We start from the raw sequence: 121,896 nt of genomic DNA, 5'->3' as shown, positions 1-121,896 counted from the left end.
CCATACGCAGCAATTAAGAAGTGATGTGCCTTTGGGCCATATTGTGGGCATAACGCCAAACTCTGAGTTCCCAGAACTGGGATTTTTCAGATTCAAAGTGAGTTTGGTGATGCTTTTTGCTCTCAGAACTGCCTGGTTTCAGACAGAAGGAAAAACAGTGGATGTTAGTCCTGTGAGTGAGATGTCCTCTGGCCCACTGTATTGGGAGAGCCAGATGCAGAGGTTGCTGAACACTTTCTATCTGTGCAGAAATCTTGTTTGCAGCCGGGATAGTGCAGAGCTAAGCCATAGCATAAACAGTGAGCCATGAATATTCCTTTTCTCTGGGGGCTCTGCCGCTCTTTCACGTCTTTGCTCTGTGAATCCAGCTTCCTGAATTTTTGTGCCTGAATGAGTATAAACAAGATAAATCAGTGTGATGAATTTTGCAGTTGAGTTGCCTGGCTTACCCAAACGATGAGCGAAAAGAGCACCTTACGACTCATGCCATAAGATGCCAGAGAGGCACATGCTATGGAGCTGTCTGCTCAGTGCGCTCGCAGGGAGGTGCAAAGGGCTGCCTAAACACCCCAATTTTGGGCTCAGACTGTTTCCTCTCCAGGAACTAAACCGTGGTTGTGCTGGCACAAGGCAGCCTTCTTTCGGAGTAAAACGGCAGGCTGATTCATCTCCAAACTCATGCCTTTGGAGGCAACAGTGCGCAGTTCAAGAAACGCAACCTGCAGAACATCTGTTTGATTTTTGTTTCTGGATTTCCTTTGTGAATCTCACAGCCCAAATAGTGCTGAACTGACGGATGACCATGAAACTTTTTCTTAGATCAAGGGTATGGTGGAGGGAGATTTCTTATGGCCATTAGCTGCTGAGCTTTGCAAACCCAGCCCACTGGATTTCTTGCGAGTTTTCATTTGTCCCCTGGTTCTGGGTGCCGGTTTTTAGACTGATTTGGGGAGAAGTACTTGTAAATAGGCTTCCTCCCCTCCTGCTGCAATAAAGGAGATGGAGAGGCAACTAGGGAGAGAACAAGGGCAGGCAAGTTTGTGCATAGCAAATCTTTGTCTCCCTCCCACCAGATAACGTTGCGTAGCTCCCCCTCTGACAGAAAGCTGGAGAGCAGGTGTTGGTGTGGACCTTTCACCTGCACGTTCCTCTGCTGCTCGGGGCTGGTGATTCCAGCACTTCGGAAGCTGAGGGATTAGCCGTTGGAGAGGTGAGGCACTAGCAGCTCCTATGGACCTCCAGAGCAGTGATGATCACCGTACAGAAACCACCAGTGCCACGGGAAGGCACAAGGCCCAGCCTTGCTGTGCCTGCCCTGGGCAGCGGAGCGTCTAGTTCAGCGCTGGAGAGCGTTGTGAGCTGGTAATTTATGCCTCCGTCACTGCTGTTCTCTCTTAACGCGAGCCAGCAGTCTGACGGCAGCGCTGTTTTTTACCCCAGCTCTCTCCTTGCATGAATCTGAGTACCTCCCGTTACCCATGGCTGGGCAGCAGTAGCGGAATTGCGAAGGATCTAAATTATTCAGCTTCTGTTGCTGACTCAGCTTAAAACCTGCATTCACGTTTCCGAAGAGAACAGCTTGTTGACCAGCACCAGGAGCCTGGCGGCTCCTCGGGGCCGCAGCGAGCGGCAGGATCCCGGGGATGGTTTCCTGTGCGAGCAGGACGGGGCCGCGCGGGGCAGCCCCGCCGGGGCACGGTGAGCGCTGGGGGAGAGCAGCTGTCCTGCCTGGTTTCAGCCCTGAGCCCTTTCTGGCACCGCTCCTCCAACTGCCGAATGCAGGAAAGGCTGCATGTCATTCCATGAGCAAAAGCACACACGGTTTCCTTAAAATACTGAAGCCCACTGTTAAAGTTATTTACTCTTCTTCAAGTCACTGTGTTTAAGGTTCTCTGCTGCACACACTACACTCTCCATTCCCTTAAATGAAACGAGAAGAACAGCTGAGGACAGACTAGCAGCAGGCAGCGAAGCGTCTGGTGCTGGGTGATCGCGTCTCTAGTTGCACAGGAGGTAACAACGCAGAGGAAGGAGCCTTGCGTTCCTTCACAGCTACATCATAGTGCAGCTGAAGAGTTTCTCCAAAGGTCAGAGGCAGAACTTTGTATCTTGAAACCCGAAGGAGCAGTTTCCTTTAGAGAACTCCTCTTCCTTGGAGATTTCTGGCAGAGAGCTCTCTGCCCCAGCGGCGCTTTCTGCAGCGGCTGCTGGAATTCAGTGTTTTCATTTTGGTTGCAGACCTGGAGTGCAGTGGCACTAACGCATCAGGGCTGCTGAATCTCATCCCAGGGCTGGGGGAGAAATTACTTTTCCTGTGGGTATGATAGATATTATAGCATCCAGGGAGCAGCACTGAAGACGATACTGAAACCTTGGCTCCCGAAAATCCCCTGGAGCCCATGGGGGTGCACAGTGGCCCCACTGGGAGCTGACAGCTATTATTCGGTGTAACTCTTGGCTGCTTTTTCTCAACGTGAGTTTGCTCTTCCTTAGCGAGTATCCCTGTTGTGTGCACTGTAAATCACTTCCCTTCGCAGAGCTCCAGTGCCAGATGAGCATCGCTCTGCAGTGTCCCCCTGAGCACGAGAGGGTGGGGTGGGAGCGGTCTCCAGGAGCTCTGTTCCTTTGGACAACTGGTGTGACTCCCTTGCGTGTCTTTCAGAGAGGGCATGCACCAGCCACTGTGGACCCCTTGCCTTCTTGCTGCAAGCAAGGATCTCCTGAAGGGATGCTGGAGCAGGAGTCTGCTGTGCAGGTAGAAGGGGGGAAGGGGCGCGTTCATTCTATTGCAGTTGGCTGCAGGCCCTACAGAGGGACGGGAGCTGCTCTCACTAGACATCATTTGCCACTTCAGTTCCATCTCGGTATCCTTCATTTGGGACTGGGCCCAGCTAAGCTCTGCAGAGACCAGTGAACAACCCGGAGTGTTCTGCTAACTGCCTCCAGCCCAGCCTGCTTAGGGCAGCACAAACCAAGAGACAGCACGGTTCTGACTGCGCAGCTGTTTCATTGTGCTTTGTATTTCTGAAGTTTCGTCTTCCCTGCACTGTTTGGAGAGTGGGGTTCACGCATGTGAGCCCCTCCCTGTTTGCAGCTCGCAGATATGCTGATGAAGTGCGCCTCAGGCACTGACTAACCGCGCCGTGTCCAGCCTGGCAGCGCTCCCTGACGTGGGACAGCCGGTAATCTGCAGCCCGCAGGCGGGAGCCTCCCCGGCACGCCGGCGGGCAGGTGTGCGTGGCGATAGGGCGCGGTGCTGCCGCTGATAACCCGGCCCGGGCTGGCTGTGGCGCTTGCTGTGGCTGCGGCATTCGGCGTTGTGGGTGATCTGAGCTGCAGCCCGTGGCCGCGCCGGGCGAGCTGCCGTCCCCCCGCAGCAATGCCATGCCTGCGGTACGCGAGGGTGAGTACTGAGGCATGGTGGGGGCTCGCTGGGCAGCACTCGGGGGAGAGGAATTGGGTCAGGTCTCGGGCTGTTGGTTTACATGTGGGAGTTTAGATATGTCCTGGCCAGTCACATGGACTTTGGTCAAGAGAAAATGGCCCTAGTCACCAACAGATTGCAGCTTAACGGACCACAGAATGGCAGGAAGGGTTTGCTGCCCTTCTTGGGTTGCTGGGAACTGGCCTAAGGTCGTGTTGGGAGCCGGTGGCAGAGCCTGGCATTGAATCCAGAATGGCCAGGTCCTGCTGGTGCTGTACTTGCCTGATCCTTCTCAACGCTGCTTTGTTGGCAGAAGGGATGTACCCCCAGGTGTTGTGGTTTTTTGAGCTATTTTAGTGCTAAATGTTGATGTCTCTGTTACCGTCTTTCTTATTTTACCCACCCGAAGCTCTAGGACAGGTGCAGAGGATGACGTTTCTTTCCAGGCACAGTGCAGCACCAGCTCTGCGGAGGAGCAGGTGGCTGTGCCGCTATGGCTTTGCTTGCATGTCCTCACCAGGGAGCAGCTGGCAGAGATGTATTGCCAGGCCTGTGCTTCAGGTGCTTTCCTGCCAGTGCCTCTTCCCTGCATGGCTCCTGGAGGCTGCGCCCTGCGCTGGCCGGGCCGGCCTGGCTGAGTGCAGCTCGCGGCCGATCTGCTGCAGCCGCGGCGCAGGGACGGCACCGCAGTGCCTCGCGGCGTGCAGGTCCCAGCAGAAAGCCCCTTCTCCGTGCTTTTGCTCATGCGGGCAGACAAAGCAGGTGTGCACTAGCTCTGCTGAAGCAAAGGTAGAGAATGAGTCAGAGCAGACTGCAGAAATCAGGAGCAGTTTATAAGCATCACCAGCAAAGAGAAGCAGGTTTCTCCACCAGGCACCGGGCAGACCCTGACGGCACCGTCTGAGCTCCAGCACATCTCCTGGTGCAAGGGCACTGCCCAGAGCCCAGGGCAAGCTGGAGGATGCTCTACGAGGTGCACTTAGTCCCTGGCTTGCCTCAGGCAGGCTCAGAGCATGTATCTGCTTTCCCCCTTGCACTAGAAACCTCTCAACTCCCCTTCATCCACTGCGCACACATGCCTGAGCCTTGTCACGGTCCGAGCATTAGAAAGTAGGACGTAAGAAGCAGTTACAGTGCTGCTGCATCTGAGCAGCTGTAAGCCCTGTTATGTTGTTAGGAGAGGTGTAGTACCTGAGTGAAAAGCTCTCGTGTGTTGTCTTCAGTCACAGTCTATATATTTTCTGGTGAGGTAAAAATAGCTTTTCTTTTTCAGGATCTGTTGAGAGCAGAGGCTCCTGCTAACATGAGAGGAGAGTGACAGCTTTCCCCTGGGTGTGCGTGGCCTCGGCTGGCAGGAGCGGCAGCTCTGTTAGTTCTTGCTTTGGCTCTGTGTAAAATGAACAATGTCCTGGTCTCCCCACCCAGACCTCTGGTCCAGCCCCTGTTCCTCTCTCTACTCATTGCTGCTGGACCCAGCACTGTACTTCATTGGGGAAGTGATGGTTTGCAAATGACAGAACAAGATCTTGATGCTACTACTTAGAAAATCCATTAGTTGCAGCTGGGAACTGACAGAGACAAGCTTTCACAGGGCTGCAGGCTGTAGCACCAGGGGATCCTTATCGAAGGATCAGTCTGCTGTGCAGGGGCAGCTCCCGAGTCCTTGCTCAATGTAGATTAAGCTGTTTCTGATATCCACCCTCCTCACAGTCCTGAACCCGTTCCAGCTTCAGCAGCAAAGGGGGCCTGTGAGGGGGAAGGACGGAGCCAAATGGCAGCGTAGATGCTGTGTGTATCTGGATATGCTCAGCGGGGACCAAGCTAACTTTGGCCCTGAGCTGCGCCCCCAGCAACAGCCCAGAACCACCTCCTTTTGAGTGCATAGAAAAGGGCTTTCCAAAAGCTAGTGACTCGTGATTATGTGAGGATGGAGGATTGCACATGATTGAGGGGTCAGTCTGGTGCCTACACCCAAAAGCTTCCCCCTCTTCAGTACTTTCAAAGCGCTAATTGACAAGTCACGTCCTTTCCCCCAAACCTGCCAGGGGCCCTCCTTTTGCTTTGGGATTTCTCCTTTGCCAGTTGTGCTGGGTTCTCTTACAGCTCCAACAGCCCCTTGCCGCAGGAACAGGAGCAGATCCTTCATTTTCTGCACGCTCCGATTCACCTGCTGCAAGACAGTCGGGCTCCCCCCGCATCCTGGTCTGGAGGTCTCCGCTGGGCATATAAACCATCGGTCTCTGTGGTATATGCCCTGGGGAGGCCTAGGGCTATTGTGAAATCTCCACTTGGCTGGAGCATGGACAAAGGGGTTCCTCACATTGGTGCATGAAATGAGAACAAACTAGCTTGGCAGATGCCTTCTGGAAATGTCCTTCTGTGCCTCGACTCTCACCAGTCCTGTTGAGATCTGTGGACCTGTGCTCAATCACATGGGCAGAGGCGAGGATGGTTAGAGAACAGGTCTTGGGCATATGGATTTTTCCTTTCATCTGATGAATTTTCCCAATGCTTTTGCTTTTCTCTTTCGTCTGGGTTTGCCGTATGTGCCTGGCAGCCTGTTCTCCTTGCTCTGCTGCCTGCGGCTTTGCTACTGCGGCTCTCTGGACACGCTGGGCTCTGCTGGGCGCTGAGCAGAAACCTGCCAGTAGGTTTTGCTTCCACTGCAGGGACCACTGACAGTGTCACATTTATGTGAATACAGATAGGAGAGAAAGTTCCTGTAAAGGTGGACAGTGTAATTTCTGTTTCTGGGCATTCTGAGTTGACTCTCCGATTCAACTTTCCTGACGTTCACTGATCATCTTGGGAAGACCCTCTGCGCCCTCTTTGATGGCTCTTCATCCAAGCAGCTGTTTCAGTGCGTTGTCCCGGACGGACACACAGCCAGCGTCTGTCTCCTCCGCGTCAGCCATGTCCTCAGCAGCAGAGCAGACCCAGCCTGCTGGCCGCGGATCTGGCTGCCGTTGGCCACAGAGCGCTTTGCTCCCCGAGGCGTGGGAAGTAATGCGGAATTTGAAAGTCTGCATTGAAATTCCTTTTGCCTGGTTTAAGAGCAGCACTGTTCTTCAGTGAGACCAGACGTCCTGAAGATACGCGGCAGAGAGCAGCAAAGGGGAAAGGTAGGGGCTGAATGATGTGGCTGAGGATCGGGGTCCAGTCATTCCCCGTAGCGCTGTGTGTCGCAATTGCAGGGCAGCTCTGGCTGCGCGATACATCTGGGTAGAGTGAAGAAAATAGAGCCCATTTAAAAAAAGCCCTCACAGTGAGTGCAAGCTCCCCCACGTTTCCCTCTCTGTAATTGGTCCTCGCAGACCTTGCGATGGAGCGGGGAATCAGCTGGTTTTGAGCACCACTCTGTTTCTGCAGGCAGGGGGCTCCCAGCAGGGTGTGCTGCGCTCGCCGGCCCCGGCCTGGGGCTCTGCCGGAGCCCACCCAGGAACTGCTGGTGTCGGGAGCTTGTTGGAAAGGGCACCCACCCCCTTTCCTTTGGAACTGTTGGCGCTGTCCCTAGCCGGACACGTCCCCAGGCAGTCCCGCAGACCCGTGTGCACATCCTTGCAGCAAACGGGTCCCACCCCCGGGGCTCCTCAGCAAGCAGCACCTCAGCCCTTCCCCACACGGGGTGCTGTGTGACAGCGGAGCAGCTGCAGCCCCTGCCCAGGCTGCCTCACCCCCAGCAGAAGGCCTGCAGATAGAAGAGACAACCAGGCAGATGGGGTAAAGAGGGCAGCGCGGCAGGACGCGTGTGTGCCTTTTGCCAGTGGGGAACAGACTTGCTTTGTGCCTGTCTTGGCGTCCCAGAAAACACCATGAGATCAGCACAAGTCCTTGGACTCGTTCGCACTTGGGAATCATCTGCTTGTGGCATTTAGCAGCTTGTACAGAGCGGAGTCGTGGCAAACGTGGCCACCTTTTGGGAAGGAGCCGGCGCTGAGGCGCTCCATTCCGTTATCAGCGCCGTGCAGAAGGAGCGGGTGGGAGCTCCTCCCTGGGTGGAGCGAGAGCGAGATGCCGCCAGGAAAGATTAGAGCAGGACTCCCACCACAGCCTGAAGACAAAGCAGGATTACTGAGCCCCTGACTGCAGCCCTTGAAATACGGCCTGAGCCTTTGGTTTGGCAGGATTTCCCCCTTCTTATTGCCTTGCCCACAGCTACAAAGTGATGGGCTTGGTCAGGTCCAGGCTTCCCACGTTGGTGCGACGGGTGCAGGATGCTCCAGCAGCAGCGATGCTTTTGGGGCCAGGCTCTGAGCGCAGGGGACACCTCTGAACGGACACACAGGGAGTTTCCAGTCAGGGTCAGCAGAAGGAAAGGGAAAAATTCGGATTGTGAACAGACAACAGGAGCTTTTTCCTGAAAGAAAATGAAGAAAAGGAGAATAGAAGCACAGTCTGTTGTGCTTCGCTATGTTTTTTACTTTAGAAGGAGCATTTTGCAAAGTACAGATCTGAGGCTTGTCCCTCAGGGCATTGCTGGCAGCAATTGAATGTCCAGAAGTCTGTGGAGCGCAAGGCCTGTGTGTAGGATTTAGCAGCCGTGTAAGAGTGCAAGAGATACACAATGCCAAGTGAGGCACTTCGTTTTCTTCACTGGAATAGCTCCTTCAGCCTCTGGAGGCAGTTACTGTGTGTCCTGGGGCACACAGGGAGCAGGTGACTGCATGTGTGTGCAAGTACTGGGAGGTGCAAGTGGCTGCCCATGCTACGCATGGTGCTTATTAGCGGATGGTAGCGGTGCAGTGTGTGTGTGTGTGTTCAGGTATGTTGGTGTTGTGCTGACTGGGATGTGCGTGTGTATCTTTTTGATACACACATCTACCTGTGTCCATAGGGTCTCTGCATTTCTTACTGTCATTGCTCCCTTTCGCTGAAATTGAGGAGATGGCGGTGACCTAATCCATATTTCAGTTCCCTGGCTAATTAAGTGTTTTCTTGATCTCTGTGACACCCCAAAGCAAAGCAAGCTGTTGTGAACGAATGCCCTGAGTGGCAGATAGGCAGTCCCAACACGCACACTGGCATCAGAAGAGCCATTTCCCCTGCTTTTACCATTTGAGCTGAGCTTCCCTTCTTCTCTGGCTGCACGTGTTGTCTGAGCGCTGGTGTCCAGTGTCTCCAGAGGTGCACGCTGAGCGTGGGGAGCACCGAGGAGCAGGCCCTCCGCAGCACCCCGGCTCCAGCGCGTTCTCCAAGGCCCGGCCCCCAGCATGCGGAAGTGGAGAGGGAACCGCGAGCCCTGGGTGGCAGGTGTTACCTGTGAAACGCGGGGCTCCGGGCACCCCTGTGGGGCTGCTCCTCCTCTGCTGTGCCCGAGCCGGTACCTGCAGCTCTGACCTGCTCCCTGCCCTTGGCAGCGCTCATCTGCTTTCCGGAGGCAGCTTGTATTAAATATCCTGTCTGACACAATAATGGAGAGAAAATGAACAAATTCCATTAGCGCCTGGCGATCCCTGCAGCGTCTGCTTTGAAGCGAGGAGGGAGCCTGTATTTTTAGATAGAATGCAATGTAACTTACTGGCTCTCTCAAAGCTGGGGAGTAGGTAACCAAGGAGGGAGAGCGGGGACACCGGGCTCAGGTTTCAGCTGAAGTGCCGGACTATGGCAGCACGAAAGGGCAGGTCCGGTCCAGACGTGGCTGTGAGTATACAACGCGCTTGTCCTTCGCGCCCATGGAGCCCTCCGCTGTGCTTTTCTGCTTGCTTTCTGCCCACAGTCTCTGCGCAGGGCATGCTGGGGCTTCAGGAGCCCCTTTGCTGCTAGAGCTTGTAGAGTTTTACCATTTTAATCTTCGTGGTTCCATGTGTGTCCCAGGGGTGGACGAGCCCGGCTGAGCTGTGCTTTGACTTTCCAAGGGGTTTTCTGTCGAAGGTCTATCCTGTGGCCGGCATGCCAGCAGCATCGCCAAGGTTCTGCCTCGTCATTGATCCTGACCTGAGATGCAGAGGCTTCTAGCAGGGTCTGGAGTTGGAAAAGCTCTTTACATTCAACCTGTTGCTTGAAGCTGCCAGTGTTTTCTCGCTGGACCCCAGGCAGCACGCAGGGCTCAGAGCGCCAACATGCACTTGCAAGCGCAGTGCTGGTGCTGCTTCCTGCCCCTGAAGGTTTATCGTCCCGTGTGAGCGGAGCACGGAGCTGCCGCGTCGTGTCTCCCCTGCGCTCGCAGCCCTCCACAAAGCTCTGCGGTGAAGCTGGGGGCTCTGCCCAGGTGGACAGGGCTCCCCTCTGAGGTGGCAGCGAGCGGAGCCAGCTGGCACGCGCCGTCAGCACGTGCTCCCCCGGCACGTGGTGGCCGTGCAGCGGGACCGGGCACGGCGGGGCCGCCCTCCGCCACCTGTCCCTGTGCCCCAGAGGGCACCGTGGCACCCGGTGCTGCCGCGGGAGCCCGAGCTCGGCTCTGCAGAGTGTGCCTGGCACAGTGGGTCAGGACACACTGTTTGCGGGCCCTCCTTCTGCGGGGATAGCAAGGCAGCTGAGTCGTGCTGCTCCAAAGTCCAGACTCAAACGGCTGAGGCTGCAAAGAGAAGGGAAGAGAGAAGCCCTGAAACGTGTAGTGCATCGTGCTGCCTGGTCCTGCCTCCGGTGCTGCCCTCTGCGGCTGTGCTGTCCAGACACTCCCCAGGCCCGGCTGCTGCTCCGCAGACCAGCGCCATGGGATGGCCTGGCATGGCAGGATGGAGGCACTCATGGCACAGGAGAACCCGTGGTCAGTCCCAGCATGAGGGGTACAAAAGAGGTTCTGATTTTGTGTTAGTGCTGAAGACAGTGTGTCCTGTGCCCTTGCCGTGGACATCTCATGGCTCTCTGCTGCAGAGAGCCCTTTGGGCTGGGCCTACCAGGCAGGCACCAGCTCACAGTTACCAGTCCAAGGTCCCAGCCTCACAGAGCCATGTCACTGCATTTCCACTCTGTTTTCCAGCTTCTGGTGAGTCATTCCATGGTCTTCATTTGCTGCCTTACACTGCTAAATAGCGTTGCTTGAAGTATTGCTGTGCCTCGCCTGGGCTGGCTGGGTTTTGGTGGTGCAGGGAGACACAGCCTTGTGCTGGTGGAAAAGAGAGTCGCGACTGCCCTGGCTGCGGGCGCCCAGCTGGGCCGGTCCCTGGTGCCTCGGCCGTCGCTGCGGTGTCTCAGCCAGGACACAGGTGTCTCCCTGGCCAAGGGAGGCGGCCCCGGCTGCAGGAGTCCCCGCAGTTCCCTCCCTGCCCGCCTGCAGTGCTGGGACGAGCTGCAGACCTGGTGTGGCTCTCTTGCCCCGGGATCGGGATACGCTCCACCCCACGTGCAGGTCCCAGCCTTGCTGCTTCTTGCCTGATTTGGGGCACCTCAGTCTGTCCAGCAGGTCCCACCTTGACCTGACTGGTGTCCGTAGTCCTGGTCTCTGCGGCCGCGTGAAGGGCTGGCCCCGTGCTGGTGATGGCGAGAATGGGAGGACTCCGCCTCTTATAATTTTTCTTTTTTTCTTCAAGGCCGATGCTGCAACGAGCTTCTTGAGAGCTGCAAGATCTGGGAATCTGGACAAAGCCTTGGACCACCTCAGGAATGGGGTAGATATTAACACCTGTAATCAGGTAGGTGACACCCATGGGGCTTCTGGTACCGTTTCTAGTTCACGTGAGAACGTTTGCAAAAGGCCCCTCTTGGTGGCGTGGGCGGTGCTGGGCAGGCGGAGCGCCCGAGCGCAGAGCAGAGGCAGGTCTGCGCGGGGCAGGGGCTGCGGGCGCCGCGGAGCTGTTTGCACGTGCCTGACGGAACATCTTGTGTCTGCGCAGCCACCGAATGCAAGTGGCTCAGCCTGGATCGGGATGGATGCTGTAGGGAGAGGCTCAGCGGGCTCGAGCTGGGCAGAGGACAGACAGACCGTGCTGTCGGCTCCTTTCCAGAGCAGCAGTGATGATGGGGAGCCTGACTCAGCAGGTAGCACAAATGTATATTCACCTGGTTCAGTATCAAGTCCCAAAACCCAGCACAGTTCAGACCTACTGATTTGTGCACTGCCGTGTCCGGCGCAGTTGCTGCAGGTGGGTTCCCCAGGAAACGTCACTGTCTCCTTTTCTTTTCTGACTGATGGGGACCGTGCAGGGCTGCTGCCCAGAGAGGCGGTCAGGCATCAGCTGTCTCCACTGACTGTCTGCAAGTCCTGTTTCCAGCCAGATTGCTAGTGCTGGTGAGGGATTTGACACCTTGACCAGGAGCCTGTAGCTACGGCAGCATGAGGCACTTTTTTCAGTGACGTCTGTGCACTAGTTCCTGCCATCTCCCTGAAGTTAGATGGCACTTTGGGGTTTCCTTCTGAGGAATATCAGACCTGTGGGAAAGGTCCAACCTCACATGTCCTGTATAGAATAAAGAGGGATATATGTGGTCAGACCTATCCCACAGGCCCTGTATTCTTACTCAAGTGCAGAGACCTTGACATGCCATCTGATCTTCCTCCCGCTGGTGTCAGCAACTTCATTGTTGCCATCTGCATCGGCGTCTTCACCATCCACCTCTCTCGCGTTTTGAATTCCTGCACGCTCCCATCTCATCCAGGAGGAGCTGGAGGCCTGAGGACGAGCGCGTCTCGCTGCCGGGGCCCGGGCAGCGGGGAGCAGCGCTGCGCGGGCACGCGGTGCCTGGGGCGCCTGCGCGGGTCAGCGCAGGGCGCTGCGCGCTCCGGCCGTGGTGCGGGCTGCCTGCGAAGTGCGGCCCTCTGCGGTTTTCTGTGGGGCTGTGGCTGTCACGCTGACAGCCAGCGGCTGGGATTTCTGGGAAGCGCCTGCGGCACTTAGCAAGGGGAGTACAGCACCTTTCAAATTAAGTACATCCTGTGATGGTTTTGGGTCAGATGAGCTGTCAAGCCAAAGCAAATGTGCAAAACAGCCTGTATTGTTCCTGGAGCAGAAATATCGATGGGCCGCTGGGAAACTATCTTCTGCAAACATTGTGCTTATTGCTGTAAGGCCAGAGAATAATGATTCTTCACAGGCTTTCAGCATGCAAAAGGTTATTTATGAATCCCTTCCGCAAAAGGGCATATGTGCTGAGGAGAGCAACCGAGCACCTGTGGTCTTGCAGTCCAGGCATGTGTTGCACGAGTGTGATGGAGAAAAAGTGTGTGTGTGTGTCTGTGGCGACACAGCCAGCTCGTGGGCTCACGCAGGCGAGGGTGTCGGTGACACCCCCGTGGGGTTGTGTATGTGTGGCTTAGCCAGAGCGGCTGGGGGGGCAGCGTTTCCTCCTGGCGACCGTCCTGTGTGTGTTACGGTGTTCCCGCTCCGTTTTCCTGTGGAAGCAGGTCTTTTGTGCCTGAGGCTCTAGGCGACTTTGGAGTTGGTGTGCTGATGGAGCTTGTGGATTTTTAGGATTTTGCTCTTTCTGCTGTAATCAGAGATGAGCAAAAGAGTCTGTGATTCCTCAGCTATGATCCTGGATAGCAGGTGCTTTGAGTGAGAGAGGGTGAAAAGCCTTTTTCCAGTATGATAATGGTTTGGAGGCTGTTCTAAGCATAACTGCAGTGTTGAGGACTGGAACAGGAGCCTCCCAGGGCATTTCCTGGTCCCCTACCTATATGCAGGCTGGGAGGAAGCAGCGACCTTCTGCAGTAGCTGGAGCACATGGCTGGGGGTGGAGCGGCCGGGCGGGACCGTGCTCCCGCGAGCTGGCGGCGCCGTGCCGCCTGGCGGCGTTGCGCAGTGAGCACCCGCGGAGCCCCCGCCGGAGACGGGTGAGGGAAGTTTCCTGTACGGGGAAAAAGTGATATCTGGAACTGCCTGCGTTTAACCTCCTTGCCAGCAAATATCCCAGCCCTTTCGTGCACGTTTAGGAAGAGGGTGTCAGAAATAACGGAGCACAAGCTGTCCTGGCAGCCTCTGCGTTGGGTGCTGACTGGCCTGACGCCTCGTGACAGTGCAGGGATGTGACGAGGGCACTGTCCAGCCCTTGGCTCCTGGTGCTCAGGTTCCGTGTGTAGGAAGAGGGGAGCTAAGCCCGGCTTCCCTGAGAAGTCTCTGCAGTCGGGAGCTCCTGGAGCCGGCAGAGCTCAGCAGCAGCACAGCCAATGCTTCCTCTGCACCCGTTGCTGCAGTTAAACTCCGAGGGAGCAAAGCCGACCTCTGGGCCCGGCCTGCGGGATGGGGCTGTTGTTGGGCAGGCTGCAACAGCGGGAGGGAGCTGCTGGGCTGGGAGCTCAGAGCAGGGGGTCCTCCAGAGAGCCCCAGCTGGTGACTAATGCCCTTCTCCCGCCTTTGCTCCCTCCAGAATGGGCTGAACGCCTTGCACCTGGCCTCCAAGGAGGGCCACGTGAAAATGGTGGTGGAGCTGCTGCACAAGGAGATCGTTTTGGAGACAACGACCAAGGTGGGGACAAGGGAGTCTGGTCACAACAAACACTTTTGCTGTCTTTATTCGCATCTCCTTCTGGCCCTGGCTGCTGGCTCCAGTCAGCCCTCGCAGCCCCAGGGCAGCGCCTGCGCGCTGCAGCACGGCGAGGGCCTTGGCACCATTGTCGCGGGTCTGCAGAGCTCTGGTGCTCCATAAATAACAAATTCTTGCCTTGCATCATCATGGCGGGGTGTGGTTCTTCCTTGCTGACAAGTGAGACAACTACACGAGCAAGCAGGGCTGCAAATGAGCAGCCTCCAGCACCATCTGAGGGGCTGTGAGAGCAGGAGGGGGCCTGGCTTGCCACCTCCCCAGTGCTGTGACAGGACTTGGGACGTGACGCAGAGTCTGGCATCCTGCCACACCACCCAACGGCACAAGGCAGAAGAGCCTGTGTATGCATTTCCCAGCCTGCTTATCATCCCTTAGCTTTGCCTTGGCTATCAGGGCGCACACTGCAGTTTTGCCTGCAGATTGCCAGCTCAGCTCCCCCATGCTCCCTCCCCTCCTCATCGCTCAGTGCTGGAGATGCACAGAACCTGACAGTGCACACAGCTTGTGCTGCCAGGAGCTTCGTGGGAGAGATTAAATCACCGTCTTCCTCGGCCAGCAGACGGGAAGGGTAGCTGCTGGTCTACAGCCGGGATGGGGCGTGGAGCAAGGGCTGCATGGCCCCACAGGCCTCCCCGGCTGCTGCTCTGTTTGCACGTGTGTTAGCACATGTCAGGCCCATCTTCGGCATCCTGGGCTGCTCCAGCCCCTGAGCCGCTGCCCTGTGGTGTCTTTCAGAAGGGAAACACAGCTCTGCACATCGCTGCCCTGGCTGGACAGCAGGACGTGGTCCGGGAACTGGTGAACTATGGGGCCAACGTCAACGCGCAGTCACAGGTACAGTGACCTGGGCTGGAGTGGGGAAGCGTGACAGTGGTGCCTTTGTGGTGGGAATTGTGCCCGGCACGGCCACTTCATCAGCCCTTTACAGTTTCTCTCTTGTCGTGCTCGGGGGCGAGGGCTGCTCTGCCGGCCTCCCGAAAAAAAGACGAGTGTGTTTGCATTTAAAAATGAAACCCACCTTAATAATCTACAAGAGTGTGAGACGAGCCAATTTTCCAACTTTTCTTGTTCTTTTCAATACAAAGTTAAATATCTACATGTAAATACATACTCCAGTTTTATTTAGGGTTTGTAAGTTTCTTAACATGCAAATGGATTCTGCCATGTATATATATAACTGCTGTAGTTTTTATTCAGTTTAGTAATCCTACTCTGAAGTAAAAGCTTTTCTTTCTTTTTATTAAGAAGGACCTAGATTCTCCAGCTGATTCTTTCTGGATGTGAGGAGCCTTGGGCTCCAGCTCTCCCTGATTACTCCACCATTGCCCTTTTCCTTTCTCCCACCCACACTGTGTCTGCTTTTGCCCCAGTTCAGTGAGCTGGGGGTGTGTTGATGTGCAAGGCCCTGTGTTTGCAGAAAGGCTTCACACCCCTCTACATGGCAGCGCAGGAAAACCATCTGGAAGTTGTCAAGTTCTTGCTGGAAAACGGAGCCAACCAGAATGTAGCCACAGAGGTGAGGTCCTTGGGGAGGACGCCGGGGCCCTGCTGGTCGGGGCTGCTGCGGGGCGTGCTGGGTGCTGCCGGGGCTCCTCCGCGCTCCCCCTCTCACCTGCCTCCCCCTGGCAGGATGGCTTCACGCCACTAGCTGTGGCTCTGCAGCAAGGGCATGAGAACGTGGTCGCTCATCTTATCAACTACGGGACAAAGGGTAAGGTCCGCCTGCCTGCCCTGCACATCGCAGCCCGCAACGATGACACTCGCACAGCTGCTGTGCTGCTGCAGAATGACCCGAATGCCGACGTCCTCTCCAAGGTGTGTGGCTTTCCTGTCCTGTCTCTGGGAGCTTTCCCACGTCCCCAGGGAAAACAGCAGCTTGGTATGCTGTGTTTGTCCATCTTCTCAGCAGGGAGCATGTGTCTGGCTGGGCTGATCCCTCCTTCTTTCCCCTAGACTGGATTTACCCCCTTGCACATTGCAGCCCACTACGAGAATCTCAGCGTGGCCCAGTTACTGCTGAACCGTGGAGCCAGCGTCAACTTCACACCCCAGGTGAGCGCAGCGTGAGAAGGCGCCGGGACCGGCGCTGCCCCGCGCTGGAGGAGCAGACGTCTCGCTCCCAGCACTGCGAAATAAGCTGTTCCCTGACGCTGCTCCTGGGATTTAGCTCTCCCCTGCCCTCTCTCTTTTGTTCACCCGCTGCCTCCTTGCAGCCCCATGGGGGAAAGCGAAGGGGTTGCTCCCTCTAACAGACAGTTGTTCCTTCTGTCAGAATGGGATCACTCCCCTGCACATAGCGTCCCGCCGGGGCAACATCATCATGGTACGGCTGCTGCTGGACCGTGGCGCCCAGATAGAGACAAGGACCAAGGTGAGAATTCTGCATCACCAGCAAGTACATGGGCCGCCTCCCTCCTTGGCCATCTTGCGTCCTGGGGGCGCTGCCCAGCGCGTACCCTGTGAACATCTTGCTGGGTGTGTGGGGAAGGTCCCTCGTGCACTGAGGGAATGGACCAGGTTTTTTGCTGGTGCACGTGGCGGTGAGAGGAGGCTGCATGGCTACAGTCGGCGTGTTCTGGGGGCTGAGGGCAGACTCAGTTTTGCCTTATTTTGCAGACAAAACCAAAGTCCCTGCCCTTCCCTATGCTGAGCCCTCGAACCCTTCTCTCTCCCCAGGACGAGCTGACCCCTCTGCACTGTGCAGCTCGCAATGGACACGTGCGAATTGCTGAGATCCTGCTGGACCATGGGGCTGCCATTCAAGCCAAAACCAAGGTACACATGGGGCTCTGTGAGGCTGTGCTTGGCGCCAGGTCCCAGGGCAGCACGGGGCTGCCACAAGCTCTGCACAGTTGCTGGATGCCACTCGGTGCTGGGGCTGGGATTTTGGCCTGCCAAGGAACAAGGAGCTTCCTGACCCCCTCCTCGGCTCTAGCCGGAGCCCTTTGCCTGGGGCTGCATGTTTCAAAGGGAGGAGGGGGTGGCCTGGGGACAGCCTGTCCATGGCCCTGCCCTCTGCTCAGCGTTGCTCACCTGTAAGTCTTGGTCAGGGATTTCGGGGCTTCTCCTTGGTAGCACCGTGGGGAATGTGCCATCCTTTCTGCCCCAGGGCTGGGGCCGGGGCTGGGGCCGGGCGGGATGCCCGGTCCCCTCCCAGCCCTGCCCTGAGTCCCTGCTCCACGGTTGCAGAACGGCTTGTCGCCGATCCACATGGCAGCGCAGGGCGACCACCTGGACTGTGTGCGCCTGCTCCTGCAGTACAGCGCTGAGATCGACGACATCACCCTGGACCACCTGACACCGCTGCACGTGGCCGCGCACTGCGGCCACCACCGCGTGGCCAAGCTGCTGGTGGAGAAGGGAGCCAAGCCCAACGCCCGAGCCCTGGTAAGTGAGGAGGGGCAGCAGGGCTGGGACAGGGGACAGGGAGGGCGTCCTCGCAAATGACTGTCCACCTGTCCATCTGCAGAATGGCTTCACACCCCTCCATATTGCCTGCAAGAAGAACCACATCCGGGTGATGGAGCTGCTGCTGAAGACGGGGGCCTCCATCGACGCCGTCACAGAGGTGGGTGGGTGGGCAGCACTGCAGGGGATGGTGGCCCCGTTGGCTTTGCTGGTCCCCAGGCACCTTCTTCATTATGGCTGAGATCCTTTGCAGCTCAGGACCTGTTCAGCCTGGCAGCATCTCCCCACAGCCTGCTCCTCTCTGCGTTCCCCTCAGCTTATCTGACAGGGTGCTGGGGACAGGCTAGGGACACAGAGTTTGCCTCTGTGCTGGCACGTGGCCCAGGGAAGGGGCGGAGGGGGCAGGAAGAAAAGTTTGCAAGGCCACCAGCCCCATCTTGGCTCCTGGCCCTTTTCTCTCCACAGTCTGGCCTGACCCCGCTGCACGTGGCCGCCTTCATGGGGCACCTGCCCATCGTCAAGACCTTGCTGCAACGTGGAGCCTCTCCCAACGTGTCCAATGTGGTGAGTCCCACCTTGCCTGGGCCTGTGGGAACTCAGCATGTTGGGGTCCAGCAGGAGGTGGGGACTGCCCGGGTCCTGCTTGCTCTGCTCCCCTGAGCCATCTCTGGTGCCCCCTGCTTTGTGCTGCCAGGAGGAAGCCACAGGGGCCAGAGAAGGTGGTATGCACTGTTCTCCTGTGCTCAGAGAAGGCGTATCCCCTCATACAGCCTCACCATTTTATCTTGTCCTTGGTGCAGAAAGTGGAGACACCCCTACACATGGCAGCCAGAGCCGGGCACACGGATGTGGCGAAGTACCTGCTGCAGAACAAAGCCAAAGCTAACGCCAAGGCCAAGGTAGGTGCAGAGAACCTGTGCGATAGTGAAGCTCTGTGCACAGCTGGTGCTGGTTTCTTCACTCTCGCCTGCCCAGAGCCCAGCCTGCCACGGGCCGTGCAACAGCTTTGGCTGGGTGAACAAGGGACTGGTCCAGGTCTACCAAAATAGCTGCTCTGCCCCCTTGCAGGATGACCAGACTCCTCTGCACTGTGCTGCCCGCATCGGCCACACCGGCATGGTCAAACTCCTGCTGGAGAACAACGCCAACCCCAACCTGGCCACAACGGCAGGGCACACGCCCCTGCACATCACTGCCAGAGAGGGGCACGTGGACACGGCACTGGCCCTGCTCGAGAAGGGGGCCTCACAGACCTGCATGACCAAGGTAGGCTGCTGCGGCCACTGCCACTGAAGGTGTGACCTGGCTGGGCAGGCTGGCAGCTTAGTGTCCCTGTCACAGGAGGGGCAGCCTCCTCCTGTGCCACAGGAGTCCTTCCTGCACCTGCGCCAGTGCTCTGCTCATCCCTGTGCACCCTGTGATGAGCTGCCTTTCTCCTCAGAAAGGATTTACCCCTCTCCACGTTGCAGCCAAGTACGGGAAGGTGGATGTGGCAGAGCTGCTGCTGGCACATGATGCTCACCCCAACGCGTCAGGGAAGGTGAGTGTTGCTCCTGTGGCAGTGGGAGGAGTGGTGTGGTACGGGGAGAGGCTCTGCCTTACCTGTCTGTGCCCTCTCCCCGTCCCCAGAACGGCCTGACCCCGCTGCACGTGGCTGTGCACCACAACAACCTGGAGATCGTCAAGCTGCTGCTACCCAAGGGGAGCTCCCCACACAGCTCGGCCTGGGTAAGGCTGGACTGGGTGTCCTGTGTCCCATGTGTGTCAGCCTGGGGCTGGCATTGCCCCTCAAGCTGACACTCGGGGAGCGTGCCTGGGACTCTCTGTGCCCGTTGCTCACACCCGCCTGTCCCTTGCACCAGCAGGAGGGACATGCAGAGTGCCGGGTGGTTGCTCTGCTCCAGCAGACGGGCTGTGTCAGGAACAGTCCCTGACAGCAGCAAGTTGTGGCTGTTGCTCGGGGATGTGTTTCCATGGCGAGCCCAGCCAAGCAGAGTTGCAGTCTGGCAGTTTGGGAAAGCACACACAAATGTTTGCATGCAGCCGGGAAGCAGTGAGTCAGAAAACCCACGAGTTCGTGAGAGTTGCCGTGCTCCGCCTGAGCATGGGGAGCATCTCCTTAAAGAGCAGACCAGCAGCCTCCATTTCCACGTTGTTTGTAGGAGCTGCATCCTCAGAACAGCCAAGTGGCTGCTGGTTCTGGCCCTCCCCGCTCCCCCTGCGCCCGCTGCCGGCAGACTTGCCGGGCTGGCGTCAGGAGCAGCCGGTGCAGCGCCAGTCCCCTGTTGTTGTGCGTCACCGACAGCCTGCGCGTCACCCCAGGCAGAGGGTGTCTGCCAGCTGCTTTGCTCCTGCGGCGTGGCAGCAAAGGCGGTGCTCAAGGCTCTGCAGTCTCTGCCTGAATACTAATCCTGCATCTTGCGAGTTTTGCTCCACGCCTCAGACAGACACGTTCTCGGAGGTGTCTGTCTGCCCTGACCTCTCACAGCTCCAGGTGGCTGAACGCTGCTGTAGAAATTAATGTGAGGAAAGCTCCAGGACGGCCAGCACCAGTCAGGCCTGAAGCAGGTGGTCTTTGAAACCCCTGCGCTGCCGTGGCTGGAACAGTGGGACTGGGCCTCAGAGTCAGGACTCGTTGCTGTCAGGCAGATGGTTGGGGTGGGAGCGTGTGTCCCTGAGCTCTGGAGGCAAGTGGGAAGCGCAGACCTGGCCTGGAGGGGCAAGGTGGCACCTTCTGCCCCTGCTGGTCTCCTCGCCAGGGTCTGAGCGCTGCCACGAGCCTCTTTCCCTGCAGAATGGGTACACCCCCCTGCACATCGCTGCCAAGCAGAACCAGATGGAGGTGGCCAGCAGCTTGCTGCAGTATGGGGCTTCTGCAAACGCGGAGTCTGTGCAGGGGGTCACCCCCCTACACCTGGCTTCCCAGGAGGGCCACGCAGACATGGTGGCACTGCTTTTCTCCAAACAAGCCAACGGCAACCTTGGCAACAAGGTAAGTTGTCCCTGCACGTCCTGTCAGGCTGGACGTGCTGGCAGTCCAGGCCCCAGTGCCTCCCCGCGTTTGCTGACCAGCGCACAGTGTTGGTCAGTTTGCCGTGGTGGAGACCTGACGTGGCGTCTCTGCTGGTAGGGCTACAGCGATGGCATTGCCGCTGTGCTGAGACCTCCTCTGTTTGCAGAGCGGCCTGACCCCTCTCCATCTCGTGGCCCAAGAGGGACATGTGCCAGTAGCTGATGTTCTCGTGAAACATGGAGTCACGGTGGATGCCACGACCAGGGTAAAGTAATGCATTCACCATGGCTGTGGTGAAATACATGAGGGAATCACCTCCAGGCCTGACACAGGAGGAGCATTGCTTTTCTCTGTGCAAGAGTCTCTCCTCACCATCTTGTCTGTGTCTTGGAGACTCTTCCTCTTCTTCCCACACGTCCCTGTAGGGATGGTCCCTGCGTACTCCCGCAGCTCACCCCTGCGCCCCGGCACAGTGTGGTGTGGTCTGCACAGCCCTCTGCCCTGATCCTGGGCTCTCAGGCAGCACCTGCACACGTGCCCCTTCCTTCCCCCAGGAGGGTTTGCCCACGGGATGCGCGTACCCAGGCCAGAAGGGGACGAGGAACCGCTGAAGGCAGGCTGAGACCTGGTCTTTTCTTTCAGATGGGCTACACCCCGCTGCATGTGGCCAGCCACTATGGGAACATCAAGCTGGTGAAGTTTTTGCTGCAGCACCAGGCTGATGTCAACGCCAAGACTAAGGTACAGCCATGCCCTGTGCTTCAAGGACTGGGCAACAGCATGCGTGTGGATGTGGATGGCTTAGCCTCCCTCCCTGCTTGCACTTCTCCCTCCTGCATTGCCCCAAGTGCTCCCGTCTCCGCGGCTGGAAGCTGCTGTAGTCCAGTTACAGCCCCGGGCAAGCGCTGGCTTCTACAGAACCCTTTGCTAACCCTGGAGGGGAGGCAGCCACCTTCGTGCTCCAGACATGAAGCACAGTGTGAAGCCCATGGGCTTTTCTGGGGCAGCAGACTCCCAGAACCGATGGCAGCACCCTCTGTCCTCCCCTGCAGCTGGGATACACCCCTCTGCACCAGGCAGCCCAGCAGGGCCACACGGACGTGGTGACACTGCTGCTGAAGCACGGTGCCTCTCCCAACGAGATCAGCACGGTGAGTACGGCGCTCGCCCACACCTCCTTGCCCCACAGCAAGCTCAGGTGCCCGACCGGGCTTCCCCGCGGCTGCTGCTGACCTGGTCCTTCCTCTGGCACAGAACGGCACCACTCCCCTGGCCATTGCGAGGCGGCTTGGCTACATTTCCGTCACAGATGTGCTCAAGATCGTCACAGAGGAAACCGACATCCCGGTGAGGCCCTGGGGACTGGGACCAGGACTCTGGAGGAGGGCTGGGGCTGAGGCAAGTGGGTGCAGGCAGCAGCTGTGGCCCTGCCTGCGGCAGAGGCTGTGCCGGTACAGCTGGACAGCGCGGATGGTGCGGTGGGGCCGGCGCTGGCTGCCCACCCTGGGCCGGAGGGGGGCGTCGGGTGGCTGCACAGCAGAGGGCTGGCCTCCCCTGACTCCACTCTGCTCCCGCAGTTAGTCGGTGACAAGCACCGCATGAGCTTCCCAGAGACTGTAGACGAGATTCTGGATGTGTCGGAGGATGAAGGTGAGGGGCCGGAGCTGGACACGCCATCCTGGAGATGTGGGGACGGGCACGGGCGTTCCTGCCAGGCGGGGTGGAGAGCTGCACGGCCTCACCGTGGTCTTGCAGAGAGGGCGGGAGGAACACACCAGACTCCCGCGGTGGCACCTCCTGGCTCAGGTGCTTCCCTGTGCCATGCAGGAGGGATATGTCTGGACCTCCCCATGGTCCCATGCCTAAGGGACAGTGTGCAGAGAGCCCTTGGGCATGCAGAAGCCCCCACCATGCCCTGCTCCTGCTGGTGGTGTCAGCTCCCAGCCAGATGCAGCTGGTCCGCTCCTGCTACCTCCCACCAAGACCTCACATTTGCCTCTTCTTACTTTGCAGGCACTGCTCATGTCACAGTAATGGGTATGAAATGTGTCCCCCTGCCCCAGCTCAATGGCCCATTCCACCCCATGGCCACTAACCATCCGCACGCCACGTCCATCCGCTGAGCCTTGCTGTGGGGCTCGTGCTGCCCAGCACAGGCGCTGCCATCCCACCCGGCCCATCCGTGTCCGTGCTGCTTGCTGTGGTGTGACTGCATGAATGGGGGGAGCCCTGGCTCCCCGTCAGCCCCAGGCCCTGTCCCTGGCCGGCAGAGGGGCCTGGTTCTGTGACAAACTCCGCTGCTGTCCTGGCCAGGCAGGGATGAGCCTGAGTGCTCGAAGGTCCCCATGCCGTATGGTCCCCTCCCCATCACTGGGGCTCTCCTGCTTTGGGAGGTGCTGGACCCACTCCCATGGGGCAATGACGAGTGCCAAACCCCAGTGAGCTCCCTAGCAGGTGTTAGCTGGGCCGGCAGGCAGCACCGGCTGTGCTTTGCCTCCACGGGGGCGTGCAGATACACTTGCAGTGTTAAGGCATCTGTCCCACGTCCCCAGCCCTGCCTACACTTCTGTCTCCAGCATCAGGGTGTCCCCAGCAGGCTCTGCTCTGTGCTCAGTGCTGTGGGAAACAGCTCAATCAGGAGCTGAGGCTCCTGACAGCCACCGCAGTTCCTGTCCCGCTGACCCACAGGTTGAGTCCTGTCTCGGCCACAGACCCCACCTGGCAGAGGGCAAAGCCGCACCGCGGCGGGCTGGGACCCAGGGGACAAGTGTATGCGGCCAACAGTGGGAGAAGAGATGGGCTTTGGCTTTAGCTCAGAGGAGCGAGGGCCGGTGTCTGTGGTCCCTTGTCCTCCTGTCTCTCTGCATACTGAGCCAGCTCTCTGTTTCAGAGGAGGAGTTGGTCGCACCAAAGCCAAAGACACCCGAGCCCAGGGACCAGGAGGGCAGGAGGGAGATGCTGGAGTTTGTGACCACGACGACACTGGAGCAAACGTAAGAGGCACTGGATGGTGGGAAGAGAGCGGGTATGGGGCACAGGGCCAGCCTGGTGCTGGGCTGGGGTGCCACTGGAACAGGGACAGCTCTGGGCAAGGAATCGATCAATGAGCCCCCACCAGCCAGCACAGCAAGCCAAGCTGTTTGGTGTCATTCCTGCACAAGGACATGGGTCCGCTTCTGAGTTTGCCTTCGTCCAGCAGCCCTGGGATAACCGTGGGACAGCAGGGGACTGAGGGGCCCAGGTCTGCCACTTCAGTGGCTGTCACTGCCCTCTCCTACCAGGGTGGAGTCTCCAGCCGTCCTACAGGTGCCCTACATTCCACCTGAGACTGTGGTCACGGGAGCAGAGGAGACTGAGCAGGTAGGACCTGTGGAGACAGAAGCTGAGCAAGTCAGCCTGCTGCATGCACCCTCGGTGTCCCCACAGGAGGTGAGCATGGGACACAGCCTGCCATGGCCCCCGGCACCCCCTGCCCATGGAAGGCCCCCATCACCACAGAGCCAACATGTGGGGTGGGTAGTGGGGATGGACATGGTAGTATGGGACTGCCCAGGAGCGAGACTGTGGAGGAGTGGGCAGGCTCAGCAACTCAAATAGGACCTTGTGCCCATGGGGGCTCTTCCCTGCCTTGCACAGCCCTCCAAGGAGTTCGACGAGGACTCCCTGATCCCCAGCAGCCCTGCCACCGAGACCTCGGATAACATCAGCCCGGTGGCCAGCCCCGTGCACACAGGGTGAGTGCTCAGCCTGTGCGGCACACGCGTGTTCTGTGAGGAGTCAGCTGCGAGGTACCCACCTGCCCATGCCTGTGTCTGCTCCAGGTTCCTGGTGAGCTTCATGGTGGACGCCCGTGGCGGCTCCATGCGGGGCAGCCGGCACCACGGGCTGCGTGTGGTCATCCCACCCCGTGCCTGCGCAGCACCCACCCGCATCACCTGCCGCCTGGTGAAGCCCCAGAAGCTGCCTGCACCCCCACCACTGGCTGAGGAGGAGGGTCTGGCCAGCCGGATCATCGCCTTGGGTCCTGCCGGAGCCCAGTTCCTCAGGTGAGTGCAGCTGGGAATGAAGCCGATAGTGCTGCCCAGTCAGGACCATCCCTCGGGACTGGGATTGGGTCTGGGTTCCTCTGGAGTCCCTACCAGCTGGGGCAACACCGCTGCCCCTCTCTGCTTCTGGGCGTCTGGTGCAGGAGATGTCCCTCCTGCAGCCGGGCACAGCGCATCCCTGCGGTGGGTCATTGCAGCATAACGGGGCGTTTGACTGTGCTGGGGCAGGAAAAGCCCTGGCCAGCGTGGTCCTGCCAGGCACAGAGCCCCATTTCCCAGAGAGAGGAGTGCGAGCAGTCCTGCCTTCCTCTGGCAGCTGTGCGGGGTTGCAAGCCTCCTTCCTCTCCCGCTTGCAGCCCTGTCATTGTGGAGATCCCACACTTCGCCTCCTACGGGCGAGGGGACCGCGAGCTGGTGGTGTTGCGCAGCGAGAATGGCTCTGTCTGGAAGGAGCACCGCAACCGCTATGAGGAGAGCTACATGGACCAGCTGCTCAATGGCGTGGACGAGGGTGAGCGTGCCGGGCAGGCAGAGGCTCGGCACCCTGCGGTTCCCCACAGGCAGGGCTGCAGCCATCCTGGCTGGTGGGACGGGGCTGAGCGTGAGGTGATGGGTGACAGCTGTAGACTTGATGTGCAAGCCCTGATGGCTGTGCTGCCCTTGCAGAGCTGGAGAGCCTGGAGGATCTGGAGAAGAAGAGGGTCTGCCGCATCATCACCACCGACTTCCCTCTCTACTTTGTGGTCATGTCCCGGATCTGCCAGGACTGTGACATGATCGGCCCCGAGGGAGGGTGTTTGAAGAGCACACTGGTCCCCATGGTGCAGGCCACCTTCCCAGACACGGCTGTTACGAAGAGAGTGAGGCTGGCCCTGCAGGTGAGCCCTGGAGAGCCTGGCCTGGGGCCCAGCCGGGCTCCTGCAGGGCAGGGGAAACCAGACCTGCTGCCCACCCTTGTGCTGCCCACAGGCGCAGCCCGTGCCTGATGAGCTGGTGACCAAGCTGCTGGGGAACCAGGCGACATTCAGCCCCATTGTCACGGTGGAGCCGCGCCGGAGGAAGTTCCACCGCCCCATTGGCCTCCGCATCCCGCTGCCACCATCCTGGAAGGACAATCCCCGGGACAGCGGCGAGGGTGACACCACCAGCCTGCGCCTGCTGTGCAGTGTGATCGGTGAGGCTGCCAACCCCTGCTGCGCAGGCGTGTGTGCTCTCTGGTGGGGTTGGGTTGCCTCAGTGGGATGCAGCTCCTTGGAGCTAAGGAAAAGGTCATGGCCAAGCAGAGCCCGGGCTTAGGAAGGGCAGCATGTTCACCCTTGCTTTCTGCCGCAGGAGGGACAGCCCAAGCCCAGTGGGAAGACATAACAGGCACCACAAAGCTGGTCTATGAAAACGAGTGTGCTAACTTCACCACCAATGTGTCCGCCAGGTGAGTCCTCGGCGAGCGTGCGCTGGTCTGGGGAACGTGCTGCTCGCGTACCCCTGCTCGTGGGGCGTCCTCTGCGGTGCAGTTTGCTGCCCAGCGGGGGCAGCTCTCGCGGCGCCGCACGCACGCTGAGCCGCCCTCCCGCAGGTTCTGGCTGGCCGACTGCCCGCGCACCGCCGAGGCCGTGCACTTCGCCACAGCGCTGTACAAGGAGCTGACAGCCGTGCCCTACATGGCGAAATTTGTGGTGTTTGCCAAGATGAACGATGCACGGGAAGGCCGGCTGCGCTGCTACTGCATGACTGATGACAAAGTTGACAAGACTTTAGAGCAGCACGAAAATTTCACGGAGGTGGCCCGCAGCAGGGACATCGAGGTTTGTCCCCAGCAGCATGTGGGGGGCAGCAGGGAGACGGCTGCCCAAGCAAGGAGAGGCTGGTGCTGGTGGAGGGGCCTGGCTCTGGCCTGGGTAGGAGAGCTGGTGTTCTCGGGGAAGCAGCTCTGCACAGGGTCTCAGCCTGTTTCCTGTCCCTTGCCAGGTGGTGGAGGGGATGCCTTTGCACGTTGAGCTCTCAGGGAACCTGGTGCCTGTCAAGAAGGCCACTCAGCCCCGGACCTTCCTTTTCCAGTCCTTCCGGGAGAATCGTCTGGCCATCCCCATCAAGGTAATGGCAGGGCGCGGGCTGGGCTGTGCCTGGGGTCCCTGTGCCCCCCTCTGCCCGTGCACCTCACCGGGCTCTCCGCGCTCAGGTTCGGGACAGCAGCCGGGAAGCCAGCGGCTCCCTGTCTTTCTTGCGCAAGGCCATGAAGTACGAGGACCTCCAGCACGTGCTGTGCCACCTGAACATCAGCATACCACCCTGCACCAAGGTCAGGGCCGGGTCTCTGGGGGGGGGGGGGCCGTCCCTGCCCCTGGACACAGGAGGCAGCTCTCGCCCTCAGTGTTTGTTCCCCAGCTGCTCCCCATGCTCGCGCCATGCAGCTCTGGGGCTGTGGAGAAGCAGCGTTGCCAGGGTGGAGCTGCTGCCCCCTTTTCAAGCTGGTGACCCCTTAGTTTGTCCCCACTCTCGCAGGGCAGCGGCAGTGAGGAACGGAGGAGGACGCTGACACCGTTGTCTCTGCGGGAGCGATACAGCATCCTAAGCGAGACCAGTTTCGGTACGCAGCCTGCTGGGTCCGTTCAAGCCCCCTCACCCCCTGCGCTTGGAGTGCCCAAGCATGGTGGAAGTGCTGGACTGACCCTGTCCCACTCACGCTCGTGGCAGCTTTCCTTTCCTTGAGGGTTTTCAGGCTGCAAGACCCCTGAGCCAGCAGCCCCGCCCCGTGCTGGTGCAGGCCCCTGTGCAGCCAGAGCTGTGACTCCCTCTTCTCCTCCAGGCTCTCTGAGCAGCACGGACAAGGCAGACCAGAAGATGGTTGACATAGCAGAACAGCTGGGCCTCAGTTGGGCTGGTAAGTCCACACCTGATGGCTCTGAGGATGCACAGCCCTCCTTGGAAAGCTGAAACACGCTGCAGGGTGCAGTGTATGTGCTTTACCCTGTCCAGCAACCTGGGTCCTGGTCCAATGCTTAAATGTGATGTCTCCCTCAGAGCTGGCACGTGAGCTGCAGTTTGGGGTAGATGACATCAACAGGATACGTGTGGAGAACCCCAACTCCCTGCTGGAGCAGAGCATGGCCTTGCTCAACCTCTGGGTCAGCCGCGAGGGCAAGAGCCTCAAGAGTGAGTATCTGCGGTGCCCTGTTACAGGCACGGAGGTGGCAGGGCTGGCTGTGCAGAGCAGCACGTGCAGGCTCCGGGTCCCTGCCTGGCTTCACACCGCCGGTTCGCACACACCTGGAGTGGCTGTGGCATGGCTGCGTTCCCAGAGCCGCCCGTTTGCTGACACTGGCTTCCCCCCGCAGTCGAGAGCCTGTACACAGCGCTGAGGAACATCGACCGCAGTGAGATTGTGAACACCCTGGAGGGCTCCGGCCGGCAGAGCCGCAGCCTGAAGGGCAGCTGGCGCCACACAGACAGAGACTATTCCCTGTCACCGTCCCAGATGAATGGTGAGTCCTGGCTGCTCACAGGGGCTGCAGGAGGGCCCTGGGGCAGGGTCTGTGCAGACAGGTCGGGTCTGACATCTTGCCTGACCAGGGTGTGCTGGTGGCAGCTGGGAGCTCAGTGTGCACAAGGCATTGCCAACAGTCGGGGCCCCTTCGCTGGGGCTTGTGCTGCAGGAAGCTTGGCGCTGCCACACCACCTGCGCAGCAGCTCTCCCGTGGGGGCGGGCACATGTTCCTCATCCTGATGTACCGGCGAGAACTGGCTGTGCCAGCTGTGCAAGGGTGCAGGGACACAGCGTCAGCTGCAGTGTGTGCCCTTGGGGAGCCAGCGCAGCGGGTAGGGACAGGACTGTGTGCTGCTGCAGCACTGAGCTGCTGCCCGTGCAGCTCTGGCTCATCGCTCTCCTCCTCTTTGTCTCTCCCCTTGTTCTGCTCTCTCAAACATGCCACCTAGCGCCATCAGGTGCAGGCACTCCTGCGGGTCACTTCTTGTCACCTCTCTTCTCTGAGCTCATCCTGGCCTCTCCTTCTCTCATCTTCCTCCACTGCCTGTCTCCACTGTCTCCACCTCAGCTGAGCCCTCCGGGAGCCGCGTCCTGCTCCAGCGACTGCATGTCACCAGGGACTGTCCCCCTCATGGCTGGCGTGCTTGCAGGCAGCCACCCCAGCCCCTCTCCCGTGGCGCTGCCCTGCGCTCCTTCCCTCGCTGTCGCTGCATGGCTGTTCCCCAGCAAGGTGTCTGCTCAGGGGCGCGGTGCCCTTCCCGTGCTGGTGTCCCAGCTGTCCCGGTGCCTCAGCTGTGGCTTGCAGTCCCTGGCTGCCTGGGGAGCAGGACAGGCTCTCCGCTGCTCTCTCTGGGTGGAAAAAGGGCTAGTGGCTCAGAGCTGAGGAAGGCTGAGCAAAGGCACTGGCGGGTGGGAGTGCCGGCTTGGCTGTTGTCCATATCGGTGTACCTGGGCTGTGCACGTGGCCCTGGGTGATGAGGACGTGACAACTGCTTGTAGCCCCAGAGACACCAATAGGGTTGTAGGGCCCTGACTGCGTCCCGCGGGGCCTCAGAGTTGTATGACATGTACCAAGGCTTCCCTCCCTGCCCGTGGTGCCACCTCCAGCCTGCTCCTCTGTGCCGTGCAGAGGGGTTGACTTTGGGAGTCAGAGCCTGCCAGACTTGGCCACCTGACCGATGCTGGACGGGGGCTGTGGACAGGGGCCTGGGGGCTGATGGAGCAGAGTAGCAAAGAGGGCACCGTGTCCTGCAGTGCAGATGGGGCATCGTGTGGAGTCCTGACCTGCTCTCCACGGGGAGCAGACAGCCCCAGGTCTGCCCAAACCAGCCCCAGCACTCCCAAGAAGGCACAGCAGCACTTGCAGGGCCCTTGCAAAGGCAGCAGCTGCCACGAGCACAGCTCTGCTCAGCCCAGCCTCCGGGGTCTGTGGCACCACCAGTGCTGTCCTTGGGATATGCACCCTCCCGGAGGCTGTTTCCCTTCTTGCCCTGCTGTGCTTGTGTGTGTGAGACGGCTGCTGGAGATGTCGCCTCTGTCTGCCCATATAGGTTACGCTTCGCTGCAGGACGAGCTGCTGTCCCCTGCCTCCCTGCATTACACGCTGCCATCCCCGCTGCGTGCCGACCAGTACTGGAATGAGGTGGCCATCATGGATGCTATCCCCATGGCTGCCACTGAGCAGGACGCCCTGATGGAGATGTCCGACATGCAGGTGTGGTCCTCGGGACTCACCCCCTCGCTGGTGACAGCTGAGGACTCCTCTCTGGAGTGCAGCAAGGCCGAGGACTCGGATGCCACAAGCGAAGGCCGCTTTCCGGGGCAACTTCTAGCAGATGCGCATGGCCCGGACCACATGGGCTCTATGGACCTGGTTGAGGATGACACAGTGGACTCAGATGCCATGAATGGCCTGATTGACCTTCTAGAGCAGGAGGAGGGGCAGAGGCCAGAGGGGAAGATGCCAGCCGGTGATCGCCACCCAGGGACCGGGGAGCAGGACCCAGAGAGTGAAGTCTCTTTTGTTTCAGTTCAGCAGAAGGTGCAAGCCAGGATCACAGCATCACCCACCATTAGCCACGTCGTGGAGAGGAGCGCAGACAGGTACTGCGACCTGGGGTGCCGTGGTGGCTGCAGGAGGGGAGCGGAACTGCTTTGACAGCTATTGCCCTGTGCTGGGCCAGCTGCAATGCTCTCCCAGCTTTGCTTGCTTCTCGGCTGGTCTCCAGACCCGGAGCCCGGTAGTTCCCGGCAGGCAGAGCAGCGACTCGGGCTGAGTGCCTTGCACCCTCTGGAGAGGCTCTTGGGGGCTCCTGGCAGAGCACCCGGCAGGGACCCCAGCAGACAGCCAGGCCCTGGGTTGTGCTTCCCAGAGCCATTTCAGCTTGGGCTGTGTTCTGCTTCCCTGTGGCACTGGTCCCCTGAGGTCCCTGAAGTCGTCCTGCCATAGACGCTGGGTCTGTGGGGTGGGCAGGGAGCATGGCTGGGAGGAAGCCTGTGCCCTTTGCGCATCTGCATTTTGTGCTGCTTGTGCCGGGCGCCCGGCAGTGCTGCGAGCTGGGAGCCCCATGCGTGGTGGAGCAGGCTGTGCCCGTGCGGCTGCACAGCAAGGCTGGTGCTCGGGGACAGCGCTGCAGGCCAAGCTGACTGCCTCTCTCTCTCTGTCTCTTTCTCCCTGTCCCTGTCCCTCTCTGGTGCCCAGGCTGAGGGACTGGAATGCAGAAGGCTCCTTTATCTCCTGCCTACAGGACCTGACAGCGGGCTCCTGGCAGGAGGGGGTCACCCGAAGGCTGCTCCCAACGCACACCATGGCCACCGGGGCACAGGGCCAGGAGCAAGAGCAGGTCCTGGTGCCGGCCATGGAGCTGATGCGAGTCAGCTCCGCTGAGGACAGCGAGTGGCAGCCCCAGCGTCCCGCGGGCGGCTGGCGGGAGGAGGCAGACAGCCGCTGCTTTGGCCAGGTGAGGGTGAGACAGGGAGACCCGGCCCCGCAGGCGGCGCAGAGCCGGTGGACAGCCCTTCCCTGCCCTGCCGCAGCCGGGCAGAGCGGGGCTGGCAGAGACACAGGCCTCCGGGGTGCTCCCTCCCCCTGGGGGTGCCCCTCAGCCCAGAATAGCTGCTGTGCCTGATACCTGAGCTCTCGCTCTCCATTTATCACCCAGCCCGCAGCCAGCCTCCCTGCCTGTTTCCTTATCGAGTATCTGCCCTAGTCGCTGGCCCAGCAGCCTGCTGGAGCCAGAAATAGAGCTGGTCTGGGGGCCAGGCCGGGCGGTGGGCGTCCCGCCAGAGCCGCGCGGAGCCGGCACGCACGAGGGGAGGGCAAATGCCGTCCTCGGCCAGGCGTGCGCAGCCATCCCAGCCGCACAGCCGCGCTGGGATGTGGTCACTTGGCTCTGCCGTGTGTCTCCTGAGTCACGTGCGATTCCGGTGGTGCCCCAAGCTCCCGGCTCCTTCCTGGGGCTTCATTTGTCCTGCGATAGGGCGCTGCACCACCACGGCTAGGAAGACGGGTTGTTGGCAAGCTGACGCCAAAGGGGGACAGGGCTGTCCTGTTTACTGCCCAGCTGGGGATGGGTGGTGCTGTCACAGCCCTGGCCTCATGACTGGCAGACACTGCGAGCCCAGAGGACGCCCCACCTGCCCGCTGCCTTCTCGCCGCCCACACAGCGGCAGCTAGGGTTACAGCCGTCCTGCCGGGGGTTACAGCCGTCCTGCCGGGGGTTACAGCCGTCCTGCCGCGGGGTTCCAGCCGTCCTGCCGCGGGGTTCCAGCCGTCCTGCCGCGGGGTTCCAGCCGTCCTCCTGCGGAGCCAGGCGCCGACCTGCAGAGCTGCTCCGGCCGCGGCGGCTCTGCCTGCGCAGCCAGGCGGCATGGCTGGGCGCTAAGCGGTGGGCGCAGACCCGCAGGACACGCGTGCGGCTGCAGGATGTGGGGTTTCCTGGCCCAGCTGCTGGTCGCCCTGGTGCTGCTGGCCTTCTTCCTGGTCAGCTGCCAGAACGTCATGCTCATCGTCAGGGGCTCTGTGCGCTTCCTGCTCAAACACGCCCACCGTGAGCTGGACAAGGAGCTCGGGGAGAGCCCGGGGCTGGTGGACGATGAGGAGGTTCTCTCCACCAGAGTCGTCCGCCGGCGCGTCCTCGTGAAGGTAACGAGCAGGGAGCTGAGAGAGCAGCCCTGGGGCAGATGCAGAGGAGAGCAGTAAAGGGACAGGGCAGGGCAGGAGACGGAGGCCATGGGGTGCATGTCACGGGTACTGTTCTGGCTGCAAAGGAGCTCCCCTCACCCCCCTGAAATCCCTCCTGTTGTTGCAGGGGAATGAAGTTCTTCACCTCCCTGGAGAGCAGGTGACTGAGGAGCAGTTCACAGATGATCACGGCAATATCATCACCAGGAAGGTGAGTGATCGAGGGCGTGATGTGGGCAAGGGCAATGCTGCCGCCTTCTCCTGTCCCCTCTGCCTGGCCGCCTTGCTCGTCCCTGCAGCCAGGGCCCCGTGCGGGGCACTCGTGTCCCTCCATCTTCGGTTACGGTCACGGCGCTTCTCCGGCCAGCCCCTGCGCGGGGAGGGGGCTGCGTGCCGCGAGCGGGGCAGGGCCGCGCTGGGCAGGGAGGAGGCTGGTGCCTGGGGCCGGCTGTGATGTCTGGCTGTGCGGGTCCCAACAGGTCATCCGGAAGGTGGTGCGTCAGCTGGGCCCCGGTGACACGGGTGACAGGCAGGAGCAGGAGGAGCTGATTCTGGAGGGCTCCCTGCAGGAGCCCCAAGACCTGGAGGCTGAGGATGATCACTTCATTAAATACTCCATCCTACACCGGGACGGTCTGGGGGCCAAGGTACAGTGTGGTTATAGCTCTGGCCCTGCCCAGGGCCAGCTCTGCCTCTGCAGGACTCACAGGCTCTGGGGCTCTGCCACCCTCTATCCTTTCTTCTGCCCTGCTTTCCTCTCCTGTTTCCCATCTAAAGCTTCCAGGGGCACCTCTTGCCCACTGCACCACTTCTTGCTTGTTGTCTTCTGCCAACTGACTGCCTTTCCCTCTCCTGTCGTCTTCTGTGTGTCTGTCTGTTCACGTGGGTGATGTTCTGCCTCCTGCCCCTGCGGCTTCCTCAGGAGGAGGTGCGAGCGCGTGTTCCGAAACTGGATGTCTCCGGGGGCAGGATGGGGGCTCAGATAGTGAAACGAGCCAGCCTGAAAAGGGGGAAGCAGTGACCCCTCAAATGGCCTCTTTTGAGGTAACCCACCTTTGCTCTCCCTCCTGTCCCAGCTCCCCATGCTGCTGCCTGCACTGAGCTGCTGGTCGTGCACACCTAGGGAAAGGGTAACCGGGCTGTGCAGAGAGGGGTCGCTGTGCTGCAGCAAAATGCTGAGGGGGGGCAGCAGCGTGTCCCGGCTGCTCATCTGCTCCTGGGTGCCACGGGCACAGGGTGCCCTGCTCTGCAGCGATGCTCCAGCCGGCTCTGCTGGCGCTGGGCTACAACAGAGGGATGATCTTCGTGCCAAACTGCCCCAGGGAGCGGGTAGTATTTGTATGGGGTCTGACGCAGAGCTGTCCTCTTCATCCAGGAGCACTCGCTGTGCAGCCTCGTGGCAGACGAGACCAGCCCCGGTGCCCTGGGGTGCAGTGGGGCACCAGCAGAGCTGTGAGCTGGATGAGGGTGGTGACAGTTCTGCTGGGCCATCGCTCACTGCTACGGGACTCCTGCTGCACGGTGCAGCAGCTGCCACCGTCAGCCACGCATGGCAGCACGAGAGGGCGGCAGTGAGGGCTGCTGCAGCTCCCGTGGCCAGGAAGGGGGGTGCAGGCCATGGCAGGGTGCTGCAGGTGGACATCGGAGCAGCAGGAACATGATGCCTGTAGGAGCTGAGGGCAGGGGACCTGTCTTTCGCCTAGGACATTTCTTCCATTGATCCCGTGTGGACGCTGGATCATCCCCTGAGTCTTGTGCATCCCCTGCTCCCCTTGCCTGCCCTTCTGGGTGGGACTAGACCAGGCTCAAGGCAGGTGCTTCGCACAGCACACACGGATGCAGCTGCATTGTCTGCACGCTTGCTGCTGGGCTGGCAGTGCAGCACTTGGGGACGGTGCTGCACGTGTGCTCCCCAGCTGGCAGGGGGGTGGTCGGTCCTCTGGCCGCTACTGTATGTGCATGGCTGTGTCTGTCTGTCCTCCCTCTACACCCTCTCTCCACTGTGTTAAGTGGGCTCTCTGTGGGTGCATGACAGTCAAGAGGTTTGTGCTGGTGGACACATGTTCGTGCAGACTGTCCCGACACCGAGGGCCTGCCTCTTGCAGGGGCAGTGTTCCTGCTGCAGTACTCGGGCTGTTTTCTGTAGCGTGCGAAAAGTGGCCCCTGGTGTGCATTAGGAACGTATGTGGTCCTACCCACTGCTGAGTGAGCTGCACTTGGCCGCCCTTGTTGAGGCTGGGGGCTCAGGGATGGCCCCCTCTATCCCAGACCCTACAGCATCCCTCCCAGCTCCTTCCCAGTGCCATATCGCCCTTGGTGCAGCTCAGCTCCTGTTTGTTGCTGCTTTCTGCAGCTGGGACAGCACCACCAATACCAGCTATGCCATTGCTGCTGGTTTCAGGCAGGGCACTAAGTGGTGCTTTGTCGCTCTCTCTTTGACACCTTCCAAAACTTGTCTTGTGGTAGCTGGGCAGGATGGGTGCACGTGGGAAAAGCACAGGATGCAGAAGGGTCCGGGACTGCCACGCACCTGGCTGCCCCCACCCTTTCTCCTGTCTGTGCCACCGTGAATGTCTGGTAACCCCGTCTCTCTCTGTTTCCCCAGGATCTCACCTCAACACCAAACCACTGAACTCCAACACGTTCTGACACACCTGAGAAGAGGAGAGGAAGCAGAGAGTGGAGGGGAGCAGGGCTGGCTGTACATGTTTCTATAGGCTAATGGCATGACTTCTGTATGAGACATACTTACCGTCCTATCCGCATGACTGACTGACTGCAAGACGCATGAGCTACAGTACTTTAAACTGCCGGCGGGGCCTCCGTCCCTGCCCCGCTGCTGCCGGGAGTCCAGAGACAGCAGCACGCACCGGGGCGTCCTCTCGACCCCTCTGGGAGGCAAGAGCTGGATGGGCAGAAAACGAGGGAAGGAGACTCCACCCTTGCGCGTGTGTGTAAGTGCATCCCCCGCCCGCGCTCCAGCTGCAGGAGGAAAGCTGGGGCAGCGCGGCGCTGCTCACCATGGGAGGATAGGGGCTTGGCCCCCATCGCCCGTGCTGCCTCTGCTAGACTTGCTTCTCGTCCCTCTGTGAGTGCTGGATTCTGGGGAGGGCAGCAGTTTGGGGAGTGTGGGGTGAGGCTGCAGGGAGCGCCGCTGCGGGCAGAGGGGCTGGAGCAGGGCTGCCCTTCCTCTCCCCGCCAGGGCAGGGCTCTGGGCCGAGCACTGAGCTCGTTGCTTGTGTTGAAAGTGTAAACTGTACAGCAATCAGCCTTGTGTATATGAACCAATAAATACTATGCAAACCCCTAGGGACACTCTAGCAGTATGTACAAAGCACTAACAGCTCCGCTCCCAAATACCTCTTCAGGATGCAGGATGGGCAAAACCTTTGGAGTATGTGAGCAGCTCTGGTGACTGGAGCTGAGAGGCTGTAGGAGTAAAAGGGCAGCAGACAGTCTTTGCTCTATGCCCCTCTGGCTGAGCCAGGGCCCTTCCTGGCCTGAAGAGAGGGGCCCAAAGGCGCAGTCGCATGGGCCTGTCCATAGTGCAAGCCCCAGCTGGCTCTGGCTCTGGCTGGGGGGGAGCTGTAGGCCTGCGCTGATGTGCTCGGTGGGTAGTGAGACAGAGCAGGGGATGCTTGTGCCACACAGGGTTGTGCCCAACTCTACTCAGCACAATATCTGCTCAGGAGATGAGCCAGGAGCTGGCAAGAACCAGCAACCCATGCAAGGGCTTTGCAGGGGCACAGTGACCCTGTGGATGCTGACCCTCCCAGGACCAACCAGACATGGGGGGCTGCCCCCCCGTGGCTGCGGCTCGAGCAGGGGGAGCACCCGCTGCAGCAGCCTGGGCCGCGCGGTCGCCCTGCAGCCAGGGCAGCCCTGGGCCAGCTGCTCCAGCAGCGGCGCAGCAATGGGCAGAGCTGCCCTGGCAACTCTGAGCTGTGTTGTAGCTTGAATCTTCTACAACACTTGACCCCAGGAGGGCCAGATGCAGGTAGCAGCAGCAGAGCAGTAGGTCCCATGTCCCCAGCTCTGTACTTTACCTGACATGGGGACTTGGTCCTTGTAGCACAGCGGTGTGGGGACCCCTGCTCTTCCCTGTGGGGTGATCCTGGGCGTGTTTTGCAGCGCTGAGTTCGCACTCGGTAGCTGTGTGCAGAACAGTCCAGCTCCAGCTCCAGGCTGGGGGCCCGGGCAGGGCAGCCTGTCTGGCAGAGGGCGCACGTCTGCCAGGGGCAGCCCTGGCTCCCCTGCGGTCCGGAAGGAGCCCAACTGCAGCGAAGCAAACGACCCAGCTTAGCCTTGGAGAGCAAGCAGCCCCTCCCACCCGACCCTGAAGTTGAGCCATACGGGCACAGACCCTCCATCCACCACCCCTGCTGTGTATGACCACCTCCCTAGACCCACTGCAGCAGCTGACTCCGTAGCATCACCGTAGAGTTGTGTGTGGGTCCTGTGCTTTGGCCTTGTATACGCCATAGGGAATGTGCTGTGCTGCAAACCGTGCCAGGCACTGCAGTGACATTGCTTCGCGCTCAGATTGCTCGTGAGGCTGGTAGGGGGAAGCTGCACCCGACATTGAGCCTAGAGAATGCTGCAGTCTGCACACTAGAAGCTTTTTAGAAGTTTTAAAAATTACTTTTATTTCCTTTTTTTAATTGTTACGGAAACAAGCCTTTTGGATCTCCCTGTCTTAGCCCCTGATGTATAGATCATTTCCCTGTACACCAGCTATCAGACTATGAATTAATAAAGAAACCAACACAGACCGTGTCTTATCTCTGCTTTTCCAGGGCGCGGCGCGGTCCGGGTGAGGTTCACCCGGCTCGTACCCTGTCGCCAGGCGGGCGGGGGCAGCCGGGAGCGCGGCAGCAGTTTGTGCTCCGCCGTTCACCGGGGAGGCCGAGGGCTGCAGAACCGTGCACCCACCGCAGGCGGGTCTCGGGGCTGATCCTGCTGCATCTCCTCCCCCGACGGGCCGGGGAGCGGCCGGTGCCGCGTGCCGCTGCGGGGCCGGCAGCGTGGGGAGCCCGAGCCGCACCGGGACAGCGGCGCGGCCGCGATGCACCCGCGGGCCGTGCCGGGAGCCCCGCCCGCCGCAGCCAGAGCGCCCCGGGCCCCGCCCCGGGCCCCGCCCCGGGCCCCGCCCCGGGCCCCGCCCCGGGCCCCGCCCCGGGCCCCGCCCCGGGCCCCGCCCCGGGCCCCGCCCCGGGCCCCGCCCCGGGCCCCGCCCCGGGCCCCGCCCCGGGCCCCGCCCCGGGCCCCGCCCCGGGCCCCGCCCCGGGCCCCGCCCCGGGCCCCGCCCCGGGCCCCGCCCCGGGCCCCGCCCCGGGCCCCGCCCCGGGCCCCGCCCCGGGCCCCGCCCCTCCGCGCGCAGCCGCGTCCCTCCGCCGCCGGCGTTCAAAGCGCAATTTGTCTGTTCCGGGCCAATCCCGGGCTGGCCCCCCCGGTGCAGCCAATGGCGGCCGAGGCCGCGGACACACGGCCAATGGGAGCCGCCACCTGCCGCCGTCCGGCCAATGGGAGCCCCGTATTCTAATGCGCCTCGTCTTTATCAGAGAAATGTTGGCGCTGCCGAAGCCAAGTTCGGTGTTCGGGGCTGGAGCCACCGTCGGGGTCACCGGAGCCACCCAGCCCTGCCCAGGCAGTTCCCCCGGCCAGCCCGGCAGGGTCCCAGCATCCCACAGCACCCGCCGGCCAGGGCGGACGCTGGAGCCCAGTAGCCCCCTGGCTGGTGGGGAATGGCCCGGACGTCGCGCCCCTGGGCAGCCGGGCTCTGAGGGCCACCCCGTTGTGCCGCCATGGACGCCAACCTGCCGGGCACCTTCCTGCTCAACGGCCCCGCACTGGGGCCCTTCCCTGAGGCCAAGGCGCCCGTCTGCCAGTACTCGGTGCAGAGCTCCTTCTACAAGCTGGGCCCTCCCGGGCTCAGCGCCCAGCTGGCTGCCGGCACGCCCCACGGCATCTCCGACATCCTCAGCCGGCCCGCGGCGACGCCGAGCAGCAGCCTCCTCCCCGGCTACCCCCACACGGGCGGATTTAATGGACTGAGCTCCCCAGGTGTCTATTACGGGCCCCAGGTGGGGGCCCTCCCCAAGGCCGGCGGCGAGTACCTGCCGCGGGGCCGGAGCTGCTGGGCAGAGGCGGCCCCAGAGTGGCGGGGCGGCCGGCAGTGCGGCGGCCGTAAGTACAGCGGGCCAGGGCGGGCGGCGGGCGGGCACTGCGGGTGGCGGGCGCCCTGCAGAACCCCGGCCCGTCGGCAGCAGGACAGGGGTGCGGGGCAGCTGCCCAAGCTGCATCTTCTCCGTCACCCTGCATGAGGCATGGCCAGTCACGGTGCGGGCTGCCCCAGGGCAGGAGTGACCCAGGCGCAGGAGCTGCCGCAGCTCAACCTGCCGCAGAGGCTTGAGCTCAGGAGCAGGGACAGATCCGACGGCAAGGACGAGCTCTTTGCTCAACCCCAGGCGAGCCACAACTGGCAAGGACGTCCCATCGCTCTGGCAGCGTCACTGGGGTCCGTGTCCAGCCCAGCTCGGGGCTGAGACAGGCAGGACAGCGGGACGTGGGCTGGCAGCACTGCCTGCCTGCGGGAGGTGGGGGATTGCAGAGCACACTGCTGCTGTGCCGGGGGCGGTGGGATGGGCGCACCCGCTGTCCTTTGGGGCGTCCAGGGGGTGCTCTCAGAGCAGATGGGTCAGGCAGCTTTTCTGTCCACTCCTGGCACAGCTACGAGGTGACCAGCTCTGCCTGCCTTCCCGTCACCATCCTGCAAGGTGCGGGGCTTGGGGGCAGGTGTTCCTGGTGCTCTGTGGCTCTGGGGTCACACAGTCCTGCTAACGACCCTTCCCCTCTCAGCACAACAAATTAGGGCTGACCCTGAGCAAGCGGTGCGCAGCCTGGATCCGGCTCTGCGGGGCACACGCAGAGGGCAGCTTGGTCCTCCTGGGATGGCACTGAAGCCAGAATAGGGTTTTAATTTGGAGGGGAAGCAGTGTGGAGGGACTTGGTGGGTGCCGAAGGCTGGCAGGTGTGCTGGCGCCACGTTCAGGAAGGAGCGAGCTGCCCAGAGCCCCGTGCTGCGGCGTCCGGGGTTCACCTGCCTCCTCCTGCTCTCCCGCAGCCCCTGCTCACCTCGCTGACAGCATCCACAAGAAGAAGCACACGCGCCCAACCTTCACAGGGCACCAGATCTTCGCTCTGGAGAAAACCTTTGAGCAGACCAAGTACCTGGCGGGTCCGGAGAGAGCGCGGCTGGCCTATTCCCTCGGCATGACCGAGTCCCAGGTGAAGGTGAGTGTGGGTCCCTGTGCGGCACAGGTCACGTGGCGCGGTGGCTGCTAACCGGGCTGGTCCTGTGGCGCGGCAGGTCTGGTTCCAGAACCGACGGACCAAATGGAGGAAGAAGAGCGCCCTGGAGCCCTCCTCATCCTCGCAGCGGGCGGGGGGCTCTGGTGGAGAGCGGGCAGCCTCGGAGGCTGAGGACGACGAGTACAACAAACCACTGGACCCCGACTCAGATGACGAGAAGATCCGGCTGCTGCTGAGGAAGCACCGCGCGGCCTTCTCGGTGCTGGGTTTGGGCACGCACAGCGGCTGAGCGCCGGCACAGCCTCCCCGCTGGGTGTTGGGCACCCGGCCTGGCCACCTGCTCCCTGCCCGAGGTGACCTCCCAGCAGCTGCCTGGCCGTGGGGATGGGGGGGCTGCCGCCCCTGTCCTGGCGGCTGCTGCTCGGGCTGCGCTGGCAGGGCTGGCAGCAGCACACGTGGGCAGCGTCGGGCGCAGCCGCGCTGTCGGTGTTGCTGAAATACAGGTCCCAGCCCCGGACAGCTCCCAGCACTTGCTCCGTGGCTGTGCGGTCCACGGTGCCAGGGGCTGGGGTCGCATGTGTGGGGCAGGGTCTGTGCCGGGCAGGGGACGGGGCTGTGGCTGTGGTGCCGTATGTGGAGCAGCAGGAGCCCACAGGAGCAGGGTGGCCCTGGGCGCGTTTCCCAGGGTTTTCCCCGGTTCGGGCGTGCACCGGCTGCGAGAGGTGCTGGTTCAAAAGTCACTTGTTGGGGCCTCTTGTTGGAACCTATTAGCAGCAAATAAATATCATTTATCTTAACGGTGTGAGTGAGAGCCCATTCAGCTGTCGAGGCTGCAGGATTGATGTGGTGTCGATAGTCCTGGTGTGTTTGCTGCCAGCCTGGTGGCCGCCCCCTGCGCTGACCCTGTGCAGCGGGAGCCGTGCACGCGTGTGCCGCAGTTTGCGCGGCCCCGGCTCCCCGCGGCTCGGCCCGCGCGCCCCAGCGGTGGGTGTCGCACCGGGCTGTCTGAGCCGCGCGGGACGCCGGGGGCGGCTGCTGGGACGCCGGGGGCGGCTGCTGGTGCCCCGGGCCCAGCCAGCTCGGCAGTTGCTCAGCTGAGCACCGAGTGCCAGCCGCGTGTGAGCAAACAGAGCGGCCGTGTCCCGGGAGGAAATCGATAGGAGATAAGTTGCTGCTGGCCCATCGTGTGCTGTTCCGCAGCGTGGCACGGGCACGAAGGGGGTGTGGGGCCTGCACCCCAAGCTGCCCTCCCCTGAGGCTGCAGGTAGTGCCTGAGCATGGGGCGGGGGCCACGTCCACCCCCGGGACGGCCCAAGCCCCTGAAGTTGCGGGGGATACAGACTGTCCCTGTGTCACCCATCAGCCAGGGCCCCAAGGGCCCCATTTGGCTTTGAATGCCCTCCAGTCTGTCACTTTCTGACACGTGCAGGGAGGACTTTGCGAGGAGCCCCGTCCGCTTGGCAGCACTTTCCCGCGGCTTAGGGAAGGCTGATGCCGCGCAGGTCCCTGTCCAGGACCCAGTGAGCGTGGGGCTTGTGATGCTCCCCCTTAGCCACGCGGCTCCTCCGCGGCTGCGGTGGCACAGGTGCCAGCGGGTGGCAGAGCCCATGGACCCTTTGCAAGGACGCGGGAGGCCGGGTCCCCGGGCGCTGCGGTGCTGGGGGCGGCGCGGGGCTGTGGCGCGCGGCGGGAGCTGGTTCTGCGCGGCGGGAGAAGCGCAGGGCTGCTGCGGAGATATTTTTTTGACATTTTCTAAGCTGCCCAACGTGGCTGACAATTTTTAATGTACTAACTGCCTGGTCCAGTGAGCTGATTAATTGGTGCTGCGGAGATCAATACAAAACAGAAAATTAAAACAATTTTAAAGTGATTAAGTAGTTTAACACCTGTCTGATGCCACGTCAGGGCTGGGAGACAAATAAAGCAGGTGGCAAAGGGCCTGCTGTAGCCAGCGAGAGTGACAAATCGCAGCCGCAGCCCGGCTGCCCCGCGCATCCCTGCAGCCCCGCAGCCGGCGGCTCCCGCGCGGCGCCCGGGACGCAGTCCCGCGGCTCCCGCAGGATGGCACGGCCGTCGCTCCTGCGGCAAAGCCCTGCCGGGGCCGGGTCCCGCAGGGCACAACGAGCCCGGCCGGGGCGAGCGCCGGCTCTGCCCCAGGCCCCCACGCGGCCCGGGACGGGCGGGCAGAGCCGGGCGCGGAGCGAGCGCAGCCTGGCAGGCAGATGGATGGCAGCTCCGCTTCAATTCCACATCCCTTTTCTCCCAGACAAACCCCGTCGGATTTTCATAAATCAAAGCGCCACACTGTTTAATAAAAATTTATTGACTTACAAGTGATTATTTATCAAAAGGCCATTAATAGCGGCTCCAGGAATGATGTGCTACTGGGTGGTGCGGGGAGACTAATAGCAAATCAATGCCGGCAGCTGGGCAGAATGCATATGAGGGCCCCGGTCCCCGGCAGGCTGCGCGGCCGCTGCCGGCGAAGCCCCCAGCCCCTGCCCCGCGGGCCGCCCGCCGCTCCCCCCTGGTTATTTATCGCTTACAAATGAAATGATCGATACTTTTAATCTAGAGCTAAATTTATTAACTTTCCCATCGGAGAGAGACATATTGACTGGGAGCGCGGGGAAGGGGACCCAAGGAGAGATGGATGTGTCCCTCCGAACCCGTCCAGCCCATGGCTGCCGGGGGTCCCATGGAACCGGGGAGTCCTGTGGCGCCCGGGGTCCCGTGCTCAGCGGTGACCGCGGTGACGGCGTCCGGGCGGCAGGCGCTGGGCCGGTGCCGCGGGATCCCTTGTTGTCCGCGCTGTCCCCGCCGGTGCCGCGCGGCCGGAGCGGCGCCCAGCGCCTCCCGCACGCCTGCAGACGATGCTCAGTGCTGCGGAGCTGTCACCGTGCCGGGCGCGCGGCCGCGCTGGCGTGTTCTGGCGGTGCCGTCGGTTTGCTCTGGGTTGGTTGTGCGGGTTTTGTTGTTGTTTGCTTGGTTTTGGTTTTTATTTGTGTGGGTGTTTTTCCTGATCTGTTGGTTTTGTAGGTTTTTGTGTTGTGGGTTTTCTGTTGGTTGGGTGGGGGGGGGGGGTTGTGGGTTGTTTTTTTTTTTTTGAGGGTTTGTTTTTTGGTTGGTTCTTTCTACTTTATTTCTGTGGGTTTGTGTGTTTTCTCTGTTGCTCTGGGGTTATAGGGCCCTCTGTTTTTTTTTCTTTTTTTGTTTGTTTGGGGTTTTTTTTTGTAGGTTTTTTTGGTGGGTTTTCTGTGGGTTGTGGGTTTTTCTTGGTCTTGTTTGTTTTCCTTCAGCTGCTTTTGTTGGTTTTAAGTGCAAAGCAAAAGTCACCGGGCCCTGCTGCTTTGCCTTTATTTTTCTCTTTTTTAGTGTGGTTGGGTACGTGATTTGTTTGGGGTTTTTTTGGGTGGGGCTTTTTGTTGTTGTTGTTTTGGGGTTGGGTTGGGTTTTTTTTGGTGTGTTGTGTTTTTTGGCTTGGTTTTTTTTTCAGCTAGTTTGGTTGTTATTTGTATTTTTTTGTTTGTGGTTTTTTTTTTTTTTTTAGCTTTGCTGATTTTTCTTTATTTTCTTTTTTTAATATTTTTGTGTGTGTTTTGGGGTTTTCTTGGTGTGTGTTTGTTGGTTCGGGTGTTTTGGCGTCACGGAGCAGCAGCCCCGTCCCTGCGCCGCCGCGGGGTCGGCGTTGGGCGCTGGACCCGACGAGCCCAGCGGGACAAGTGACCAAGTGCTGCTGAGCGGCCCCTTAACGCCGCGACAAACCCCGACGGGGGTCCCGTTGGAACCAGCCGCTCTGTGTCTGTAGCGCCGGAGGTGTGAACTCGTCAGCCTGCGGAGCCGTCACCACCCCCTGCTCGGCCTCAGCCGCTCTTGTTAAGCGCAGAGACAGAGACACCACAGCCTTTGCTGCCTTTTTTTGTTGGTTTTTTTCCCCAAATCAGCAGCTGCAGCTGAAGTCGGGGTAACAGTTACCCGGGGTAACAGTGACAAGCGTGGGACAGTAAAGGCGTCTCTGTCACAAGCGAGAGCAGCCTGGTCTCTCTCGGTGGGGCGGGACGTTGCCCTGTGGTAACTGCTGCGGGGTTTTGGTACCGCGTCTGTGTGTCTGTGCGTTTGAAAGGGTCGTATTTTGAGCACAAGAAGCAAAGGCAAATCAGCTCAGCATAGAACTGTTTCCCATAGCTGTACGTTAAGGGCTCCTGTGCTATCAGGCGTGGCTTTACATCCCGTGCGGCAGCCCGCGCGCACACTCGCGGGTACCGTACCGGGACCGGTTTGGTTTATTTGTGGATAATCTGATGGGCCCGGGGTAGGTGGAAAATAGCGCACAGTGGAAAATGGGCGTCCTCAACTGTAAGGACACGTTGTCCATCCCCTAGGGACACGGTTTAGCGCTAGATTTAGGTTATGGTTGGACTCAGATGATCTTAAGCGTCTCTTCCAGCCAAAATCATTCCATGGTTCTGTGACCAAGCCGACCCAAAAGTTGGGATTTGAAGCCGCTAACAATACAAAGCAGGGAGGCTGCACAGAAGTAAATAATGTACATGAGGGTAAGTGCATTGTAGCTCTTGAGAAAAGACAGGGAGTTTCTGGACTCTTTTTCTCTCTGTTGCTCTTTTCTGTCTCTTTCTTGGTATAGTGGTGTTTCATGCAAATAAAAACAAGTAAAGTAACTTGAATCTATGGTGGTAGCTAGTGCAGGGAAATTCAAATGTAAGGACACTTACACAGAATAGCTGTGTTGTCCTGGGAGGCAGCAGATGCTCTCCCCCAAAAAACAACAGTCGGGGTACAAAGGAGGCATTTAAAATATCGCCTTCTATAGCACTCTAGAAAACACGAGCGGGCTTCTGCATGGGACGGATGCTCAAACGCACAGAGGCTGCTGCTCGCAGCTCCCCAGGGCTCTGCGCTGTCACGGGGCTCGTGAAGACGCCCGTGGCTGCCAGGGCAGCTCGTTCAGCACAGCTCACCCGTCCCTGTGCCGCGGGAGACTGGTGACACACACACCAACACACCAGTCCTCCCCGGGCCTGTAAACACCATATGGAAGCACAGGACACCATAAGTGTTTCATTTAATATTGCCCCTGCAAGGGGCTTCACTGTAACAGTAACAAGAAGGCATCTTCGCCGAGAGCTGCCCAGAGACTCCAGGCAGAATTGGCGCCTCTGGAACGAATGGCCAGAGGCCGAAGGAGCCGGCCCGGGCGGCCATGGAGTCCCCAAAGTCCACACATTCGGAGCTGCCTCAGGGCAGCTGGCGCCGGAGGCAGAGGGCTCAGGAGCGGCTCCGGTCCTCGTGGTTGCCTACAATCATTTTGCTGTAGAGTTTCTGTTGCTCCTCCTTGAATGCATCTTTCACCTTCTCCCTCTTCAGTCCTCCATCCCTGGAGAGAGAGTCAAATCGTCAGAGGAGCTGCAGGTGTGCACTGTCCGAAACTACACCTGGGGCTGCTCAGAGCTCCCGCGACGGCCGGGCGGTCGCCGTCGCACCTCACCGTGCCAGGGCGCCCTGCAGGACAGCTCCGGCACCGCGCCCCGCCGGGAGCTGCGCCCGCGGCCCCTGCGCGCAGCACGGCGGCCCCGTCAGAAGGGCGAGCGGCTCCAACGCCCCCACAGCAGAGCCCGGGGAGCCCCCCGCCCCGCGGTCTGGAGATCCCAGTGCCCGCAAAAGGCAGCTCCCAAGCTCGACCCACTCCGCTGAGCAGCATCGAGCCAGAACCAGGGCACCCCAGGGCGAGCTGCAGCCACAGAACAAAGCGCTGGTGCCTGGCACACCCAGCAGAAGCAAAGACTGGTCCCTGCTACAGAAGAGCAGTTTTGGAGGTCACAGGCAAGATATGTCTTGATTTCTCCATAAGCCTCCTCTGCTCAGTGCAAGACAAACTGAACTCCACAGCCCACAAGCACACAGAGAAACGCGCGCCTGGGCTCACCAGAGCAGATCCACGAGGCCTCCCTGCCTGGCGATGGCTGACTTCACCCGATTGGCAAAGTGCACGGCGTCCTCTTCGGGCTGCGGGAAGACAACAGTGCTCAGGAGGAGCAAAGGGCCCGGCGGTCGGACGGGTTCACCCCACGCACCTGCCGGGTCATCGGGGGCAAGTACCAGACGCTGCAGACAATGGCCCAGCTGGTCATCATCCTGAGCAGGTAGGTCACCATGCCGTACTTGCTGCTGTTCCAAAAGGCATCTCCAAACTGCGGGTCGTACTAGAGGCAGAAGAGCTCATGAAGGCCAGGCGGTGGCTGCACCGCCCGAGGCTCCCAGTCCCACCCCGGCCCAGTGACAGGCCAGCGCTGCCGGAGCACCGCGCGTCACCCCGGGCTCTCACAGCGCCACGCGTGCCCTGGGAACGTTCGCCTTCTCATACCTTGATGGCTACGGGATAAACCGTGGCTCCAATTTCAAAGCTCCCCTTCTTGAACATCATCACAGAGGTGTTGTTGATGCAGGTTCCTGTAAGAGACCAGCACAATGTCCTCAGCTTCCCTTTGCGAGCTGGTTCACCGGCCTCAGCCGCACACTGAATGGCGGGCGCAGTGCCCAGCAGCTGCCCCAGTGCTCGCTCCGCACCCTGTTCTGTGTGTGCAGGATGCGGCACCAGGACACCGTGCATGCGGCTGCCGCATGCTGGGGTCAGTCAGCTCTACAGATGCAACATCCCCTTTGCCTCAGTGAAGGGTCCCAAAGCCCTTGGCCGCACAAAAAGGGAAGGAACAGAGATGCAGTGCAGTCCCAATGTGCCCCCTCACTGGGCGCTTGCCCGGCCTGCTCCCGGCTCACCTTCTGGAAAGATGAGGATCGGCAGTTTGCTCTTGTCCTGGACGTGCTCCGTGAGCCTGAACAGACGAGTGACCCCGTTAGCACGGGGCACGGCCCGCGGTCCCCACCCTGCAGCGCCGGGGCTGCCTGGCGGCCAGCGGCCGCGGCTCAGCCTCCAGCACCCGCCGAGCAGCAACGTGCTCGCCCGGCCCCCTCCCAGCCGCCAGACCCGCAGCGACCAACCGTCACACCTTTTGGCGACGAGGTGACGATCTTTGACCTCAGAGCGCTCAAACCAGACGTGGGGGCACGCCTTCACCATGGCTCTCTGAATCACACCCATGAGCCCCCCGTGGATCTGACCCACCTGCACGGGGCAGGAGAACACACGTTACGAGACGCAGCTCCACAGCCAGGCCGAGGGTCATCTCCCCAGCCCTGCCCTGGCAAGGCTGGGAGGAAAAGCCCCAAGCTCTGGCTGGAAGGACAGATTAGCCTCAAGTCCTTTCCACTTCGCAGGAGGTCCAGCGAGGGAAGCGCTTTGCTCAGAGCCCAGGCCATGCACCGCAGGACACCTGTGCACGGGGCTGAGCGCCCTGCAATGTCATGCGGGGACAAGCAGTTCTGCACGCTCGAAAGCCTCTTGCTGCCTCCTCCCTGTCCCGCACACGATGCTGCTGGTCCCACCACCCGCGCAGCCCAGCCGGGCCGGCAGAGCGGGGCTGCAGACCTTACCATCGCATAGTAGCCATCGCTGGCCAAGATGATCACGTCAATGGGAGATGTGTGATTGGCCACGCAGATGCCTCCGTTCCGGGGCCGGTTTTCCCTAAACGCAAAACAAAGGCAGAGGTGAGGGCAGAGGAACGGAGCACAAGGCCTGCGAGCGGCGCAGCACGCAGCGGTCAGCGGGAAGCAACGCCCGCGGCACACGGGCCGTGCTCACCGGTCGTGGTAGGTGATGATGGCGGTGAGGGCACGCACGCAGATCCGGTAACACATCAGGTGGACGTGCCTGCTCAGGAACTCCTTACACCTGCAGCACAGCACAGAGACCATCACCCCCAGCTCTAACCCCTGAATCCAGCGAGACGTCACATCCCTCCCACAGACGCGTCTTGTCCCAGGTCGTGATGTCAGCTTATGACCGCTGATTCTTCACTGATGAGAACCAAACTTTGGTCTCTTTCTTCTGTTCCCATCCTTCTCAGAGCCCAGGGCTGAGCACTCTGCCACAGCCTCAGTGCTCACACCCAGGCTCTTTGTTTAAATTACAGGGTGTCTGCTGGTGAGGGGTACAGGCACCAGGACCACCTGCCTTGTCTGCAGCTGGCAGAACAGACAGCCCTTGCAGGAAAACTTCAGGATTACCAGGTCTCAAACTGCACAGGGGGCTCCCCATCCCCTCTTCCCTCAAAGACAAACTCACCTGCCATTTGGCAAATATCCCACCACTGTGGTACCGGTCACCAACAAGCTGATGCCAGTGAACGCCAGGGCTATCCTGCAGAGAGAGGGAAGCTACGCGCTAGCAAACCCGCAGGCGCCGCTTCCGAGCAGCCCGTCCCTCCTGACTGTGGCGGCCACGGTCCGCGGGCTCGCGGCGCCCCGGCAGCCCCGCTCCCGGCTCCGCGGCAGCGCTCACCGCAGCGGCAGGAGGAAGCAGTAGCGGATGAGCACGCCCAGGCCCCACAGCACCGTCAGGCGCAGGCTGATGTATTGGAAGTTGTAGTTGGTCCTGCTGAGCAGGTTCCAGGACTCCAGCTCTTCAGCTGAGAACCTCTTGGTCACTTCATCATCCATGATGGTCTCAATGCCTTTGCGGCAGAAATAGAAGATATCGGAGAGCTCAAACTCAGGAGTGTCGAGGGCTTTGCCGCTGCCACTCCGGCGGATCTCCTTGATCTCCTCCTCCAGGGACGTCGGCTCCTTTGCAATGATACCTGCGACAAGCCACACGCAGCTCTGAGCAAAGTGCGACCTACCCGCTCCAGGACAGCTGAGAGCCAGGGCCCTGTCCCGCACCTCAGCTGCTCAGAGACACATCCACCCCATTTCCATAAAGAACTTTGAACTTCACTTGTACCCACACAGGGCAGGATCTTACCATTGATGTAGGGCTTGTATAACGGGTGGTTCTTCTCCTTGGCACCACGCTCTATCCTCAGCGTTGCCCACTGCAAGAGACGCACGTGACAAGTGAGAATCGCACGGCCTGGAGCTGCACTTCGTATCACCCGTTTTACAGCCAATTCCAGGGGAGACCCCGGCCAAGGGGGACGATGGGGCTAACGCGGGACACTCGTGTCCAGGGCTGGAACAGCGAACGAGCGACGCGGAGACTCCCCTCCCCCACCACTAAGCTTTGGTTAAAAAAAAGTAGACTTCAAAGTCTTTTCAGAAAAACAGTTTCAAAATACAACACCAAAACAAAACAGGCGTTGAGATTGAACGTTCCTGAATTGAAGAGAGAAAAAAAAATTAAAACAAGGTGAAAAGTTCTATTTTAGATAAACTGAAGTTCTTATTAACTTCTTCACTGGATTTGAGGACTCAGAGTTTATCGGGCTGAGCGCTGCGAGCTCCGGGGCCGCCTCCCCGAGCCAGGCGGCACAGAGACGCTCCTGGGGCAGACCAGCCCTGCCCAAAGCAGCAGCTGCGCCACCAATCCTTCAGCAGCTCCAGCTCCCTATTTAAGAGGCTAAGACCTCCCTATCGAGAACACAGCAGCCCTTTCCTTTCGCCTGGGCAGGCAGGGCAGGGCGGCGTAGGCTTTATCTACCAGGAGTTTGGCAAAAATTCCGGTCTCGCCGGGGACTTGCTTCAAGGAGAGGTGCTGGCTGTGAGACAGCCCATGAAGTCACGCTGCCAAAGGCAAGCGAGGGAAAAGCATGACCGCAAGCTGGAAAATTCCACTTGGCCTCCCTGTGCCCAGGCCAGCGGGGGCTGCTGGGTGCCCAGGGGCTGCGGGTGCGGACGCGGCTCGGGCGCAGGGGACGAGCAGGTGCCGCCCCGGGACAGAGGGGCTGAGGCTCTGGGTTCTGGCCAGACTGCTCGGGGCTGGCGGCACCAAGTCCTGCCCAACCTCCCGCTTCTGCCTCCTCCAAACGTGTGCTGGGGAGGAGCAGCTCGTCCTCCCCCTCACACCCTATGCCCCTTTGGGCTTCTTTCCACATGAACTGTAACAGCCTCTGCCTTGCCCGGGACGTTGACCCAGCCGGGCACACGGCTCCTCTCAGCGCATCTGCAGATCCCGCTGTACCGTGACACGCAGGCCACGCTACTGCTGTACCTGGAGATTTACTGGGTCAATTACAGGGGAAAAACAGCCCACAAACAGAAGTCCAGCAAACTGCATTTGGCTGGGATGACCCATCTGCGTCATGTGGCACCAGCACGTCACCAGCAAACCAACCTCCACCCCAGTCACCTGCAATGCTCTGAGGGACAAAAGCCTCTTCTGAGCACAACCGTGCTTGAAAAGACCCCCTGTAGCCACACAGAAAATTCTGAAAACATTACTTACCTGAAAAATCTTCAGTAATGTTTTCATGTAAACCTTGCGGATGCCAAAGGAGACTCCAAAAATTGCTGGCACAATGATGAAAACCAGAAGCAGAGTGAAGAGGACAGTTATAGAAATCCCCAAGAGATTAACAACCAGGCTGTCAAAGGGGAGCAGGAGGAACATGGTGAAGGGCCCAGGCACGGCCGCTGCCCTGCAGCCAGACAGAAAGGCTGCCCACAGCGATTAACCGGTCCGTCTGTTATTCAGCAACAGTCTCGCACACGCACCGAGTCCGCAGCCTGCTCACAGACCCCATTCCAAAGTTCACATCCTTTTTGGGCTCTGCGAGAGGGAACGCAATGGGAACAGGGAGAGCAGTTGGGAAAACCGCCAAACAGTCTGCCAGGAGCCCGGGGCGCCGGGACAGCGCGGGCTGAAGGGCTCAGAGGCGGAACACGTGCGGAGGCTCCTCCATGGGGGTGCGATGGGCACGGCAGGGAAACGACGCCGCGAACAGACACCCGCCCAAGGTGCCACCGAGCAAGTCCTGCTGTGGGGCAGCGTGCGAAGAAGCTGGCAGCAGAATCCCCTCCCGGCTGCTGAGAGCATGCAGAGCCTCTTCACAGGGATACGGCGGAGTCCCTCCCTGAGCCGGCATTGGAGGAGATCGAGGGAGCTGGCACTTGCAGGAGCCTGCCGTACGCGGAGATGTTACTGTTCTCTCCGTGAGAGCGCAGGTGCCAGCGCAGATCCTTGCATGACGCCTGGGACCAGCTTAATTTGGGAGAGCCCTGGAATCCACTGACGTTGAAGGGTCGTTACAAACACGAATGAAGTCTGTATCCCTGGAAAGCTCTTCAAACAGCAAGCTGGCTTCTTGGCAGATGAGGAACTCACATGCCGCCAGTGCTAGTGGAGGAAAGAGAAACCAAAGTCAGGCAGGTCATGCAGCTTGGAGAGACGTCAGCCCAGCGAGGACGGCGGGGGCCAGGGACAGCGGGCCCTGAGACCTGAAGGCAGCGCTTGGGCTGAGGTCACATCCCTCGGGGCAGCTCCTGAGATGCAGCAGACTTGGGCTGGCGCTGCAGCTGCTGCCTGGCACTGCCACGGGCTTGGGAATCACTCCTTGCTGCCACTCGTCCTTTTCATACCATCCACACCTCCGATGGAGCAGGCTGGTCCAGAACCACGCCTAGAGCACAGGACACTGCAATCAGTCCCGAGTACAGGAAAGGAGCCAATGGAGTGACAGCAAACCCTTCCTCGTGACAAAGATCTTGTTGCCTGTCTCATTTCAGAGGCATCCCAGCGCACTGAGCCAGCCGGGCACCTGGATTCCTGGGCAGGAATCACTTCCTCTGCCCCTGCACAGGCTGGCAGCTCCGCAAACAGCCCAGGGCAGGAAGTCAGCCCAAGGGGACAATCATCGCTGGTGATTAGCCCCAGTGGAACGTGTTGGGTGACAGGGACCAGCCAAAGGTCAAACACCCATCACTACAGCCCGTCTGGGGAAGGACATCCTGCACCACACGGGTACACACGAGGCCAAGTCAGGCCTGTAATAAGAGATGAGTCTGCTCAAGGGAGACGTCCCTCTGGACGGTGGGATTTAACAGGAACCCGACGGGCACACGGGAGCAGAGCCTGGGAAGATCCTCTCGCTCCCTGCGCAGTGTATTCCAGCCCTGGCTGAGCGCTGCTGCTCCCAGCCGTTGGATGCGGAGAGGCTCCCAGGCACTGCTGCACCAGCAGCACTAAGGACACTGCTGGTGCTTCAAAAGAACCCGCTGGGCCGCATAGACCGCGTCCTGGGACCGGCAGCTCCACGTGTCACTGCCCGTTACGCCGGAGCTGTCACCCGTCAGCACCGGGACTCGTGCCGGCAAACCGGCCGGACCGGCCCCGCGCGGGGCGCGGCGACCGCGCTTCTTCACCGTGTCACCCGGCAGCGCAGCCCACGCACCGGCCACGCGAGACGGGCCCGGCGAGCGCAGCGGCCCTGCCCGCTGGTCACCGACCGCGGGGCTCACACGGGCACGGAGCCGCCACCCCCGGGCAAGGAGACCCGTGCGGCCCCGGGCAGGGGCGCAACCCGCGGGGGCACCGCGATCGCCGCCGCAGCGGCTGCGGGGCCGGCGCCCAGCGGGGGAGCAGCGAGCGCGGGGGCGGCGGCAGCGCCGGCTCAGCGTTGTTCACCGGGACACGGCCCACGAGCGCAGCGAATCAGCGCCCGGCCCGCGGCTCGGCCCGCCGAGCTTCGCCCGCGGCGTGTGCGCGCCCGGCCACGGCGGCGCGGCGGGGGAGCGGGCGGAGCAGCCGCCGTGCCGGGGAGGGGCGGCTGGTTCCGCTCCCGCGGGCCGCGCCGTGGTACCGAGCGGAGCGGAGGAGCGGGCTGTGGCACCGAGCGGTGCGGAGGAGCGGGCTGTGGCACCGAGCGGAGCGGAGGAGCGGGCTGTGGCACCGAGCGGTGCGGAGGAGCGGGCTGTGGCACCGAGCGGAGCGGAGGAGCGGGCTGTGGCACCGAGCGGTGCGGAGGAGCGGGCTGTGGCACCGAGCGGAGCGGAGGTCCGCGCTGTGGCACCGAGCGCTGCGCTGGCCGGACCGGACCGGGCGCGGGGCGGCGCTGCGGCGCGGCCGGCACCACGGCGGGGAGGCCGCTCTCCCCCAGGCGGCCGCCGGTTAGCGGTGCGCGGCCGGGCCCTGCCCAGGAGCCCCGGTCCCCGGCGCGGGCAGCCGCCGGCCCCAGCCCGCGCCGGGAGGAGCGGCCGCCGGTGCCAACCGGGCCGTCACGGACTCACCTGCCGCCGCTGCCGCCGGACCCGGCTCCGCCCCACCCACGTGCCGTGCGCGTCTCCGCCCGCGCTGCGTGCGCTGACGTCAGCGCGCAGCCCGCGGGGCCGCGCGCGCAGGAACGCCCCGCCCCCCCGCGCAGGCGCAGGCGGAGCCCGAGGCGCGGTCGCCACGTCACTTTATTCGCTCCCGTTACACGCACCGCGCCCGGGGCGGCCCCGCCCGGACCCCGGAGAGCGCCCCCCGGGCCCCGCCCCCCGGGCCCTGTCCCCCGGGCCCCCCGGCGGCCGCCGCGCCGCTGTCACACGGGGAGCGCAGCCCCTGCCCAGCAGCTCCGCACGAGGCACTCGGGCAGCACCGGGACCCCGTTGCTCACATGCCGGTTCCAGCCGAAGCGCCTGACGCACAGCCCGGGGCTGCGGCTGTTCCTCTGTCCCCTCGTGTCAGTGCCACCCTGAGAGCCCGCGGGCAGAGTCACACCGAGGGGCAGCTTCCAGCCAGCGGTGAAGGAGCTTCCGTGGAGAGTGGCGGCTGCTTGTACAGCAGCAAGTTGGGCACAGGGAGAAGCCCACAAACGGTGAGCAGCACCTTCTGCAGCTCCCCTCTCCACAGCCCCTGTACCACAGGGGGGACATGGAAGGGACCTACAACCTCTCCACACGCTGCTGTCCTACCAGTAGGGAGCCTGGGTCTCTGAGCGGCGCCAGGTCTGCAGGTGAGAGAGGACCAGGGCAGCAGCTCGAGAGGTGCCGAGGTGCTCCCAGGCACTGCTGGCACTCTTCACGGCACGGGAGGGAGGGCGGCTCACGCCCACAGCACAGATCCTGTAGTTCCTCCCGTGGTTGTTGTCCCAGTGGGTCTTCTGTCTGCACTGGAAGGAGATGCAGAACTCTGTGGCCCTGCAAGAGATAGATGGCTTGGGCAGGGCAAGCTCAAAAGAGAAAGTGTCTGTGTCAGCTGAGCCATACGTGCTGTGCATATACTGGCATGAGATATCTCGGAAGCTCTTCCAGCCATCAAAGGTGATGCGGACCATCACTTTCTTCTCATACTCAATGTTTCTGACCTTCACTGTCCCGGACAGGGCACGGTCCTGGATCAGGCAGTTCTCCAAGCAGACAAGGTTGCTGTGTAGGCGGCTGCGGAAAGTCACGTAGTCCACAGAGGGCTGTGGAAAGTCCAGCACATACCTGCACACCTCTCGGCATGAGCTCCGCAGCCTGGGTCGGAAGCAGGCAAGGTCAGACAGGGCGTGCTGCAAGTCGCACAGGTCCTCCTCGATCCTTGAGAAGAAGCGGACAGCTGTCAGCGAGAGCCCCTTCATGTCCGCGAACACAACCCTCTTCTTCTTCTGGCCCTTGGAGCTCTTGGTGCTGTCCCGCCGCTCAGGCTCAGGTTCTGTGCTCAGCTTTTGGTTGAGACAGGATCTGAGGGGTTTGCGCCCCCGGCTGACCCGCAGCTCGTCGTAGGAGTTCAGCAGCTTGCAGATGGGGGGTGAGTGGCTCAGGCAGACCCGCACGGCCAGGTCCACGGGCATGGCTGGTGGGGCGATGGCCCTGGCACCGCGCACCTGGAAAAGCCTGGAGGCGAAGAGGGGTCAGGCGGCGCGTCTCCGGCTGCCGGGCCCCCAGCCGCGGCCCACGGCCTCGTCCCTCCGCCCGCGTCCCTCCGCCCGCCCCGCGCTCACTCCCCGCAGCTCATCCCGTCCCGACCCGCTCCCCTCCCGCTGCTCAATGGAGCCGTGGGAGCGCCGGCGGCCGGGACACCCCGCGCAGCAGCCAATCAGCGCCCGAGACACGCCCCGAGCGGCCAATAGGAGCGCGGCGCTGCCCCGCCCCGGCCGCTCCTGCCGCCCGCTGCTGCGGGGCCGAGCAACGGGGCCGCACCGGAGAACGGGGCGCAGACACCGGGCCAGCCCGCGTACCGGAGACCGTCCTCCGCCCGGTAACGCTCCCGGCCGCAGCGCTCAGCTTCGGAGGGGCTAACGGGAGGAGCGGCACAGAAAAAGCTCCTAATGCCAAAAAACCACCAGTGTTTTTTAGAGGATAAACGTTTACTGAACTATCCCCACCTGGGGGAAGCTCCAGGGAGAAGAGGAGCGTATTCCTCTCACAGTCTCAGCTGTTTTTATGTTAATACACCCCTTTTCAGGCACCTGTTCAAAGACAGCTATTTCCAGAGTGTCTAAGCACAAGAAAATCCGAGAGTCATCCTCTATCAAAACTAACATAGAAGTTTCCCACCCTGGTTCCTTGCCCTGAAAAAGAAATTCACTCGCATCTGAGCAGGCAAGAGACGCTGTGGTGTCCCTGACACGGATATTCAAAATCACCTTCACTGTTCAGCTCACATGTGACTCCTTGACAGAAAAGCCTGTCACCCAAATCAGATCACCCCTGCCCTGCACTCCCCGCTAATCTCCCCAGAGCTGTCTGGCCATTTATGTTTAAGAAGCCCTGATTGTTCCTGCTGACAGCACAGATTTTCATCAGCTCATGACACAACCTCCCTATCAGTACTGACACCCGGCTTTCCATCGCCACCGCGCCTCCACGTCTGCAGCACAACGCGACACCTCTTGCAGCACCGCCAGAGGTGAGCTTGAGCCCAGCCCTCGGCAGGCAAAACCCGCACCCGAGCCCCAGCCTCGGCCAGCAAAAACATCGGAAAGAGCAGCAAAAGGGTCAAAGCGGCACCATCCCCCAGAAGGGGCCTCGGAGACACCCCTGCGAGGTGTAACTGCGGCTGCGCTGCCCAAGTCACAAACCCCAGGTCACGACAACTGCCTTTTCTAGGAACTAAGGGCTCATGGTCTCACAGTGCATTTGAACCTTCGAATACCTGGAACTTTTTCCTACAGAATTTCCAGTTTCCCCACCATCTACGAAAATTTGTGTAGGTGGTTATTGCTACTAAGGAATAATCAACCTCACCAAATCATGTTATTTATTTGGAATCATTTTCCTGCAGATGCCCTGGAAAAAAGAAATAGAACCACTTTCATATTACTTTTCCTAGACAGGACTTTCAGAGGAACAACTCCCTTGACATGAGCTCTAAGGCCGGTATTTCTCAGTTCGGGGAAAGCTGCTGTCGCCCAGAGGCACTGCAGCCTACAGCCAGGGCAGTCCCCTCACCACCAGTGCCCTCCCTGCGACCTCTTCTGCCATCCACCTGCTTTGCACTTAGAGCTAATCGCTCAGTAAACCTGAGCTCCATCCACCTTGGAGGGAGCAGACAACAGGAGATGTATCTGAGCCAACGGAAGCTGGAAAGGTGCTCCCTCTGTGCACATTCTTGTTCAGAGGCACAGATTAAGGCGGATGGACTGCTGGGTCTTCTCTGTCTAAAAACGCAAGCCAAAAGCATCACCTCCTCAACAAAGTTGCGGGCATTTCTTCCCCGAAACAGACAGAGGCGCAGTGCTAGCAGTGAGGCAGCATCTAGTCTCAGAAGTGTCCTGGTATTTAGTCACAGGACACAAAGCAGACAGGTATGCCAAAACTGCATCTCACTATCAGCCCGGCTGGCTTCAGCCCGCCTGCCGTCTTCACAAATCCCCCACAGCCCGCGACGGCGCTGCCGCGTGCAGCCGCCGGACCGCAGAGAGGAGCTGCGCTGCGGGCTCCCGAAAGAGCGGGACCCAGCTCAGGTTCCGCCGCCAGGACAGGCAGCCCCTCCGCTCACATCGCTGCGGCCACGTGCGCGGCAGCGGCGAGGCAAGTCCCAGCCGTCCGGATAGCTCAGACAAAGTTAATAGGGCCAAGGAGAAAGTCTGCCAGACCTGGCCGCTCTCCAGGCAGCTCCAGAGCACGCCTCTGCAGCCGCAGATTAACGATGCCTTTGGCTGGGAGCTGCAGTCACCTCTGCGAGCCGCCTGGGCTGCAGATACGTGCTGGGCATAATGCACAGTCCTTCCCAGGGGGCTGCGTGCTGCTATGTGCTACTGATTCCTAGGGATTAAACCCAGTCTCCTCTTAAAGTCTATACTTACAGCAATCTTATTTACCTAAATGGATTCATTAGGAACACTATAAACCACACATGCAAAGCCACTCACCCTACAAGATGCAAGAGACCATTCTGGGAAAGCTCTGCCAGCCTCATGCTCCAACATCTGAGCTGTAGTTTCCACCCTTAACGTGATTCCAACCCTTCCTGTTCCTTGTGCAAGAACCAAGACGTGCTCTACCAGCAAATATCTTTGTGTGGTGGCTTTTCACCAATGGATCATGTGGCAAATGCGGTGCAGAGGTGTCCCTTCAGCTCACCGCAGAGCAACTGGCCACTTGCACAACAGCCAGGGCTGCACAGACCCTATGGGGAGATCAAAACTGATGCGGGAAGTGGAGTTTACACAGCTGGTTGCCACACCATTTGGTCAGTCGCCTTCCACCTGATAGCCTAATTTAAAGAACAGTGCTGAACTGGAACAGGAACGAACACACAGCTGCGGGTTTAAAAATAGAGCACCCTGCTATTTACAAAGGCTGTGTTTGCCTTCGAGGGCAGACGCGTCCTGTCCACGTCTGCTGCCACACCAGCCTGGGATCTGGCAAGGCAGCAGCTACGCTCATCCTTCCCTTGGGACGTGAAGGAGACTGTGGCAAGGCTGCTGCAAGCCTTGCTGGAGGGAGCACTGTGACACACGCTCCTGTCACCCAGGAGCACCAGAGAAAGGAGCCAGCTGTATGCCAGGCATGTCACGAGCAAGTATGAGTCTGGCGAGCTGCAAGGGCAACGAGTCCCCCTGCACCACTGAGGGAATGGTGTCCAGCTGGGTTATCTGCACACTGCCATGGGTACTGCTGCCCTGCCCAGACACAGCACAGCCACCGGGACACGTCAGGGCAGCCCCATGGCCCCACCCCAGCGCTCCCTGCCCTGTGTCACCACCCCGCACTCACCACTCGCCCCTCAGATGAGCTGCACGGCGCCTGAGGCCACCAGCGGGGCGATGGTCCGGTAGCGGATGAGGTGCTGTGAGCCCTGCTCCAGGTCGATGGTGTACTCCCTGCAGGGACAGGCAGGACAGTGAGCGTCCCCGTGCCGCTGTGACCCGCTCCGCGTCTGCGGAACCACCTCGCTGATGTGCGCCGCACCGGGAAGCGCCCACCTACCTCTGCTCATCCGTCTCTGGCTCAACCAGGATGTTCTCCTGCCGCTCCAACACCCTCAGGAACACAAACGAGTCCAGGTTGGGCTTGGGAACTGCAGACAATGATTCAGAGCACAAGCTCAGCACTCACTCGTGTTCCTCTGCGGGACACCGAGCTGACAGAGGCACACGAGACATCGAACCTGTGACCAGTAAAGGGAACGCGAGGCACTTCTGATCAGATATGTGCTCTGCCTCAACACAGGACAAGACTCGATGTTAGGGGCCAGCGACACAGTAACGTCACGATGCTGTCACCACATCATCTTTGCTCCTGCCAGCTGCAGGACTGGCCTTTTGCATTTTGCGTTCCCCAGAGCTCTCCTACACCGCTACTGCTATAGCTGTCAGATTACCCTGGACGTACTCACCTGATTTTAGAAGAGACACTTTCTGCAGGTTGGGCGGCATGTGTTTCAGGGCCATGTTTTTTAGATAAGTCTCTGTGTTTGCCATGTACCTGAAACAAATCATGGGAGCATTTACTGGTTTAGTCAAATACAAATTTGCAGGGAGAGTACTGAGTCAAAACAGCAGCCAGTGACACCTCCTGGTCCCACGGGCACGGCCACAGACAAGCCCAGGGGCTGCCCTCGCAACCAGCTCCGTTACCACAGGTATTTTATTGCCACAAGGAAACCTCCTGGTAACACCCACGGTTCTTACTGCAAACTGCTAAGTCTCACGATGTGTTGTTCAGCATAACACAGGGGCGGGTTCTATAATGCAGAAAAAGGGAGGGAGAAACATGCAGAACATACTCACTCTTTAGCAAAGGCGAACTCCTCTGGTGACAGAACGGAAGGCTCCCCTTCGGCTCGTGACTTCTCCTTCTCCAGAACATGGGGAAAAAACTTCTCTATCTGAAATTGGAACAAAACCCCAAAGACTGAAACAGACCTCGCCCAGCTCAGCGTCTCCAGCCCCCGCTGCCCAGTGGCTCCCCTGCAGGCACACACACTTGAGGCTGTGCTTCAGAGAACACAGAGCGCGCTTTAAGCAGGTGCCTTGCTGAGGCAGGAGGCCGTGCATGGGTACAAAACACTCCCGAAGTTCCCCTTTTTAATCCCCCAGGCACCACTTCAAGCGTTTACCTTCACAAGCCTACACCTCAAGTAGCTGCTGAGCACGTAACGGATCCTTTCAATCTCCATGCGGTGAACACTGACCTTCAAGTCTCCGCTCTTTGCCCGTTTCAGGTTTGCCTCCTGAAAGGAAAAGCAAAGAGAAATGAAGTGGCTGGGACGTCAAACGACAAGAAACAGAGAGGAAGACAAGTCTCGTGCACAGGGCCCACAAAACGGGACTGCAGCTGCGACACGGCGCAGCGTCCTTGCATCGCTCAGTCCCTCCCCAAGACGAGCTCAGAGAAGGGGCTCGGAACAACCGCTGCCCAGGGACAGAGGGGCTGGCAGCCCTGGCGGCCGCAGGGACCGCACAGCCCAGGCACGCAGGGCCCGCCCGCGCCGCCTCGCCCCCCGGACCTACCATGTGGTCCAGCTGCTCCACGACACACTCCACGACCTCGGGTTTGCTCTCCAGCAGCTCTGGCGCAAACTTCTCGTTCAGCCAGGCCTGCGGGAAGGCACGCTGTAAGCGGCGAGAGGGCCTGCCAGGCACAGCGGCCTCCAGAGCGGCCAGAGCCCCGGCCCAGCCCCGCCGAGCCCCGGCCCCGTCCCGGCCGCCCTCACGCCCCCCAGGGCGCACCTTCCAGACAGCGCCCCCGGCTCTCCCCGGGCCCCGGCCCTCAGCCGTCCTGCCCAGCCCGCGCTACCTGCTCCAGGCTGCGGATGAGCTGCGCCGGGGTGAGCACCAGCTCCTCGCTGTCCGCGTCCGAGTCCCCCGCCGCGCCCGGGCCCGGCCCGCCCGCCGCCGCCATCCCGCCAACCGCCCCGGCCCCGCCCCGCCGCGCGGGCGCACGCGCGACCCGGCCCCGCCCCGCCGCGCCGGCGCACGCGCGACCCGGCCCCGCCCCGCCGCGCCGGCGCACGCGCGACCCGGCCCCGCCCCGCCGCGCCGGCGCACGCGCGACCCGGCCCCGCCCCGCCGGCGCACGCGCGACCCGGCCCCGCCCCCAAGAAAATGGCGGCCGCTGATTGGGGGAGAAACGCGCACCGGGCGCGCTCCCGGCGGGCGGGGCGGTGCCGAGCGAGCGCGGCGCCGACCGTCCGCAGCACCGCCCTGCTGCTGCTGCCGCCGCTGCTGCCGCCGCTGCTGCCGCCGCTGCTGCCGCCGCTGCTGCCGCCGCTGCTGCCGCCGCTGCTGCCGGGGGAAACGAACCACCGCACGCCGAGCGGCACCGCCAAGCATGACACGGACACGGTTTAAGAAAAGATTTACTAATCCATTAGTACTTCTGCCAGTATTGCAACAGCTGTGAAAGGCAAACACCGTTACAGGTTAGAAAAAACAAGTTTGTACAATTAAAACATTAAACAAACCTCTCAAAAAAAAAAAAAAGAAAAAAATCAGTGGCTGAGTAACAAGGCTGGAATTTGAGACCCAGACTGAGCACCCGCAGCACCGCCCGCGCCGAACCGCCCCAGCCCCGCACCAAACCGCCTCAGCCCCGCCGGTCTCTTACGCCACTCCGCACCGCGCAGGGCGCGCAGGAGCTGACCCGGGACCGCGGCTCCGAGCGGAACGGGGGCCGGCTGGGCCCGCAGAACCGCGGCGCTGCGGGCACCGCGGGGGAACGTCGCCGCTCGGGACGGCAGCCACGCGGGTCTACAGCGCGCCGGCACAAAACTGAGGAACCATCTTACACACCTCACAGCTTGCCAAATCAATGTTTTCCTATAAATTATATATAATAAATCCATAAAGAAACAGTTTTACACTTCACATATTAACCAGAGTAGGGCAGGAATTGTTATGTGTATGGGCTCAGCATCCATTTTATAGAACTGGCTGGTCTGCGAAGGGACAGACCCCCCTCTTCTGGTGAGCGCTGACAAATGCAACAACAGCACAGACGCACGAGTAGAAAATACACCAGGATTAAACTCCGGCTGTTCCTCCGCCTTCCAGGAACAACCAAAACGCTAAAACAAAGAACACTTTGCCTTCTAGTTTTCCACAAGAATCAGCACAGGAAACATAAAACGCTCGTTGCTGTGAGTCCCTTCTCGCCAGGCAGAGGCTCTGCGCATCCTCTCGCTCCAGCACTGCTCGGGAGGGAAAGCCTCGCTTCTGGAAAATTCCCAGCTCCAACTTGCAGCTTTACAAAGCCCGACTAGTGTACAGGAGGGCTTAAGAACTAAGGAGGAACATCACTGCACTTAGGTGACTAAAACTAGACTTCTGTTGGGCTCGGCACCCCGTTTCTTTCAGAAGAGCACGTGGTTTTACCACTTCTGCTTTTTCTTGGAAAAAACAAAACAACAACCAAACTAAGTGACCTAATTGCTTAAACGCCTGCCACAAAATGGATGCTGACCCGCCGCGTCACCCGCGTGGAGCGGCTTGGGGAGGTTAGTCCGTGTGGTAGATGGCACTGTGGATCTGGCAGCAGAGAAAGGAATGATGCTCTAAAGTAGGAGGTAGGGGAACCTTGATACAGCAAGTCCACTGTTGTCTGCTAGAAAACAAATTTCATAGTATTAGAAACTGTTACTAAACAAGACCAACAAAACCCTACCAAACCTTTACAGAGCTGCGCTGTCACCCTGGGCGGGGAGGCAGGACAGGGAGGGTCCCCACGTGCTGCGGTGAGAGCAGCAACCAGCAGCCAACACTTCACAGGAAACAAAGACCTTTGCTACTTTTTTTCTTCCCGCACAACAATCATAAATATTTCCAGTCTCCTTCCTGCACACGTTGCCAAGAACCAGACTTGGGTTGGTGCAGAGCACCCAAGACGAGGGAGCCGCTTCAAATCTGAGCTTTTCAAAAGAAAGCTTAATGGAAGTTAAGTATGTATCCCGGAAAGCCAGGGATGGTGATTTTGCAGTTCTACACTGCACACAATTAGCACAGTCCTTTATTTTAGCCCCTCTCTTTCGAGTACTTGGAGCACCCTTCTCAAGTGGGGACTCTACCATGCAGTGTCATGAAAACAAAGCGCCTTTCAGCAACTTTTTCCAGTTAAAGCTCCCAAAGCTGGAGGTTGCTGGCCACTCTTAACTGAAAGCTTCATGAAATGAGAACTGGAACAGCTCAAAAACCGCAATAAAAAGGTTTTGTATGCTAGAATACACTCGGGGACAGAGTCATGCAAGGATTTTTTTCCACTACCAAGTACTTCAGAAAACCCAGTCCGCACAAGATTTATGTGAGCAGCCTTTGATTACATTCTGTTGTGGGATAAATGTTCTCAGTATGACAGAATCTACCCCTCCGAGCACAGAGAACATGTTGAAATTGAGAATGTAGTATAAGGTTAACACGTACCTGAGACTCCGCGCTTTTATCTCCCACTGGTCATACCTCTGTCTTCATAAATGGTAATTTCAATCTGCACAAAAAAGCTGTTACGGAAACATACTATAAAAAGATTACGAAAGCAAACTAAAATAAGGCAGAAAAACATTCAGATATTAGAACCTTTGACACTTCTGCTTCACACCCACGGTTTCAAAGCCCGTTTCAGAGCTACAAAGCACACATACGAGGTGCCCCGTCAGGCGAGGTCAGCGGCACATGCAGCCCAGGGCTGCTCTGGCAGCAAGAGCACAGGATGCTGCGTGTGGAGGGTTTGTGAGCTTTGCCTCCTTGCGTTACCTGACAGATTGTCTCCTGCCACCTAAGAAACCACAGAAGGATACAACTCTTAGTCCTCGTTCAATGGGGTCTGTCAGAAGGAGGCCCTGAGGAGCATAGATCTTCTCGTTCTGTTCCTGGATGAACTTGGCTATTTTCTTTAGAACCTGGTAACAGAACAGCGCAGAAGTCACAGCTCCTCCATCAGGTCTCCCCATGCTGGAGTCAGAGCCCCAGTGACACCACAGGCACGGCAACGTCAGAGAACCCAGCACACAGAGACAGAACTTGTGTGATTCCTCTGAGGTACGAGCAATCATTGCGTTACTCAAACTGACTAATGCAGACAAGCCTGTCTGCTGTTCATGCGAAATCACTCTTCAGCTAAGATCCAGAGTCTATATGGAATTCGTATGACAATGGTGCCTGTCACAGCAGCCCCACCAAGAAACATATTTGACTGAAGTTTAGGAGATAAACTGCCTTCCCAGTAACACTGTGATCAAAAGACACACACCTTTTCGTAATGCGTCTCCATGCACAAGAAGATGGTGTAGGCGGTCAGGCAGGCGAGACACCCTTCCAGGTAAGATTGGCCCCCAAGTTTCTCAGCTTCTGCATAGAGGTTGTTCAGCGTTCGGACAGTCTCTTCAAACTGCTGCCTGTCGATCTGCAGGAGAAACGAGCTGTAGCTGTCATGCCCGGCGCATTTCGGAACTCACCGCTATCTTCAGGCATCTGCCTGCATTTACTGCTCATCTGCACCTCTGCAGCCGCCAGTGCGGAGCCAAAGTCTGAAGGACACTTTGAGTTACACACCTGTAGTTCTTTGTTAAATATCTGCCAAGTGATTAGATCAAATCTGAATTCCAACACAGTCCGCAAACAAAACAATTAAGAATAACATAACTAAACCACTGTGCAATTCAAATAGAAAACACCCCCACCCCCACCTTAATTCTCAATCAAAGAGATCTGCTAGATTAAAAAGAGCAGCTGGGGAGTGGACCGATTGAGGTAACTCCTCATTTCAATGCCGCCTTGCTGCTGCTGCAGTGCTGGTCAAACAAGCTCTCAGAAAACAACACAGAACAAAACAAAGAGACGGGGAAGAGAAAAAAGTGCAGAGAGGGAAAAAAAAAAAAAGGCGTCAACAAAGAGCGTTTGTTTTGGCGCCAGCTGAAGGCGCCCGGCAGAGACAGAGCCGGGCGGCATGGGGGCGGCGCTGGGGGTCCCGGGGGGCGCTGGGGGGTCCCGGGGGGCGCCCCGCGGGAGCGCCCCCTGCACTGAGCCCACCGAGCCCAGCGAGCGCACCGAGCCCACCGAGCCCTGCGAGCCCGCCGAGCCCAGCGCCCGGGCAGCCGGCGGGGCCGCGGCGGGAGGAGCCGCAGAACGGGCCCGCGGCCGCGCGGGGCTGCCCGGCCACCCGTGACGCGCCGGCCCGTCCCGCCGCGGCCCGCCCGCCTCACCCTGTTCTCCAGCTCGGCCGGGAACTTGCTCTGGAACTGGCAGCGCGTGCCGCCGCTGTAGTCGCGCTGGATGAACACCTTGCCCGACACGGGCGCCTGCTGCGGCCGCATCGCCGCCCGCCCGCGCCGCGCCGCTTACGGCTGTCGCAAAAGCGTCGGGACGACCGCAGGCTGCGGAAACGCCGGAAGTGCCGCTCGGCGCACGCGCCACCGCCCCACCCACCCGCGGAGAGGAATCTGCGCATGTGCGCGCGCCGCTCGCCTCCCATTGGCCGCGCGGCCTCCGCCCCCCGGGTCCGCGGGTTCGCGTCCCGAGCGCGGCACAGCCGCGGGTTCGCGGGTCTGCGGGTTCGCGTCCCGAGCGCGGCACAGCCGCGGGTTCGCGTCCCGAGCACGGGAGAGCCGCGGGTTCGCGTCCCGAGCGCGGCACAGCCGCGGGTTCACGGGTCTGCGGGTTCGCGTCCCGAGCGCGGCACAGCCGCGGCCTCGCACCTCCCGCCCCGGTGTTGATTTGGCAATATTATCTTGGGAACCGGAGCCTGCAGGAAGGGGCAGATCTGCAGCAGCGCTGTCCCGAATAGCTTTTGCTGATAAACACACGATAATTTCCAGGCCCATTAACCTTTGACCTTTGAATCCTGCTCCTGCAAGGCATAAGCGAGGTCAAAGATCATTTAGTTTAAGAAAAACCTGAAAACTATTCTTACCAAATCCAGACAAGTAGCGCGGGAAATTATTGACGATCACACCCGAATTTGTACCTTCCCTGTTCTCCCGGCTGCAGGTCCGTCACCACGGGACGCGGAAACCGGAGCGTGCACCCCACCCCAGAATTCCTGTACACGGGGAAAGTTCACATGCTGCACCAAAACGGCCTCTGGATCTAACGACATCATTTAAAAGCAGTTCAAATGAGCAAAAGCGTAAGGCGCAGGCGACCCTCGTGGGCAGGTGGAATACTTCAGTGTATCGAGTGCTGTGGCCTCCACAAAACCTCTGAAAAATAACAGCACCCTTTCAGCCAACTCAGACACCTGGGGAAGCAGAGAATGATGTAACTGACTGAAGATTTCCAAGATCGCTATGGCAAGCTGTCCCCGGGAGATTTGAAAAGCAAAGCAGACACATCCCCTCGGGAGCATCATCTCCTGTAAACTCCCACAGGTGCTGATGCTGCTTCTAAACATTGTGCTGGATGAGCTGGGTGCCTGAGCACTTGCACATTGGGTGCATAATAGCTGTACAACTAGTGAGGTCTGGACCAGCCCTCCCGAGGCCATGGGACATTTCGGGGGGTCCTGGGGCTCCCAGACCCCTCACCAGGACCCTCCAAGCGAGACACATTGAGCCCAGGCCCAGCGTGCGGATCCGGCTGCAGCGGGCGCTGCTTTTCGGGGCAGAGTTCCCACCAAAAGGGACTTGGGCACAGTAATTGGAAAATGCTGATGCCTAATGCTGACCCTCCAGGGGATCCCTCTTCAAAGCTGTGGCTGCTCTGAGAAGCCGCGGTTCCGCAGGGGATTCGCCCTTCTGAAGATCACACAGAGTGTCTTTTAAGTGGAAATGACTGGTTTTTGGCAATTAGGTGGAGCAGAAACAATTAAGCAGGGCCACAGCCATTGTTATCTTGCACCTGGCTGCCAGCATCCAGTCTGGCAGGGACCGCTTCATTGTGCTCTTCTGCTGGCTTTTCGTTTTGTCTCCTAAAAAGCCGATAACGTTCGCTCCTCCCGTCACAAGGAATACACAGATCTGCCCCCAGAGCAGCTGCTCTGCACCCCAGTCGGTCTGTGGGCAAACAAATCCCCAGAGGGGCTGCGAGGCTGAACAGAGAATACACAGGGGGTGGCAGACGCGGCCTGTGGGTGTCGGGGTGTGCGCACAAAGGCAGCAGCACAAGGGCTTCTCAAAGACACCTTTTCCCGTTTGCGTTTACCCTTTGTCTCTTTGTGGTGAAGTGGAACCCGCGCGGCCGGGCCCGCGGGTGGGCAGCGCCGCCCCCAGGGGGACCGGGCGGCTGGCGACGCTGGGCCAGCCCGGGAGTTCCTCGTTTCCACCGCCCCACGTTTCCGCACGCGCGGGTTCCCTCTGCACGCTGCCCGAGCTGCTTCGTTCACGCGGCAGCAGAGCCCGGTGCAGCGCTGTCCCCCCTCTGCCAGAGGACTCTTGATGGCCAGGATGAGTCCAGCGCCAGCGGAGCAGCAAGAAACGTTAACCCTTAATCCTCGGGGGTGGGGGCCCCCGAGCAGCATGCGGACCCTGCTGGGGTGGGCAGGGAGGGGTCCGCGCCCCCGGGGCTGTGCGGCTGCGGGTGCTGGGACGGGCTGCGTGGTCCCAGCTCAGGGACACGTTCTCCGCATCGGCTGCCCCACCAGCGCCAGCGCCGGCTGCCTGCAGAGGCGCCGGGCTCAGCTGGCGATGGCCGCCCTGCTGTGGGCAGGGAAGAACTCGGGCTGTTCTCCCTGGCCAAGCGGTTCTGGGGGTCTCTCTCCAGCGCTGACGTCTGCCCGCTCGCCCGCCTCCGCGCGGCCCCAGTGGAGGAGCCAGGCCGTCCCCTGCCCCAGATGTGCGGAGGAGCCGGGCACCCCAGTCTCTTCTTGCCCAGGCGCTCCTTGTGCCGAAGAGCTTGCAGATGTGATAACGAGCCCCCTAATTTGCTTAGGGAAGAGATAAATTGGGGAAAAAAAATAAAGGCACCAGGCTAAGTGGTGGCTGCCCCGGGAACCCGGACACGGCTGCGGATCCCGCCTCACCCTCCTGCCCCCCACCCCTCTCGCAGAACAGCCTGAACTAATTAACCCTCTAGCACTCCATAATGAAGGCTAATAAACACCTAATGAGTTTGCTTGAACAAACAACCTCAGCACAGGCCGCGGGACACCCCCAGACCCTGTGACGGTCACACAGCTGGGGATTTGCGGTTGTGTCACCTTCGTGTGGTTACACCGTCCTGGGAAGCTCACACTCCTGAGGAAAACGGCCACGGACGAAGCTGGGGGCTGGGAGCCCCCTGCCCACCCGTCTGCCCTGAGAGGGTCCCGGGCGCGGGGTGGTCCCGGCCCCGCCGTGCCCAGGCCGCAGGGGGGTCTGCCGGGTGGGCAGCCTGCGCGGGAATGCGAACCCGTGCCGGCCCGTGTTTGCAGAGCCGAAACCAGCGCGGGAGCAGGATCGCGTTTGTTATCTGTACGTCAAACCAGCCGCGGTCTGCAGGCGGGGGATCCTGACCTCGAGAGCACCGACCGTCACCGCGGCCGTGCCCCGCGCGGCACCGTGGGCTTCCCCCGCCGTGACCCCCGTGTCCGACCGCGGGGCGAAGCCCACGGGCACCGAGGTGGCGGCTCCGCTGCCCTCCCGCCGAGATGTCGGGGGTCACCGAGTCCCCACGGTTAATGAGCAGAGCTCTCAATGCAGGAGCTCGAGGCTGGCGAGGGAGACAGGGGGTTTGAGACAAAGAGGCTTTCAGGCCACCTAATGCCGTATAGATCCGAGAGGACAAATCGAATTTGCAGGCATAGCTTAGATTGGGAGATATGCTTGCAAAGGCAATTTGTTTCATTTTATAGCCTTGAAAGATTCTAAGTTGGGGCTCCCTATATGGTTTGAATTAGGTTTGGATAGCGGAATTCTGGAAAGCTGAATCTGGAGAGGTTTTCACTCAGGGCGTTTGTAATCAAGTAGGGGCCATCTAGCGTTTCTGCAATGCTTTCAGACAAAGCGTCCCATGCCTGCCCAGAACGAAGCCGCCGTGTGGTTACGAACACGGGGAGCACCGCAGGACGGCGGTGTCTGTCGCTGGGACGCGCTCGGTGCCCGCGAGCCCGGCGCGGCGGAGACAGCGCCCGCGGGCCCGGCCCCGGCCCTGCCCCAGCGCGGTGCCGCGGGCGCCCCGGGACGCGCGGCCCTGGGCTGGTCATTAACGCGGAAAGGAGAGCGGGAATCTCGGGAAATGCTTGGAACGATTAGGTGATCTTAACTCTAAGGAGCTAAACGAATGCAAAGCAATTCCCCCCAGCCCCTCGTGCTGCTGCAGAATGTAATCTCATTTCTAAACACACAATTACAGAAAATAAAAAAGAAAAGAAAAGAATAATTAATTTCTGCTTCCTCATGCAAATCCGCTGACCAATCATTTAGGGATCAGGGGCAATTCAGCTTCTTGTGCAAATTCCAGACTGAAGGCCTGAAAAAAGCAAGTGAATGGATTTACTTTTCTAAGAACCAGAATTAACAAAGGTTCCATTTTCCATGGTTATGTGCCTGGCCAGACAGCCCTTGCTGACAAGCTCTCAAAAAACATGTGTTGGCCTGTTGAAAAGGCCCCAGTGTTGACTGACAGACAATTGAAGTGACAAATTGTTTCATTGTCCTTGGCAGGGAGAGCGCGGTATTAGATAATTATGGCGAGGAGGGAAGCGACGGGTCACAGGTCAGAAGACGCGTCTGACCCGGGTCCTGAAAGCCCTGAAAGGCCCCGCGGGAGCGGCCGCCGGGTCCTCCTGCTGCCGCGGGGAGGAAGCGCTGACGAGGGCGGAGCGGGAGGCGGGTGCCGGGGTTCGGCGGCGGTTCGGTGCCACGTCCTGGCTCTGGTGCCCGGCGCGGTGCCCGGTGCCCAGGCAGGGCAGGCGCTGCTGCCTCGGTGCGTGCGGCGGTGCCGCACAGCGCTGGGCACGCGCTGGGTGGGCACGGATGACAAGGTCCCGCAGGAAAAGCAGAGCGCGAGCCGCTGTATTGGGCTGCAGAGCGCGGCCCCGGCTCCGCGGTCACACCGGAGTTTCGCACTCTGTGGTGCAGCATCTCCCCCGGCTGCAGCTGAAACGCTGTCAGCACTGCCTGGTGCGGGGTTCGCAGGGCGCCCGTGCCCCGCGCTCCGCCACCCGTGCCCCGCGCTCCGCCGCATGTGCCCCCGCGCTCCCCCGCACGTGCCCCCGCGCTCCCCCGCACGTGCCCCCGCGCTCCGCCGCACACCCCCGCGCTCCACTGCCCGTGCCCCGCGCTCTGCCACTCGTGCCCCGCGCTCCGCCGCCCCTGCCCCGCGCTCCGCCGCCCGTGCCCCGCGCTCCACTGCCCGTGCCCCGCGCTCCACCGCCCGTGCCCCGCGCCCCGTGGCCGCACCAGGCCCGTCTGCCGCGGCAGCCGCGAGCCCCTGCCCGCCCCGGTCTGCCGGCAGCACAGCACGTGCCCGGAGCCCTGCGCCAGGCGGGGCGCCCGAGCAGCCCCTGCTCCCCGGGGCTGCCTTTCTGCTGGCTGAAACACAGCACAACTAATAACCATTGAAGCCTCTCTCCCACCATAGAAATAAAATATGGCATGGAATCACAGCACAGCTACTCCATTGAGAGCGCCGCTCAACTGAGTAATACCAATAATTCAAAACAGATGAGCCAAAGGCTGCAACACTATAGACTTAGTATCCCGATCTGCCCTGACCCCTGGAACTCGCTGAAAGTTACCCTGAGACTCGCCAGAGCTCTTTGTAACTTCTGTGAGGGTTATTTATTGCAAAGTCATAAATATTTGTTATGGATTTTCTCCATCAATCTACAAAATGAATTAGGTTAGAAAAAATTTATGTACTTGAGTTTTAGGCATGTGTTTCTCAGGCAGGAGAGAACAAGCAAGATGTGCTCCCTGTGCAGAGGACGGGCTGCCGCGCGGCGCTGGGCTCTGCTGCCCGCGCTCCTTCCTTCTGCGGGCGGACTGAAACGCGCAGCACGGCTAGAAGGGGAGAAGACGTTCTTCTTTAAATCCCTCTTAACATTTTCCATAAAACTGTTTATGGGGGAAGGAAAAGTCCGTTTCCCTCTCCTCCCTCCCGGATGCCCTGCCAGCTCTATAAAAACCTGAAATTCGGGAGCCCCAGGAAATCCACCTCGAGCCGGCGCGTCCCGGCCCCCTCCGCAGCAGCAGCTGGTGCAGGGTGAAGTGAGCAATGTTTTCCTCTCTTCAGGACTCGCGGGCTGTTTCTTCTTTGCATTAGTTTTACAGGAACCCCAGAAAATCCCAGAAGACCCCACAGGATCCCACAAATCACACCAACACTTTTAAGCTGTTTGCACTTGGGCTAATGAGCTGCCATTGTAACAGGTTATGCTAACAATTAAATCTGGCTGCATATTTTTGTTGTTGTTCTAAAATTGTTTTGTGGAATCATAGAATGGTTTGGGTTGGAAAGGACCTTAAAGATGATCTAGTCCCATGTCCAAAAGCTCTTGAAAAGGTTTGCATGAATGAGCGATCCAGCTTTGTTCCCGCTCCCGTGGGCCGCCCTTTACCCTTTGGCCTTTGCCCAGCTCCCTGGCCAGGGGAGCCGGCTTGGCCACAGATCGCGGCACATCTGGCCAGATGCTCTCACAGCAGCGCAATGAGCTGCGGTGGGGGTCGCGGCTCCTCCCGCTCCCCGGGCACCGGCACTTCGGTAAAACACCAAACACGGCATATTCCTCCTGCTGCAAGGAAGCCTTTGGCGCAGGTCCTGCGCGCGGGCTGCGCGCCATGCCGCGGCGCCGGGGACGTGGATCCTGCTCCCCGTCCTGCTCCATCCCCTGTTCCTCCCACTGTGCGGGGGCCAATGCGGCAGAGACAGGGACCTGCCAGCCCTGGCTGTCACCCGTCGGTGCCGCGGTGGTGCGTGGCTGCTGAGTGTGTGTGCGGATGCTGGTGTGCGCAGCTGCTCGATGTGCGTGCACGGGTGCTGGTGTGCGCAGCTGCGCGATGTGCGTGCACGGGTGCTGGTGCGCGCAGCTTCTCGATGTGCATGCATGGATGCTGGTGCGCGCAGCTGCGCGATGTGCGTGCACGGGTGCTGGTGCGCGCAGCTGCTGTGTGTGCATGCACGGGTGCTGGTGCGCGCAGCTGCTGTGTGTGCATGCACGGGTGCTGGTGTGTGCAGCTGCTGTGTGTGCGTGCACGGGTGCTGGTGCGCGCGCGGCTGTTTGCTCGGGCACGCGCGCTCGCGCCTGTCAGACCCCAGGGAAAATGTGCCTGGAGCAGACAGTTCGGAGCTGGGTAACGTAGCAGTGGAAAAAGTTGACAGAGGGAGCATGATACCAGGAGCTATTTGTTCAATCAATGATTTACCAGATGTGTACACTGTACTAAAGGCTTGTAAACATACTTTAATGGCCAGCTGTAAATCCAGGCGGTAGCAGTGCCAGCTTCGTCTCCCTCAGACGTGTTTTAGGAGCAGCAGTGCGAGGGCTCTGAATCACTTTGTTATAGGCTCTGTCAGCCCTGCAATTGTGCGTGTAAATCAAAGCACCGGTGTCCTTAGGTCAAAATTATTTGAATGTCAGGAAAGGTTTTATGACCAGCAGCTTTTCATTTTCTGGGTTCCCTGCGGTTTCTTGTCTTCCACAAACGGCATCCCCAGAACGCTGGGTTTCCGTCCCAGTGCCCCAAGTGCGTGGCTGTGTTTTCACTGACCATGCTGGAAGTCTCCTTTGTTAATCACTGAAGCAAAGCATCATTAGTGAGAAGTGCAGAGTGTACACAAAGAGGAACTTGCCAAATTACTAATAAGCAGAAACTCCATCCATCTTAATGAGACAGGGTTAAGAAAATAGCAACCTAGCATATACACAATGGAGCCTTTCCACGCTGTTTATTTATTCGTGTTAGAAAGCAGTTCAGAACTCCATCTCCGGGGCTGCTCAGAGGTTGTCACATGCTTTCCAAACCACAGGCTGCTTACACTCTTGCAAATCGTTAAGCATGAGAAAGATAAATAAGTGGATGGATGGCTCAAAAAATGATTAAAGGGAAGATAAACGTCTGTCCCCCAAACACACGGAGCGACAGCACGAGATGCTGCCCGCAGGCTCCCTTTGCCGCTTAGCGAGTCGCGCTTCCACCGAGCCGCGCGACGAGAAGTTTGTCGCAGTGGGCAGGTCCCGGCTCCCTCCCTGGGGTCCCCGTGCGGGTCACAGCGGCCGCGCCAGGGCCGAGGCCCCGCGCGGGTGTGAGTTACGGCTCCCCGGGGACCCGCAGCGTTTCCCGGGTTGCTCTGGCAACGCGGAGGGGTTTGCACCCACACCGAGGTGCCTGCACACCTGTGCTCCCCAGCCACATTTTTCTTTTGTTGGGTAAGAAATGACTTGCAGCGCATTTCACGCAAGCGGCTCAGCTGCTGGATATTTTATTGAACGCCAGCACCCGCTGTATGTTATTCAGGCAAACTTTATATATGCTACAGACCCTCTCAGCAGCCTGCACCTGGTTCAGGGCAAAGCTGAGCCTCATGGAGAAGAATGTGCTGTAATGCAGCAAGTTATTACAGGATAAATATTTATAAGCCCCTGTAAATATTTGCCATCGGTTCCCTCCTGGGACGAGGGGCAGACGGTCAGAGTTTCAGCGGTGCTGAAGGCATTAGCTGTTGTAGTTCTTTATATGTTACCCAGCTAGTAAACCCTTTGTTGATTGTGTTTAGTTATGGCATTTAATGGCGCTAATTTCACACTAACAGGAGACATCGGCTGGAGCTGCTCGTGCCTTGATCCCGGCCGCGCTGTGACCGGCTCCTGGTGCGGCATCGCCCGCTGGGTGCTGGGGCGGGTGGTCGCGGCTGCGGAGCCTCCCGGAGCAGAGCCCTGCGCCGTGCGGAGCCTCCCGGAGCAGAGCCCCGCGCCGTGCGGAGCCTCCCGGAGCAGAGCCCCGCGCCGTGCGGAGCCTCCCGGAGCAGAGCCCCGCGCCATGTGGAGCCTCCCGGAGCAGAGCCCCGCGCCATGTGGAGCCTCCCGGAGCAGAGCCCCGCGCCGTGCGGAGCCTCCCGGAGCAGAGCCCCGCGCCATGGGGCTGGGTGCGCTCCCAGCTCATCGCTGTTGTGGGAGCCTGGGAGCTACCCCCGGGGAAAGCCAGGAACAAACCCGGCAAAGCTGACACCCTCCGGCAGGCCCCTCCGGCTGCCGGCCCTCGGCTGCCTGAGGGGCGTCTAATGTACAGCACATATTCCCGGGGGGTTCCAGGAGCTGTCCCGCTGCATGAGGTGGCGGGGGAGCTGTGGCACGAGGGGGATCCCGATGCAGGGGGGCACGGACACCGAGGGCAGCACAAGCCCTGGCACCGGGGGTTTTGTGTCACCCCGCTTGGCGCAGGGACAGCGGGTGCCTGTGGCCGCTGGTGTCACCGTCCCCATCACCGCAGCCTCTGTCGGGGCTGAGACGGGGCAAGCGCAGCGGTGGGAAACCAGGGAAGAAATGCCAGGGCAGGCAAGGCCGTGACTCCTCCATGCCCTCGAATGCAGCAGTAAAACAAAGGGCCCTGGGCAACAGCGCTTGCTGGATTGTTGCACAGGACTATTTGGGCTCCACTTTGCTGCTCATGCACGAAAGCCAGTCATTTGGCAAAAATCAGCTCAGTTAGCAGGCATTGTTCCTAAAGAGCCCGGGGCTGAATGGGCTCAGGGCTAATATATTCTATTATCCCACGCCTGCCTGTTTTCCCGGGCTGGCGTGGAGGGAATCGCGCATTCCAGTGCCGCGCAGAGCGTGCCCGGCAGCCCGGCGCGGCCGCGGGCAGCGCTGGGCAGCGCTGCGGCTCCACGAGCAGGGTGGGTGACAGTGGCGCGGGGCTCGTCACCCTCCGGCCGTCCCTCGGGTGCCCGTCACGGGGGGACGTGGGAGCAGCCACAGCGAGCGGGGGAGGCTGCGGTGGGCACAGGGCGCGTGGTTCGAAGGCTGCGGGGACCAACAATGGAGCCAGAAATAAGCAGTGTTAATTGGGCTGGGCTTTTCAAAGCCTAGGAGAGGGCTGGGGACAGCCGAAACTGTGCATGTGGCAAAGCTTCTCATTATTCAATAAGAACATGTTAGCCCCTGTGGGAGAGGCAGCAATAAATGGCTATAAAGCAAAGTTAAATGATGACATTAGAGACTATGCAGAGATTTAAGAAGCAGCGGGCTACATAATTATGAATGGAAATGGCTGCACAGGCCTCACTCAGAAAAGTTAATACCCAATTTGGAAGGGGTTTGCTGGAAGAGCAGCCCTTCTTGGGCAGCTGCTGTTTAAGAGACCTTACACTGTGTATTAAGCAATTTAGTGGTCTAGACCAGAGCTGTTGCTTTTTTCTTTTTTTTCCTTTTCCTTTTTTTTAAGGAAAAAAAAAAAGAAAAAGTGGTTTGCTGGGCAATTGTATTTCAGTTTGCAATTCACTCTTGGATTCTCCGACAGGCGCTACTGCCGTGACCGTGGCATCAGCCGCAGCGGGGAGCAGGGAGCCAGCACGGGCCGTCCCTGGGCGCAGCGCGGGAGCTGCCCAGGCTCTGCGCGGGCAGGTGGTGGCGGTGCCGCCGTGCGGCTGTCCTGCGGGGACCGCCAGCGCCGAGCTGTGCGGGCAGCGCCGAGCTGTGCGGGCAGCGCCTCCCGCGCAGCGGCTCCGCGCGCCGCCTCGGGCTGCAGCCAGCCCAAGAATCGGTGCAGGGTGCTCCAGGTACACGGCATCGCACGTGTCTGGAGTCGCCAGGACAGGACACTTTCCGTGCTCCGTGGGGTGTTTGCTGAGCTGGGGACAACCAGAATCCTGACTGTGGTTTTATCACAGCGTTGCTGCTGCTGCCTTTTGGAGAGCTCCCTAACTTTAAAACAAGAGTGCCCCGCGCCCCCATCTTGCCCACCTGCCCGTGGGGTTTCTATCGCGCTGCTCGGCCTGGAACAGGAGGATTACAGCACTGCCAAGGAAACATGCCCATGGGCACCCTGAAAATGGAGACGCTCTGACACCTTCTTACCACCTTGCAATCTAAAATGGAGAGTTACTTGCACAATTTGGTTCTGAGTGCTCCAGATGAGCAGGGGTCACGTTCCAGACCAGAGACTTGTACCTGAGGATGTAAGACGTGGGTGCAAACAAAGATTCTTGAGAGAAATTCAGCCAAACAGGCAGTGCCCTGTTCTGTGCACTCCGTTATAGCACACTAGTAGGACATTCACAAAAATAGACATTTCAACATTTCTAAACTGATTCTGGTAAAAGCAAATTCTAGGCTGTCAGGATTTCCCGAGGGATGAAAAGTCCATTTGCAGCTATTTCTTGGCGCAAACAGTGCTCGGTGCTTTGCTATGGTTTCCCGAGCCCAGCAGCAGGACCGGGCCTGCGCCACCCAATTGCCTCTTTCATTCAGGCACTGGCACCGTATGGTGAAGATTTCTCTTGTTTACTGCTGAATTCTCCACTTCATTAGTGGTGCTAACTGGCTTCTCTCTTCTGTCGGCCCTCAGGTGAAAGTGGCTCTTTCACGCTTCCAGGCTGCAGAGCCTCTTCCATTTACCTCTCAATGAGGTGTAGTTCCTGTATTAAATAGCACAAGCTGTTCAAGCAAAGGCAGCAGCAGTAATGAGAGCTTTGTACAAGTGCTGAGCTCAGGAAAGCTCCCTTGGACACAGGCGCGTGGGCACACGTGGGGCAGAGCTGCTCGATGGGCAGATCTTGTGCGCACGGGGACTGAGGCAGCTCCTTCTGCTCCGCACGCACCAGGGGACACTGCCGGATGGCACACCTGCGCTGGCACCCGAGCTCACGGCCATCATCCTCCAGCCCTGGGCCCGCAGCGGGCAGCGCTGCTGCTCTGCTTTACGCGCTGCTTTACATCCTGCTGCTCTGCTTTACGCGCGCCCTTTTCCTGCGAAGGGTGGTGAGCAGCTGGTGCTGCTGCGGGGGGAACAGTGGACATTGCTGTTGCGCAGCTTCTGCTCCCCCGGCAGGACCGCAGCCAGGTTTCCCAGGCGCGATACCGCTTTAAGAAACAGAACAGCTCTTTCTCTCTCCCTTTTTTTTTTTTTTTGCAAATACCATAGTTTTTGCTGGAATTTGTCCACAGGGAAATGAGGTCTGCGTGGTCCAGTCCAGGTTCTCAGAAACATCTGCAGCCTTGGAAAAGCCGCTCAGGAGCGCCTGGGCCTCCCCGAGCTGCCCTGGCTCTGGCGCTGGTGGTGCCAGGCGGCAGTGGGCTCCCTGGCACGGCCCCGCCGCCCACGGGGGAAGCAGTCGTGCGGGGCTCTGGGGTGCGCCCAAGCCCGGGGCTCTCCTGGTGCCTCCGAAGCCCCGCAGTTCGCCCACGGCGCTGCTCCTGCACCCCGTCGGGTCGGGTGCTGCAGGTGGCTGTGCGGGGCCGTCGGGGCCGCGCCGGGCGCTGTGCCGCAGCCTGCGGGGCCGCACCGGGACGCGGGTGCCCGCAGCGGGACGCTCCCGGGGCGCGCAGCTCCCGGCTGGGCTCGGGGACGCGGCGCCGTCGGGGCCCGGCGGGGCGGGGCGGGGCGGGGCGCGCCGGGTCGTGATTGGCTCCCGGGGCCGCTGATTGACACCGGCGGGCGAGCGCGCGGCGGGCGGCGCCGCGCTGATTGGCTGCCGGGGGCTCACAAACCCGCGGCGCGGCGCGGCGGGGCCAGAGCGCGGTCGGAGCGGCGGCGGGAGCGGCGGCGGCGGCGGGAGCGGGCTCGGCGTCCCACGGGGCGGGCTGCCAGCGGGTCGGGCCCCGGGCCGGACTGGGGGGCCCCGGGCAGGGCGCAGCGTAGGGGGCCGTCGGTGGGGCCGCCGGCAGCGTGTGCCCGGCGGGGCCGCCGTCGGCGGGCGCGGCGATGGGCAGCATGCGGGGGCCCCGCGGGGCCGCGCTGCGGGCGCTGGTGTCGCTGGCCGCCGGGCTGCTGGCGTGCGGCGGGGCCAGCGAGTACGACTACGTCAGCTACCAGTCCGACCTGGGCCCCTACCCGGGCGGGCGCTTCTATGCCAAGCCCCACCAGTGCGTGGCCATCCCTGCCGACCTGCGGCTCTGCCACAGCGTGGGCTACGACAAGATGGTGCTGCCCAACCTGCTGGACCACGAGACCATGGCCGAGGTGAAGCACCAGGCCAGCAGCTGGGTGCCGCTGCTCAACAAGAACTGCCACATGGGCACCCAGGTTTTCCTCTGCTCCCTCTTTGCCCCCGTGTGCCTGGACCGGCCGGTCTACCCGTGCCGCTGGCTCTGCGAGGCTGTGCGCGACTCCTGCGAGCCCGTCATGCAGTTCTTTGGCTTCTTCTGGCCTGAGATGCTCAAGTGTGACCAGTTTCCCCAGGACGATGTCTGCATTGCCATGACAGCTCCCAACGCCACTGAGGTCTCCAGGCCCAAAGGTAAGGTGTGACCAGCGCTGCAGCCCGGCTCCTGGTGCTTTTGGCTGAGCTGATGGGGCAGATGTCGGGGGGGCTGATGTGTGGGGCTGACAGGGGTCCTGGGGCAGGAGGAGGCTCAGCTGAACTCTACTACCCAGCCGCAGTTCTCTCGCAGCCTCTGAGCACTCTGCAAGCGCTGCCGTCCCGCGGCAGGCAGGATGCCCTGCCAGCGCCGTCCCGGAGCTGAGCCGGGGGCACCGCGCTGGGGCACGTGCTGCTCCGGTCCCTGCGGGCCAGGCTTTGACCCTCCATCCCACAGGTGCTCCACCACCTGGCAGCCGCTTCTCTGCTGAGCCCGACTCCCGTGGGGCCATTTTTGGCAGCAATAGGACACATGGCAAAAAGTGCTGCTTGGTGGGAGTAAATAGTGACAGTAATCCTGGCGGGGAAGCTCCCTTCCCTGAATCCTGGGGTGCGGTGCTGGGCAGCCGGCGGCTGCAAGTGCAGTGGAAATCCACCCCTCCGTCCCCGCCGCCTCGGGTGGGACCGTGTGCTGGTGAGGGGGCCAGATGCTTAACAACTGGGAAAAGCAGATGTGATTCTTGTTTCTCATTATGTTCGACAGGTCTGTTTGGTGCCAGAATGGCTTGTTTGTGTGAGTTGCAGTGAGTCTGGCTTGTTGATGAAAACTTTTAAAATACATATCCTGGTGTCACACCATGATTCTGCATCAGAGCACTTGGCGCGGCTGGCAGGAGGGATGTTTGCAGGGCGGGGAGGCAGAGGGCTGTAAAAGAGTGCGGCGCTTTACTGCGTCCGGAGCTCCGCAGGGAGGGACGGGCACTCCCCGTCCCGTGAGGGGATGGTGCGGGCGCTCGGGGCTGGGGAGCCGTGCTGAGCGATTGCTGCGGCACCTGGAGGGAAGGTCGCCCTTTGCAGCGGCCGCTTTGGTGCGGGCGCCTTTTCAGACAAAGGCTTTACAACGTCCTCGGCTGTGAGCCTTGCTCAGCCTGCCCGGCACTCTGCAGCCTCATCCCACCCGTCTTGGCAGGACTCGTACTTCGGGAGCCCTTCCGGACCGGTGTGCATCCCACAGCCACGCGGTACTTGCCAGGGCTTGCACCTACTGATGCGATTGCTGGGGGAAGCTCTTTGTTTTCCAGGAAGGTTCAAAAATCATCTGTCCTGGGTGAACCTAGACCCTTGGTCAAGAGCGCAGTCGTGTCCTGCATTGCGAGTGCAAAGGTCGCTTTTATCCCCGGGCGCTTGCAGCCAAGCATGCTGCCGGGGCTGGTCTGAGCTGCTCGCTCTAGAGCTGCTCTTTGCCAGGTCTGAACCGGAGTTTGAGCTGTTTGCAGGTCAATCATTTTAGAGACATTAGTGACCCAAGACTTATGAACAGTCTTCTAGGTGAGCACTGTCTGCTAAGTTTTCCTTTGTGTGGTTTAACAACTAACTTTCTGATCACCTTTCAGACCTGTCTTGACAGCAGCATTGGGGTGGGACGTTACCGCCTTCTTTTGAGCTGCTCAGGTGCCCATCAGCACAGTATTTGGGCATCAGTTTTTCACAGGCATTGCTAAGGTCACGTTATTACAATGAATTACATCAGCTCAGGTTTGAATCCTTTGTGGATCTGTTGCTGGCCCTGTTTGGCATGCAGAGACCTCATTCTGCACAAGTTTTAGGGTGTATTAACTTGTTCTTGGAGTGCACTGTACATCAGAGCTGGGTGAATATTGCAAGGAAGTATTGCAGGCACTCGGATAAACCACTCTCTGCTAAGTGGCTCCACAATATGTCTCAAGCACTTTTGAATGAGTGATTTGTTTGTGAGGATGTTTACAGAAAGTAAGTCTTTAAAAACTCTGCAAATGTGAACTCTCTTCAGCATTCAGTGGAAAAGTATAAGCAGCTCTCTTCACACCCCCTGGCTGCTCGGGAGTGTTTTGGGAGAAGCCCTTGCACGTGCTGCAGCCGAGCACCAGCAGCGCCAGCGGCGTCCAGCCCTTCTCCGCGAGGGCATGAGCAGCCTCGCTGGAAAACGCGTCGAGGCGAGAAGGCCGAGACCCAACAACGCGCTGGGCGGGACCTGCTGCCCTCGGCTGTGCCGGCTCTCGCCCAGCGCTGGTTTGCGGCAGAGGGGACCCGGCGAGGCGCCTGGTGTCCGCTGGTGCTGCCGCCGCGTGCTGGTGACGCTGTGTCCGGCTGGGTGCGTGTGGCGCCGCGGCTCAGCCCTGGTCCCGTGCCCGGCGGGTCCTTCCCCCGCCCGGGGCGCTGCCACCGGAGACCCTCGTGTGTGTTTTCCGTGAGCACCAGCTCCCGGAGCCCCTTCGGTCCCGGGCACCGGGGTGTGTTTCCTGTTGATACAAAGAGGGTCAGGACCCGGCACTGTCCCCCCTTTTCTCTGGGCACTAATAAGAATGAGCCCTTTCAGTGTTTTTCCCCGTTAACACCTCAAAATTGGAATTTGTTTCTGCCTCTCAAAGAGCTGACCTGCTGAATTCCTTTCTCCTTAAGCACGAGGCGGTAAAGCCTGCAGGCCCACAGGATGCATCAGGGGAGTTGCAGATTAATATAGCATTACACATTCCTTCTCCTGCCCCTGGAGTAAGCCGCCTCCAAAGCCAGGCGTTAGGGAACGGCCAGCAGGGAAGGGGCGAGCGGGAGCGGGCAGCGGCCGCGCGTGGAGCTGCGCTGTGCGCTGTGTGCTGTGCGCTGCCGCGGCTTTCCTGGGGCACAGGTCTGCGCGGGGATGGTTGGGCCCTCGGCCATCGCGTTCCTGACCCGCTGTGCAGGGCCGGGCGCTGTCCCCGGGCAGCTGTGCAGGCACGCTGTGCTGGGACAGCCGCAGAGGCAGGGCCGGGGTGCTCCTGCCCTGGAGGGTGCTGCTGCGCCGCGCCGGGCCCTGGGGCGCTCCTGGCGCTTGGCTCCTTGCTGGTACCGCAGCCGTCGGGCCGCTGGGGCTGCCGGCCTCCCGCCAGCCTCCCTTCTCGCTCCTCACGAGCTCATTAAGTGTACGGCTTGGATGGAAATATTTTGACTGCTGATTTTAAAAATAGCGTTGGGAGTGTCATGGTGTCCCTGAAGGCTGGCTTCTGCCTGCGCCTCTCCAAGTTAAGATGGTAAAAGTGGCAATTGCCCGTTAGGGTTTTGGAAGAGGCGGTTACCCAGGGGACGGCGGCTCTCACGGGTACAAAGGTGCCGGGACGGGGACGGTGAAGCTGGCGGCTGGTGCTGCGGAGGTGGCCTCGGGACTTGCATGTCAGGGCGGTTGGAAGATCGGTTGCTCTGCATGTGCAGTTAATAAAGACGTGGTGCATGATCCCAGGAATTAGCATTTGGCACAGAACAGATCTGGGGAGGTGAGAGGGAAAGAACAAGCCACAGAAAACAAATGTCTCGCCTGGATCCCTGTGGGGCATCTGTGCCTGAGGAGACTGGACTCCGCGGCCGGCGTGGGTCGCGTGGCGCCGCCCTCGCGAGCCGTTCTGGCTCTTACCCCCTTGCTGGGAGACCTCTCTGTTCCGTCCAGCAACGCGGCGGGTTTTGCCAGCCTTGCTGTGGGCTGGGAGAGGCGAGCGCCGCGTCCTCGTGCAGGGACCGGCAGATGTTGTGCTGCAGCGCCGTCCCTGAGAGTAACTCCCTTGTGTGGGAAAGAGCCCTCCGTGCTGCTGGACCGGGAACAGAAGCAGCATCTCCCAGCTCAATAAATTCATCTGCCAGTAGCACAAATCTGCGTCTGTGCTGCTGTGTGGTCTCTGCTCTGGCTGGAGACAGGAACCTGGAAGCAGATTTGTGTTCTCTGGATGAAGAGAGCTTTCCCCCGGGACGGCTCCTGGCGAAACGTCCCGGCCCGGCGTTCCCCTGGCGGAGGATGCCGGCGGCTGGGCTGCCCGGCAGGGCCGGCGCTGCTCTCCTGGGGCTGTGAGCTCGTCCCGCGGGGTTGGCTGGGCCAAAACCAGAAAAGATGTCCTTGCTCAGATGGTTCTGGAGGGCCTGGGGCACGTGAGAGCCGCGTGGGTCCGTCCCCAGGGAGCGCTGCGCTGGGGCAGGGCAGGAGGCGGGGGGCTCGCCACGGGCCGCAGGCGCTCCCCGGCATCGCCGGAGCCAGCGCTGAGCCGTGCCGGCGCTCAGCCCTGCCTGCCTGCGGGACAGGCCCTCGGAGGGGCCGGCCCCGGGCACCGTCCTGCTGCCCACCCCGGCACGCGCGGGAGGGAAGGTCAGCGGGCTGTGGGCCGTACCCTGCGGGGAGTCGCTGCCCAGCCGAGCGCCTGGCCCCGAAAACCCCTCTGCCTGCCAGCGCCGGCCTCCCGCTGCTGGCAGCCACCCGTGCCGGCCCGCTGGGGGGCTGCCCGTGTCCCCTGAGCTCCTGACCCCGGCAGCCGCCGTCCCGCGGCGCTGGGGCCCTGCGGCAGCTGCCGGAGCGCGTGTCCCCCTCGAGGGCAGCCCTCGGGCGGCCTGGCGCTGCGTCACCTCTTGAGCTGGCTCCTCACCGCCTCTTCTCTTCTCTTGCCAGGAACGACTGTGTGTCCCCCGTGTGACAACGAGATGAAGTCGGAGGCCATCGTGGAGCACCTGTGTGCCAGCGAGTTTGGTAAGGCGGGGAGCTGGAGGCACGAGGAGCTTCCCAGGGGACACGGGGCAGTGCGGCTCCCGCGGGGGTGGCCGCTGCCGCTGTGTTTCCCTGCCGGCTCCGAGCCGCGCGGCGTGGCCGGAGTCTCCGCGTCGCCGGCGGGCAGCTGCGGTCCTTCCCCGAGGCGAGATGCCTCTAGATGTCAGTGTCGGCTGCGGGACGACAGGACTGGACGTGTCAGCGTGTCCGGCTCCCGCAGCCGAGCGCGCCCGGGGCGGGGGCCCTGGAGCAGAGCCTGCGCTCCCGCTTCGCCCCGGCGCTGAGCGACCGTCCCGCCCGGCGCGGGGCCGCCAGCTGCGAGCAGAGAGCCAGGTGCTGTCGGGCTGGGCTCTGGGGACGGAGCAGAAGTGGCAGAGCATGGTCTTTGGTGAACTCGGCGGGTTTGTAACTTAACCCTGGCATTCCCACGCTCTTGTGTGCCTGCATGAGTGATGCGTGGGATGGACCTTTATTCGGCTTGCAGTCACGAAGGAGCAAAGCTTCCCCCTTACCCCAGATTCCTTGTACCACTGGGTTTCTTTTTAGCAAAGTTGTGCTTCTCTTATAAAATCCAGGTGTAAAAATGCAAAGCCAGTCCTTGTCTGGCTAGGGCAAGCAGTGAGCCTAAAAAATGCAGAGCTACTTGAAAGCTGTGTCCTAAATATATTGTGGCTGAGTGAGTCAGACAGTCATAGGTAAACAGAACTTCATTTAAAAAAAAGTATCGCAGGGAAAAATATTAGCTTTCTCAGATCAAACCCAGAATTAACTTGTTTTGACATCCTTGCTGGTGTATGTAACTTTCCCAGAAGGTTATTAAAGGCATATTGAACAAGGTGTGCATTCCTCGGGGATTAGCACTTGAATGTGCCCTGTGCCGGAGAGCGCTATGCAAACCCAAACCTGCTCTGCGTGCCGGCGTGCTGCCCTTCCTGCGGGAGATTGATTCCCACCTCTCCTGCAGATCTGGTTGCCCAGAGTCCTGAGCTCGGCGCAGCCGTCTCTGGCAGGGAAAAGCACCACCAGGAACGCGCGCAGCGGTTTCCCAGGAGCGCGCGCCTTGCGCGGGGGCAGCGGCGGGTCTGGGCAGGGGCTGCGTTCCCGTGCGCGGTGACGCAGGCGTCGCCCGGCCCCGGGCTCCGGGCTGGGGACCGCTGTCCTGCGGGAGGCTGGCCGGGTGGCTCTGCTGCTCGTGGGTCGCTGCGGTACCCGTCACCTCGCAGGTGGGCGAGGAGCGAGCCGAGGTGCTGTCCCGCTGGGGTGCAGGCGCTGGGAAGGGAAATAGAGTCTGACCGCAGGCTTGTCATCAGCCTCTGCTGCTGCGTGTCCTCCCCGCGCTCCGGGACAGTTACACAATGGGGAACGGAGGCCAAACCAGAAGCATTCACAGCCTTGGTGGGGCGGCTTGAGACACTGACTTGCCCACAAAGTAAGTTGGTTATTGGGAAATTTTGTGGTGACAGCGTCCAGAGGATGGAAATGTTCCTTGGCAGGCGGCTCACGCGCAGGGCTGTGGCGAGTGGCCAGATCCGGTGTTACCGCGCACCACGAGCGGCAGAGATTGCTGCAGTCGTGATATGGGGCATCGCAGCTGCATTGGGGCACCCGGACCACCGTGTTTCTCCAGCTTCTTCTAAAGTGGTTTGTTTTCTCTGCCAAAGCAGCGGCTGATGGTTTTTCTGAGCGTTGGAAGGAATTTGGGATCATTCTTTGCTCTGTGGACCAGCACAACTCCAACATGTAACTTTATTTTTTAAACATGTCAGAGCTCTTGCTGCTGCTGCAGTTGCTCCCTTTTCACCTCCTTCCCTCTCCTGCTTTCTCTTTCTGTCTCAGAAGAGGTTTTTCATTTGAAAACAATCACCTCCCCGCCGTGGGGAGGCCCAGAGGCAGCTGAGCAGGACGCAGCTGGTGTCTGCTGCGTGTGAAACCGTCGCTCTGCCTGCGTGATGGAAAGCTGGTTGTGTCTTGGATTTACTCGTGTTGCCCTGTCCCTCCCCGTCCCCAGGCGCGGCCGCGGGGGAGGCTCACAGGGGTGGCTTTTCCATGGGGTATGTTTCGTGCAGCTGCATTTGGTGTTTTGTTCCTTCTGTCACTGTCTTTCCTCCCCATCCGGGAGGGTGGTGGGCGCAGGTAGCGCTGCCTCCAGCTGTGCCCAGATGCGGCACAGACGCGGTGCCGGTGCTGCCTGTGCTCCCGCGGATGTCCCTCCACGCAGAGGAGCCCACGGGGGGCAGCGGCTTCAGGAAGTTTTCTCAAAGCGCAGCACGTGGCCCTTGGATCTTTGTTCAGTCTTGCGGGGGTCACTGTCGTGGGGTGATTTCTCATTGAGAGCTGTTTATCTGGCACTAAAATAAATCCCCAGCCCTTCAGACTGAGGTTTCTCATCCGTGTTCACGAGGGTAAACACTGGCAGCTGACAGGTTACAGATCCTCATCAAAGCCAGACACCTACCATAAATGTTTAAACTAGCGTGCGTGCACGGCGCAGCTGCCGGCGGGTGCAGCGCCGGCCCCGCAGCGCCGGTGCCGCGGGTTCGCCCGCACCGCGTTGCGGGCAGGGCCTGAGGGCACTTTGCGCACGCGGCTGTGCCAGGGCCGGAGGCGGCTGTGCCACAGCGATGCGCGTCTCTGCTGATCGCCGTGCAGGTCTCGGTGCAGCTCTGGTGTGCTGGGGCAGTGCTGCATGCCAAGTGTGGGTTTGCTCTCTGCCCCGCAGCCCCCTCCCCGCTCCCTGGGCTGCAGCCAGGGCTTGTTTCTTGTTCTCGGCTTGTTTCTTACTCTTTGGCTTGTCTCTTGCTCCTCACGCAGGCTGCGCTGGCCCCAGAGTTCATTCCTCTCTCTGTCTCTCTTGGTGACTTTATTTATTGTTTCTGCCCTTTCTCTGGGTCCGGGGGGATCCCGCTGGATGGGCTCTCGCTGCACTGGAGGCTGCAGTACAATCAATGCACACTGTTTATTTTTTCCCGTGACTGACAGTTCCTTGCCTGCAGCCTTCTCCTGTTACAGCCCTAATGTGTCTTCTGGCAGGTTTCCTCCTCCTGAGTGATTTCTTTAGAAAGGAGCAATGAGGCTGAAGGAACAGCAGAGCTTTCCCCTCTCTCACGTTCCCTTCCCTGCCCCGGCGGTGCTGGAGTGGGGCCCCTGCTCCCAGTTTGCCCAGCACACTGGCTTTCCTCTTCCACTGGGACTGGGGCTGGAAAGCTGGACCTGTAAGGACCTCCATAAGAATTGTTTCAAGTGATGAAACGTGAGTTGAGCTTTGTCAGGCTGGACCCCAACCAGCTCTGTGGGGCCTTTGCTGCTCTTGGAGCTGCTGCTGCCAAGACTAATTTCACTGGGAGTGAGCAAACACTTTCATATACCCTGTTTCATATTAGTAGAAATAAAGAGAGACATTTTTCTATCTCCAGTGCTCCCTGCTGTCTCTGCGTTAGAGATAGCAGAGTTGTGCTACCATCTGATACGAGCCATTTGTAGTCGGGGCCAAATTGCTGCCTTGGTCTAAGGGGGAGCGCCGCGCCGGGCTGGGGTGCGGTGCGGGAGCGCGGGTGCTGCGGGACGCTCCTGGTGCCCGCGGCACGGCTGGCAGCCGCTTTGCGGGCGTCTCGTCAAGGACGGTGCAGCTGCGTCCGATTCTGGCGCTGGCAGCTCCCCGCGGCCGTGGGCAGCGCTGGCGAGGGGTCGGTGCCTGTGCCGGCTCCCGTGGCTGCGGCAAAGGGCCAGCGAGCGGCTCGCGCCTGGGCGGACGTCGGCTCCTGGGTGCTGGGGCCGAGCGAGGGCAAGTGTGGGTTTGGTGCCTGGGGAGCATTTCTGCTGCAAACACAACATGGCTGAGAGCTGCTGAGTCCCAAATGAAATCCCGAAATCTGCCTTTGTTGTGTTTTGTTTTTCCCTCCTAGCCTGAGTAACGCTTTCACTTCTCCCTTTTCTGGGAAGAGCCTTTGAAGTGGTGGCTGGACGCGGCTGGCGCGGGAGGGCCCTGCCGCCACTTGCCGCGAGCGGGCGGAGCAGCGGCGCTCACCGAGGTAAAACCTAAAACCTCTCCCTGTGCCGTGCAGGAGTCCCCTCTGCCCTGCGCACCGCCAGGGCTGCACCGCCAGGACACAGCCCGGGGCAGCGGAGGGCAGAGCCAGCCTCGGGCCATCCCTGTCCCCACCCCGGTGTGCAGGGTGTCCCAGAGCGGTGTGCGGGTCCCCGGGGATGCCGCTCACCTCCCACCCTGGCGGCACCGTGCTGTGCCGGATCCAGTGCTGTGCCGGATCCAGTGCTGCGTCTTGGCGGTGCTGGCGATGTCGCAAGCAGAGTGAGACAATGCCTGGCTGGAAGGGGTTTCCTGGTTTGCTGTGTGGTCCTGGCTGCAGCTGGGGAGCAGCTGCTGGGGCAGCAGAGGACGCGGCTCCTCTGCCATCACCTCCCTTGTGCTGTGGCCGGGTGTTGGATCCTGGTCCCGCGGGTGCTGCCGTTCCCAGGAAGGTTTGTGGTCTCCCTGCAGCCCCCAAGGCTCCATCTGTCTGCGGATGCGAGGGCTCTTCTGTGCGAGCGCGTTTGGCAGCATCTTTGAGAACATGGTGGATGCTGCAATTGACAGGAGCTTGGGCAAAAGTGGGAGGTTTTGTGTGTTAGGTGAGGAGATGTGATTGCAGTTTAGTGAAGGAGTTTGGTGAAGAGGTTGTGCTGGATCACGTGTGTATCGTGGGGGAGGCCGGGCTTGTGGCCGGTACGCTCCTGCGGCCGCGCAGCGTCGCTGCTGGGAGGAGCGGAGTCCTGCACAACCCGCTCGTGCCCCTGTGAGCCACCCCGCTGCTCCTCCGTGGCGTTACCTGGTGTCGTGTCTGCACTGCTTTGCACGAGTGGGGTTTGCATGAGTTCTTAGTGCGTGTCTGGGTTTACGGTTCACGGGGGGAGCCGCTGATGCACGGCCCGCGACCCGCTGTGTCTGCCGTACCTGGAGCAGAACGGCAGCTCCACCAGCTGCCAGGTGGTTTTCTTCCTCTAGCAACAAGGAGCTAAACTTACAGCGATCACAGTAAAGCAATTTGCAAACAAGACGTTTTGAAGAGGTCTCTTATTACTGGTGTTATACCATTCGTCCTGCGCTGGCAACCACGGTGCTTAGCGCGAGAGTTCACAGCCGGAATGGATAACGAAGTTGAGGTTCATAGTGAGGGTTGCTGCCGCTGCCCAGTCAGCGTCACCGAGCTCCATTTCCCAGATTTGTTGCAAATTGATCTGGTTCAGTGTCTTTAGCTCCTTAAAGCTTGTGTCTCCTTAGCTCCTTAAACATCCTGAGTTTGGGAAAACAGATGGAATGAAAATTTCACTCAGGTTTCCAGTGCTGGATTGCTGTCGTGCACAGTAATGGCGCAGCACAGCAGGGCTGTTGGCAAGCGCAGCGGGCGCTTTTGGCACAGAGGCGGGTGAATGCCGTTGCCCTGTGTGGCTGGGGGCGCGAGGGCAGCGCAGGGACCCGCGGGGTGGCTGGCGTGCTGTCCTGCTGCCGTTGGCGGCTGGACGGGCCAGCGGAGCTGCCGCGCAGCGTGTGCGCCGCTGTGAGCCCCGGCGGAGCCGCACTTCCCGAGCGGTGCTGCGGGGCCCGTCCCGCGGCCAGCGCCGGGGGCTCCGTGCCATGGCCAGCGCCGGGGGCTCCGTGCCGTCTGCTGCGCGGGCCCCAGAGTCAAACGAGAGGGGCAGCAGACAATTAATCACCAATCCGAGCACTATTTATCTGCAGCTCTGAAGTAAACTCCCAAATGATGGAAATATGTTAGTAATTTTTGGCCATATGTGCTTTTCCCCAAAAATGATGCAGAGCCAAATGGCACAGAAGCGATACTTTAATGTACAACACATTTTCATCATTTTTCCCATGTATGCTAAATTCCTCTTCATGGTCGTGGCAAAGGAACATTAATTTTATTTGGGTTGCGATTAATTCTGGAAAATGCTGAACCCGAAGAGGAACATATTTTCCATGGAAGTTGTGTGGGATTAACCGCCCTTCCCCGGGGAAGGTGCCGGCGTGCGGCTGCTCCGTGTGGCTCTGCCACGGGATTCGCTGCAGTGACACGGGGACAGACGTCCAGAGCCTGGAAACCTGTTCCACCGGCACCTGGGGCCGGAGTGACTGCAAACAAATGCTTGAGAAGCCAAGCTGACCTTCTAAACGGCCCGTTCAAGAGCCTCCTGTGTGTGTAGAGCAGGGAAATCACCTTGTTTACTCAGCTAACATTTTGCTAGCGAAGAGCGTGTCCCCAGCTGAGCAAATAACAAGTAAAATAAGAAGCACCCGTCTGCTGTGGGAAGAGAAGCAGAGACGTCGGTGTTGCACTGTGGTGCTCTCCTGGCCACAGTGGTGGCTCCGCTTTGGGCACGGGGGTTTTTATGTCACGGTCGCTGGGCAAAGTCGTGGCTGGGGTGATGTTGTCAAGGGGCGTGAGGGGACGTGGGAGCGGAGCTGGGGGACGTGGGAGCCGGGGGATGTGGGAATAGAGCCGGGGGATGTGGGAATAGAGCCGGGGGACGTGGGAATAGAGCCGGGGGACGCGGGAGCGGGGACGCGGGAGCAGAGCGCGTCGCTGTCGTCTGGACTGCTGCCGAGCTGCCCCAGCCCGGCTTGGCGAAGGCTTTGTGCCAGCCCGGGCTGCTCAGGAGCCGTCCTGTTTCCCCTTGTTTTTCAGCTCTTAAGATGACCATAAAGGAAGTGAAGAAGGAGAACGGGGACAAGATGATCATCCCGAGGAAGAGGAAGGCGCTGAAGCTGGGCCCCATCCGGAAGAAGAACCTGAAGAAGCTGGTGCTGTTCCTGAAGAACGGGGCCGACTGTCCCTGCCATCAGCTGGACAACCTGGGCCACCACTTCCTCATCATGGGCCGCCAGGTGAAGACCCAGTACCTGCTGACGGCCATCTACAAGTGGGACAAGAGGAACAAGGAGTTCAAGAAGTTCATGAAGAAGATGAAGTCTCCCGACTGCCCGACGTTTCCGTCCGTCTTCAAGTGATGCGGTGGGCGGCGGGGGAGCCGCCGCCTGGACCTGGCGCGGCCGGGCACGGCGGCGGGGCCGCGCTCCTCCGGGGGCGCCGGGCCGAGCCCCCCCTCCCGCCCCCCGGAGCTCCCCCGCCCCGCCCCCGCCGCCGCCATTCCCCCGTCCGCCCGGGCGAGCCAGCGCGGCCCACACGCGCCCGGCGGGCGCCGAGCTCACACCCGTTCACACCCGGTGTCCAAGGACCGGTCGCTGCGCGGACGTGTACGTTCGTTTGACAGCAGAGGTCAGGTAAAGAGGGCAGCGGAGGGGTGTGAAGATACGTCAAGAGATCACGCGATTGCAGAAAACCCTTGTGACCACGTTACTCCCGTCTTCATGGCTGCAGGATCGTCCTGAGTTAATTCCTGCTTGAACCAGAGCCAGCCCGTTAGAAAAGCCTCCCATCCTCACGGTAAATGTAATGAACGAGTAGTGGAGAACGCGTTGCAACCTCTGATAAAACTTCCCAATAGGTAATTGCCCTCAGTGTAAAAAAATCCCATTGTAGTCTGAACTGCTTAGTTTAAGCCTTAGCCCCGGGGTCCTTGTGACGCCGCGATGGGCTGGACGGGGAGTGTCCCCGAGCGCACCGTGCCGTGTCCCCGAGCGCACTGTGCCGTGCCCCCTGTGTCCCTGAGCACACCGTGCCGTGTCCCCGAGCGCACCGTGCCGTGTCCCCGAGCGCACCGTGCCGTGTCCCTGAGCACACCGTGCCGTGTCTCCGGCCCTGCCCCGTGCCCGCTGCTCGTGTCCCGACCTCACCAGCAACGTTTCACAGTTTCCTCGGGCTGCTGGGAAAACAGAACGTTGGAGGAGGCTGAGAACTGGTCCCTGTGGGGCACCCCGGGAAAGGCGTCGTCTCCACCTCCCCCTTTGCAGTCGCTGCAGACCTGTCGGTTTCTGGGTTTTCGTCTGTTCGATGTGTGACAACTTGGCTTTGCAGCGTTCTGGGTTTTTTTCTTTAATCAAAATGTCATGTTAGTGTGAGGTCAAATAGTTTATGAAAGACAAAGAATATTGCATCCAAACGATTACATTTATCGACCAAGCTGAAATTCATTATTCCGCTAATTGGACAAGTTCTCTTTTCCATAGACCCACATTGCTCCACATTAATTATACTATCCTGCTTCCATTCTGTGTTCTCATCAATCATGATTACTCTGAGAGAATGAATATCTTGCGATCTGAGATAATCCCATTGTGTTGCAGTTAAGTGAAATAACAAATCCTCATTTTTGAGGTTTAAACCAACCCCACTTAAGGCTGGTAAATTAATTATTCTTTAGCATGGGAGTGCTGTTAATTCCCCGCGTGGGGACAGAGCCGCAGACTCGATGGTAGAAGAATTCCGCGAAGAAGCCGAGCGCACCGACGGATGACGTCTCACGGCTAACAGAGAGCGGGATTTAGGATGTGAACTCTGTAGGAAGTCCCACTAGGTTGTCTTAGGCCACCATTTGTAGTAGTGATGTTTCTTTGATGCAAAATTAATCGTTGTAGGTCATGTGCTTTATCAGTGAGTTAAATAAATAAATAAACCGAGGGCTTTCATGTCATGGACTGATGGGGTGAAACGGGCACAGGCTGACGAGCCCGGCCCCGCCACGAACAGGTCGTGGCCCAGAGTCTCCGCCAGTGACTTCAGACACCTCTGACCCCGTGTTGGTCCCTGAAAAGCCAGTGGGAGCTGCCGAGCAGACGGGCACACGGTGTCTCAGCCATGGCCGTGTGCCTGAGAGCGGGTTCACGCGGATGGGCACGCGGTGTCTCAGCCATGGCCGTGTGCCTGAGAGCGGGTTCACGCGGATGGGCACGCGGTGTCTCAGCCATGGCCGTGTGCCTGAGAGCGGGTTCACGCGGATGGGCACGCGGTGTCTCAGCCATGGCCGTGTGCCTGAGAGCGGGTTCACGCGGATGGGCACGCGGTGTCTCAGCCATGGCCGTGTGCCTGAGAGCGGGTTCACCCGGATGGGCCCGCGGTGTCTCAGCCATGGCCGTGTTCCTGAGAGCGGGTTCACGCGGATGGGCACGCGGTGTCTCAGCCATGGCCGTGTGCCTGAGAGCGGGTTCACGCGGATGGGCACGCGGTGTCTCAGCCATGGCCGTGTGCCTGAGAGCGGGTTCACCTGGATGGGCACGCGGTGTCTCAGCCATGGCCGTGTTCCTGAGAGCGGGTTCACGCGGATGGGCACGCGGTGTCTCAGCCATGGCCGTGTTCCTGAGAGCGGGTTCACGCGGATGGGCACGCGGTGTCTCAGCCATCACCATGTGCCTGAGAGCGGATTCACCCGGACGGGCACGCGGTGTCTCAGCACCCCCAGTCCACACGGACAGGCATTGCAAACGGGGGGCTGCTGGTGCTTGGCAGAGCTCTGCTCTGGTTTAGGGGCTTTGCTCCGCTCATTTACCTCAGAGACACGAGGAGAACAGCTGAAGCTCTTTGCAAACTGTTTCTTGAGGGGCAAACAGCCGAAGCACAGGGGTGACGGAGCCTGGTGAGGACACGCGGGCTCCCCCCGGTGCGGGACCCACGAGAGCGGAGCACCGCTTGCTTTTCTCACAGTGTATTTTGGTGAAGAAACCTGTACTTGATTGTTTTACTTTGTTTTAAACTTGTGGTTGATATAAACACATTACAGCTTCTGTTTTCTCTCTTCTATGATTGGAACAAGAAACCCTTCAATAAAATGTCTTTTTTTCTTTAGAAGTCGTTTTCATGGTTGCCCTTTCCCTATCGATCACGTTACTGTTCCGCGTGGTGCTGACGCCCCGCGCACGGGCAGACGGCGTCTCACCAGCATCTCACCAGCGTCGTGCGCAAGGGGCCACGTAAAAGTTCAAATCTTGGATCCGCAACGTCAGAGATAGAAAATCTACTGCCAGATCACCACTGCTACACTATGGTGTTTTATCTGCCTCGTTTATCCTCACTAAATACCTCTGCTGTGCGCCAGCGAGCTGCGGCTCGTTTTCGCTCACACCGGTGCAGCGAAGGGGAAGCAGTGAAGCCCTGGTGGCACTTTATCTGCAGGAATCGCCCTCCTGCTGCCCCCCCGAAACTGCTGTGGCTGTGGTTATAAATGATACAACGTGCTGTGGTTATAAATGGTATAACGTGCTGTGTCTGTGCCTGCTCACAAGGGCTCGCAAGCTTCCTAGAAAACTGCCCACTTCAGCTCGCAGGTTATTGTGATCAAGGTAATTTTTTTACCCAGCCATCAGGTGAGGAACAGGGTGGTGTGAACGCATTGCACCTGCACGTGGGAGGTTTTATAGCTGGGGAGAAGCAGCACAGCTCCTCTCTGGGGCACTTTCAGCTGAGACAGCGGCTGCAGCAGCATTGGCACCGTGGGAAGCAATAAGGTCAGCTCCTCGGGTTGCTATTTGGGGTCTTGTCTGGGCTGCTCCAGATGTTGGGGTGAAGGCTGGCGCTTTGCCTTGTGCTTTCCTGCCGCTGGGTCCCCTGTAGGTACCGACCAGACACGAGCAGCAGGTGGGCTGGGGAGATGCAGGAAGCCAGTCAATGTGTTTGCTGGGGGTTTACAAGCTCAGTCCCTTTACTGGCCTCCAGTAACATCTGCCTGGAAAATGGAACTGGCAGTTCCTGAAGCGCCTTCGTTCTGGCCTGGGGCAGCACGCAGCTGCCTCGCCGTGCTCCTGACGGGGCCGACAGCCCCGGGGCCGCAGCTCTGCGGGTCGGCCTCGCAGCCAGGGAGGAGGCTCATGCTCTAATATGGAGATAAACCCCTGCAAAGCAAGGGGAGGCTTTCTGTGTGTGGCCACGCCAAGCGCAGACCAGGAGAGGCGTACAGAGTGTGAACAGGGGGCTTGTGATGTCCCGAGATGATTAACAGAGCAGGAAGCAGGAGAGAAATGGTTCTTTTCCTTTCAGACACTTCTGTGGAAAAAAGATCCATCAGGGATAGTGGGTGCGAAGGTCCCACCTCTGGCTGAGCAAACCCCGAGCCGCGGTCGCGCCCCGGTTGCTCGGCGCGGCGGGGCCGGGGGAGCCGCGGCGGGGCCAGGGGAGCGGGGCGGGTGGGTCCTGCTGACCCTGCGGGGCTGGGGTGGCCGGGCAGCCGCGCGCCCGCCGTGCTGCGCAGCCCGAGGCGCCCGGCGGGGTCTGGAGCTGTTCTGCTCTTCCTTTGCTCCGCTCGGCGTGGGGCGCGTGGTGCTGCTGGGAACCTCTGCTTTGCGGTTCACCGCCTCAGTCTGACGTTCTCCAAACTCTTGAGTTATTAATGTGGCGGAGAGGTTAATTTACCAGGAGGTGTAGTGTTGTGTATAAATAAATCATCGGCCCAGAAGGACGGTGGAGAGTGTCTCTGCTGTTACTTGGGAAGAAATGAAGAGATGAGGACAGTTGTTTTGGCGGGCTAGCGAGCCCACGCGAGGTCTGCGTGCTCAGAACTGCACTGAACCCCGTGAATAATGAGCTGAAATCCCTTCAGGCAAAGGCAAATGTGGCGCCTTTAAATCCTGAAGTGGGGTGATCGCACCCGGATGGTGTCCCCAGCTGTTGTACAGCGCGGGTTTAAGGGCGCTGGTGGGGAGCGATGGGTCTGTGGGGCGAGCTGGGGTGCTGTGTTAAACGGTCATAATAGAATGTTAATATCAGGCTAAATGGTTATAAAAGTCCCTCCCCTTGAATTAATGCTTGCCTGGCACAATTATGTGATAGTACAATTATTAAACGCTGTGCTGCCTAGCTCAGTCAGTGTAGCCCCTAACAGCCCGCTGCAGAGTGTTTACAATTTCTTCACCATTTCATACTCTTTCCTCTCACTCACCCCGAATGTTTATTTAATAATCCTGGAAGACCTTTTTAAGCTTCCTGGGTTTAATGTTTGCTAAACACCCTGTCACTTCCACTTCCACTGATAACTCGCGGGCTCTGCAGGGCAGGATGGAGCCGCGCCGCGGTGCCGCTGGTGTGGACCCCCGAGAGCCGCGCTGCCCCGGCGCGGGCCCTGCGCTGGGTCATCGCGCCTTCGCGGATTTCCCTGGGTCCCCGAGCTGTTAGTTTCAGCACATTCGTTTTCCTTCGCAAAAGCTTTTGGCTGCTTTGGGATTAGGGCTGTTCGGGCTCGTTTCCCCAGGCTGCCCCGTTTTGCCGTAACGCTCAGACACCTGGTCTGCGGGAACTTAATCTCCCTCCTTCTCCAGCGGGTCCCGCTCTGTGAAAATCTGTTCTCTGCTTTAGTGCAAATTGTTGATGGGAGATAGCAGCGGGTCTTTCTGCTTCTATTTAACGTGTCAGCAGAGAAAGACATCTGCTTGCAATTACGGGCACGGCCTCGCTGAAGGATTGACGTGGTAGATTTTGTAAGATAATAGGAAATCTTTATCAGTTCCTAATTCCTTGTGTCATACAAAGGAATATGCTTCATTTGAAACGTTCATCTTCTTTTGTTTTACAAAACTGGAGGATAAACCACGAGATTGCTATGAAGGGAGCACGGCCGTGCGGAGGGGGTGTCCTGCAGGAGGGGAGCGGGGGGCTCCGAGGCCGCTCCCTCGCTGCCCGGCCAGAAAAGCCCCTTGGGAAACGACTTTCCTGTGCGGGGGACTGAGCGGCGCTGGGACAGGTCTGTGGTGGCAGCGCAGGGTACCCATGCAGACCCCGCTCCTTCCGCCGCCCTGAGGCGCAGGGGGAGCCCTGACGGGGGAGGGACGGGGCTGCCCCGGCCCCTCTGTCTCCCTCGAAAGCCGCTCCTGGCAGCGCGGTCGGTGCAGCTATTCTTGGCCTTCCCCAGCCCTCGTCAGCCCTCCGGGAGCCTGCTGTAATCTCCTCTGTGATTAAGGGTCTCGGAGCATGTTCAACATCATTAAAGAAACAAGACAATAATAATAACAATGATCTGTGCTCAGGAATGCTCCCGAGCGGAGTCGGAATTGCATCCAGTGCCTTTTGGTTAAGAAAGCTCTTCGTGCTCCAGCCTCGGCAGATTAACGGGGCTGCGCACCCCCAGCTCCGAGAGCGTCTGCGCTCTCCTGGCAGCACCAGCTCCTGCTCCCCACCAAACGCTCTTCTGCTCGTGGGTCGTCTCCGGGGAGGGCTCGGGGTGCGTCCGGCTGCAGCAACGGGGGCCTTTGCTGTGTACGGAGGAGCCGCTGCTGGGGAGGCGCTGGGGCCCATCCTGCAGCCCGTCTCCCGGCTGGTGCGGAGCTGCTCTCCCTGTTCATGGCAGATACAAAACGTGGGGCTGAGCGCCTCTCCTGGGACAGCTCTTGTGCCTGAAGGGTGGCACTCGCTGGGGGCAACGTTGGACTCTTCCGCTGGCGGTGTGAGCAGCGCACACGTGTGTGAGCAGCGCACGCGAGTGTGTGAGCAGCACACATGTGTGTGTGAGCGTGAGCGGCGCACATGTGTGTGTGAGTGCACACGCTGCCGCTCGCCCAGCAGAACCAGGGAGCAGCGTGAGACTCAGGCAGACGGGGGACAAAGCAAAGGCTTGAGGAGAGTGGAAAGTCCTGGGCTGGTTTCTGAGATGCCGTGGATTCCTGGGTGCTGATGGAGCAGCCAGATCTCCACCGGGGCAGGGGGAGAACGCCGGGTCCTGGGTGGGGGCAGCAGCTGCTCCGCCCCCGGCCCCGGGGCGCTCAGCGAGACCGGCCGTGTGTGCCGGGCTGCCGGGCTCAGGGTGGGCTTGATCCTCACGGAGGAGGAACGGTCTGTTTCATTTTAAACTCCCAGATGTTGGTTATGTTACTAACATTTCATTTTACTGAAGAAAATGCAGAACATCTCCTTCTCTTTAAGTTCTCAGACGCGAGACATGGGGCAGCTCATTTTTGTGCAGCCCCCAGCCCGAAAGCAGCCGGGCCCTGGGCTGGCGGGCGCGCGGCATCCTGCTCTGGACGTGGGAGCGGGGCCAGGGTGTCCGTCTGTCCGGCGGGGATGAGCGCGAGGTTGGGAGGCAATGTACCCATGGGCTAGTGGGCTCGCTAGCGGGCTCCTGCTGGTCCGCAGCATTAGATTATGCAGGATTGAGCCCGATTTCTTCCCCGCTCAGATTTTTTAGTAGCTGACAGTTGTTACCAGCGCGAGGTACTAACTTTTTATTTTGAATGCATGAGTTCAGGCTCGTTAATGACTTCCAAATGCCCTCGTCTGAAGGCTATATTGTTTCAGCATTCAGCCACTAATTTTTTGAAATCTCTGAAATAAGACTCTGCTTTTGAACATGTGCTGGAGAGTTGTTCCTTTCCGCTGTATTTTAAAAATATACATGTGGTTTAATTCAACAAGAGGGCTGGAGGGGACATTTTTCCACCAGTTTTTCCCCTCTCCTTTTCTTCAGGGCCGTATCTGCCCAGCCCTGTGCCAGCAGCAGCCCCCGCGTGATCCCCGCGCATCTGAGGGGCAAAACGCGTGTTTCGGGGCCCCGCTGTGGCGGGGCTGCGCACCCTTGCTGCGGGTCAGGGACAAGGGGCGCCGGCTCCGAGCGCGGGGGCACCCGGCAGAGACAAAGCAGGATGGAGCGCGGGGGCTCGGTGGGGAGGAGGTGCTGCTGGCTTCGGGAAGGCAGGAGGAGGAACGGGGCCCTTTCGTGAGTGCGCGTGGCTCTGGCAGACACTGCAAATCCACTGACGTACCAAAGCAATGGGATACTATGATTCAAAAATGTGAAATGCAGGGGGGAATCCTGCCAGGCCCAAAACCCACAAGGAACTTTGTTCTGTCTGGGCTCGGGGATTCCAAGGAAACATTTTTCTTTGACTAAATTCCCCTTCATGTGCTCCAGCTTTGGTAAGAGTCTGAGAGGGTCCGGGTGCCGCACAGGGTGCGGCAGACGCAGGAGCTGGTGTAAACCCGCCCCCGGTCGGATCTCTGGCTCCAACGGGGAGGAGACATTTTCCAAATTGTTACGACTTTATTTCTAGAGGAAAAAAAAAAGCGTGGGGAGAACTGGAAAAGCTGTTGGAGCAGAATCGGGTGAAATAGAGCGGAGGCGGCCGTGGGCAGGGGGTGGGGACGCAGCGCCCGGGTCCCTTGCTGCCCGGTGGCAGCCGAGCCGTGTCCCGGCGCGGCTGGCGCGTCCTCGTGCGCGGCACAGCTGGGCACCGCGGTGCGGGGGCTGAGCCGGTCTCCTGCGCCTCCCAAGCACAGCAAGCTCTCGCGTCTGCCGGGGAGCTGCTGCTGGTGGATCCCTCTTCTGCTCCGGGAAGCTCTTGAGTGCGTCTGAGGCTGCATGTCCTGGGGTTTCATTGATACTATAAATAGATGTTGTAGGAGAACATGAAAGAATTTGTGCCGACCGAGGGTTGTTCCTGTTAGAGGCGATGAATGAGGAGGGGCTGGCTCCTGCCGGGCCGTCCCTGCGTCACGCTGTCCTCCGGTGGCCTGGGCTCCCTGCTGCTGCGGGCTCTGCTCCTCGCCCCTGCGTTCGACCTCTTCAAATGGCGCAGGTCACAGGCAATGTGGTAATAAGCCAGTGAGGAGACTTTCCAGCAGCAGCACTGACAACTCTTGACTGAGCTCCCAAGGGAATATGTTATTTGTGCAGTCAGTCATAAATTCCCCAGCACGCAGATGAGAGCAGAAGCATTAGGGTTCTGGGCTGTCTTGTGTATAATAACTGCACCACATTGATTTGTGATTCACAAGTCATAATTATTTCTGTTCAGCATCACTGCCCTGTTCACCAAAAAATATTCTAACACTTTTTTAAAACAAGATACGAAGGGAGAATGTGGAGAGCACGCACACGTTCCAGCCGGCTTCCTACCGTGCCCCGGAGCAACAGACCTGGTTGGTTCATTTCATCTGCTCATTGGTAATTTCACACAAAATGTTCTGTAATAATTAGCTGGTGACTGGCAGTTCTCCTGCTGTTGGCTCTAAGCAACTTGCGTTCAATGTTTGTTTTTCCTTCACGATTTGATCTTGCCCAACGTTGGGCGCTGGAGTCGAGGGTCAGTGGCACAAGTTGCCCGCAGGCTCAGGGCTGGCGGGGGAGCTGCCGCCGCCCTTCCTGCGTGGCCCCTGGCTGCCCCTTAGCTCTTCGAGCCGGGTATTTAGTGCTGGGTGCCCAGGTACAGGCACAAGGGAATGTCTCACTCTTCCTGAACTGCACGAGTTTTCAGTCGCACAGGGCAAAATCTGCTGAAGGGGATGAAGTGCTCCTGTGATTCTGTGCCTCCCCTCCCGCCTGCAGCAGCCTGGGACGCTGGGAGCTGGGGAGGTGTGAAACGCGCGGCTGGGTTCCTGGGTGCTGATGTGAGCTCTGGGAGCAGCTGGGCGTGCAGCTCAGCCTGGCTTAGTGCAGCACAGCGACCTCCGGACCCGTCACACGCTGCTGTGAGAGAGCCCGACATGCTGTTTGCACAGGTTGTTAACCAGCCTGGGAGCCGGAACCTGGGTAGGGTGTAACCACCCTATTGGAAATACATGGTGTCTTTCCAAAATGCTCAGTTTATTTCCCTGCAAATTGCCTTCTGGGCTACAGCATCTCGGTTCCTCTGTACAGGCAAGTTTCACGTAGACTCCTAGGAGCTCTGTGCCCTTCTTAGCAGAGTCAGGAAGGCTTCCCTTCGGGTACCCTGCACCAAGTGTTTCCTCATGAGCAGCCGTTTCCCGGTCCCTTGGCAACATGCTCAGGTTTGTATTGGCTGTGAGTCAGGAGGGATTCAGCCCTAACCCAAAACACGGCCCAGCCTTTCCGGGTTTTTCCCTTTCCCAGCAGAGTCTGGCTTTGCTGAGCTCGTGGATGCAAATGTCGCTGTTTATCTCAACGGGAGGTTAGGCGGGACGGAACCGGCTTAACGTATTTCGGGGTCGCTGGGGTGTTGAGCAAACGCCGCTCCCCGGCAGCACCGGCGGAGCGTCCCCGGTGCCCCGGTGCGGGAGCCCCTTGGAGCGGCCGCGGAGGAGCCTCTGCCGGCCCGGGGCGGCCGGTGCCGCCGCAGGAGCGCGGGCGCCATCTGGCGGCGGCGGGGGGAGCGCCCGGGGGCGCCCTGAGCCCCAGCGCCCGCGGCCCCGCCGGCGGGAGGCAGCCCGCACCGAACCGCACCGCACCGAACCGCACCGCACCGCGGATGCTGCGCGACGCCGGCGGGACACGGCGCGCGTGGGCGGCGCCAGTCAGCAGCTGAACTTCTACATGTCTCGGCGGCAACGATCAGGATTTCAACCGTGCAATTTCAAGTCAAGTGAGGGGTTAATGTGAAAACCTCCTCCACATCCATTCCTGCGGAATGACCTCTGCAGGGCCCTCCCAGAGATGCAGCTATCTTGTCTCGGTGCTCCAGGAGACAGTACTTATCCTGAGCCTGACAGTTTGCTGCTGTCTCCAGACACTTCCTCCGCAGCTGGTTTTTGTTATTGTCACTATGTGGTACCTCACCTGCTCCTGCAAACTTGGCACCGTGAGCTATCGAGAGATTGCAGGAGTATCACATGGTGTTCCCACCAGGTTAGACAGGAGTTACTGCACTGGGTGTCAGCATGGGAGGCTCTTTCTAATACTGTTCCTCTGTGCATTTCTCTGGCTTATGCCAGGTCTAGGTTTGGCCCTGAGAATGGGAAACATCTGCAGGAAATGCTCTTTTCCCCCCCGCAGCACTAGAAGTGCACAGGGTTGTGCATTTCATTTCTGTGGATTTTAGAGCTGGCCCGTGCAGCTCAGCGGTGAAGCCGGCCCGCAGCAGGCCGGCCCATGGCGCGCAACTCCTGCCCTCTGCTGCGCGTTGCCGCGTGGCTTTTGGAGCCGGGGCTTAACACAAGCTCCAGCCCGAAGCTGCCCGTGACCCGTTCTGCGTGCCTGGCGGCCACTTGCTTCCCAGGTCTCCCATGGGAGGGGCGCAGTCCAGAGCTGCTCCTTCTTCCCCACCTGGATGCTGGAGCCAAGCGCTGCCAGCCAGGGCGCTGCAATCCCTGCAGCGAGTGCTGCAGGTGCACTGTGGAGAGGCACCGTTGTCCACTAGCACCCTTCAAAACGTGTGTTTGCACCAACCTGTCAGCTAATAACAGCCTTGGAATAGAGCAAGAGCGTCCCAAGGGAGGGGAGGGACCCATTCAGTGAAGTTCACATTGGTTCTGCTCCCTGGAAGAGGCGAAGCCCCAAGCCACAAGCTGTGCCCTCAGAGCCTCTTGGTGACAGAGTCCAGACCGTGTTTGTTTGGGAGCAGAAAACACACTGACAGGTTAAAACAAATATTACAAGAAGGAAACTACTTGTCACAGGCTCTCAGACGGCTGAAGGTTTCTTCCCATTGGTGAGAGCATCTTTCTTTCCTGGAGTCTTAGACTGGATCAAGCACCTATTTCTTGGAGACCTTTCCTGTGCATCGCAGGATCAGCGTCTACCTGCGAGCAAAGGGCCATCGGTGTGTCTGCCGTCAAACATTTTTAGCTGCAGAGAGCAGCAAGTGAAGCGGCTTTCCCACCCCAGGGCCAGGGCTGTAGCCGGAGAGGGCTCTGCTGGGTGCGAGCTGAGGGAAAACAGATGGTTTCGAGAGCAAGCCCTCACATGAATGTGAAGCCAAACTGCTGATGGATGGGGCAGCGTTTGGCTCGGGCACGGAGCCAAACGTAATGTTGTCCTTCTCAAAGTGAAGGGTTTCTGCAGGCCAAGGAACAGGCCAACTGTGTCATGTCTGTTTAGAAAGGCTGAGTAAGGTGCTCCACGGTGCAGGCAGGCGCTGTGAGCAGCAGGCGCGCTCAGCCCTGGGCTGCTGCGAGCAGCTGCACTGCTGCACCAAGGCCCGGCTTATGCTGCGACCTTCAGGAACAGGGACGCTGGCTCTGTTTTGATGAGCGCCAGACTTTGCACTTGGGATATACCATGCGGTGAGGAATCCTGCGTGCATTGCTGCAGAAAGGCCACTGTGAAGGCACAGAGACAGGAGGGCAATTCCAAGGAGAGAAGAGTAGTGGTTTAATTAAAGGCAGAGCCTGGCTGTTCTCCCGCTGCCCACATGCCAAAGCAATTAGCGGGCACACGGCTGTTTTCAGCACATCCCTGGCTGTGGCAGAGCACGCGGGAGATGTGCGCTGGTGATGGGGAGGGAGATGTGCGCTGGTGATGGGGAGGGAGGTGCCTGGAGGCTGGGATGGCTCGTTTGCGGGAGTGAAGGGAGTTGCAGCAGGTTGTCATGGGTCTGGTGTTATGGCCGTGGCAGCTTTGGGCCCAAACGGAGCTGCAGGGGCGCAGAGGACAGCACTGCCACGTTCTGCCCCAGTCCCTGGGAAATGTGACCTTCGCAGGCCCTGGGCTGGTGGTGGAATTTGAAAAGGGGCAGAAATGCCAGCGCACCGTGGCGCGTGGCCATCCGTGCGGTGGCAGGCGCTCGGACGGGCGGTGAGGCTGCGGAGCAGGACTTGTGCTTGCTCAGCGCTGCACTTTGCCCCGGGCTCAGAAAAATCTGTAAGAGGAAATTGGATTCAAAATTGTTCTGCCTGGCTGCCGGGAGAAGGCGCCGGAGCCAAGGGCCGAGGGGGGTCACTCATCACCAGCTCATTAAGGGCAGAAACCCAAGCCCCGGGGAGCGCCGTGCCCCGCAACAGCCCTGCGCACCAGGTCACCTGCGCAGGCTGCTCTGCAGCTGTGGGCGTGCAGGGCGCTGTGCCCCAAAGCCAGGTCCGAATCAGGACTTTTTATTATTTTTAGTGTTACTTGCAAAGTATCCCCGATTTTTGTCCTGCAGGACCAAATCTGAGGTGGTGTTTACTTATGGAGATGGAAACACTTTGTTTCTGCAAGGTCTCTTGGTAGAGTGGTGTTGTATTTTCATTTGCACTGTCCCCTTTGCACATCAACGTCCTCTCCCTTGTGGGGTGAATTCGGAAAAGCGACATTTGCATTTGAATATCCAAATAACACACGGGCAAGCAGCTGATGTCTCAGTCAGTCTTGGAGGCTCACTGCTACAAGTACTTAACTTCACCCTTGCCCAGATGTGTCTGCGTTTTATGTGTTGTGCATAAAACGGCAGAAATTGCACGGGGTGGAATGTGTTGGAATTGGCGCTTTGGAAAGCGCACACTCTGCTGGAATGTGCCTCCATCCAGCCTGCGCACAAGGGCAATTAACTCTATTTGTGTGCATGAGACTGAATCTAAAACTGGCTTCAGAAAGCAGCTCACTCACATTAAAGGGCTTTATAATCATTACGCTAAAGTATTTCTTTTGAAAACATTTTCAGTTTCTTAAACAGTTAGGATATTTATAAAATATGGCATCAATTACTACATATTTCTTTATTCACACTGATTACACAACCTATAATTATACTTAAGCCTCTTATTTGTATATCATGGCAGCATTAAGAAAAGCTCTGTGATTTGTGTGCATGCTGCTCTCTCCGAAGAGCAGAGGGATGCCGTCTCTCCTCCCTTAGAGAACGAACGTAGCCGTGCTGCCCAGACACCGGCTGCCGGGTGCGCGCTCCGGGCAGGGCGCGCGGGCTGAGGCGGCCGCTCATCGGGGCAGGTGACGCTCGGCTCCGTGCTGGCCGGGCTCCCGGAGCCGCGTGTACAGCCAGCTTCTCACACCTATTTACTCACGGCAAAGTACTTCCCCGGATCCCTTTTGCTTGCTGTAAAACAGCCTCAGCATTGCAATAACTGCGCTCTCTCGTGGCCCGTCACTAATAACGGCAGCGTGGGCTCCTGGCCGTGCCGCGGGCGTCCCCGGGACTCTGTGCCCTCGGCAGCATCACCGGGACGCGGGGGCAGCCGAGGTCCGGCCGTGGACGGGTGGTGGAAGCGTCCTGGCGCTGGAGTTACTGCTGGCGGTGGTTTGCACCCTCTTGTTATAAGTGGCTGAAAATAAAGGCCCTGCTGGAATGAGGCAAGATGAGCATGTGCCCTCTGGACAGCTGCCCTGGCCTGGCTGGGAACCGCTTGGTTCTTGCTGTGGCTCTTGGTGACTCCTGTTGGGGTTTCACTCAATGCTGAATTTTTACTGCTTGTACATAATTGCCTCCTTGAAAACCACTTATTATAGATGAGGTCTCCAGCTTGTTTCTAAAACTATGGGAGCAAGTTGGTGTTTAATCAAATGTCCAACCAAGTTCTGGCCAGGATTAGTGAACAGTGTGGCAAGACGCAGCAGACCCTGCGCTTGGCGAGTTCGGGGTCTGGGGTGGAGCAGACGGAGGCCTCTGCTCGGCGGGACGCGCTGCGATGTGCTGCACTCTGCCGCTGCTCTGGTTGAGCTGCTGCCGTGGGGTATGCGCACATCAGTGCCTTTTAAGGGACTTTGCCTTTAAGCAAGGGCTGCGGAAAGGAGGCAAGGGAATGTCTGCTTGCCCCACTCCAGGTCTCACCATGGTTTTCCTATGCATATGCGTGGCACTGTAGGGGTTAAGAGAGTAGAGCACTGAAATTTCAGTGCATAGAGAAACTCCCTTGCAGTGGATGAGGCGTGTACGTGGCTTTCCTTGTTAATCTTGACAGATGTGCAACAATAGACAATGAGTCAAAGTGGGAAGTCAGGAAAGGGCTCAGGAAAAGCTGCTGAGAATTACTGGTGTGGCTGGGGAAGCAAGGCCCTGCTACAACACAGCATTGTTCTCCTGGACATAAATCTCAGCTGAAATATGAACACCAGGCTTCCAAAGACTTCCCAAAGCTGGAATGTGCATCATCAATAACCAAACCCGCCGTGCCCTGTGCAGAATCCTGTTTATCCCCCTTGTGCTGAGGTGCGGAATCCCACCCTGCGAGGCTGGGATGTGGAATCCCACCCTGCGAGGCTGGGATGTCAAACCGACTCCCAGCTGGTGCCAAGACGGGGTCAAGCAGCAGGAAGGGGGAGGCAGGGGCCTTTCTTGGTGGAGCCATGGCCAGCACTCCCTGCGGCAGCCGAGCAGGAATTCCCGTCCGGCCCAGCACGGCTCCTGCGGCCCGGAACACGACTGGGATGAGCACACAGCAGAGAACGAACGCGGGCGTTCCCGGTGCCCTTCCCTCCGCGGGGAGCAGCCGTGCCCGCTCTCCCACGCGCCCGGTGACGGTCTCCAGCGGACCAGCCCTGCGCCGGAGCCGCGCGCGGTGACCGTTCCCAGGTGGCGGTCTGGAATTCGTTCTGTGCTGGCAAGTTGTGAGCTATTGTTTCTCTCCTTGACAGAACGGCTGTGCGAGTCCCAGCACAGCATGGGCCGCGGATTTGCTTGTTCTGTTTATGGCTGTAAAGTTTTGCATTGTTTCTGCTGACCTCTATGCTCAAAATACTTTTCAGCTCTTGTGAAACTGGTGCTTGCCGCCTTAGAAAAACTGCAAGACTGAGAAGGCTGTACAACGGGGAACCGAAATCCAGTTCCATTTCTCCACCGTGTTTTTCTTCAGTGGTCCTTCTGTTCCACTCAGCGATGGAACAGCAAGTCTGACAACAGCAATAGAGCAGGAGCAGACAGATTGGCCCAACCGAGAAATTGGCTCACTTCCAAAATCCCTGTAGTGTATTTCCCAAACCACATCTGATCCCTGAAGTTCCTAATTCTCCATGGTTTGTGGTCATCCTGTCTTATCTGGGGCTTCTCTTAAGTGCCCTTGTACTGCTCCTCTGGCTCCTGCAGCGCATGTCTGGTGCAGGCTGAGATCCTTCTGGAAAGGAGAAGGGCACCCTGGTGCAGGCAGGGACCCCGGTGCCCTCCCGCCCGGGCAGAGCGCTCGGCTCCAGCTGGGAGCCCGAGGTCCTGCTCTTTGAGCATCTCACAATACCTGAACTGTTTCCTCAAAGCAAAAGGGACTTAATGGCATACTCGTATCACTTTTGTGCAAATATCAGATTACAGTATAGAAACCAAATTGTCTGCGATTACATGACTGAATTAAAGGGAAGGCAGACAGCAGCACATGAAATATGAACAAGGTTCATTGTTTGCCTGCGGATATTAAAATCTCTTCGGTTCAGTCTCAGAAAAGCACCGTTGTGCCTTCCAGAGTGGTACAAAATCTGATCTGCTCCTGCTTTCAGGTGTGTGATGGAGTCCAGAACTAATCAACTGCAGATCACCTTTGCGCATAAGCGGAGCTCCTCCTGCAGTGCCTGTGCTGAGACAGACCAGGTGGGAGCTCTGCTGGTGCTGCACGCGGGGGCTGAGCGGGGCCTGCAGCTCCGAGCTGCTTCTGCCGGGCCGGCAGGGTGCTGAGCAGGCGCTGGGCTGTGGGCGAGCTGCTGGGGCACGGGCAGCACGCAGCTGATAAACGGCACTAAAGCAGAATGGCAGAAGGTCCAAAATGCAGTTTTCCCTGTTGAAGGCAGGGAGGAGGATGAATTCTTTAACAGCAGGAAAGCGCGTAAGCGGTCAAATGTGGTTTGCGCTTAATTACACTGCAGCTTTTGACTCGCACCCCTTGTGCTGCGGGACTTGGGCGCTCACGCCGCTGCCCAGCAGCCCGGCCCTCGCGGACCCCGCACGGATCTCGCAGCCCCGCTCAGGGACTCAGCAGAGACGCCGGGCACCTGCTTTGGAACTCGCGTGGGTCGCCCTCTGGTTTCGGCGGAGCGGAGATCGTCCCCGTCCCGTGTTTCTCGGGGCTCTGGTGCCTCCTGCCGACGGCGCTGCCGGGCCCGGCTTTGTCCCCGGCCCGGCTTTGTCCCCGGCCCGGCTTTGTCCCCAGGCCCGCGCGCGCCGCGGGGTGGCGCGTTTGTCGCGGGAACGGGCGCGGGGCCGCTCGTGTCCCGCCGTGTCCCCGGTCCCCGCGGCTCCCGGTGCAGCGGCGGCGAGGCTCGGTCTGCAGCTGCAGGCCTTCGCAATTTGTTTAATTATTATCTTTAATTGTAGCTTTTGAGAGAATCTTAGCGGGATTCATTTGCCCTAAACGCTGCATTTGTGGAGAGAACGTGTCCAAACGCTAGGAGCGGCTCTTTGCGTGTCCTCTGCCCAGACAATAATGTGTAAAATGATCTATGCTGAGAGCGTCGTGACGCTGGTGAGAACTCGCTCCTGCATTTTGCACACCTCCTGCTTTGCGTTATCAGGTGCAGCAGTCAAAAGCTTCCATTCCGGTCCAATTAGGATGGTGCCTCTTTATGGCACAAGCAATCTGGACACACAAGCTGCTGCTTTATTCATTTCACTAATTGCTTGCGGCTGTTACAGCGTTTCATACTAAAAAAAAAAAAAAGGTAGAAGCCAATCCCCAGAACAAATTGATAAGAGTCTCTGTGCTGGGAGGAATGGAGATGAGAAGACTTTTGATTCGTAATTTGTGGTCTAATAAACTAATTGGGAATGAACAAAAAATAATGGAAGCTTTGCTGGCTGTATTTAATATCTAACAGTAAATTCAAGTTGGTTAATTTTCGCTACGTGGCCGTAAGCGCTGGTTGTGTGGGGAGGACGGGGCTCCCACGCCTGTGTCCCGTGGGCGAAGGGACGAGGAGCGGGGGTCGGCCCCGCAGCGCGGGACGCCCGGCAGGGGTCCGGGTCCCGGGCACAGGGGAGCGCTGCGGCCCCCGGCCCCGCAGAGCTCCGCGTGTCGCTGGGCTGGCGTGCCTGAGCAGCCCTGCTCCTCCAGCACCCGCGAGCTCAGTGAGAAGCCACCCAAAGCAGAGAGGATTTCTTTCAGTAGCTTGGGGTAGGTATAGTTTCCAGATGTGTTTTATTTAATGTTTTCTCCTTGCTGCACTTGTGAGTTTACACTCCCTGGGATTATGGAATGACATAGGGGTGTGTTTTGCGCAGAGCAATCCAGCCATGCACGGGGTGAGCGGGCTCGGAGATCTGCACAGTAGCATTCCCCTGTCACCAGCTGATGGTGGTATAATTAGAGAAGTCATTAATCCTTGCTCAGAAACTATTTATAGCAAGACAGAGAAACAGCCCCCTGCATATCGGGCTAGGGTGGATATGGAAATGACTCCTCGTGCCGTATGTATTGTGGGGCCCAGAGCAGAGAAAACAATTTGCTTCTGGGAGGGAAGTTCCCCTCCTGGCCACATGCAGACTGATGCAAACTGCTCCCACCAGGCTGCCACCTCTGGATGTGAACACGGGATCCCTTGGGACATCTCCTGGAGAGACCCCAAACCTTCCGCAGCAGCAAAAAGGGGGAGCACCGAAGGACTGACGGTGTTGAACAGCGTGCGGGAGCCTGCAGGACCGGTGCGGGAAGAGGAGAGGAGGGTCCGGGCAGTGGGGGTGGGTGCTGGGCGCCGGGGTTGTGGTGCTGGGGTCAGGTGAGGTGGCGGTGCTCTGAGAAACGCTCCTGTTGTCGAGTTAAACACTTCACTGGACTTTGCCTAGCGAGGCACAAATTGCATGTCTGTGTGCTGGCAGCCAGGGTGACCACAGGGGAAATGTGTTTCTGGCCGGGCTCGCTGCATCTTCCAGGCTTTGCTGTGAGGATTTCTCAGAAGAAAGCATAACGTTATTTTAGCCTCTGAGATCAGTGCGCTGAGCCTCACGGTCACCGTGGGCAGGATGAGGCCCCTTGCAGGGCGCTGGGGGGCAGCCAGCTCCGCTCTGCCCGCTCCAGGGTTCAGCTGCCGGGGTGGCACAGGACCTGCAGAAAACCCGGCGAGCGCTGCTTTGTGATTGCTGGAGGTCCCCTGTGCCGGCTCGGGCTGACAGAAGCAGCGCTGTGCCCGTGGTTTGCCTGGATGATAAAAGGTGACCTCGGAAATTGCATTTCCAAACATCTTCCTCTATGTGTGAAGGATGGCATCGTTCCCAGTGTTTCAGGCTGAGACTGCTTGGGGCTCTTTGTTTAAGCTCCCTGGGTGCTGCAATTCTTATGCAAAGAGCTAAAGATGCTCTGCCAGAGTCTGAGATCCTGGAAGGCAGCAACAGTTCAGCCTTTTGTTATCCCCAGGATTAAAAACTGCAGTTGAGGATGAGCGAAGGAAATCAAAGTAACCCATCTAGGGCCATCCCGCAGGCATGTCGAACAGCGTGTGGAGCCGGGGTCAGCCACCGGTTCAGGCTGTTTCAAACAGCACGAGCTGGCAGAGGGGCCCAAATCCTCAGTGAAGGGGCACGTAGTACTTCAAACATCCCGAGCAAACTTTGTGTTGCAAAAAACCTGCTGCTGCCTGCTCTGATTTCACTGCTGAATGCCGGAGAAGGAGAAGCCCGAAGGGCGCCGTGCCTCACAGGGGGATCCGAGCGGTTCCCGTCTGCAGGCGCTGCCCGGCGCAGGGTTTGCTGCAGGCGCTGCCCGGCGCTGGGTTTGCTGCAGGCGCTGCCTGGCGCTGGGTTTGCTGCAGCCGCTGGGTGGGCTCCTCGCTGCGCCCCAGGAGCCGCGTGGCTCCCCAAGCACCCTGACGTTCATGCCAGTTAACTGCTGACCAGATAACTGTTTCGTATTTAATTGGTGGTTGAAAAATATTTTGCTAAACTGCCCTGTGGGATGATAGTTACTGTACTGATGTGCTTGATGTGGACAGTGCTTAGCTCAGCCTTCGGGAGGAAGCGGGCTGGCGGAAGAGGCAAATTAATCAATGTGACTGCCCACCAGGGTCAAATTAGAGAGAAATGGATTTTTTTCTCTTTGGAAGGAGAAAAATGTAGTGTTCCCATAAAAACACGGGGAATCTGAAATATTTCATAGCTGTAATGTGTGTGAGGAAGGGTGAGGAGGCTGGATGGGAAATCCAATTATTCACGGCTGCAGGGCTACGACATCTCCCTGCAGGCGAAGGGGAAGGTCTGCGCCTCCCTCTCGAGGCGGAGAGGAGCCGGTGCCCTTTGAGGTCGGAGCTCCTCGCAGCGCTGTCTGTCGCAGGCACCCCCTGGCAGCGAGGACGTGGTGGTGGTTATGGGAGCCAAGAGCCCCCCAGACCGTGCCCACCGCAGGAACGGGCTGACCTGGCCGGACCAGGCGGCCCAAATGGGCAAATGCTGTGTGAGCAGCCGAGGGACGGCAGCCTGCGCAGGATCGGGCCCGCAGCTGCTGAGCGCTGTCCCCGAGCAGGTGGCACAAGAACCTCTGGGAACCGGCGTGAGGTGTCAGTCGGACCGTTTCCTTCCCAGCTCAGTGAGTTCTCTCCGTCTCCCAGAGGCGCCGTATGAGGCAGCACAGCCCGTCCAGAGCCTTTCAGGGAGGAAACGGCTCTGGTTTGTGCTCTGCTTTGCTCCATGGCTGCAGTAACCTTTCCTTTAGAGAATAAGATGTTGAAGAGTTGTTGAAAATGATCAAACCCTTCAGCTTCACTACTGTGATTAATCAATCACAGCTGCTGCTTTACACCTCCTTGTTTTGATGTGTTTCAGGTTGTTCCAAAGTAAGCGCAGCTCAGGACCAGTAAACACATTCCTGAGCCCTTGCAGAGCGCTGGGATGAAGCAAAAGCTACATTTCCCACTCCTGTGCTTTGTTCAAAGCCAAGACTGCCCAGCTCTGTTGGGAAGAGCAATGGGGCAGCCTTTTTCTTTGGTACAAAGGAGGGCAGCAACAAATCACTCCTCATGATTATTTTCTGCAAAAGAGAGTTCTGATAGGAGGTGTTTTGTCGGGGGAGCCTGTCCAGTTCCCTCTGCCATCTGCTCTCCTCTGGCCGTGGCTTTGAGAAAAAGCTGTTCTGCCCTCCATCCCTGCGTGGGTGTTGCCTCCTACTGTCCCTTGGTGCTGCGTGTGGTGGGTGCTCGCTCCATAAATCCAGGGTATTAAAATAAATGCGTCATCTGCAAAAGTAAAAAATGCGTTCCCCCTGGAGCCTGCGAGCGCTTCCACAGCCTCCGCCCTGCAAACCAGATCTGCACATCCTTGTGCTTTCACGGTGGAGAAAAGCCCGCTCGGGCGCGCGGGTTCGCGCTGCGTGCCCCGGGCCTGGCTCGGGCCGCGGCGCCGCGCCCGGGGAAGCGGCTGCTGCCGCTGCTGCCGCTGCTGCGGCCGCTGGGCGCGGAGGGCGGCAGCGGGGCGGCGCGGCCCTGCGGAGCGCGGCGGAGCCAATGATGCTGCCAGGGGAGGAGCCGGAGCGCCAGCCCAGCGCCTCCCAGCATCGCCCGGCGCCTCCCGGCACACTCTGCCGGGGCTGCCGGAGGAGCCGGGCGGGGAGCGGAGCCCCGCGCTCGCCGCTGCGGTGGGCGCCGTCCCGCAGCATCGCTGGAGCCGCCGCCGGCACGAAGGTACCGACCGGCCCCGCCGGCGCCGCGCTGGGTGCTCGGAGCTGTTGATTCGAGTTGGCGGAAAGTTTACGGGGAAATCCGGGTTGTTCGGTCCCGGTGCGGGGCGGGCGGTGGGAGGGGGGCTGTTCCGCTCGCCCATCCGCTGCCGGATGCAGGTCCGGCGGTGCCAGCACCGCTGCGGGGGGACCCCGCGGGGCGCTCCGGCGCGGGGGGCTGTGCCTGCGCCGGTGTGACCCCCCCGGGCCGCGGTGACCAGCGTGCGCTGTGCCCCTGCGCCCGCCCCGCTGGGACGGGTCCCGGCAGAGCCTTTGCTGAGCGCGGCCCCCCCGGGGCCGGGGCCGCGGGCGGGCGGGGCGGCCGGTCCGAGCCCCCCCCGGGCAGCCCCGGCGCCGGGCGGGCGGGGGGATCGCGGGGCGCTTCTCCTGGAGGGGCGCTGCGCCTGCGCCCCCGCAGCCCAGCGTGGGAAAGGAGCTCCCCGGGCCGCGGGTGCGAGCACGGGTGTCTGCGGATGCGGAAAACAAGGGGATTCTCTCTGCTGTTTGGGAAGTTTGGAGAACTTCCCAAGTCAGCAGCGCTTGGAGAGCTAAAGCACGTTTCCAGGGAGGCGGCCAAGCACAGGGGTTGGGGCTGGGGCCCCTGGGGGCTGCCCTGACCCCACTCACTGCAGCACCCGCGGGAAGGTGGCTGCCGGCCTGTGCAGCTGGCAAAGGGGTCGGCCTGTGTGTCTCCGTGGGGCTGGCGACCCCCACGTGTTGCACTGGAGTCGTCCATAGGCCTGAGAGCCTAAGGAAAAGCTGTCCCTGCTGCAGCACGAGCAAGGTGACGGCTTTTTTGGGCTGCGTGAGAGATCTCTAGTGACTGACCCTTGAAACACCTCAATTGCCAGTGATCTGTATCCATTGATTAGTGATACCAGATCTGGGCAGTGCCCCGTCAGTTCCTGATGTAAAACACGCTCCGACCGCTGCCCTTTGCGCAGCACATGCTCCTGTTGCCCTCCTCTGCTGCTGAAGTGACCTTAGCCTGCAGTATTGGGTGAAGAACAAGGTTTGCAAAGCCTTGAAGAGACAGTTAAAAATCACCAGTTTGCATTTTCTGCATGAGATTGTGCTGTTGGTTCTCGTGTGAGCACGTGCAACGTCCATCTGCACAGCACAAGGCACTGACTGTGGAGGGTGAGAGGGAAGCCCAGGGGAGCAGGGGCTGCTGTGCAGGGGGCGGCACGGAGAGGGGACACCGAGCACAAGCACTTTGGCTTTGGAACTCTCATCGTTCCACAGGAAGGGAACGGTGACCTGGAGCGTCTCCTGCCACTTCTCCTTGCCCTGTGCTGCAGGCTGGGGAATGGCCGGGTCTTGATAAATTATTTTGTAAGAGGTATTTTGATAAAGGTTGCTAGACAGTGACTCATCTACTGTAGGAAGGGACAGGAGGGAGGGGCAGCACAGGAGCTTTCTAGAGTAAAAACGTGTCTTTCACCCTGATTTTATCAGAAACAGGAGGGCAGGAACCTGTTATTACTCCCAGAGCAGCGTAGACCTGTTGGTTACAAACCTCCTAATCCCAGGGCCCCTGTACCTGCTCTGGCACCTCCTGCATCGCTTCCCTGGGGAGGATCCTGCCCTTTGGCCACATCCTGGGGGGGAGACTGTTCCAAAATTTGGATCAATTTCCACCCCTCCAATTGATTTTATCTGATCATTCTTAATCACTTCTGGGTCACTCCAAATAACTGACCCTTGTCTGTGTGGAGCAGTGTGCGTGGCGTTTCTGTGCGTACCCGTCTGACTTGGGTGTGCATGTCTCAGAGGTCACTTCCCCTGGCTCTGAGTCGCGGTGTCTTAACTCTCCTCTGCACGCAGCCTTCCTCCCTCGGGCTCTTCTGCCTCGCGCTGCCCTGTCTGTGCTGGGCGCCCCAGAGCAGGTGGAGCGCTGCTGCGCTTCCACCTCCCGCCGCAGTTGTTCACAGCAGAGCTGACCAGCCCTTCTTGGAGAGGTGTTGTCCGTGTATGGAGATGTTCCGAGGTCTGCCTGTATCTGGGTTATTTGCTGTGTTCAGTTTGCAAAGGAATTGGTTCAGCCCGTTGATCCTTGCTGACTTAGCACCTTAGTCCCAGCGAGCAGCCCGGATTTCTCTCTCTGGGGATTTATGGCACTGCACCGCCTACTCCCCGTGCCCAGAGGTTTACCCGGGAATCAGACCCTTTTGCATTGCAAGTGTTCACAGTCGGGAGCGCTCAGGGTCTGGGGGGGCCGGCAAGGCTCCCGGGACTGGTCCTGGCTGATCTTGCACCGGGTGGCACCAGCACTGCCAGGTCTGGGTGTCTCACGTTATCTGGGTTAGGTTCCCGAGGAAAGAGGTGTGACTTGAGATGCAGAACTGGTTTGAGAGATCAGAACTGGGCCAATTTCTAGGCCAAAATGGGGCCGCTGCTGTTCCCAAGGGTGGATTTGGGTACAGAACTAGTTGAAGGTCAAGGCTCCCACCTCCCTCCATTGCATAGGTGCCTTCGTCTCCTGGCGGCTGCTGGGCAGGTGGCAGGACGTGTGGAAGCCTTATTATTCCTTACAAAGTGTGAAAACCAGCCCTTGCTGAAGAGCAGGGGCTTGTGCAGTGCAGACGGGGCTGCCCCAGGGCAGCCGCAGCTTCAGGAACCGAGGGGAGGGCTTTTTGCCGCACTGTGCCGCCTTCCCTGCAGAGCCTTTACTGTGCTTGCATCCACTGAAGGAAGGTTTAGCAGAACCAGGCTTTGCTGTATTGGTTGTGCAGCTCTGACCTTCAGGCAGCTTGTGGATGAGACTGGAGAGGCTCTGGCTTACTGGGGCGGTGCAGCTTTGCCCCTTGGTTTCAGTTCTGTGGTTTCTCGGGCGCTTTGGCGCCATGCTCGATATCCACTGCCCTCCGGGAACGACATCCCGGTCTCTCCTTTCAGACTTGCTGGGTGTTGGAGAGGTGAACCTGGGCACTGCGCAGGTCAGGGGCGCCCGTGGCACCGGGGGCTGCCAGAGCTCCTCCTGCAGACACCGGTGGCCGGAGGGCGTCCTGCTCCCTGCTGCAACACGCTACAGCAGCGTGCTCCAGCGGGTGCTGATCTGCAGGCGCGTACAGGGTGAGTTTCAAAAGTCACAGACCTGCAGAAGTCAAGAGGAATTAAATGCACATCTTTCCGGACTGTGGCTTTTGTGGGAGCCGTGTGCAGAGCAGCGGTGCTCGCAGGTCGCTCGTGCTCCGCCGCCTGCTTGCGCTGCTCAGCCCGGCGCAGGAGCGGTTGGGTCTTTGCGTTTCTGGTCACCTCGCGCGGACACGGGCCGCGGGTTCCGCGCTGCGCGCCTCGCGCCCCGTTCTGCTGGCAGCTGCGTTTCCGCTCACCCACAGGTGTGGACGCGTGTACCGGCCACCTCCTCCTGCTCCGCGGGGCCGGGGGCGGCGTTTGCGGGGGCTGGGGGAGCCATGCCTTTTCATTTATTAATTAGAAAGAAATAAAGTTGCAGAGAGATCAGATTTTGAGAAAGACCCAGAGTTCCCAAATGCTCCCAGAGGATAGATCCCTAATTACTCTCTAATTGCATTAGAGTTTAATTTGTTGTTGTTTTTACTGTAATGTTCCCATTTTTCTCGACAGTTTGCTTTGTTCCATTAACTAGAGATGGCTGGAGATGAGTATTTTCAATATTAAAACTTGCCTGCTGTGTGATGCCTGACAGCTTTCCGGCCTTTAACGCGCTGGCAGGGGCCGCGGTGGCGCGGCCCGCGCTGCTGTCCCCCCGCGCGGCCTCCGGGCGTGCAGCGCCGCGCTCGCCGCGCCAGCGCTTCGCCCGTATGGCGACGTTCGGCACGGGGGTGTTCGCGAGGCTTTGCAGGTCTGGGAGCACTGAGTCAAGGTCTGTTTGCTGCAGGTGAGCGGGGCCGGCCCCCCAGGCGGTGCCATTGCGGGTGGTCCCTGGCCGCGCTGCCCCTGCCCAGCAGGGGATGGGGATGCGGCAGGAGCGCGGTGCCGCGTGCGAGGGGCTCGCTCTGGAGGGGCATCGCTGTCAGAGGGGCGCAGTGGGCGCGGGGCTGCGCACGGCGGGCTGTGAGGGGAGCCCCACGTCCCACCCCGGGGCGCGCGTCGGCCCCAGCCCCGCCGCCCCTCGCCGTCTCTGCGATGAGAAGGCAGCTGGAGCAGAGTGGCGGTTGCCGTCCCGCTCCTGGGGCGCCGCGGCAGCCGAGCTCACCCCAGCACTGCTCACGGGCAGCAGCGCTTCAAAGGGCTCGTTTAATCCGTTTCTCTGGAGCGCGGAGGGGGAGCAGATCTGGAAATGCAACCGGGAAGCTTCAAAAAGGGCTTTCAAGAGCTTCATTTGGAAAGCCATGGGGGAGAAGAATATTGCTCCTCTTAATGCCAAAGCAGAAATAGATGTAATTTGTCTCGTTAAAGGGGAAATGGGGTAGAAGATGTAGTTTAGCTTGGACTTACTTCTTGCTGATACATGTTTGTTGGGGAAACAAATCCTTAAGGTGTGGGAATACGTATAAACCCTTTCAGTGTTATCAGCCTCTGTGCTGAGGCCCTGGAGGTGTCACCTGCTCGCCGCTTTGATCTACTTGCTTATATATGGCATCCATATTGCTTGTGTATGCGTCCCACAGGGCACCTGCCCTGACTGCCCAGGCTGCGGTGCAGCTGCACACACGGCTCTCAAAAAGCAGTACCAGTGCGAGGAGACGCAGGGAACTGCACTGTGAGCTTAAATCTGCTCCTAAATTTGATCCAGCTGCTTAAAAACAGTGGGTGGACTTGGTGGCAAAGTGAGACATTGGTATTTAAAGCTGTCTCGAAGGATGCAGCCATAGCCGTGACACCCAGCACTAGCTGCGGGTATGAGCCACACAGGGTTCAAAATGACACAGAGAAAACGGGAAAAGCTCCGAGCGCTGGATCCGCAGCACCCAGAGTGGCTTGTCAGAAACCCCAGGAGCAGGATGGAATTGAACACCCGCTGCTTCGGAAGCGTAAATTAATCAGTTAAACCCCCTGTTGTATGAGATGCTGTGCAAGCTCCTCTATTATCTGAAATATAATAAGCACATATGAGCTGATGGTATTAGCGAGAGAGGCAGAAACCCGAGTGTCCTCTGTGCGCGGTGAAGGTGCTGGGGCCGGCGCGGCTCCGGTCGGGTCTGGCAGCGCCGAAGCCACGGGTCGGGTCTGGCAGCGCCGGAGGCACCGCCCGGCACGGCCTGGGCAGCCGGGCTCCTGTGCGGTGACACTGGGCGCACGGGGCGCTGGCGAGCGGCACCGGTGTTCCCGGACCCCGAGCGCCTCGTCTGCTCTCAGGCCGTGACCGTGCCGCACGGGACGCCGGAGCCTCGCGCGTCCACGCTGGCTCCTCGCTGAGCTCACCGAGCCGCGGCCTCGGTGACGGCATGTGGCGGAGACACGGAGCTTGGCTTGGCTTAGAATGAAAACTAATTAGTCCCTTTTGTGTTTTCCACCTACAGCGTCACTGGTGAAAGTGTCAAGATGATAACTGTGGATCCAACTGCTTATTTGAAAATATTGAGCCATTATACAAGTTTATGGCAATATTATTCCTACCACCAGAGATGCTTCTCGGTACTACTAATTGTAGCAATAATTAATCCATCTAATTTTCAAGCCTACGACTGTGGTTTGCAGGAGCCTGGCAGGGACGGGAACCACGCAGAGTGGGGACCTGTCGTTTTCTCCCTGTAAGGGTCAGACTCTTGCTGTGGTTCCCGGGCCGTGTGACCGGGCGCCTCCGCTGAGGGGAGCGGGGGGCACCCCTGCCGCCAGGGCAGGGCTGGGGGGAGCGGGGGGCACCCCTGCCGCCAGGGGAGGGCTGGGGGGAGCGGGGGGCACCCCTGCCGCCAGGGGAGGGCTGGGGGGAGCGGGGGGCACCCCTGCCACCAGGGCAGGGCTGGGGGGAGCGGGGGGCACCCCTGCCGCCAGGGCAGGGCTGGGGGGAGCGGGGGGCACCCCTGCCGCCAGGGGAGGGCTCCGGCCAGCGCTCCTCGGCCGCCCCGGAGCCCCGGCGCCCGTTGGCCCTCCTTGGTGGCACTGGAGCTGTGCCGAGCGGGGGCGGGGAGCTCAGCCGCCGCGGACACCCAGCGCCATGTCTGCTTCGCTGCCCTCGTTAACCTGTGCCGGGCAGGGAGCCGGCAGCGCCGGCAGCAGGCGAGCGGTGACGTTAGACTGAGTTGGGGTTCGCGTGGCTGAGGCTGAAGCTGGTTCTGGTATAGGTGCTTTAGCTTGACTGGCTGGACCCGAGTGCAGGCTGCGATCAGAGAACCCAATACTAAAATAATCCCCCTCAGTGACGGACAGATTTGTTCTCTGAAGGCTCCTTCTAAGCTCGTTGCCACCTTACATGGCTTTGCCTCTTGGGTTTCTGAGCTGAGGCTGATGGGGAATGACAGGCTCTGATTATGCAAAGAACCAGAGGCTACGAGCTGCAGGCACAGGACTCGGCTTGACTCGCTTCCCACGGCTTTGTACGTTATTAGGGAGCCACAGGAAAAAGTAGGTCCTGCTTATCCAAAAATAAATGTGGTGTCCTGATTGTAATTGCGGAGAGGCTGCACGTGAGCCGGTCCCGGCTTCTGCCCCGCGCCGGCTCCTGCCGCGGCGCAGCCCCGGCACTGGCCGCGGGAGAGACCGGCCAGGGCGGCAGCGACCCCCGTCTCTCGGGGTGCCGGCAGCCCGGCGGCGCGGACCGCGCTCCGGGGAGCCTATTTATGCCTCTTTTGCTGAGAAACCGCCGTTTCCATAGCAACCGTGAGCATCACATGGTAACCCTGGCTCTGCAGCATGCCAGCCCGCAAGGCGCCTCGCTGCGCCCCGCGCTGCCGGCCCCGCGACGCCCCGGTGCCGCGGGGGACACGGGAGGGCACGGGGGTGTGGGTCCCCAGAGAGGCTGGCACAGCGCGGTGCTCATGGCTGGGGACACCGCGGGAGCTGCCAGAGCTCCCCTCTGCCGTCGGGGTGCGCGCAGCCCGCGGCTCGGAGCACACCCTGCGCTGGACTGTGTGGGGTCTGTTTTAACCCCTTCTTTTGGGAGTGTTTCTGGGCTGTCCCGGCTGCGAAGGGGCTGAGTTGTGCTGCCCGACTGAGCCAAAGCCCTGTCCTTGAGGAGTGCGGGATGCAGAGGTAATGCCCTGAGGCACGAAGTGCGATTGCTCTTCTTTCAGTTCCTACAAACTTTATTAAAGCAGTCACAATATATCAATCTCCCTTTCAAAATGCATTTTTATTCAAGTCAGCACATGTTTGCAATTAAATCCTGCCACATGATGTAGTGTGAATAATTAGAACAATTCGTGTGCCCAAGCAGCAGTGTGTGTGCGGGGAAGGGATGGTGCCGCTCTCAGAGCTGCAGCGTAGCTCCCGTTGGACGTGGCAGCGCCGTTCCTGCGTCACCCCCGGGCAGCGTGTGGCCGGGAGGGCTTGCTCTCCGCTGCCCTCACAGGTCTCTCCTTTGCTCTCTGAATCCACGTCCCTGCGCCTTCCTCGGCGCGTCCTTTGTTCCGCCTCAGACAGGCTGCAGGTCAGAAGGCACCGGCTGGGTTTTCCCGCATCGCCCTGTGCCGTGCCGTGCCGTGGGGCGCAGAGCATCGCGCGCCCCCGAGCCTCGGCTTTGCTGCTTTTCTGCCTGGAACACATCACCCGCACCTCGTGGCTTCCAAATGGACAGGGGCCGCTGCTTTTCCTGACGTGTTCACGGTTGTGCTTTCTTGCCTGGTTCTGCTCTTTGTAAGTGGCACCCGGTGAGGCGGTGGGACACGTGGCAGCTCCCCTGCCCTGTCACTGCGTGTCCTGCTCCCAGTCGCGGCAGAGGCCGCGCAGGGCCCAGCAGAGGAGCGGTCTGGCTGCTTGCGCTGGGGGAGCCGTGCGAACGGGGCGCTGGGGCCAGGCGCTGGGGCTCGTCTGTGCTGAGGCTGCGTCTCCGTGTTGCTCTCTGCAGCCTCTCCTCTGTGTTTTGACACATGCAGCAGACACGTGCAGGGTTTCTCCTGCTCCCCAGCTCATGCCACACACAATCTTGTTCTGATTTTCAAGGCTCCAATAAAGCGTGTCAAAATGCATCAAAGGCTGAATGCAGAAGTGAAGCAAATTGACTCTGGAGAGGATTTCAGGAATGGAGGGAGCAGGGAGATGGCAGATAAACCCCAAACAAACAGGAATTGCAGGGGAGGTGAAGTCTGACAGTGCCGGCAGATGTTCAGCACAGCTGGAGGGTCATGGAGCATCTTTGGTTTGGCAGGAGAACAGGAAAAATTGAAAATAGCACGCACGCCTTCTGAGGATGTGGCTTGTACTGAGCACCTTGTGTGCAGGGACCCCGGCAGCACCACCTCTGGGACGCAGGATCGTCCGGGCCCCGTCCCTCGTGCCGGTGGTGCTGGGAAATAAGGCGCTTCAAGCGGCAGCGTTCTGCGTGTCTCCAGACGCCTTGTCAGAGCAGCGACGGGGCTGCTGAAGGCACATTAATTATTAGCAAAGACTTCTTTCTTTTTATTGCAAGACAAATTAAACAGGAGAAGAAAACAGGAAATGTTATGTGAGATGTTAATCCATGGGAGACTGACAGTAGCAAAAGCCACAACTAATTCGTGACATGAAAATCAGGACATCTAATTTTTGGCTTGTTGTTTGCATTTGGCATTCGTGCACATGCTCAGTCGCCACTTCTCTAGTGCTCCAATACGGAGGTTTCGGGAGCTGTTAATTCTGGGGAAGGTGATTAAGGCACTTCAGAGTAAATTGGATAAGGGAGCACGTTTTTTTTTCCTTTCCTCTTGACGGGAGGGAAGCACGTTGCTGAACTGCAGTGCTTTGTGCTGTAGCAGCCCCCGCCGCTCCGCTCCTGGTGAGGCGGGACGAGCGTGGGGATCAGCCTTGGGCCCATCAGTTCCAGGAGCTGTTGGGCACGTGTGAGAGTCAGCGTGGAATTAAGTGATTAGGAATACATAAATATTAATTGCTTATGAACTCCCTTTATGACACTTACAGGCGGAAGAAGTTAATAAATCACTGCTAGGACTGACCCACAAAATAGTAATGCAGAGTGTATCTGAGACAAAAGAGGGGGGAAAATGAGCTTTTCTGGAGCAGGAGAAAGCGCTGTTTTTAGGTCAGGTACCCGCACAACAAAGCTGTTCTGTTTGTTCCGGGGCTTCGTGTCTGGAGTCAGCCCGGTGCGGTGAGGGGCGGTGACGCGCGGTGCCATCGGTGCCGGCTCAGGGCGGTGGCCGTGCCGGGGCCAGCGCTGGCCGGGAGCCGCCGTCGGCCCGTGGCCACGAGCCGCGGGGCGAGGAGCTGCTGCTCATCAGAGCTCCGTTCCGTGGTCTCGAGGGGTGCGACCGCGGTTCCCGCGGGGACGTCGCGCTGGGGATGCTCCTCCGGCCCCCGCTCTGTGCTCCTGATGCTCATTTGGGGTCTGCCCTCCCGCAGACATGGATTAGGCAGCGTGGGGAGCTGCACGGGAGTCCCGCTGCGCAGCACTCGCGTTGTCAGCATCGTAACCGTGTGCACCTGTTGCAATGCATTACAGCCTTATGTGGTAACAACGGCAAGTAAAACCTAATGGGCAATATTGAGGCTAAAAATCCTATAGCTGTGCAAAGTTACTGCCTGGAGAAGACACTAAATGCTGTTCCTGGAAAAGGCTGTTTAGCCCCTGCTGCTGTAGAGGGGGGACAGCAACCCCATTCGTATGCACACACGTCAGAGGGAGGACAGACTTGGGATCTGTTATCAGAGCATGAAGGGCTAAGCTAACACTGAGCAGCTCTTGATTTACTCTGATTTTTGCAGTGAGAGTTTGTACTGCGAGCACGGCAAACTGCATGCAAATGAAGGAGATGTTACCTGCCTCTGTCTTGGTTGCTGAGTTGAGGTTTAATGAGATTCTTTAGTTTGCCATGTTTCAGCCTGTTTTATTTAAGCAAGATTTCTTTCCTCCACTTTATTTTGCCTTTGATGCAATTTTGCAACACTTCTTGTACTCCTAAAATCGTCTTTTGGTGCCTTTGAAAGTTTCTCAATGCAGCATTTCTCTAGACAGAGGAAAGGGAGATTAAACCTAGGCAGACAGCGAGCGAAAACAAGCGAACGTCTTTGCGGAATCAGAGAGCGAGGGCACCGGCAACGGGGCTCCGGGCGCCGTGTCTTTTGTCTCGCGGACTGCAAAGAATAAACCTCCTCCTGGAGCTGGGGCAAGTGGGTCTCTCCAGATCGGGAGATCGTGGATTAATGGGCGTGGTCCTGGCGCTAGTCAGAAGGCACTGGCGTCCGTTGTCCCAGCACAGCCCAGTAACTCACCCGAGCAATTTCCTTGCACGTCTAAATTGAGACACACAGCAGAGCGCCCTTCCAGCTTAGAAACACCTTCCTCCAGGTTGTAGTGATGTTTGCGGTTTATAGAAAGCTGTTTATCAGCTTTTGTGTTGCACAAAAATGGTTAAGCGTGTTTCAAGCCATAAGTGATGTACGTCCACAGGGGCCTCATCTAACACATCCCGTCCTGCCCGCCTCCTGTGACTGATTCTGCCTCCTGTCTCTTGTCTCTGCTGTGAACAGATGAAATCCTCCGACGTCGACCAGGAGCTGTTCACCGAGAGCTACTGCAGGGTGTGCAGCGCCCAGCTCATCTCCGAGTCCCAGCGCGTGGCCCATTACGAGGTAGGATGCGCTCGGTACCCGGCTCCCGCGGTCCGTGGCTCGAGCGCCGCGGGGCTCAGCTGCCGCGCTCCCAGCCGGCAGCGGCACCCGCATGAGGTTCCGCCCCGAAAGCTCCGTACGCAACAGACAGTTTGCTGGTGGCCTCTTACTCTGTAAATGGTGTCGCTGCAGCATCGGCTGCTGCGCGGCTGGTTTTGAGCTCTGCCCGCGTTCGCGGGGTCCGGCCGCAGCCCGACCGCGGCTGAAGCTGCTGCTCAAAGGGGCGCAGTTGGCAGGGATGTCAGTGAAGAGTTCAGCAAAGCGAACTCAAGGTTTTATACTAAATGTGCTGCACTGTGCTTTGCTGAGTTGGAATCACTGTGCAGAGAACAGATTAGTATTTGTGAATGTATTTAAGCACTTAGGAGGCAGGCAAGCCATAAACAATTAGGATATATTAGAGACACGTTAGAACAGCAATTAACAGCACTGCATATCTTCAAAACAAAATTAAATAAGTTCCTATTAAACAAGGGAGGAAATTACTGAGGGATATGTTGCTGTGAAAAATCCTCTGAGCAGGTGAAACGCGGTGCCCGTCCCGCTCTGGGCAGCTGCTCCGGTGCCGCCCGGGGAGGACCGGGGACACGGGCCGGTCCCCGCGGGGGCGCGGGAGGAGGATGAGGACGGACGAAGGACTCGCGGGTTCTAGTGGCTTTGCTGCATTCACGGCTGCTTTTGGTCACAGCACGGCGCTCGGTGCCTGCAGTGTTCCAGCGAAATCAGAGCCTGTGTTGGCAGACATGGAAGATGAGGTTTCCCCGAACTTTTGGTCTGGTTCGAGTGTTTAGTGCTGTATATATGGGGAGACATTTGTCTGAGTGGCCAGTGCAGACATACAAGCAGCTGAATCAATGTCCAGTGTCCGAGGATGCTGTGCCGCATTAATGAGCAATGCGAGCAATGGTGCCCATTAACTCGTAAGGCGCTGTCCGTGCCCGCTCCGGTGAGGTTCCTGAGCCGTGTCCTGGGGTGCTGCTCCACGCCCGGCCGTGCAGCAGGGCCCTGGCGGCCGCTGCGGGGCGGCCTGAGGTTGCAGTTTTAGGAACATCTTCCAGGTCTTGGTGAACGGGGCTGCAGGTGCCAGGCTGGCTACAGGAGGCAGAAGCATTGCCGCAGAAACCGGAGCGGCGACTGGGGAGCAATGGGGTGCTCAGCCAATCGCTTTTCTTCTGCGCCTGTAACCGTAGGTATGAGCTGAATCATTAATTCATAGCAGATGTTTTTGAAAGGTGGAAAACAACACGCTTTTCTGTTGTATATTGCTAGCGCGAGGTGTTGTGCTCGTTTGTCATCCCCCGTGAAATCCCAGCAGACGCTGTCGACATTTGGCACAGTAACGGCGCTGCCGGCTGCGCCAGCGGAGCAGAGGGACGGACAGCGAGCGGCGTCTGTCCAGCGCGGCCCAGGGCTGCTCTGCGGGCCCCGCAGACAGAAGGTGCCGTGTCCCCACGGCTGTGCTGTGTCCTCATGGCTGTGCCGTGACCCCGTGGCTGTGCCATATCCCTACAGCTGTGCCGTGTCCCCGTGGCTGTGCCATGTCCCCGTGGCTGTGCCGTGTCCTCACAGCTGTGCCATATCCCTACGGCTGTGCCGTGTCCCCGCAGCTGTGCCATGTCCCTACGGCTGTGCCGTGTCCCCGTGGCTGTGCCGTGTCCCCGCAGCTGTGCCATGTCCCCGTGGCTGTGCCGTGTCCCCGCAGCCACCTCTGCTCTGGACAGGAGCCTCAGTG

General features: G+C 59.7%; 7 protein-coding genes across 14 annotated transcripts; 3 read left to right on the top strand and 4 right to left on the bottom strand.

The window, feature by feature from the left end:
* The first annotated feature begins 3,192 nt into the window (after positions 1 to 3,192).
* On the top strand, positions 3,193 to 36,745 carry LOC308050149 (ankyrin-1-like). Of its 5 annotated transcripts, none has more exons than XM_080360126.1 (43): positions 3,195 to 3,403; positions 10,894 to 10,995; positions 13,667 to 13,765; positions 14,579 to 14,677; positions 15,261 to 15,359; positions 15,473 to 15,658; positions 15,797 to 15,895; positions 16,116 to 16,214; positions 16,520 to 16,618; positions 17,033 to 17,230; positions 17,313 to 17,411; positions 17,717 to 17,815; positions 18,052 to 18,150; positions 18,320 to 18,517; positions 18,693 to 18,791; positions 18,881 to 18,979; positions 20,046 to 20,243; positions 20,431 to 20,529; positions 20,907 to 21,005; positions 21,317 to 21,415; positions 21,519 to 21,611; positions 21,842 to 21,914; positions 22,278 to 22,301; positions 23,155 to 23,257; positions 23,546 to 23,624; positions 23,901 to 23,998; positions 24,086 to 24,310; positions 24,667 to 24,821; positions 24,977 to 25,188; positions 25,280 to 25,484; positions 25,643 to 25,739; positions 25,884 to 26,112; positions 26,276 to 26,401; positions 26,487 to 26,606; positions 26,810 to 26,894; positions 27,114 to 27,188; positions 27,329 to 27,460; positions 27,643 to 27,789; positions 29,342 to 29,894; positions 30,493 to 30,751; positions 32,102 to 32,185; positions 32,454 to 32,621; positions 34,580 to 36,745. In XM_080360126.1, exons 1-43 carry the CDS (start codon positions 3,380 to 3,382, stop codon positions 34,604 to 34,606), a joined length of 5,661 nt encoding a protein of 1,886 aa, XP_080216252.1. In that variant the 5' UTR covers positions 3,195 to 3,379; the 3' UTR covers positions 34,607 to 36,745. The 5 variants fall into 5 exon arrangements, with proteins under 5 accessions (XP_080216254.1, XP_080216252.1, XP_080216250.1 ...); XM_080360124.1 differs by having other exon boundaries at positions 3,196 to 3,403; positions 23,546 to 23,693; XM_080360125.1 differs by lacking the exon at positions 22,278 to 22,301 and having other exon boundaries at positions 3,197 to 3,403; positions 23,546 to 23,693.
* Positions 36,746 to 37,580: 835 nt separating this feature from the next.
* On the top strand, positions 37,581 to 39,660 carry NKX6-3 (NK6 homeobox 3). Its single transcript, XM_080360147.1, has 3 exons — positions 37,581 to 38,160; positions 39,098 to 39,267; positions 39,344 to 39,660. The coding sequence occupies exons 1-3, from the start codon at positions 37,779 to 37,781 to the stop codon at positions 39,572 to 39,574; spliced, it is 783 nt and encodes a 260-aa protein (XP_080216273.1). The 5' UTR covers positions 37,581 to 37,778; the 3' UTR covers positions 39,575 to 39,660.
* A 4,691-nt stretch (positions 39,661 to 44,351) lies between these two features.
* On the bottom strand, positions 44,352 to 52,396 carry GPAT4 (glycerol-3-phosphate acyltransferase 4). Its single transcript, XM_080360155.1, has 13 exons — positions 52,366 to 52,396; positions 49,586 to 50,759; positions 48,167 to 48,236; positions 47,705 to 48,002; positions 47,489 to 47,563; positions 47,006 to 47,095; positions 46,795 to 46,888; positions 46,311 to 46,426; positions 46,081 to 46,136; positions 45,668 to 45,753; positions 45,378 to 45,506; positions 45,230 to 45,309; positions 44,352 to 44,680 (listed from the first exon to the last, which is right to left on the bottom strand). The coding sequence occupies exons 2-13, from the start codon at positions 49,748 to 49,750 to the stop codon at positions 44,572 to 44,574; spliced, it is 1,368 nt and encodes a 455-aa protein (XP_080216281.1). The 5' UTR covers positions 49,751 to 50,759; positions 52,366 to 52,396; the 3' UTR covers positions 44,352 to 44,571.
* Positions 50,728 to 53,894, bottom strand: LOC308050163 (protein phosphatase 1 regulatory subunit 3C-B-like; the record flags this gene model as incomplete). Of its 2 annotated transcripts, XR_013923373.1 has the most annotated exons (2): positions 50,728 to 50,759; positions 52,734 to 53,894. XR_013923373.1 is itself a non-coding variant. In XM_080360156.1 (1 exon), one exon carries the CDS (start codon positions 53,892 to 53,894, stop codon positions 53,028 to 53,030), a length of 867 nt encoding a protein of 288 aa, XP_080216282.1. In that variant the 3' UTR covers positions 52,635 to 53,027. The 2 variants fall into 2 exon arrangements, 1 of the variants encoding a protein (XP_080216282.1); XM_080360156.1 differs by lacking the exon at positions 50,728 to 50,759 and having other exon boundaries at positions 52,635 to 53,894.
* Positions 53,895 to 57,263: 3,369 nt separating this feature from the next.
* Positions 57,264 to 59,394, bottom strand: GINS4 (GINS complex subunit 4; the record flags this gene model as incomplete). Its single annotated transcript, XM_080360157.1, has 7 exons — positions 57,264 to 57,371; positions 57,478 to 57,568; positions 57,887 to 57,975; positions 58,281 to 58,378; positions 58,610 to 58,723; positions 59,004 to 59,090; positions 59,290 to 59,394. The coding sequence occupies 7 exons, from the start codon at positions 59,392 to 59,394 to the stop codon at positions 57,275 to 57,277; spliced, it is 681 nt and encodes a 226-aa protein (XP_080216283.1). The 3' UTR covers positions 57,264 to 57,274.
* Positions 59,395 to 59,766: 372 nt separating this feature from the next.
* On the bottom strand, positions 59,767 to 64,055 carry GOLGA7 (golgin A7). Of its 3 annotated transcripts, none has more exons than XM_080360160.1 (5): positions 63,686 to 64,055; positions 62,734 to 62,886; positions 62,282 to 62,383; positions 61,908 to 61,971; positions 59,767 to 59,889 (listed from the first exon to the last, which is right to left on the bottom strand). In XM_080360160.1, exons 1-4 carry the CDS (start codon positions 63,794 to 63,796, stop codon positions 61,924 to 61,926), a joined length of 414 nt encoding a protein of 137 aa, XP_080216286.1. In that variant the 5' UTR covers positions 63,797 to 64,055; the 3' UTR covers positions 59,767 to 59,889; positions 61,908 to 61,923. The 3 variants fall into 3 exon arrangements, with proteins under 3 accessions (XP_080216286.1, XP_080216285.1, XP_080216284.1); XM_080360159.1 differs by having other exon boundaries at positions 59,832 to 61,092; XM_080360158.1 differs by having other exon boundaries at positions 59,832 to 61,095; positions 63,686 to 64,054.
* A 12,203-nt stretch (positions 64,056 to 76,258) lies between these two features.
* Positions 76,259 to 88,390, top strand: SFRP1 (secreted frizzled related protein 1; the record flags this gene model as incomplete). Its single annotated transcript, XM_080360174.1, has 3 exons — positions 76,259 to 76,793; positions 81,292 to 81,369; positions 88,068 to 88,390. The coding sequence occupies 3 exons, from the start codon at positions 76,259 to 76,261 to the stop codon at positions 88,388 to 88,390; spliced, it is 936 nt and encodes a 311-aa protein (XP_080216300.1).
* Between the last annotated feature and the right edge of the window lie 33,506 nt (positions 88,391 to 121,896).

Source organism: Nesoenas mayeri (genome assembly GCF_963082525.1).
Source record: "Nesoenas mayeri genome assembly, chromosome: 27".
NCBI classification, from domain to species: Eukaryota; Metazoa; Chordata; class Aves; order Columbiformes; family Columbidae; genus Nesoenas; species Nesoenas mayeri.
Note: the sequence above shows the minus strand (reverse complement) of the source record. Positions and strands in the feature narration are given on the sequence as shown.

What these genes read in the sequence shown, in the direction of transcription:
- NKX6-3 (XM_080360147.1), top strand. Translation starts at nt 37,779, where the DNA reads ATGGACGCCAACCTGCCGGGCACCTTCCTGCTCAACGGCCCCGCACTG. An exon ending in CGGCCGGCAGTGCGGCGGCC is followed by an intron (nt 38,161 to 39,097) that starts GTAAGTACAGCG and finishes GCTCTCCCGCAG; the next exon opens with CCCCTGCTCACCTCGCTGAC. An exon ending in TGACCGAGTCCCAGGTGAAG is followed by an intron (nt 39,268 to 39,343) that starts GTGAGTGTGGGT and finishes GTGGCGCGGCAG; the next exon opens with GTCTGGTTCCAGAACCGACG.
- LOC308050149 (XM_080360124.1), top strand. Translation starts at nt 3,380, where the DNA reads ATGCCATGCCTGCGGTACGCGAGG. An exon ending in GCATACCACCCTGCACCAAG is followed by an intron (nt 26,607 to 26,809) that starts GTCAGGGCCGGG and finishes CCACTCTCGCAG; the next exon opens with GGCAGCGGCAGTGAGGAACG. An exon ending in CCTAAGCGAGACCAGTTTCG is followed by an intron (nt 26,895 to 27,113) that starts GTACGCAGCCTG and finishes CTTCTCCTCCAG; the next exon opens with GCTCTCTGAGCAGCACGGAC.
- GPAT4 (XM_080360155.1), bottom strand. Translation starts at nt 49,750, where the DNA reads ATGTTCCTCCTGCTCCCCTTTGACAGCCTGGTTGTTAATCTCTTGGGG. An exon ending in CATTACTGAAGATTTTTCAG is followed by an intron (nt 48,237 to 49,585) that starts GTAAGTAATGTT and finishes CGTCTCTTGCAG; the next exon opens with TGGGCAACGCTGAGGATAGA. An exon ending in TGCCCCCGATGACCCGGCAG is followed by an intron (nt 45,310 to 45,377) that starts GTGCGTGGGGTG and finishes GTCTTCCCGCAG; the next exon opens with CCCGAAGAGGACGCCGTGCA.
- GOLGA7 (XM_080360160.1), bottom strand. Translation starts at nt 63,796, where the DNA reads ATGCGGCCGCAGCAGGCGCCCGTGTCGGGCAAGGTGTTCATCCAGCGC. An exon ending in CGGCCGAGCTGGAGAACAGG is followed by an intron (nt 62,887 to 63,685) that starts GTGAGGCGGGCG and finishes TTTCTCCTGCAG; the next exon opens with ATCGACAGGCAGCAGTTTGA. An exon ending in TTGAACGAGGACTAAGAGTT is followed by an intron (nt 61,972 to 62,281) that starts GTATCCTTCTGT and finishes TTTTTTGTGCAG; the next exon opens with ATTGAAATTACCATTTATGA.